The sequence below is a fragment of the Chiloscyllium plagiosum genome, unplaced genomic scaffold (assembly GCF_037043375.1).
Source record: "Chiloscyllium plagiosum isolate Xiang-an unplaced genomic scaffold, Cpla_swu_hap1 HiC_scaffold_20, whole genome shotgun sequence".
NCBI lineage: Eukaryota > Metazoa > Chordata > Chondrichthyes > Orectolobiformes > Hemiscylliidae > Chiloscyllium > Chiloscyllium plagiosum.
In genome coordinates this window covers 62,721,645-62,865,823 of record NW_028270158.1, presented here as the reverse complement: position 1 = coordinate 62,865,823, position 144,179 = coordinate 62,721,645, and the positions used below count along the sequence as shown (strand labels likewise).

Here is a 144,179-nt window from a genome sequence, read left to right as displayed (position 1 = left end):
CTGATTATCATAATCGTGGTAGCAAAAGTGAACTCATATCCTACTCCAGGATTGAAGAACTGCATTGAAATATTTGGACATGCACATTTCACCATCAAAATTGACTTGCTAAAATGATATTGGACAGTTTGACTGACTGATACAGCCAATTAAATTTCAGCTTTTTGTACACAAGATGAAATTTATCAATGCAAAATGATGTTTTTTGGAACAAAAAAATGTACAAGCAACTTTTCAATGATCGATTAATAAAATCATCAAAAGACTATCTAACTGTTGTCAACATCAATGATTTGGCTACATTCTGCCAAACCTGGGAATAACATTTACACTACCTGAATGAATTGTTTATTTGGTTACAGGGAGATATTTGATTATGAAAATGACTAAAAGTGAATTTGTCAAAGCAAAAGTGACTTATTTGGGCCACACTGTGGGCCATGTAGCACCTAGAGAAGTGAAAGGAAGTGCTTTCATGGATTTTTGCTTGCCTAAAGCAAAACATGAACTTCTGTGATATACTCTATTGGCATGAGTTAATTTCATTAGATTTTCATTCTAAACTTCAGCACTCTAGTGGCTCCCTTGACAAACGCATTATAAAAGGTAAAGAAATTTGAGTGGATAAGGAATGTCAGAGTGCCTTTGACAATTTGAATTCTGTGTTGGCAATGGCATTGGATTTAGCAGCATCAAATTATTAGTGCCTGTTCAAACAGGAAGTTAATGCTAGTAACATCAGTGTAGGTGTCATCTTAAGAAGACAAAATGGCCTGTTGGTTATTCTTTGTGAAGTCTGCAAACCAAATGGACCTCTATAAAATGTGGTCACCATGTGACTCATTGTGTGCTTAATTTAAATATAGCATTGCTATTAATGTAATGTAGAAATAGAATTAAGGATATTGATTGGAAATGAAAAATACCTCTTAAGAATGTATCTTCATTCTTCTTTGCGGAGAGCTTTATAACTAATATATATTAATATCATTTCAAAACAGATGAATGTTGGTTATTTGTGTGAGCGGTTCTCATTTTGCAAAAACCATATCAGAGTGCTTTTCTAAATACATCATTTGTCAGAATACAAACCCCTGTGAAGTTAATGCAATGATGTCTATACTATTGGGCAGGGTAAAGATTGAAGACATTAGCTTTGTTTTAAGATCAAAAGAATCTAAAGGTGAAGCAAGTTTTCTAATTTAGTTCAGACGGTTCTGGTTTCAGCTCAGAAGCACAGTTAGATTCTCTCTGAGAAGAAAGATTCATGCTCACCTTGGAACCAGTGACTTTAGCAAGAGGTATCTAGTTTGTGAAGCTTCCAGGCCAGGAGAGTTTGGATATAAATCTGCCTGTTATTATAACTGAGAAAGTTTAGCCTCTCAGATTTGTGAAGAGTACATGTCCGTACACTTGGAAAGGACTTATCAAATTGTTTTCACAGCCCACTGGAAACAACCTGTAAGGAGTTAGCCGAATAGAGATGTCGAGTTGTGACAGAGGTATAATTTCTCTGGAGCTGAGTCTCTGTAACAGATAGCGAAGAGAAAATTTGCTTTGCTATGTGTTTTGAAAGCATTCTATTTTCTATATTTGATAGCTTGAGGGTGATATTTGTATATTTCTTCCTTTAGGTAGTAAACTTTTTCCTGTCGTTAAAGAAAATCTGCAGCCTCATGTGAATTGCCTCAGTGACCATCCATAACATTAACTAACTGAACAAAACAAAATATGAGTACGTTAGCTGGGTTTCATTGTGAGATCTGGTATTACCATCAGTGGTACGAGAACATCTGTGACAGATAAAAACACATGTTAAAAAGGAGTCACGTACGTAGCTCAGTTAAGATTGGAATGGAAATTTATGCTTTAAAGCCTGGGGCCATGGGAGGGCCTCATGTTTTTGCCACCAATTCCTTTTCCTGAGGATGAGCGAGAAACAGTGTCAATGTAAACTCTATATGTTCCTGTGAAGGAACTGCGCAGGATGTTGGAGTGGGACCTGAGGGCTTCAGGATGGCAAGGCCATTCTCCCCCATATACTGTGAGGATGCCAGTCTGTTTGAACATCTATGTCACGACCTCCTTCCAGGCAGTGGCGGATGATCTGTGTGGGATCGCTCACTCATGCTCCCACAAATACACCAGGGCAGTGACTGATGCCTGCTGTCCAAGATCACACTGGGTCGGCTCACTCCCCCAGTGACAGAGTCAGTGCTGCAGCCCGGGCAGCAGGATTCAGGAGCAGAACTGGCATCCCCCAGGCACGGATTAACATTGACTGCAAAGACACAGCACTGACAATGTTAAGGATAATCCAAAGAGATTCTACAAGGACATTAAGAGCAAAAGATCAACTAGTGAAAGAATAGGGTCCCTTCAAGATCAATGAGGTCATGCCAGACCTTTGTGTTGAAACTGAGGAGATGGGAGAGATACCAAATGAGTATTTTGAATCAGTGTTTTTACTGTGGAGAGAAAAAAAAAGGAGGCAAGAGATCTCAGGGAATTGAATATTGATATTTTGAAAGCAATTCATATCACAGAAGAGAAAATCGTGGGGGTCTCAGAAAACCCTGATCAAGGGTGTCCCAGGACATTATCAGAAGTTAGGGAAGAAACAACAGGGCTACTATCAGAGATATTTGAGGTCAGGTGCTGGAGAACTGGACTCTGAATTACGCTGTTCCTTTATTTAAGAAAGGCTGCAAGCTCCAGACCTGGGAGTCTGACATCGGTGGTGGGTAATTTGTTGGAGGCGATCCTGAAAGATAGGATTTACTTGGAGCATTTGGTGAGGCAAGGAATGAGGAGGGATAGTCGGCATGACTTTATGTGAGGGAAACTGTGTCTCACAAACTTGATTAAGTTTTTTGAGTAAGTAAGCAAAAGGATTGATGAGTGCAGAGTGGTGGTTATTGTTTACATGGACTTTGACAAGTTTCCACATGGTAGACTAATTAGTAAAGTTAGATCACGTAGGATTCAGGGAGAGATATATAGACAATGTGGATGAGCACTTAAAAGGGACCTTAGGGGGCAACATTTTCAAACAGAGGGTGGTTTGTATGTGGAATAAACTGCCAGAGGAAATGGGGGATGCACGTATATAACCCCTTTGGATGAGAATTTTGGAGACATAGTTAATAGGTTTGCGCAAGACACCAAAACTGGTGGGACAGTTGACAGTGAAGGAAGTTAAAATGAGGTAAAAACAATGACTGCTGGAAGAGCACAGCAGTTCAGGCAGCATCCAAGGAGCAGCGAAATCGACATTTCGGGTAAAAGCCCTTCATCAGGAATAAAGTTTACAAAGATATCTTGATCAATTGGGGTCAATGGGCTGATGAATGGCAGATGGAGTTTAATTTGGATAATTGTGAGGTAATGCATTTTTGTAAAACAAACAGGACTAATACAATTAATGGTAGGGCCTCGGATTGTCTTGTAGAACAGAGAGACCTAGCGGTTCAGGTCCATAATACCTTGAAATTTGCATCACAGGTAGACAGGGTGGTCAAGAAGGCATTTAGCGCACTTGCCTTCACGACTCAGACTACTGAGGAAAGGAGTCGGGATGTCGTGCTGAAATTGTATAAAATGTTGGTCATAGAGTCGTAGAATCAGGGATGTACAACACGGAAACAGACCCTTCAGTCCAACCCATCTATGCCAACCAGATATCCCAACCTAACCTTGTCTCATTTGCCAACACTTGGCTGATATCACTCTAAACTCTTCCTATTCATATACCCATCCAAACGCCTTTTAAATAGCCTCCATCACTTCCTCTGGCAGCTCAGTCCATACACGCACCACCCTCTATGTGAAAAAGTTGCCCCTTAGGTCCCTTTTATATCTTTTCCCTCTCACCCTAAACCTATGTCCTCTCGTTCTGGACTCCCCCACCCCAGGGAAAAGACTTTGTCTATTTAGCCTATCCATGCCCCTCATGATTTTATAAACCTCCATGAGGTCACCCTCAGCCTCTAACACTCCAGGGAAAACAGCCCCAGCCTATTCAGCCTCTCCCTATAGCTCAAATCCTCCAACCCTGGCAACATCCTTGTAAATCTTTTCTGAACCCTTTCACGTTTTACAACATCCTTCCGATAGGAAGGAGACCAGAATTGCACACAATACACAATACCAGCCTTTTCTTTCGCTCTAACAGGAATATACTGACTCTGGACTCTCTTTGTATCATTGGGTGGGGCCTCTTCTGGAGTACTCTGTATAGTTCTTGTCATCCTGTTATTGGAAGGATATTATTAAATTGGTGAGGGTTCAGAAAAAATTTATCAGGATGTTGCCGGAACTGGAAATTATGAGTTATAAGGCTGGGACATTTTTCACGGGTGCGTAGGAAATTGAGAGATGACCTTATTGAGGTAAATTCATGAGGAGCATAGATAATGTGAGTAACAAAGGTCTTTTCCCTAGAATGGGGAGTTCAAAATAAGAAGGTGTATTTTTAAGGTGAGAGGAGAAAGATTTAAAAAGGACATGAGGTATAAGTTTTTTACACAGAGGATGGTTTATATGTGGAATGAATTGCCAGAGGAAGTGGTGGATGCAGTAAAAGATATTTGGCTAAGTACGCAAACAGGAAAGGTTTGGAAGGATATGGGCCAAACCAGGCAAGTGAGACTCATTTGGATTGGAAACATGGTCAGTGTGGACCAGTTGGACCGAAGAGCCTGTTTCCATGCTATATCACTCTATGACCCTTAGCCCTGTACATTGGGCAGAAATGGAAACCATTTACAGAGGAACCTTGATTATCCGAACGAGATGGGTGGGCACTATTTCATTTGGATAATTAATTATTCAGTTAATTGGTTCGATGCCTTTCCTCTGGGGCTCAGAGTTTTCTGTTAAGTCTGCTTCCCATTCGGGAGGCAAGGCAGCAGCACGCCGCACGCAAGCCCCCGCCCCCATGTCCATCCCCAACCCACCGTCCGACCTCCTTCTGCACCCCACCCACCCAACCCCCAATCTCCAGGGCAGCCGGACTGGCCACCAACAGAAAGATGCTGCTGCCTTTGTGGGGTAAATCTCCAAATAGCGTGCATGTGCGTGCGCGCGCACACACACACACACATTCACACACACACGCGCACATACACACACAGGCGCACATACACACATACATATACACACACACATGCGCACATACATACGCACGCACACATACACATACGCACACACACATACGCGCACAAATACATACACACAGACACACACGCACACATACACATACGCACACACACGCGCACACATACACATGCACAGACACACACGCACACACACGCACACACACATACATATACACACACACGCGCACATACATACGCACGCACACATACACACACACATACACGCACATATACATACGCACAGACGCACACGCACACATACACACACATACACGTGCACACATATACGCACAGACACACGCGCACACATACTCACGCACACATACACACACACATGCACACACACGCGCACACGTACACACGCACACACATACAACACACATACACATATGCACACACCCACACGCGCACACATACACATGCACACAGACATGCACACACACACATACACATGCACACATACACACATGCACATACACATACACACGCATGCACACACATACACACAAATACACACACCACACACACACACACACACACACACCCCTTTTTACTGCAACTTGTTGACAAGTTCCACCTCTGCCCTGTACAGGACAATGTTGGAGAGATTATCTGGGGAAGCGGGGTTTAGGGTTCACCCCTGTGTGGAACTCCAGGGAAAGTGTGGGGGGATAGAGAATGACTGTGGGAGGTCAATCATTTGGAGATGGTGCCTGGGCTCCCATCCATGTCCAGGAATAGTTCTCGGCAGCATTTCAATAAGCCGAGTTCATTTTTAATCATTGTAAACAAAAGGCACAATCAGTGTTGAAACTGTTCTTTGATGTAATGTTTCTATCGGGACTTGAGATCTCCTTCGGATAATCCGAAATTCAGATAATTGATATTCGGTTAATCAGGTTCCTCTGTTAATGGAGTAGAAATAGTAAAGGTGTGAGAATGACTGATACATCTGTTGTATTATTTCACAGATATCACAAAGGCACCAGACCTCCATGACAGCTGGACAACATCTTGACAGGTGACACTGTAGAATGAAAGGTCTCCATCTTCCTTTCTGTTTAGGCAGCATTTAGTCAATTAATCAGCTACACAAACAGCCAACCAGTTATGTACATGATGCACCTGTAATATAAGTAAGGATGCCTAGTAATACAGCAATAACATCAATACATTAGGCCCTGGTTCAACTCACACCTGCCATAAATGTGTGTCACAACATGTCCGTACCAGCTGATGGAGAATATTAGGTGAGATGTTGGTGTAGAGGTCATGTCACTGGACCAGTAACCCAGAACCCCAGACTAATTTCATTAAATGCCTTCAAGAAAGGGTTAGACATATTTCTGAGGGCTACACATATCAAACAGTTTAAGGAGAAAGCAGGAACAGTCATGATTATATTGAATGGTGGAGCAAGCTCAAAAGGACAAATGGCCTACTGCTGTTCTGTTTTCTGTTTCTTTGCGCCACGTAAGCATGGACGTCTAAGCTGTCATATTCGTGGACATAGTCAAGTTGTTTCTGAACTTCCAGATATCTGACATAATGTGGGAGAACACTCTGTGGCATGTTTCATGGGTTAACACATGCAGAACTACAGAATGCGTATTGGTGGCAATAGTGTCTGCAAGCTGGTGCTAAAATATGGTGACGGCAAGCATAGTGTGGAAGCTATTGCCAGCAAGCAGTTACAAAAGGCTGAAAGAGGATTTCAGCAATGGCACTTGAACAAGGTTTCTGTATCTGCCAACAGTTCTCCAACTTCTGTCTGAGTTCAGACCTGAGGTTAGATTGAAAGCTGCAGCTGTACTCCAACAAGAAACATATTTGAGTAGAGATATTTCTTTAAGAAATTATAGCGGATTCATCTTTTTAAAATCTGAAATTTTAAAGGATGCTGAAAAGAAAGCTCCTACCTCAGAAAGGTTACAGTTACATTAGGATAGCGTCCATTAAAAAGTTGCCTACCCTGGAAGAGCTTAATCTCAAGTTTTCAGATACAAGGCATCTGTTTTTGCAAGATCAATGTCCAGATTGGATATTGATCCATGCTTCACCCCCAGAGTCAGAGGAACTGATAACATTTCAGATACCTTACAGTAAATACTGTTTTCTTGGATTGTCATTCAAATTATCTGGTAGATCATATAATCCCTACAGTGTGAAAGCAGGCCATTCAGCCCACTGAGTGCACACCAAACCTCAAAAGAGCATCCCAACCAGTAAGCCAACATTTCCCATGGCTAATCCACCTAATCTGTACATCCCTGGACACGATGGGCAATTGTGCACAGCCAATCTACCCAAATCTGCACATCTTTGGACTGTGGGAGGAAACCAGAGCAACCAAAGGAAACCCATGCAGACACGGGGAGAATATGCAAACTCCACACAAACAAGGGTGCAATTGAACCCAAGTGCCTGGCGTTGTGAGGCAGCAGCGCTAACCATTGAATTATTCCAACAGCAAATGGACCATATCTTTGAGAATCTACCAGATTATCTCTAAACTGTAATGACTTTGAAGTTCTCAGGAAAGCTAAACATGGGCATGGCATAAACATTCATTAGTTCGTGTAATCAGCACAGAAACAGGCTCAGTCTTCAGTTTGCAAAATGTGCCATGCCTGCATGAGCCCTGAGTAGCTTCTCTTCAAACAGTGATCCTAACAAACCCAATGGCACACAACAGATGCTTGCACCACATCAGAAAGTGTCTTGGCTTTTTCAACTTCAATTTTTGAACTTCCTTTCTTCCAAACTTCATGAGCGAAGTATTTCCATCTTGACATACACAAATCTCTTGAAAAATACAAGATAGAAGTTTACCAAAATATGTTCTAAACCTTAAAACCACAGTATTCCAGTGAGTGTGTTCTTCAATATTCCTATCCCTCCACATTTACCACATTCTAAGTAACTGCATCCCAGAAAAGTCTTGAAACCTGTCTCTTACAGGACCATAATTCGATTACATTTGGCTCTGAAATCCTTATGAAGCTCAGGTGAGCTCTTCCAGCACAGAGAGGGACACATTGGCCTTAGTTTTCTACATACAAATGTTCCATAAATGCCTCTGCAGTAAGCCTTTCATTCCACTCACATTGGCCACAAATCGTTGATAATGACGTGTTGAAAATTGCTCACAAGTGCACATTCATGGCTACAACATCCACTTTTGATGATCCAAAGATACGTTTTCAAAATACAATGTAAGTCAAGCTCCTATATTATTCCTGATGTTCTTAGTAAACTTCCAAATCCAGATATTCCCCTTGACTTACAAATCGAAAGTCAATCCGGCCTCCACAGCAATCTTACTCATTTTGGTTGTAGCCAAGCAGAGCAGATGCAGCAAGATGCATCTGACAACGTCCAGCAGTGACAGCACTTTCAGAGGTCGGCCTGAATATATTCAACAGGGCCCTGAGCAAACACATTCTTTCTGGTCATTCGGAAATAATAAGGGACTCTCTCCAGGAGTGTAATTTTTAAAGGCAAACAAGTAATCACTCCACAAACTCGAAGACAAGACATGCTAGACCACATACACATAGGTCACATGGGTGTACAAAAGCATCAATAGGCATGTCAATCTATCTATCGATCTGGCATCAACAAAGACACTGATCAGCTGATTGGTAACATGTCAACTCCATCATCCTCAGCAAACATCAGATCCTCTCATCCTACACAAAAATCCTTCTGAGCTGGCAGTGCAAGTTTATAACTGATGTCTTCCCTGTCCAAGGACATGATTAAATCCAAGTGGCTATCTATTTCACCAATTTCCCTTTGGAGAAAAAAATCAAAGATACTACCAATTAAACAGTTGTTTCCACATTAACCACCGAATTCCACGTGTCGCGTTCACTAACTGCCTGAGGAAGGAGCAGGGGCTCCAAAAGCTCATGGTTTCAAATAAACCTGTTGGACTGCAAACCAGTGTTATGTGGTTCCATCACCAGTTCCTCTGGAGGTTCATTCCATCCATGACCACGCTCTGTGTAAAAATATTGTGTCCCGTGGTCTTTTTTAAATCTTTCTACTCTCACCTTAAAAATGTGCCCCCAGTTTTAAAATTCCCCCACCCTACGGAAAAGACACCTGCCATTCACCTCATTGAGACCCCTCGCGATTTTATAAATTTCTATAAGGTCACCACTCAACCTCCAATGCTCCAGTGAATAAAGTCCCAGCCTCTCTCCATTCCTGGCAATATCCTGGTAAATCTCTTCTGAACACTCTGCAGCTTAATAATATCCTTCCTATAACTGGGCGACCAGAACTGGGTACAGTACTCCAGAAGAGACCTCACCAATGTCTTGTACAGCCTCAACATGACGTTGCAACTCCTACACTCAAAGGCCTGAGCAATGAAGGCGAGCGCGCTAAATACCTTCTTCACCACCCATCTTACCACATTGCGTGCAATTCTGGTCTCCTTCCTATCAGAAAGATGTTGTGAAACTTGAAAGGGTTCAGAAAAGATTTACAAGGATGTTGCCAGGGTTGAAGGATTTGAGCTATTGGGAGAGGCTGAACAAGCTGGGGCTGTTTTCCCTGAAGGATCGGAGGCTGAAACGTGACTTTTTAGAGGTTTACAAAATTATGAGGGGCATGGATACAGTAAATAGGCAAACTCTTTTTCCCGGGGTCGGGGAGTCCAGAACTAGAGGACATAGGTTTAGGGTGAGAGGGTTAGATATAAAAGAGACCTACGGGGCATCCTTTTCACACAGAGGGTGGTGTGTGTATGGAATGAGCGGCCAGAGGAAGTGGTGGAGGCTGATACAATTGCAACATTTAAGAGGCATTTGGATGGGTATATGAATAGGAAGGATTTGGAGGGATATGGACCGGGTGCTGGCAGGTGGGACTAGAGTGGGTTGGAATATCTGGTTGGCATGGACGGGTTGGACTGAAGGGTCTATTTCCATGCTGTACATCTCTATGACTCTATGATGCACTGTTAGAAGGAAAGGAGAAGAATGGTTCAAGAGCATTATCAATGAAGATACAATCATCCCAACTTAAACCAGGACAAAGAAACAACAACGCAGTAGATGCTTATCTTTTTGAGCCTTTGGATCTCTCTTCCTGAAAAGGTGAAGGGACCAGATCCTGTGAATATCTTAAAGGGAGAAGTAGGTAGATTACTTTTGTTTTAAAAGACAGTATTTAAAAAATTTTTGTTAACTTATTTTGTTAACCAGCTTGTTCAGGGATTTAATTACCCACCTACCTTGAAACCAGGAGCAGGGACTCTACCATTGTACCACAAGAGGGCCCCCATGCTAGGTCCTTGTTAAGCAAGCAGGTGAAAGGTTATCAGGTGTAAGCAGAAATGCAGGTTTGCGATTACAAGCAGATAGTCCATAACCGTATTGAATGGCAAAAGTTTCAAAATCACCAGCACACTAGCTGGTGATATTATTAATTGAATTTAAACTCCAGCAGCTATCACTGTGGGATTCAAACCTGTATCCTCAAACACTTATTCTAGTCTCAGGCTTACTAGTCTACTGATATTATAACAATACCATTGTCTCTACTGCTTAGCAGCTTATCCTCTCTTGTCTTGGTACAACCCCCAGCTCTAATCAGGGATCAGGACTGCAGTACCATCTACAGAATAATCAGCCTCATTGAATTGCTGTACGAGCAGAGAAATACACCTGAATGGAAAGCTTGATCTTTTTAAAGAAGGAATCATCCTTATTTCAAAAGGCATCAGTGAGACATGTTGTTTACTTGCAAATATATGTGTTGCACAGACTGAAATTGCATCGAAAGGTTAAAGTTTCATTCACTGGGGGTTGAGCAACTGCTGACTTGGCTTTGAAGCAAAAAGCTGAGGAAATGTGAGATTTGAACTAATGAGAAGAAAGTCTGGTAAAGCCCAATTACTTCATTTCCAAAGGAGAGTCATACAGAATCGAAATGGCAACTCTGTTTACTAATGCACAGTACACTGGCTATGGCCAGCAGCTCAGAGTCAATCTCTGAACTAAGAATCTAAATCCTTGGTTATATTTTTTTTACAGAGTCAGTCCCCTAAACTGAGGGGATTCTAAATCTCCTGGTTATATATTTTTTGTTATATATTTCCCCCCCTCCCCCACACTACCACCTAGCAGCAGTAGTGCTTTCCCCAGCTCCCATGTTGTGTGTGTGCAGGTGTGAGACACAGTGAAAGACACAAGGTGTACAAATCCTTATTCAATTTCTACCACCAGGAAGAGAGGAAACACCCAAGTGGTCAGTGACAAGCAGTGCCCTTCTCAGAGGGTATTGCCACATGATCAAAACAGTGAAGGGAGGGCAGGGATTAAATCAAAATAGAGTTGGAGGGAGAAATAATGCACTGCACACCCTGCGGTGTCTACCTCTCCCTGAACAGCTCAAGGGTGTTGGTGGACACCGTGTGCTCCCTCTCCAGGGACACCCAGGCTCTAACGTAACCTCGGAAGAGGGGCAGGCAATCGGCCCTAACGACCCCCTCCACGGCCGGCTGCCTGGACCTATTTATGGCCAGTTTGGTCAGGCCCAGGAGCAGACCCACGAGGAGGTCCCCAGACCTACCCTCCCCCCTCCACACTGGGTGAATCCTTAGTTAAATTTTTTTTCCTAGAATCAAACCCAGATCCCTGGTGCTGTGAGGCAACAGCACTAACCACTGAGCCACCGTGCCACCCCATCTCCTTGCTATATATTTTTTTCTTCTTTTGTCCTTTCCTTTTGTTTTACCCCCACACTACCGCCTAACTGCAGTATATTGGTCAGCCAGGGTTTCCTGAATTGGCCAAGGTTAACAATCCCAATCAAGGACCTTTAGCTAAAAGGTCAACCTAGTTCCAATCACTACAGAATTGCAACAGTGTGGAAGCAGATCAATTGGGTCCACTGAAGAGCATCCTATCCTATCCCTGTAACCCTGTTTTTCCCATGGCCAATCCACATTACCTGCACGTCTTTGGACTGTGGGAGGAAACCGGAGCACCCGGAGTAAACCCACACAGACACGGGGAGAATGTGCAAACTCCACACAGACAGTCGTCCAGGAATAGAATCAAACCTGGGCCCTGGCACAGTGAGGCAGCAGTGCTGACCACTGATCCACCGTGCCACCCATACTCTCTCCACAGGTGCTACCAGACCTGTTGACCTTCTCCAGTGCTCTCTGTTTTCATTAACTGATTTATCTTCCCTGCTTAATTGTCACTGTCTCCAGATAAATTTAGCCCATAGTTCCACTTCGTCAGATCATGGAAACGCTTTCATTTTAACATAGTTCAAGGATCACTAATGTTCAATTAATTTGCGTGTGGCACAGTGGCTCAGTGGTTAGCACTGCTGTCTCACAGCGGCAGGGACCCACGTTCAATTCCAGCCTCAGGCAGCTGTCTGTGTGGAGTTCACACATTCTCCCCCTGTCTGTGCAGGTGCCCTCTGGTTTCCTCCCACAATCTGAGATGTGCAGCTTAGGGTAATTGGCTGTGCTAAACTGCCCGTAGTTTTCAGGGATGTGTAGGATAGGTGCATTAGTCAGGGGTAAATGTAGAGTATTAGGGTAGGGGAATGGGTCTGGGTGGGATACTCTTTGGAGAGTCGGTGTGGACGTGTTGGGTCAAATGGCCTGTTTCCACTCTGTAAGAATCCCATCATTTCTATGACAAGACAATAGTTTGGGAGGAAAAAAATAACTGTTATCATCAAAATTCAACCCTAGCATTCACTGCAAAGTGATGGTGAATGAGCTCACTCCTTCTTAGTGGTATCGAACTCTCTGCAACCTCTTTGCTGAATAACTCACTGTGAAGACAGTGCAGAGGGAATCACATCAACTTACATTCCAAACTGCCTTACAAATTGAAAGCAACATTGCTGGAGATCTGAAACAAGTTCTGAAGAAGACTCAAACTGGACTTGGAATGTTAACTCTGTTTCTCTCTTACAGGGAATAGTGTATCCAACTTACTATTCAACACTATCCTTTGCAGAATACACTGAAGTTACAGATGCTACCAGACCTGCTGAGTTTGTCTAGCATTCTCTTTCCTGAATTTGATTGTGTGTACTGGGCATGTGTTATTTGATTTGATTTATTGTAGTCGCATGAAGCCAAGTACTGTACAATGAAAAGTTCTGTTCTGTGTGCAGCACAGGTGGATCATAGCAAACAATGGCATACAAATCAAAAGGTGTTTAGACAGAGCAAGACATACAAGGTTTGGCTGCACAGGAGGTGCACAAGACAAGATCAACATTATTTGAAGTTTGAGAGGTCCATTCAGCAGTCTAATAAGCAGCAGGATTGTTGCCTGTGCTCTCAGACACTGAAAGGCAGTGCAGCTGGTATTCCATAGGGGTTTTACAGGTAATGGGGTTGGGAAGAGGTACAAGGTCTGTCAAAATTGCACTCAAGAACCAAACAACAAATGGCGGTTATCTTGGCAATGGAGAAGTGGCATAAATGGACAAGCTCCTTTAAGGAAGGGAATTGCAGAGAAACAGCAGTGATAACACAATTGGAAGGATAATAATAGAGAATTATTATTTGAACCCCTTCACAATGCATCAGAGTGTCTGCTATGAATATTAATGCTCAGAGAGGATTCAAGGTATCTGTTTTTCTGTTTAAGCCAATGTCCATTCATGCTAACCCTATACAAAATTATTCAATTCACTTACACTGAGGGAGCAACAGCAATATGCAGATATAAAACCATTTCCAACGCCACATTGTATCGACTATAAAACCATTGAAGTTAATTTCAAAATTCAATGGATGTTCAACTATCTATTTTTTCTTCCATGGGAGCATATTTAAAAACAAACTATAGGGTACTGTGGGACAAGCTACACAACATTTTGCAGCATTTATCAATATCTGGTGTTTGAAACTGGATGAATGGCTACACTTGGCTTCTTTTAGGTCTATTAACAGTTCGCAACTTGTAGCCTTGGGTTCTGCTACATCATTACCTGTTCAAATGTTCACAAAGCCCTGTGCCTAAGATCTGGCTGATTTACTGCAGACCTTAAAGCAGGCCGTCAAATCCAACTCCCAGTGTCAGGGACGCTCTTAACATACAAAGTGACAGCATAATTATACCCCCGGGGCTACAGACTTTTTCCACAAAACTGAATGCAGATGGATCAAAGCCACTACTTTATCTGATAGATGGATGCCGAGAGAACTACACAATTTTTGTAAAAATTTCAAAAGCCCTATTGAGCAAATGTTACAAGTACAGCATTTGACTTTTTCTAGGTCGAGATTCAATTTGAGGCACTGTTTAAGGTTAAAGGAGCAAAACTTGAGTCATTTTTAGGGGTTTATTAATTATTAAACACTGTTTTTACATTTGGTTTCGCAATTGCAAAGCTTCTCTTTGTTTAGGTTTCCATGATGTAATGTTTTTCTTGTTTCTTATATCTAAGCTCTAGATGGTATAAATTCCCTTTGACTTACCAAAATTCGCAATCTGTTTAAATCCAGATCCATTTCACAGCTTCTTCTCTTACCTCCATAATTGTTCACTTCTCCAATCATCTTCAGAAGACTTAGGAAGAGGTGGAAGACCGCAGTACACGTAATCAAGGTGCCTTCCCGCGATGACTTGCTGAGGATGCTGCTGACTACCTACATTTCTCAACTGCAAGAGAATTTCATCAGGACATTTGCAGAATAAACAGCTCTTGATTTCTCATTTAATCTTTATCTTCACTAAGCCTGAAAGATGCAGCAACTTCAGATCTTCAGGCGCTTCACTTTCACCTCCATGCCTTAAATCATTAAAGAATTGTAAAACCACTACACTGTGGAAGCAGGCCATTCGGCCCATTGAATTCATACTGACCCTCCGAAGGTCCTCCCATCCTATCCATGCATTTCCCGGGGGTAAGGCACTAAGCCTGCACACCATGAGCAATTTAGAACAGCCAACCCACCTAACCTGCACATCTTTGGACTGTGGGAGGAAACCAGAGCACCTGGTGGAAATCCACGTAGACACGGGGAGAATGTGCAAACTCCGCACAGACAGTCGTCCTGGTCTGGAATCAAACCCAGGTCCCTGGTGCTGTGAGGCAGCAGTGCTGACCACTCAGCCACTGTGCCACTGTCAGACCATCATGTTGAACAAAGAACAAAGAAAATCACAGCACAGGAACAGGCCCTCCGGCCCTCCAAGCCTGTGCCGATCCAGATCCTCTACCTAAATGTGTTGCCTATTTTCTAAGGGTCTGTATCCCTCTGCTCCCTGCCCATTCATGTACTTATCTAGATGTATCTTAAATGATCCTATCGTGCCCACCTCTACCACCTCCGCTGGCAACGCACTCCAGGCACCCATCACCCTCTGTGTAAATAACTCCCTTAAACCTTTCTTCTCTCACCTTGAACTCGTGACTCCCAGTAATTGAGTCCCTCACTCTCGGAAAAAGCTTCTTGCCATCCATCCTGCCTATACCTCTCATAATTTTGTAGATCTCAATCAGGTCCCCCCTCACATTCCATCTTTCTGATGAAAATAATCCTAAACCTACTCATCCTCTCTTCCTAGCTAGCACCCTCCATACCAGGCAACATCCTGGTGAACCTCCTCTGCACCAAAGCCTCCTCTCTCCAAAGCATCCACATCCTTTTGGCAATATGGCAACCAGAACTGAATGCAGTATTGGACATGTGGCCAAACCAACATCTTATACAACTGTAACATGACATGCCAGCGCTTGTACTCAATGCCCTGTCCAATGAAGGAAAGCATACTGTATACTTTCTTGGCCATTCTATTGATTTGCATTGCCACCTTCAGAGTGCAATGGGCCTGAACTCTCTGTACATCAATTTTCCCCAGGGCTTTTTCATTTACTGTATAGTTTGCTCTTGAATTGGATCTTCCAAAATGCATCACCTTGCTTTTGCCTGATTGAATTTCATCTGCCATTTCTCTGCCTAACTCTCCAACCCATCTATATTCTACTGCATTCTCTGACAGTTCCCTTCACTATCATCAATTTTACTGTCTTCTGCAAACTTGCTAGTCAGACCACCTATACCTCCTTCCATATCATTTATGTATATTACAAACAACAGTGGTCCCAGCACGGATCCCTGTGGAAAACCACTGGTCACAGGTCTCCATTTTAAGAAACTCCCTTCCACTACTATTCTGATCCTCCTGCTGCCTAGACTGTTCTCTATCCATCTAGCTAGTACACCCTGGACCCCATCCGACTTCACTTTCTCCATCAGCCTAACATAAGGAACCTTAAAAAAATGACTTACTGAAGTCCATGTATATGACATCTACAGCCCCTCCCTCATCAATCAGCTTTGTCACTTCCTCAAAAAATTCTAATAAGTTGGTAAGACTTGATGTTCCCTGCACAAAACCATATTGTCTATCACCGTTAAGGCCATTTTCTTCCAAATGTAAATAGATCCTATTCCTCAGTATCTTCTTCAGCAGCTTCCCTACCACTGATGTCAGGCTTATCGGCCTATATTTACCTGCATTATCCTTGCTACCCTTCTTAAGCAAGGGGACAATAATAGCAATTCTCCAGTTCTCTGGGACCTCACCCATGTTCAAGGATGCTGCAAAGATATCTGTTAAGGCCCCAGTTATTTCCTCTCTCATTTCCCTTAGTAACCTGGGATAGATCCCATCTGGACCTGGGGACTTGATCACCTTAATGCCTTTTAGATTACCCAACACTTCCTCCCTTCTTATGCAGACTTGACCAAGAGTAATCAAATATCTATCCATAACCTCAACATTCGTCATGTCCCACTCTTCAGTGAATACCGATACAAAGTACTCATTAAGAATCTCATCCATTTTCTCTGACTCCACACATAACATTCCTCCTTTGTCCTTGAGTGGGTAAACCCTTTCCCTGGTTACCCTCTTGCTCCTTATATATGAATTTGGGATTTTGCTTAACCCCCTGTTTGCTAAAGATATCTCATGACTCCTTTTAACCCTCTTAATTCCTCATTTCAGAATGATTAGATTACAGATTACTTACAGTGTGGAAACAGGACCTCCGGCCCAACAAGTCCATACCAACCCACCGAAGCGCAACCCACCCAGACCCATTCTCCTACATTTACCCCTTCACCTAACACTCTGGGTAATTTACCAAGGCCAATTCATCTCACCTGCACAGTTTTTTTGGACTGTGGGAGGAAACCGGAGCACCCGGAGGAAACCCACCTAGACACAGGGAGAATGTGCAAACTCCACACAGACAGTTGCCTGAGGTGGGAATTGAACCCGGGTCTCTGGCGCTGTGAGGTAGCAGTGCTAACCATTGCGCCATCATGCTGCCCACATTCCCGATATTCTTCCAAAGTTTCGTCTGTTTTCAGTTGCTTAGACCTTATGTATGTTTCCTTTTTCCTCTTAGCTGGTGTCACAATTTCATCTGTCATCCATGATTCCCTAATCGTGCCATTTCTATCCCTCATTTTCACAGGAACTTATCTCTCCTGCACTCTAATCAATCTCTCTTTAAAAGCCTCCCACATATCAACTGTGGATTTACCTTCAAACAGCTGCTCCCAATACACATTCCCCAGCTCCTGCCGAATTTTGCTATAGTTGGCCTTACTCCAATTTAGCACTCTTCATTTTTTTCCATGAGTATTCTAAAAATCTCACAATTGTGATTACTATTCCAAAAGTAACCCTGTATTAAAACTTCAACCACCTTACCAGACTCATTCCCCAACACCAGGTCCAGTATGGCACATTTGGACTATTTACATACGATTCAAAAGATCCTCCTGTATGTTCCTTACAAATTCTGTTTCATCTAGACCTCTAACACTAAAGTGAATCCCAGTCAATGCTGGGAAAATTAAAATCTCCCATCACCACCACACTATTGCTCCTACATTTTTCCATTATCTGTTCACATATTTGTACCTCTATCTCACACTTGCTGTTGGGAGGCCTGAAGTACAATCCTAACATTGTTACCGCACCCTTCCTATTTCTGAGATCTGCCCATATTGCCTCACTGCTCCATCCTCCATAGTGCCCTCCTTCAGCACAGCTGCGATATCCTCTCTGACCAGTAAGGCAACTCTTCCAACCCTTTTACCTCCCTCTCTATTCCCGCCTAAAGCATCTATAACCACGGATATTTAGTCACCAGTCATGCCCTTCTCTCAACCAAACAATAACATCATATTCCCAGGTACTAGTCCAAGCCCTAAGTTCATCTGCCTTACCTACTAAACTTCTCGCAATAAAACAAATGCAACTCAGACCACTGGTCCCTTTGCTTTCATCGCCTGCTCCCTGTCTAGTCTTCTCCTTAGGAGAAAGTGAGGACTGCAGATGCTGGAGATCAGAGCTGAAAAATGTGTTGCTGGAAAAGCGCAGCAGGTCAGGCAGCATCCAAGGAGCAGGAGAATCGACGTTTCGGGCATAAGCCCTTCTTCAGGAATGAGGAAGGTGTGCCAAGCAGGCTAAGATAAAAGGTAGGGAGGAGGGACTTGGGGGATGGGCGTTGGGAATGCGATAGGTGGAAGGAGGTTAAGGTGAGGGTGATAGGCCGGAGAGGGGGTGGGGGCGGAGCGGTCGGGAAGAAGATTGCAGGTCAAAAAGGCGGTGCTGAGTCCAAGGGTTGGGACTGAGAAAAGGTGGGGGGAGGGGAAATGAGGAAGCTGGAGAAATCTGCATTCATCCCCTGTGGCTGAAGGGTTCCTAGGCGGAAGATGAAGTGCTCTTCCTCCAGGCGTCGTGTTGCTATGGTCTGGCGATGGAGGAGGCCAAGGACCTGCATGCCCTTGGTGGAGTGGGAGGGGGAGTTGAAGTGTTGAGCCACGGGGTGCTTGGGTTGGTTGGTGCGGGTGTCCCAGAGGTGTTCTCTGAAACGTTCCGCAACTAAGTGGCCTGTCTCCCCAATGTAGAGGAGGCCACATCGGGTGCAGCAGATGCAGTAAATGATGTGTGTGGAGGTGAATTTGTGACGGATATGGAAGGATCCCTTGGGGCCTTGGAGGGAAGTGACGGGGGAGGTGTGGGCGCAAGTTTTGCATTTCTTGCGGTTGCAGGGGAAGGTGCCGGGAGTGGAGGTTGGGTTGGTGGGGGGTGTGGACCTGACAAGGGCATGGTCTTATCATCATATCATCGTATCATCCTTCGTCATTTCCGCCACCTCCAAACAGACCCCACCATCAAGGATATATTTCCCTCCCCTCCCTCATCAGCGTTCTGGAAAGACCATTCCCTCCGCAACTCCCTCATCAGGTCCACACCCCCCACCAACCCAACCTCCACTCCCGGCACCTTCCCCTGCAACCGCAAGAAATGCAAAACTTGCACCCACACCTCCCCCGTCACTTCCCTCCAAGGCCCCAAGGGATCCTTCCATATCCGTCACAAATTCACCTCCACACACATCATTTACTGCATCCCCTGCACCCGATGTGGCCTCCTCTACATTGGGGAGACAGGCCGCTTAGTTGCGGAACGTTTCAGAGAACACCTCTGGGACACCTGCACCAACCAACCCAACCGTCCTGTGGCTCAACACTTTAACTCCCCCTCCAACTCCGCTAAGGACATGCAGGTCCTTGGCCTCCTCCATCACCAGACCATGGCAACCCGACGCCTGGAGGAAGAGCGCCTCATCTTCCGCCTAGGAACCCTCCAACCGCAAGGAATGAATGCAGATTTCTCCAGCTTTCTCATTTCCCCTCCCCCCACCTTATCTCAGTCCCAACCCTCGGACTCAGCACCGCCTTCTTGACCTGCAATCTTCTTCCTGACCGCTCCGCCCCAACCCCCACTCCGGCCTATCACCCTCACCTTAACCTCCTTCCACCTATCAATTTCCCAACGCCCCTCCCCGAAGTCCCTCCTCCCTACCTTTTATCTTAGCCTGCTTGGCACACCTTCCTCATTCCTGAAGAAGGGCTTATGCCCAAAACGTCGATTCTCCTGCTCCTTGGATGCTGCCTAACCTGCTGCGCTTTTCCAGCAACACATTTTTCAGCTCTAGTCTTCCCCTTAGTCACACTGACTTCATTATCTAGTTCCTTACAGGCTTTAGTTACTACCTCCTTCCTGTCCACTAACTTCCTCATTTGGTTCCCATCCCTGCCACATTAGTTTAAACTCTCCCCAACGGTGTTAACAAAAACACCCCCAAGGACATCGGTTCCAGTCCACCTCAGGTGTAGACCACCTGATTTGTAATAGTCCTGCCTCCCCAGAACTAGTCCCAATGTCCCAAAACTCTGACCCCCTCCCTCCTGCACTATCTCTCAAGCCACGCATTCATCCTACCTATTCTTTTCTACTCTGACTAGAGGCACTGAATAGGCACTGGTCACAATCCTGAGAGTACTACCTCTGAGGTCCTACTTTTTAACTTGGCTCCTAACTCCCTAAATTCTGCTCTTCCCATTTATTACCTTTATCGTTGGCGCCTATATGCACCACAACAGCTGGATGTTCACCTTCCTCCTTCATAATGTTCTGCAGCTGTTCCGAGACATTCCTGACCCGTGCACCGGGAAGCAAACTCCATTCAGGAGTTTTGTTTTTGACCACAGAACTGCCTATCTACTCCCCTTGTAATTGAATCCCCTATGACTATAGCCCTCCACTCTTTTTCACACCCTTCTGAACATCAGAGCCAGCCATGATGTCATGAACCTGGCTACTGCTGCCTTTCCTTGGTGAGCTGTCTCCCCCAACAGTATCTAAAACAGTACATCTGTTTTGGAGGGAGATGACGGCAGGCAACGTCTGCACTGCCTTCCTGCTCTTTCTCTGCCTTTTTTTTAACCCATTTCCTATATGAGGGAGAATGTGCAAACTCCACAGAGACAGTTGCCCGAGGCTGGAATCAAACCCGAGTCCCTGGTGCTGTGAGGCAGCTATGATGCTCACTGAGTCACCATGCCACCCAAACCTGAAAATGGGCTGAAACACAGAGGCTCTGGCAGGATCCGTGAGTGAGGAACAAAATCAGGTTGATAAACTCACATCAGAACACATTAAATAACACTTGCAGTGAAGAAAGAACCACCGAAGTTACGAGAGTGGTGAGAGGGATTTGGTTAACGCTGTTGGCCAGACAGATGGTTTGCAGTACAGTGTAATACCAACAGAATGGGTTCAATTCCTACTTCAGCTGAGGTTACTATATAGGTTACTTCCCCTGAAGTCTGGTATCCCAAAGTTAATCCAGCACTGGTTATCTCTTTCCAGTGACAGAGCAGCCGTCTGGTCAGTAGGACTGTGACAACTTTACCCTTTTAGTGACAACAGGCAGCAACTATGATTTGGCAATTATGGAAAGGATTCTGAACTGTCAATTACTTTCTTTCAAGACGTCATTTTTATTGCCCCTGAGAACACACTTTAGACAAATTGCCTCTAGTATTATTCTGATATTCACTCATATTTCAAAAATTTGCCATTCCTTCAGTGTCACTGGGTCGAAATCCTGGAACCTTCTCTCTGATAGCACTATGTACCTTCACCCCACAGACTGCAGTGGTTCAATAAGGCAGCTCACTACCAACTTCTCCCCAGACCTCATGAACAAATAAAAATGACCAGTCTTCACAAGGAGGTCATAAATAAAAACCCATTGAACTGTGGATGCTGTAGAAACAAAAACAGCTCAGCAGGTTTGGTAGCATCTGTGGAGAGAAATCAGAGTTAATGTTTCAGGTCACGTGACTCTTCCTCAGTTCATGACTATATTTCAAGGTTTAAAACTTTTACAATATCAAACTATAAACAACATCAACAAAATATTATTTCAATATGGTAGTCTATGGTCTAAATGACAGAAAGGCTTCCTTATTGAACTTTAAAAATGATCAAAAATCCTCTCCTTAGGGATACTTCATTCTCGCTCTCTCTCTTAGTCTTGTTCTCTCTCTTTCTTTGTCTGTGTCTCTCTTTATCTATCTATCTACCTTCCTTTGTTTCTTTCTATCTATCTATCTTCCTATCCATCTGTCTGTCTGTCTATCTATCTTTCTTCCTGTCCATCGGTCTGTCTGTCTGTCTGTCTATCTATCTATCTATCTATCTATCTATCTATCTATCTATCTATCTATCTATCTATCTATCTATCTATCTATCTAATTGTCTATGTTTCTATCTATGTTATAACTATTTACAAAACTTAATTTTCCTAATATTACTCTTCAAAGTCTTCAAAGATGCCCTTGCCTTTGTTCACAGGGAGAAACACATTACACTTGCTTCCAGCAAATCAGTCTGGGGCACTGCCTTCAAGCTTGCTATCAGGCAGTCAGAATAACAGGCCCAAGTGACCCTTTCTTCTTAGCTATTACCCTACAGTAAAGAAACAGTCCCAAAACATAACAATCTAGTAATCTTCATGTTTGTAACTTCTGTCTCCAAAAGGGCAAAATTCAGCACTGAACTTATGACTTGTCAAAATAATATTCAGATGTAATGACAAATTCTACACATCTGAATGACTGACTTAGTAAACACAGTACATTTATCAATACCTTCAATTTTGGCACATCTCACTATTCCCAATCCACATCAATACTTCCATAGGTCACACACCACCACCACCAGTTAGGATTTAAAGTTCAACTTATATGAGTTTTTAATATTCTTCCCCTCTTACGAATAAGGATTTGTTTTATTGTCTTACATTACGTGTTACGGAATGTCATCCTTCTCCCTCTGTACAGTTTATACTACGTTTCGGTGTCCTTGATTTAAGAATGGCACCAAAGCTTCAGTCTTAATAACTTTGCCAGGAAGAACACAGTTGCTTGCTCACAATCCCAGTGTTCTTTGAATTGCATCATCTGTCACAATTCATCTTCTCATACGGTTTCAGTATGCCTTTTCCTTCTTCTTTAACCTCAGTTTTTTTTTTATCACCGTCAGTGAGCTATTAATTTTAACCCCGAATTTCCATACTCTTTCGTGGCTGTAAGCCTTTTTTTGAATTGTCCAGATCTAAAACGCAATCTCAGCTCGTCAACAACAAAATCTCTTGTTTAAATACAGGATTGAAGTTCTGCTTTACTGATTTAAGAATCTCATTATGATCAATCAGAAAATCAAAACATACTTTTTGACCAGTTCACAAATTATTTTGAATTATATTCTCAATACCAACTTTATTGAAATATGCAAGGTCCTTAGCAGTTCCTACAGAATAGATGGTGGATTTTGGAGACAGATGTTACAAAGGAGGATGTTTCTTCTTTTGAGAGAATCTAAAACTACATGGCCATTGTTTTAAGAAATCAGGGTCTCCCACTTAAAACAGAGATAAAGAGATTTTGTTTTCTATCAGGTCCTTGGAATGCATTTCCTGAAAAGTGGTGCAAGCTGAGACCTTGAATATTTCTGAGGCTGAGGGGGATAGATTCTTGGCAAACGAGTGATTAAAAGGTTGCAGGGGTAGACTGGAATGTGGATTTAAGGTTGCAATCATCTGACTCAATTATGTCATAGACAGAAAAAGACCCCTCGGTCTAAATAGTCTGTGCCAACCATAATCCCAAACTAAACTCATCCCACCTGCCTGCACTTGGCCCATATCCCACCAAACCTTTCTTATTCATGAACTTATCCAAATGTCTTTTAAACTTTGTAACTGTACCTATATCCAGTACTTCCTCTGCCAGTTCATTCCACACACAAAACACACTCTGGGTAAAAAAGTTGCCCCTCACGTCCTTTTCTAAATCTTTCTCCTCTCACCTTAAAAATAACTCCCCCCTCCTAGTTTTGAATGCCGGGCCTAGGGAAAACACCATTGCCATTTACGTTTTCCGTGCCCCTTGTGATTTTATAAATCTCAGTAAGGTCACACCTCAACCTCCTACACTCCAGTGAAATAAGTCCTGCCCTTTCCAGTCTATTTTTATGCCAGCAGCATATTGGGAAATCTTTTCTAAGCCTTCTCTCATTCAATAATATCCTTCCAACCAAAACTACACACTGTACTTCAGAAGTAGCCTTACCAGCGTCCCATATAATTGCAACAAGACATCCCAACACCGAAACTCAAAAGTCTGAGCAATGCCGGCATGCTGAACACTTTCCCTGTCTACCTGTAACACAAATTTCAAAGAACTATGTACCTCTAGGTCTCTCTATTCTACAACACAACCCAGGGCCCTACCATGAATTGTATAAGCCCTGTCCACTTTGTATCACCAAAATGTAATATCTCGCATTTATTGAAATTAAACTCTATGTGTCACTCATCAGTGTGAACTGTCCCGCTCTCACCTTAAATGTATGCTCCCTGGTATTAGACATTTCAACTCTGGGAAAAAGATTCTGACTATCAACGCTACCTATGTATCTCATAATTTTATAGACTTTGATCAAGCCTCCCCTCAGCCTCTGCCATTCCAGAGAAAACAACCTGAGTTTTTCCAGCCTCTCCATTGGCATATGCCCACTAATCCAGGCAGTATTCTCGTAAACCTCTTCTGCACCCTCTCCAAAGCCTCCAAATCCTTCCTGTAATGTGGCCACCAGAATTGAAAACAGTACTCTAAGTGCAGCCCCGCCATTCACCAAAGCTATTGTCAGGTAAGCTTCAGAACAAGTCACATGACCTCCCCATTCCTCCATTTTACACTACATGAATGACAGTTCCCAAACATAAACTTCCGTACAACCTTCAACGTGGTAACAATTCAATCAATCAATATTAGCAAGCAAAGAAAGGAACAGATGAGCTTTCTAAAATCTGTCACAATGGCTAAAGTCATTTTTTTCACTTGTCCATCTAAAAATGAATTTAAGTTATATCTTGAGGAGTCCTATTCTCAGGATGGACAGTTTGAATAAAGAACTGACTTGGTTATCCAGAACCAGGTTGAGAAGTGCGTTTAAAAACTGATGTGGGCCAGTGGTTGGAACCTGGAGGTTCGGGAAGGGCTGTAGAGTGAGAATATCTCAATCTGTCGGTTTTATTACCCACAGGCTGCTGACTACCAGAGTTGATGAGACACAGCACATCTCCTGTCCAAAGTTAAGGCTCATGCAAGGCAATGACAGAAAAAATTAGCCCCATGATCTTAAGCGAATAGTTTTCTTATACATTACCTACAAAAACCCAACCTTTTCATCAGATGCATATCACACTGACTTTATTTTTCTTTTCATTCATTCCCAGAGCATTACCTGGCTCTCTGGATTAATTGGAGAAAGGGAGGACTGCAGATGCTGGAGAGTCAGAGTTGATAAAGTGTGGCACTGGAAAAGGCACAACAGGTCAGGCAGCATCCGAGGAGCAAGAGAGTCAACAGGATTCAAGTCCTCAGATGCTGCCTGGCCTGCTGTGCCTTTTCCAGCGCCACACTTCATCGTCTCTGGATTAATAGACCAGTGGTAATACCACAAAGCCATTACCTTCCCCTATTTCAACTGGAACTATCTGAGTTTGAGCACTGCTGACAAAGCGTCAGAAGCAAAGAATTGAATTATTGAGATGGTTTTGTCCATGAATTTCAGTCCACAGCATGAAAGGGGGCATATTCCCAGGCAACACACTCACAACTGTTCAAGACCAGGCCAGCTCTCTGAGAGATCCCAGCAATGGTCTGAAAGTGGTCCAATCTTAAATCATTGGCCAAACATATTCTCTGAGTTTGTTATGTATTCTCCCATTGCTTCGATGGATAAGTGATTAGAAAAGGCATAAAAAGGATTTGTTTAGAGTTTCAGTTGAGGTTGTTTCCATGTGTGGCATGCGACGAAGTCTTGACTTGCGCAACTGATTATAAGTACTACACAAGATCAGTGCTTCAAGCATGGATTCATAGATTCATAAATTCTGGGAGGTGTTGGCCTAGTGACATTATTGCTAGACTATTACTCAAGGAACTCAGCTAATGTTCTGGGTACCTGGGTTCAAGTGCTGCCCTGGCAGATGGTGATATTGGAATTCAATAAAGAATCTGGAATTAAGTGCCTAATGAAACCATTGTTGGTTTTTGGAAAAAATCCACCTGGTTCACTAATGGCCTTTAGGGAAGGAAATCAATCATCCTTAAACGGTCTGGCCTATATGTGATTCCAGACCCACTGTTTTTTTTTATTCATTCAACAGATGAGGGCATTACTGGCCAAGCCAGCATTTATTGCCCATCTCTAATTGCCCAGAGGGCAGTTAAGAATGAATCACTTTGCTGTGGGTTGGGGTCATATGTAGGCCATACCAGGTAAGGATAGGCAATAAATGCTGGGCTAGCCAGAGATGCCAACATCCCATGAGTAAATTAAAAAGTACAGCGTAGAAAAGGCCCTTAAGCCTATCAAGTCTGCACTGACATAAATACCACTGAAAATACACTAATCCAGATTTCCTGCACTTGTCCCATATCTTTGAAGTACTCCTCCAAATATTGTTTAAGGGTTGTAAGTATTCCAGCTTCCATTACCTTCCCACGCAATTCATCCTGGATTCCCATCACCCACTGAGTGAAAACGTTCTTTCCCAAATCCTGTCTGAATCTCCTGCCCCTTACCCTAAAACTGTGGATGGGTGTGTCGTCTTCATCCTGAAGGTCCTTGACTCAGTTCTCCTCAAGTATTACAACTGCTTGGTGACTGAGGCTTCTCCATGTCGGTTTTATCTTCCCCCATGCCCTGGGATTCAGCTTGCAAGCTCTGAGCTTAGCTGTCAAATTGTCTTTACATCAAGTTTTGGGATATGTTATGATTGGGGCTCTCGTGTTTGCCTGACCGTCAGGGGACTGGTATCCTGGAATTCTCCATGTGATCTGAACTACTGAGCCAGCCACACTGTGCTCTTGATGCCAGCAATGAAGCACTTTTCCAAAGTAACTTCATAAAACCTGAATTACACTATTGTGCTTTGCATCACATTTGAATTTCAAACAACAGGACTAAATTGCTGGTTACCTGGAGGGTTGTAAATTGATGATACACATTAGAAAAATAATTCTTCGCTAATGAACTGAGAAACTGCAATGTCACCTGCCATTACATTTTGTACATTTAGATTTTAATGCAATAGAATTGAAATCTACATTTGGCAAAGCTGCACATCTGCATAAAAAAGGAATGGCTTGCAATCACTTCCCAATTAGTTCTGGAAAGAATTAAGGTCACTCTAACTTCTGTATTAATTTTTCACAGCAGTTGATGTTTTTTTAGAAGAATTCCAGTCTGAGTATTATTTGTTACTGTTAGTTATAGAGTCATACAGCACAGAAACAGATCCTTCGGTCCAACTTTCCATGCTGACCAGATAGCCTGATTTAATCTAGTCCCATTTGTCAGCATTTGGCCCATATCCTTCTAAACCCTTTCTATGCATATACCCATCCAGGTGCCTTTTGAATGTTATAATTGTACCAGCCTCCACCCACTTCCCTGGCAGTTCATTCTATACAGACACCACCCTCTGTGTGAAAAAGTTGCCCCTTTGGTCCCTCTTAAATCTTTCCCCTCTCGCCTTAAACTTATGCCCTCTCGTTTTGGTCTCCCCTATCCTGGGAAAAAGACATTGATTATTCACCCTATCCATGCCCCTCATGATTTTATAAACCTCTATAAGGTCACCCCTCAGCCTCTGACATTCCAGAGAAAACACCCCTAGCCTATTTTGCCTCTCCCTATACCCTCCAACCCTGGCAACATCCTTGTAAATACTCTTCATTTTTGTTATCACTATATATGAATTCCAGAGGTAGAAAGCGAACAAAGTGCAAACGCATATTTACAAACCAGCAACGCATAGGATCGTACTCAACATTAAGGAAATACTGTCAGATGAAGCATCCAAAAGTTGGGCCAGCTCGTCTGAAGAACTTCTTGGTACCAATTCCTTTTGCCTGTGATTTTTCAGTCAGCTGCAGCTAGTACACTGGAGTGCTTGAACACATTTTAAGTTGTGACATCACCAAAGTTAGGGAAACTACAGAAATGCTAAAACCAAATGGCTGATGCCTCAGTACTATTATTGCTCATTTACATTAGATTATTAGATTACATTACAGTGTGGAAACAGGGCCTTCGGCCCAACAAGTCCACACCGACCCGCCGAAGCGCAACCCACCCATAACCCTACATTTACTCCTTACCTAACACTACGGGCAATTTAGCATGGCCAATTCACCTGACCTGCACATCTTTGGACTGTGGGAGGAAACCGGAGCACCCGGAGGAAACCCACGCAGACAAGGGGAGAACGTGCAAACTCCACACAGTCAGTCGCCTGAGGTGCGAATTGAACCCGGGTCTCTGGCGCTGTGAGGCAGCAGTGCTAACCACTGTGCCACCGTGCCGCCCATTTAGAGTTGAAGGATCACAAGTGAAAGCCCTGAGTGTGTTGAGCCCCTCAAAGAGAAATAAATTCTGCTCGGTTTTTATTTCTTTATTTTATGAGCAATGAGCTTTTGGTCTGTTGACATTCAAGAGGCTTTATTAGTACGTTTTTCAGGGCTGGGCCCACTCTGTCATTATCAACTGCAGGCAACAACGCACCAGCAGCTGTAAAGAGCGCTTCCAGCAAGATTGGGAGCAACACCGTGAGAATTATGACAGGAAACACAGGTCCCTGCTATTGTATAGAATGCCAACAGCATGGAAGCAGTCCACACTGACCCTCTGAAGGGCATCCCACCCAGATCCACCCCGTCTTCCACTCTGCCAAGGACATGTAGGTCCAGCGCCTCCTCCACCACCACTCTCTCACCACCTGACTCCTGGACGGAGAACGCCTCATCTTCCATCTTGGGACCCTCCAACCCCATGGCATCAATGTGGATTTCACCAGTTTCCTCATTTCCCCTCCCCCCACCTTACCCCAGTTCCAACCTTCCAGCTCAGCACCGCCGTCATGACCTGCCCTACCGATCCGCTCCACCCTCCCCTCCAACCTATCACCTTCATCCCCACCTCCATCCACCTATCACACTCTCAGCTACCTTTGCCCCAGCCCTTCCCTCGCCCATTTATCTCTCCACCCCCGAGGCTCCCTGCCTCATTCCAGATGATGAGCTTTTGCCTGAAACATCGATTTTCCTGTTCCTCGGATGCTGCCCGACCTGCTGTGTTTTTCCAGCAAACTCTAATCTTGACTCTAATCTCCAGCATCTGCAGTACCCACTTCTGCCTACATTTCCCATGGCTAATCAATCTTGCCTGCACATCCTTGGGCATTACGGGCAATTTAGCCTGACCAATCTACCTAACCTGCACATCTTTGGACTATGGGACGAAACTGGAGCACCTGGAGGAAATCCATGCAGATCCAGGGAGAATCTGCAAACTCGACACAGACAGTCACCCGAGGGTGGGATTGAACCCAGATCCCTTACAATGTGAGGCAGCAGTACCCCCCATATAGTTATCCTCCATAAGAGAATCTCTTGACCCTCTTTGTCTTGAGTTACCTGCTCAAATTCAGATTACATCAACAGTGTCATGCCCTTTACTGTGGCTAAGGTAAGGAGGCAGCTGCCAAAACGACCCCAGCCAGAGCAGAGATCATATCTAATGCAAGTGGCATCAATCTGGTGCCTACCAGCCACTCAACCAACCGAACCAACCAGTCCCGCTTCTTCCAGTATGTTATAGTCAGGAGTTATAGACACTGATGGCAGACACTCCAATTTACTTTCCATCGCGTGACTGACAAGGAATCTCTCTGCTGCCTTTACTGCCTGCTATTGATGTGGCAAATATTTACAAGTAGACTCTCAAGCTGCTGGGCAGGGCAATGACTACACCTTCCACGTTCACCAAGTGAGACTCAAAACCAGCCCTTTTCACTCAGAGGCAGGACACAAACTTTTGCATCGCAAGTCCATCTACTCATCTGATCTATCGTGACAAAAAAGGAATAAATGTTGCAAGGCTGCAGTCAAGGCATGCCTTCAACCATCCCCGGCCATGCCGTGCACCAGCATGTAAGATATGTCGGACAGCAAGTGTTAAAAGGGATATGAGATCAGAGCACTACCACTCTGAACCTAACGAAGACCTATGTCCTACCTTTAGTCTCTAAACTTTATTGCAAAAGAGAACCTAGAGGAAGACCTTACGGAGTATCTTTCATGACCACTCGACGTCTCAAGGCACTTAAGAACAAATGAAATATTTTGGTTGTTGTAATGTAGAAAACATTGCAGACAATTTGGAAACGCCCACATACAGCAATGTGACAATGTGTTTCTTGTGGGATATATACTAGTGAGGACACCAGGGATTATAACTCCTCCATTCTTCTTCGATTTAGTGCGATGGGACTTGTTGCCTCCTGCCAAGCATGGACAGATGACACTCAAACTCTCATCCAAAAGACAGCTTCGCCTAATAGTTCAGCGCACTCTATTCCACCTCACTTGCAGTTGTGTGCTTAAACCCTAGAGTGGGGCATGAACCAGGTGAGTTGCAGATGAATGTGCACTGACCTTGTTAAGTTAGAGCTCTCCGAGGAAGTTAATGGTTTTTGTTTTCCTGAAATGTTCACTGGTTCAGTTGTTCACACTTGTATTCTGTGCTGTCCTATTGTAGAGGCAGAAACCATTCTGGTGAAATGATCTTTTAATGCCTTACATACATTGACAGGTATATGTGAAGTCATTGCATCACCCAGTTGAGATAGACCATTAGATATAGGAGTTGGAATGTCATGTTGAAGGTGTTGGCGAAGCCACTTTTGGAGTACTCTGTACATATCTAGTCACCCTGTACATTTCTAATACTTCTAATAGGAAGGATATTATTAAGTTAGAGAGGGTGAGGAAAAGATTTACCAGGATGTTACTGAGATTGGAGGGTTTTGATTATAAGGATAGGCTGAAGAGGCTGGGACCTTTTCTCACCGGAGCGTAGAACATTGAGGGGTGACCTTATAGAAGTTTACAAAACCATGAGGGGCTTAGATAAGGCGAATTGCAAAGGTCTGTTCCTTAGGGAGGGAGTGTTCAAAACTAGAATGCAGAATCTTATGGTCAGAAGAGAAAGATTTAAGAGGGACATTAGGGAATAACATTTTCACACAGTGGGTGGTTTGTGTGTGGAATGAATTGACAGAGGAAGTGGTGGATGCAGGTACAGTTCCAACATTTAAAAGACATTTGGACAGGTGCATGAATTAAAACGATTTAGAGGGATATGTGTCAAACGCAGGCAGGTGGAAATAGTTGTGGTTTGGGAAATTTGGTTGACATGTTTGAATTGGAGTGAAGGGTCTGTTTCCATGTTGTATGACTCTATCATCTTATTTGAAACATGCCTCGTGGCTGTTTCTTCGGGACAAATGTTACCCTTCATTGGTAGTGTGTCACTTTTGTCGAGTTCCATGGGAGGTTTCTGTCACACCATTGTCCCAAATGCTCCTCAATAACAAGGTACCAGATCCCGATGGCACCCCTCCTGTCTTATCCTCTTACTCTTCGTAGCTGGAGGTACTCGCCACTACCCGGGTATACCAGCATTCCTGGCTACATTTAACATACCCGGTGAAGCACTGGCCTGCCAGAATTACCCTGCGCTGTTCCACACACTCCTCACCACATGGCAGATCAGGGCAAACTGGTATTCCACTTTTCAGAGAGGGACATTGAAATCCCGCTTGATAGGGTGGCATACATGAGGGATCACTCAACCCTGGTGACTGCCGGAGGAGACCACCAATGTACCAGCCTCAGCTGTGCCAGTATCCAGGCCCATATTCCACACCCGCCAACATTTACATGGAGAGCACGAGATGGCACTGAATAGGATCAGGACAGGAAAAATTTGCTAGTTTTATTTTGTCCGCTAGACTAACCTACAAAACCTCTGACAGAGGTGTGACTATTCTGTCACTCCAAGAAGGTTGTCTTGCCCTTGGTTTTTTTTTAAGAGAGATGGTAGAGGTAGAGATGCCAAAATGTCTTGAAAGAGCCTAGTTTAACAATGGCAGGGGGAGTGGCCAGATGTCACCCCACACACACGGGCTGTCCCACCACACGCCCAGGCTGTCCCATCACACACCCGGGCTGCCCCCCACACGCCCAGGCTGTCCCACCACACGCCCAGGCTGTTCCATCACACACACGGGCTGTCCCACCACACGCCCAGGCTGTCCCATCACACACCCGGGCTGCCCCCCACACGCCCAGGCTGTCCCATCACACGCCCAGGCTGTTCCATCACACACACGGGCTGTCCCACCACATGCCCAGGCTGTCCCATCACACACCCGGGCTGCCCCCCACACGCCCAGGCTGTCCCACCACACGCCCAGGCTGTTCCATCACACACACGGGCTGTCCCACCACACGCCCAGGCTGTCCCATCACACACCCGGGCTGTCCCCCACATGCCCGGGAGGTTCCCCACTCACGCGGGCTGTCCCCCCACACACCCAAGCTGTCCCATCACACACCCGGGCTGTCCCCCCACAATTCCGGGCTGTCCCACCACACACCCGGGCTGTCCCCCCCATACACCCTGGCTGTCCCCCCACATACCCGGGCTGTCCCATCACACACCTAGGCTGTCTCACCACACACCCGGGCTGTCCCACTCCACACCCAGGCTGTCCCATCACACTACCGGGCTGTCCCACCACACACCCGGGCTGTCCCAGCACACACCTGGGCTGTCCCATCACACACCCGAGCTGTCCCATCACACACCCGGGCTGTCTCACCACACACCCGGGCTGTCCCACCACACACCTGGACTGTCCCACCACACACTCAGGCTGTCCCACCACACACCTCAGCTGTTTTTTTCTAGTTTAGTTTAGTGGTAGCAGAGAAGCTGTTAGTAGCATGCACAGAAGCTACAGTGAAAAATAGGTTCCATACTTCAGCAGATGATCCCTGCCTGACTTCTCTAAGAACCCAAGGGGGTTGTTCACGGGAAGTTGCAGGAATTGGAACAATTCCTCAGTTAAGTTGCAGTATCGAGTTGGTTGATTTTTCCAATTGTTAAGTTATTCTGAATTATGTTTTCTTTTGTTTGTGTTTCAACTGTAGTGCTTAAATAGATTCTGTTTTGCTTAAAGCCAAGTGGTTTGACCAGCTGCATCACACCTGGAATATCCACCTCACACCTGCCCTTAAAATAACAAAAAATTAGGGTCTAGATTACCTCCTGGAAATATTTTGAGGAGGTCTGGCCTGGTCCATAGCAGATATCATTCAGCCCATCGTGCCTGCACTGGTTCTATCCCCTAATGCCTTTTCCCCATACCTTGTACAACAGTTTTATCAAAATACCTATCCAATGTCCCTCTTGAATGCTTCAACGGAAACTGCCTCCACTAAATTTCCAGGCAGTACATTCCAGACCCTAACTACATGCTGCGTGGAAATGCTTTTTTCTCCTATGACCCTCGCTTCGCTGGCTTATCACTTTAAGGTACATTATTCAACCGAGTTACGTTGATTTAACAATCCCTTGGAATTTCTCAAGGAAGTTCTGAAATGAAAGCAGAAAGTGCTGGAGGATCTCAGCAGCTCTGGTGGCATCTGTATGGGGAAAGAAAAGGGTTAACGTTTTGAGCCCACTAACCCCTTGTCAGGCTTGAAAGCAGCTGGGAAATGGTGGTAGTAATGCTGATGGTGGGATGGGGTGGGGGGCAGGGGAAAGTTGGAAGTTAGGAGGACAAAGGGGGATGTTGGAATGGATGGCATAGATGGAGACAGAACCCATAGACAGCTAACAAAGGGAGACAGACAGAGGGATTACTGATAGAAAGTCAGGAGAGAAGCAATGCTAACCAGAGGTGTGAGTAGTGGAAAATGAAAGTTGTCTCTTGTGACCACGAGAAGCGGATTAGACAGCCATTCTTCCATTTCCAACCAATTGTGGAATCTTGCTGTGCCCAAACAACCCGTCATACCTGCCCACAAATGAACAATAATTGACTCCAAAATGTCGTTCCTGTAACGTGATGTGGAATGTCTTGATGAGCTGATACCTTGTCAGACAGGAACACCCTGAGCACAACCAGAAAACCCAAGTTAGTGCAATCAAACACATTTCACGTAATCATGCATTTTTGCAACTGTTTGAAAAATCCAGTTACAATGACATGAACATTGCAGCGGAGGCTGAAGAGATACAGCAGAAACTCCGTCTTGCAGCATTCTTTTGCGAGATGATGCATGGCCCAACAAGCAATAAAAATCTGTTTACCCAGCTGCCAAAGCAATTTCCTCACCAAGCACATTTGGAGCGGTTCTGCAGAAACAAAGATACAACTTCCTGAGTTACTGCACCATCCTCCGTCACATCAGCACCAGGATCCCATAAGATGCATTAACCCATCGCAATGTTTTTCTTACTTTGATCACAATCATTTGGCTGGCATTTCTTTCCTTGCCCATGCTGCTCTGTCGCTACCAATGACCAAAAGGATCAACAATCCCTCCTTCAGTTAGTACTGTTGCTTCGCCACTGCATGGATATCGACAGAGAAAGTGCAGGAATTATAAACTCCATAGGGACCACAAAATTATTAATGGACAAAAATGAGAAATAGTGAACATTCACAGTAAGATTATTTTGTGAAGCATTAAGGCTGGCAGGGGGAATGGAACCTGCTTCCCTGTAACATGCAGTGAGCAAGAGTAGGCCATTCAGTCCATCGATCCTGCCCCAACACTTAATAAGTCTATGACTATTGATTGTGACATCAACTCTTTTCTTATCAGCCCATAAGACTCCTTTGCCAATCACGAATCACGTCAAAATCAACCTTAAAAATATTTAGTGACCCTTCTCCACTGCTCTCTGAGGAAGAGGATTCCAGAATAACATTCTTCTCATCTCCAGTAGTTTCAGCTTCAGCGTTTCCAAAAGGGAGGTGCATCAGACAAACAGATGTTGTGTGTCAGAATTTTGATTTGTTTTATGATTGTCACATGTACTGAGGTACAGTGAAAAGTATTGTGTTGAGTGCTATCCAGGCAAATCATTCCATACACAAGTACATCAGGGTAATAGAACAGAATGCAGAATGTAATATTACAGCTGCAGGGAAGGTGCAGAGAAAGATCAAGTCTAATATAAGACTATAGGGCCATAAAACCATAGGATCAGGAATTAGGCCATTTGGCCCATCTACTCTTCTCCACCATTCAATTGTGGCTGATATGTTTTTCAACCCCATTTCCCCGCTTTCTCCCTGTAGCCTTTGATCACCTTGGCAATCAACAACTTATCTATCTCTGTCTTAAATACACTCAATACAGAGAAACCTCGATTATTCAAATATCAATTATCCAAATATCGGATTATCCGAAGGGGATCTCAAAGTCCCGATAGAACCATTACGTCAAAGAGCTGTTTCAACCCTGATCGCCTCTTTTGTTTACAGATACAATAATTAAAAATGAATTTGGCTCCCTGAAATGCTGCCAAGAATAGCCCTAGGCAGACCAGGTATCGTCTCTAAATGACTGGCCTCCCGCCCTCTCTGTCTCTCTCTCCCCACACACTTTCCCTGGAGTCCTACACAGGGGTGTATCGTAAACCTCCCCCCCTTCCCCAGATAATCTTCCCAACATTGTCCTGTACAGGACAAAGGTGGAACCTGTCAAAACGTTATGTGTGTAGCTGTATGTGTGCTATTTGAAGACTTACCCAACAAAGGCAGCAGCAGTCTTATTGTTGATGTCCGGTCCAGCTGCCCCGGAGTGGGGCGGGGGTCGGATGGGGGGGTGGGAATGGACAGGGATGCGGGGTTGGGGACGGGCTGGGGGGTTGACGGGGGCGCGGTGTTCAACGGGGTTGGGAGCGGACGGGGTTGGGGGCACGCTGGGGGGGGGGCAGGGCCTTGTGAGCAGTGTGCTGCTGCCAAGTCTCCTGAACGGGGAGCAGACTTCACAGAAAACTCTGAGCCCCAGGGGACATCACTTAACCGAATAATCAATTATCCGAATGAAATAGTGCCCGCCCATCTCGTTCAGATAATCAAAGTTCCTCTGGATACTCAAATACATGGGAGGCCAATAAGTCTGATAACAGCAGGGAAGAAGCTGTTCTTGAATCTGTTGGTACATGTTCAAACTTTTGCATCTCCTGCCCGATGGAAGAGGGTGGAAGAATGTAGCTGGGGTGGAAGGGATCTTTGATGATGTTGGCTGCTTTCCTGAGGCAGAGGGAAGTGTAGATTTAGTCAGTGGATAGAAGGCTGGTTTTTGTGATAGACAGGGCTGCATTCACAACTCTCTACAATTTCTTGCTATCTTGGGCAGAGCTGTTGCCATACCAAGCTCTGATATATTCAGATAGGATGTTTTCTGCGGTGAATCTATAAACATTGGTAAGTGTCATTTGTAAACAAACTAAATTTCCTTAGCCTTCTGAGGAAGTGGAGATATTGCTGTGCTTTAGATTAGATTAGATTACATTAGATTACATTACAGTGTGGAAACAGGCCCTTCGGCCCAACAAGTCCACACCGACCCGCCAAAGCGCAACCCACCCATACCCCTACATTTACCCCTTACCTAACACTACGGGCAATTTAGCATGGCCAATTCACCTGACCCTGCACATGTTTGGATTGTGGGAGGAAACCGGAGCACCCGGAGGAAACCCACGCAGACACGGGGAGAACATGCAAACTCCACACAGAGAGTCACCCGAAGCGGGAATTGAACCCGGGTCTCTGGCGCTGTGAGGCAGCAGTGCTAACCACTGTGCCACCGTGCCGCCCGACTGTAACGGTGACATGGATGGGCCAGAATGAATTGTTGGTGATACTTACTCCTCAGACCTTGAAGCTTTCGACCACCTCCACCTCAGCACTATTGCCACAGACAGGGTCATCTCCCCCACTCTGCCTCCTGAATTAATGAGCAGCTCCTTCATTTTGCTGACATTGAGGGAGAGATTGTTGTCTTTACACCATGGCACTAAGCACTCAATCTCTTTCTGGTATTCTGTCTCATTGTTTGAGATCCGACCCACTGTGGTGGTGTCATCAGCAAATGTATGTTGGCGCTGAATTAGGCCACACAGCCGTGAGTGTATAAGGAGCATAGTAGAGAGCTGAACACACAGCCTTGCAAAACATCGGTGTTGAGGATTATTGTGGAGGAGGTGTTGTCACCTATCCTCACTGACTGCAGTCTATTGATCACAAAGTCGATGATCCAGTGGCTGAGGTGGGAGCAAAGTCTGAGGTCCCGGGATTTGGAGATGAGTTTGGTTGGCATTGTGATGTTGAAGGAGGAGCTAATGTCAATAAATAAGAGCCTGAAGTAGGTGTCCTTGTTATCCAGATGTTCGAGTGATGAGTGTAGGGCACGGAGATGGCGTTTGCCACGGATCTATTTTGATGGTAGGTGGATTAGAGTGGATCAAGGCAATCTTGGAGGCTGGAGTTGATGTGTACAAATGTGGAAATACTAATCCAACAGACTCCATGCAAACTGCATGGGAAGTCGCCAACTCTGAGTTAGAGTCAGCGATTTTGATGATTCCTAGTCTTATGAATAACGACTTACCTGCAAATAACATTCACGCAACACAAATGCTAGGTAATGGTTATCTACAATAAGAGACAATCTAACCATCACCCTTTGAAAGTCAATGATGTTAGCATCACTGACTCCCTTACTCCCAACATCCTGAGGTTACCATTGACCAGAAGCTGAAATACAAGAGGCATGAGGCAACAAGCCATTCCTGATGAAGGGCTTTTGCCCGAAACATTGATTTTCCTGCTCTTCGGATGTTGCCTGACCTGCTGTGCTCTTTCAGCACTACTCTAATCTTGACTCTAATCTCCAGCATCTGCAGTACCCACCTCAACCCCTATGTGGCAAAAAACACTGATCAGAGACTAGGAATACTGCAGTGAGTAACTTACCTCCTGACTCCCTAAACCACATTCAAGGCACATATCAGGAGTGTGATGAAATGTCCCCATTTGCCTGGATGGTACAGCTCTAACAATACTCAAGAAGCTTGACACCATCCAGGACAAAGACGCCCGCTTGACTGACATCACACCCTCTCCCTCCGCCAGCGACACTCACTGGGTACCACCTACAAGAAGCACTGCAGAAAACCACCAAAGCTCCTCAGAAACCATGACCACTCCCATCTGGAAGGACAAGCACAGTAGTTACATGGGAGCACCACTCCCTGCAGGTTTCCCTTCATGGACAATTGGGGATCACTATGAGCAGAGTCAGGACTCAGTCATGGGTGTGGTGGCCCGGGATCTCGAAAGGGAGATTGGAGATCTCACAGCCAAGTGAGTTCTTTACAGGCTGGAGCAGTGTGAGCCGTTGAGACCTACAGCATTCACCAACAGAGTAGGGATCCAATTCATTCTTCAGAGGACATCTGACCTTCTTACCACTAACCCCTTCTCACAGTGGATTAATGTGCAACTGTTGTATACTTGCCAGTTTCCTGCAGGAAATGTTTGATATGGTCATGTTGGATAATGAAGCACAATTGGCTAATCGGTGCTTCAGCCAATTTGCACATTTGGTTTTGAACATTCCATAAGCTCACCGGGGAACTCACAAGTGAACAGGGGATGCTGTACATGGGGTCTGGGTAGTCCAATCACTTTTTTACGCAGCACGGTTAAATGACCGTCCATCCTACTACAGTGTGGTCCGCCACCATCAGAATTGCTGATGGGCAGAAAATGAGGACCCAGTTCCCCATCCTACCAAAGAGGTTGGCTCCATGTTCACACCTTGCAGTATATATATGTAAAACGGAGCAGGCCTATTGGGTGCACCAGCACGGTATGATAAGCAATACCGTGTGAGATGGTTACACAAAGGGAAATGGTTGTGGATAATTGGAAGGGCACAGTCATTCAAAGAGCCGCAAACCCGCAGCAATTGCATATTATTTACACTGAAGGAGTTGTGCATGAAAAACATAAGACCATCAGTCATAGGACAAAAGTAGCCCATTGAGTCTGCTCCAACTACTCAGTGAGATGTGGCTAATCTGATAACCTCATCGCCATTTTCCTGTCTTTTCCCCTTAACCCTGAATTCCCTTCCTGATTAAAAATCTATCTATCTCAGTCTTGAATATACTTAAAGACCCAGCCTTGATATCCCCCTGTGATCAAGAATTGCACAGGTTCATGACCTTCTGATAGAAGAAATTCCTCTTCATCCCCGTCTTAAATGGATGACCTTTTAATCTGACATTTTGTCGTGTGAGCCTCGACTCTCCCAAAAGAGGAAGCAGCCTTTCTGTATCTTTCCCACAAGGCTCTGAATTCATTGCTGACCATATACCTATGACGGAAATAACCTGCAAACATCACACTGTCAAGAGAAGAGTCAACATCAACATTATTCAACCAGGGGCTTTCTAATCTCCCCAGTCTGAAGCGAACCCATTCTGGGAGAGTAGTGAATCCTCCAGAGCACATGAACTTATGAAGTCAGATACCTGTGGGGAGATGGGACCATGGTGAAAGTAATTTATTGCCTGCCCCTAGCTGCCCTCGAAAAGGTGGTGGTGAGCTGCCTTCTTGAGCTGCTGCAATCCTCATGCTGATAGCAGGCCCACAATGCCATTGGAGAGGGAATTCCAGGAATCTGGTCCAGCAACATCGGAGGAATAGAGATATATTTCCAAGTCAGGATGGTGAAGACTTTATAGAATCATCGAGTCATAGAGATGTACAGAAAGGAAACAGACACTTTAGTCCAACTGGTCCATGCCAACCAGATAACCTAAATTAATCCAGTCCCATTTGCCAGCATTTGGCCCATATCCCTCTAAACACTTCCTATTCATATACTCATCCAGCTGCCTTTTAAGTATTGTAATTGTAACAGCCTCCACCACTTCCTCTGGCAGCTAATTCCATACACACACCACCCTCTGCATGAACAAATTGTCCCTTAGGTCTCTTTTAAACTTTTCCCTCTTACTCATTGCTATTTGTGGAGATTCTCTTTGAGGGCTACATTATAAAATCCCCACAGTGTGGAAGATTTGACCCATCGAGGCCATACCAACTCCCCAAAGAGCATCCCACTCAGCCTTACTCCCCCTACCTTATCCCTGTAACCTTACACTTCCCATGGCCAGTCCTAACTATACTGCACACCCTTAAAGTAACCCACGTAGACACAGGTAGAACTGTAAACTCCACACAGCCACACAAAGGTGGAATCGAACCTAGGGCTGTGAGGCAGCAGTGCTAACTGCTGAGCGATCGTGCCATCCCATTGTTGGTACCTATTGATGAATACTGGGAGTTAGGGAGTTGGGAAAGAACCACTAAATAATAATAACAAAGTACTGCTGATGCTGGAGACCTGAAACAAATACAAAGAACACTGGAGCAACTCAGCAGATCTGGTAGCATCTGTGGAGAAAGAAACAATATTAACTTGGATAGCTCTTCTTCAGACAACATGCAATGTTATGGTTTGTTTGTGACCAGACCAAACACCCTCACAATATATCAAGGAGAGAGCCTAGACATAACTTTTATCTTATTTAACGGCAAGTGTAAGGTACTGTTCCAAATATTTGATTTTTAAAACTACTAGGCTTTAATCAAAGCACACTTTATTCTTACACCCAGTTAAAATACAAGCAACAAAAGAAGAATCGGTATAACTTTAACCCTACTGAAATACTTAGCAAAATAATATTTTATTTAACTACTACTCATCAACTGTTCTAAACAGCATCCCAAAAACACACACTTGGCAAAGGCAACTACAGCAAAATGGATTTCCTACACTTGAGATCTGTGGGAAGGAACACTGACAGAATGAATCTAGCAGCAGAGAGACAACTCAAGCTTTTTAAAGCAGCAACAGAGAGCAGCTTCAACTCCAAAACCCCAAATTCAACAACTGAAAGCAAAAACTAAAACCAAGGGCCTGGGTGAGCATGACTCGACTTACTTATGCTTCTTTTGTTTAATTAAAAAGAAACCCAGCTATTTACTCTGTTTTCCATAAAGCAGATAACTTAGCACTCGGTTTGCAACATTTTTCTTCAGGAGGAATGGGACAGAACCAACTCCTCTAAAAGATATACATGGTTTGATGCTCAGCTCTGAAGCCCAAAGCTGACTCCTTCCTGCTGCTCGTCGGATGCTTGTCGATGCTGCCTGAATTGCTGTGTTCTTCCAGCACCACTAATCTAGAATCTGGTTTCCAGCATCTGCAGTCATTGTTTTTACCTCGTTGATTTTAACCCTACTGCGAATCCTCTTGCAAGGATGCCTGCCTTGAAGAAGTTTTCCTCCTCTCTCTACAAGAATTTCAGGGAGTCCCTCTCCCACTGCAACTCCCAGGTACTTTCTCCCCACCCCCACCCTCCTCTAGCTTATCTCTCCACGCTTCAGGCTCTCTGCCTTTATTCCTGATGAAGGGCTTTTGCCCGAAACGTCGATTTTGCTGCTCGTCGGATGCTGCCTGAATTGCTGTGCTCTTCCAGCACCACTGATCCAGAATCCTTCCTGTGTAGCCTAGAGGAAATGCTACATTGCACCAAGTGCTGATTTTTGAATGAAACATTAAACTGAGGCTTTTTCATGTGAGAAGAGAATTGGCCCCCAGTGTCTTGGCCAGTATTTGTTTTCCTTAATCCATAGCAAAATAAGTTACCTGGCCATTATTGCATTGCTATTTGCAAATCCACTGCCACGATTCCTACAAGACAACTTTGGCTACACTTGCAAAGTATTAAATTGGCTGTGAAGCTCTTTGAGATTTCTGATGTGTTGCATGTTGTGGTATCATCACTGGTGGTTTGTGGTTGGAGTAAAGTGCTGCTGCCCGTCTTCCTTTCTATTCTTTCAATAAACATTAAACAAGTTAGACAGTCCCTGCTGGGACTCCGTGAGAAAAACAAAAAAAGCCTGACAGTCAACTGAAACTTACAGACCTATGATGGAAACCTGTCAACACCAAATTAAAATGTCACTGCAGGGACCACTGTTTCCTGAAAATACTTTTCCCTTCTACTTTTCTAAAACGAAGCATTAATTTGGGTTAAACAGTCCCTGTGACAACAACAAATATTGACAGTGAATAGGAACTTACAAAACCGGAACAGAAATCTATCAAAACAACAGTGACGATGCATTCCAACCCCTGTTGTGCCCATTGGTCTCCAAAGGCCTCTATTGTTCCTGTGAATAGCCGAGTGTGGGCATATCCATGGGAGAGAAACAAATAGTTGTGCACTGTGACTCGCTCTGTGGTCCATCGTCATGTTGATGCCTTTTTGGCCAAGTCCAGGAGCAGACCCGTGAGAAGGGCCACCAATTTTCCCAATTGTCTCCCGCATCCTTCCAACCCCTCCACACGGGAGATCAGGAGTTTAGGATTTTTTTGTGTGAGGGGCTTATTCAGTAACAGGGGCAGAGGGTGAACTATTCATGGATGTGAACAAATAAAGCAATTTGTCTTAACAACACGACATTGTTCATTGTATAAAAGACATAGCTACAGTTTAGATTAGCTGGACATCATTACAAAATCTATCAGATTCATGACACATCTGACTCCATTAAAGAGTTAGACTGTCCCTTCTCCATCTAAACACATGTAACATCATCAGATTGGCTGGAACTTAATGCAGCTTGGACATTAACTCTTTCAAACCATTATCTTACACAATATCTCTGCTCCAACCACTTTTTCCACATAGCTAACATTTATACATTCAGGCATATAACAAAATTTACATTTGTCTCTACCCCATCTCTCCCCATGTCCCTGAATGCACAATTCAAACAGTCACAATTCTTTGAGATTTCATTCTCTTCAGAATTGAAAAAGTATTAAATCTTTTGGTTGAAAACGTTCAATGTTGATTATGACTTTGATTGACATGTGAGCACTTTCTCCACAAATGCGTTCATTATTCCATGGAGACATGTTCCTCCTGAACTTGGACATTAGTCCATTATCTTATCTGAAGGATCTATGGTTCCACTTTTCAAGAAGGGTGGTAGAGATAAACCAGGGAGTTACAGACCAATGTGTCTCACCTCAGCAGTCGGGAAACTATTGGCGAAAATTCTGAATGAAAGAATTAATCTTCATTTGCAGAGGCAAAGGTGGATCTGGTAGTGTCAACATATGTTTGACAGAGGGACCTCATGTCTAACAAATTTGTTTCAGATAATGGTGTGTAGATGAGGCTAGTGCATTTGATGTAGTTTATATGAATTTCGACAAAGCCTTTGATAAGGTCCCATCTGGGAGACTGATGAAGAAAATAGCATCATATGGGAACCAGGGTAACTTGGATCCAAAATTGGCTTGGTGACGGGAGACAGAGGGTGGTGATAGAAGATGGTTCGTGTGAACTGGAGCCCAGTGTGCAGTCATGTCTAATTGATCTGCCACATCAATTTTATCAGTAAGCTGAGGGGTTGTGTTACCATCAGAGCACATTCCATTAAGAGATTCATCAATGAGCAGTTAACTGTGGTACAGGGCAAACCATTTGTGAATCTTAACAATAAGAGTCTTAATGATGTCTTAATAACGAGAGACAATTTACTGTATGATAGCAGTAAACAGAAGTTGCATTGACTGGTTAAACATAATTCCAAAGACTATAAGGAGACAGAGATGGCACATCTAACTCCAATAAGACTTTATGCTAGACACATCTACCCAAAGATTGTGTAACTTCATCAGTTTGATAGGTGATTAATGCAATTTCAATGTTACCTCTTTCAAAACTTGAGTACAGGTCATTCTGGTATGACGTGCATTTTGTTAATGTGAATTTGCTATAATACGATTGATGAATTGAGGACACTGTTTCTGAAGCACGGACTTTTATAACCTGTTTTGGCTGTAATGCCATTATATGGCCAACACTTTAAGCACTGTTTCTAGAGTGCGATTTCTGTATAATGTGGGATTGCACAAGAACGCAACCATCACCTTATAGAAGAACTACCTGTACTGCTGAAAAAAACACGTTTTGTGGACACATTTTATCTTGCAATCATCAAGACAATTCATGAGAAATGCCAATACAGAGGAATCTCGATTATCTGAACAACATGGGAGGAGTGTATTTTATTCGGCTAATCAAATGTTCAGATAATCAAGTGATGGATAATATAGTTTAGCCAAGCATTGTGACCTTGCGATCGAGTTCAGATAAACTGAAATTCAGATAATAGAATGCCGGATAATCGAGGGTCCTCTGTATAATGAGAAACTAACATTCTTACTGAATGAGAGAAAAGTACTGAAGGGCAGGCAAGTGGACTTTAATTGGTAAATATCTGGAGGTGCTGGTGGTTGGACTGGTGTGTGCAAAGTTAAAAATCACACAACACCAGGTTATAGTCCAACAGGTTTATTTGGAAGCACTAGCATTCAGAGCATTGTTCCTTCATCAGGTGGTTGTGGAGTATAAGTTTATGTGTGATTTTTAACTTTGACTGGTAAAGGCATTACCATGGAGAATGCATCAGTTAATGACGACTGACAGTTAACTGCCAAATTGTAAACAAGGCAGTTGACTTTGACTGATCAGGGCATTGCCTGAGAAATAAATCAGCAAATGGCTGTCACCTATTTTGTTAAGTTGAAATAGATGCAGTGTGTGCACATGTTCTTTCTTGTCTGTAAAGAACAGGGTCATGTGCATGAAGACAGTTAAGTCACCATAGTACTGTTCTCTCATTAGAGAGAGAAATGACTGGGTATGTTATAACCTGAGGGTCACAGCCCCTCAGGTAAGGAGCAAGGTTGAGAATGTGGGTTCATCATGATGGCCTCAACTGGTAAAGGAATTAAACCTACACTCTTGGCATCGCTCTGTATTGCAGACCAGTCATCCAGTCAACTGAGCTAACCAATTCTCTTTGCTTCCAGTGTACATAGGCATCACACAATGAGCACAACTGACAGTCCTAAATCAGTTGTCTGCATAATTTTTTTGTGCACTTGGGATAATCCAGCAAATGATGCCCAAACATGAAATTATCCCCAGTGTGGGAAACCGTGTTGTGTGTTATTGCCTATTTTTCAGTAATGCTCAAGTTCTTTCAAAAAAATTGACGTATACAACATGGTGGATGGAAAAGGACTGTATAAATGTCTTTTGTTCAGGATGGTGTCCTCATCCTTCAAAATTGATTGCTGAAAACATATAGTTGATTTAAGGTACAACTGAAACCCCACATTCATGAAATATATATTAATAGAAGCAACCTGAAATGGGAAAGCTTAGAAGAGCTGCAGATTTTCAGTGGCATGTATACCTGCAGGTGAACCTTTGTCTCCCTATGGTGAACTTTGCCCTCTCTGAGTGCTGTTATCCCTTACACTGCTAATAAACTTTAATGGCATCCCAGAATTCACTTGACATCAAAAGCCTTCCCACTCAAGGTTTGAACGGTAACCGTTTTAACATTTGACATTCTTGACAATCTTTCGATTAGCAGAAATTTTATTGCATTTTTAAAAAAAAATCTCTTGGGCAGAAAGCCACAATTTTTTGTGGGTCCATTTGATCTTACATTCTGTGAACACCATTAATTATATATCACTAACTAGCCGCAGTCAACCCAGAAGAAAAGCTAAATTAGCTCAAGAGAATAAATAGAAGTAAGATTGAAAACGACGGACGTTCAATGATTTTGAAATATTTATTTGTGTGTTTAACTCATGTACTTAACCCTATGTTTGTCCGTCAAAGAAATGTGGGTTGAAAAGTGTGGCGCTGGAAAAGCACAGCAGGTCAGGCAGCACCCAAGGAGCAGGAGAATTGGCGTTTCGGGCATAAGTCCTTCATCAGGAATGTCTGTGAAAGAAATGTGGTCAGTGTCCACCACCCTAACTGGGTCAAATCTCACAATGTTTTTAGCTGAGTGCAAGTTATGTTGAGTTTCGGATAGGTGAGGCCTAGAGTGATTTCTCTCACCAAAATCGCCCCATTAACTAACTCGCCCCCTGCAGCACGCCTCTAGCCCAATTCTATCCCCATTCTCCCATTTCATTGTATATGTACTAACTCACCACTGCCAAGATATACCGCAATAGACTGATATCCGATGAAGGGCTTTTGCCCGAAACGTCGATTTTGCTGCTCGTCGGATGCTGACTGAATTGCTGTGCTCTTCCAGCACCACTGATCCACAGTTATAGATCGTGCCCAGTACAATGAAGGTGTTGCCCAGCTATCTTCTCTCTGCTACCTCATGCTCACTCTCTCTCTGCTACTGCACCCACCTCTCACTCCCTGAAACATCTTCCCTCACGCGTTCTCACACTATCTTTGACCCCACTATCCCTGCCTGCCCTCTGCACTGCCCACTCACTCACTTGGGTCACCTCCCCACCTGTACCAACAGTAACAGCCTTGCCGCCAACCTCCACCTCCTGTAGGATTAGCCTCTCTCTCAATCCAGGAGGGAAAACAGCCCACAGTAGGGTAGAATTAAGATGGACTGTGGGCTACCCAACATCCACCTCCTCACCTCTTATGACAGAGGATCCTGACTCTGACTGAGGTGTCCAAGCTTCTGGACTGGTACCACAAGCTGCCCCTGACTCACCAGTGTGGAGTTCCCCTGATCTAAGGTGTTATGGACCAAGCCAGACCCCCTCAAAATGTTTGAAGCAGGTAGTCCAGACTCTAATTTTTTTATTTTATTTGAGCAGGTGTAGAGTGGATATTCCAGGAAGCAGCTTGTCAAACTACTCAGCTTTAAACAGTGCAGACGAACCACGAACAAAAGAAAGCAGAATTTAGAATAACTTGACTTATTTGATAATCCAACTGACACAATATCACAACTTAATGAAACTGTTCCAATCACCACAACATCCCATAAACACACTCCTTGGCAAAAGGTAAATTCAAACGTAGGTTCTTACAGGCAGCAGAGATTTCAGAGAGAAAGTTCGGGCATGACCTCTGTTGAAACATGGAAACCTTTTTCACTGTAGCTGCTTTGCTAAGCCCCCAGCAGGTTTTTATTTGTCTGCCTGCTGAGACTAAACCAAACTAGAAAAAAACCTGAATTGGGAGAACTGGCCACTCCCCTCCATTGTTCAAAGTCACCAAATTGGCACCTTTGCCTTTACTGAGACCTGCTAACAACAATGACCAGGTTTCTGGCTAAATAGCAAGGCAATACAGCAGCATGGTGGCACAGTGGTTAGCACTGCTGCCTCACAGCGCCAGAGACCCGGGTTCAATTCCTGCCTCAGGCGACTGACTGTGTGGAGTTTGCACGTTCTCCCCGTGTCTGTGTAGGTTTCTTCCGGGTGCTCTGGTTTCCTCCTACAATCACGAAGATGTGCAGGTCAGGTGAATTGGCCGTGCTAAATTGCCCATAGTGTTATGTAAGGGGTAAATGTAGCGGTATGGGTGGTTTGCGCTTTGGTGGGTCGGTGTGGACTTGTTGGGCCGAAGGGCCTGTTTCCACACTGTAATGTAATGTAATGTAATGTAAAAAAGCAGTGTTGTGAGCCTGACAGAGGAGGCAAAGTATACAAAGGCTAGGCCATGCAAGTCAGGCAGGGATGCTATGAGCATTGGGATAGGCTCTGAGTGTGTGAGTGCTGTGACAGTGAGTAAGGATCCCAGAAATGCAGCTTGTCCAACCCATGAGCCGGAGGTGAGTCCCTGAGCACACAGTGTCCTAACTGCAGTGTTACAATGAAAGTTACCAGGGCAACATTGAAGGGCAGAAACATCCTGAAAAAGGATCAGAAATGTGCCATGAGGGTTATTAGTGACTGGCACATGTCAGATACCAATGTCTGTGGATGTGGGCTGTGTGAAGCCGGTGTCTATGGAGTGTAGCTTGAGATGTTGGTGCCCAGGGTCCAACATGGAGACCCTATAGAACAAGTGGCGAACTGTAGTCACCAAGTGAAGAATTCTTAATGTCTTGTTTGACTGCAGCAGGATAGGAAGGTGCATGTAATGAGGTGGGACGTGTAGTTATTAAGGTCAATAGCCAACAATAATCCCCTGAAAAGGCAACTCATCACTGCCCAGTAGTAATCTCACCTCAATACCCAGAGTATAGTTAAAAGATGCAGTTAGATGTTTCCAATGTTGAGATTGGGCCTCACTGGATGTTGTGTACCATTCTTGGCATGGCTCATGTTCAAGCTATGATAAGGTTTGACCCAGTGATTGAATCTTGCATTTATCTTTGGCCAAGTGCAAATTGTATCAGATGTTTGGAGGGGTTTTGGCTTCAAGGCATAGTTAGACTTCACTACCATTGCTTACCAAACCTACCTCAGTAAATACCTCACCCATGGCGTTGCTCAAGTCCAATTCCCTCCCCGTCTTACCTTAGACATCCCAAGAACAAGGAGCCACCCAGTGGACACTCGCTGGAATAACAGCATCCCTGGTATTTGAACCATATGGAAAAGACCACTGTATACCCGGATGAGGACTGGCATTCCCAAGACAGACACAGGGTGGAGAAGGGAGAAAGTGAGGTCTGCAGATGCTGGAGATCAGAGCTGAAAATGTGTTGCTGGAACAGCGCAGCAGGTCAGGCAGCATCCAGGGAACAGGAGAATCGACATTTCGGGCATAAGCCCTTCTTCAGGACCGGAAGAAGGGCTTATGCCCGAAACGTCAATTCTCCTGTTCCCTGGATGCTGCCTGACCTACTGCGCTGTTCCAGCAACACATTTTCATCACAGGGTGGAGTAGGGCAAGATGGCACCAAAATTCTCTGACAAGAGGCTGGTGGAGTGGGTGATGCAGAGGGTGTTGATTATTCTCTATGGTCTGCAGGAAGGGCCAGCAGTGCCACAAGAAGGTCAATGTTCTTCCTGTGCCAAGCTAAGTACCTCCATCTTCTCTCTGCCACCTCACACTCTCCCTATCTCTGATACTCCACCCTACTCCTGCCAAAGCTCAGGCTCTGCCACTGTGTGCAACATCTCCCCTAACCTGCTCTCAATTCCCCCATTTCCCCCAAGCCACCAACCCAAAGTGCCCTCTGTGCTGCCTACTCTTTGGGCAGCTCAGACCCAGCGTGTGGGGATTGGTGGGAGTATTGGGGTCCTGGGGAGACAGGGATTGGAAGAGGGTGTGGAAGGGCAGTCAGACCCTGAGGCGATCAGATATGGAAGTCTGCCTGAGCAGTCAGACAAAAGCTGGCTGCCCCTCCAACCCTTTTGTCGAGCTTTCCCTTAATTCCCATCGGCTTCAGTTCTGTCAGAGTTCCCTGATGCCATACTTGGCTCAATTCTATTTTGATGTCAAGAGTAGTTAACATCTCCTCAGTTGCAAAATGGAGAATTTCCATCCAAGGGTTTACTAAGATCGGAAGCTGAGTGGCACAGGCCAAACTCAAACTGCACAGCTTATTGTTGATCAAATGACACACTAGCAACAGAAACAACACTCTGCACAGCTTTCCTACCAATTGACAGTTGACATAAGGGGCACTGCTGGGCACAGGGCATACCTCAAACAATTTTCCACATTGTCAGTTAGATGCTAGTGTCGTAACTATTACCGGAACAGCTTGGCTGGGGGTGCTGATAGTTCTGGAGCGCAAGTCTTCAGTATTATTGCTGGATTGTCATCAGGGCCCATCACCTTTGCAGTGCCCAATGCCTTCAGTCATTTCCCAGGAGATACCAGAAAAATTCCCAGCGATGCCTTTAGTTTGCATTCTTAAAGTTCCTCATTTTCTTCATACATATTCTCAACTTTATAAAGTGAATCTGAGACAAGCATTGTAAAAGATATGTTCATTTCCTCAAGAATATAGCTTATAATGATGGGCGTTGCCATGGAAAAGGAATTCAGAAACCTCACGGTGCATTCACCTAATTCCCAGAAATAAGATCAAAACTGACAATAAATTTTACACATACATCTTTCAGGGGTGAAACCTAAAAGTTATTTCAATATATATACAATGATTTCGAAAATAAGATACAAAGTTTCTGGCACCCAGCATTCGAAAAGATATCAGGGTACTGGATAGGGAACAAAATGAAGTGTTGAAGTTGCAGCTGAGAGTGCTCAGTTTGCTAACACGGCGTTGATTGGTGAGAAGATTGCCCTGCAGTCCTGTGGAAGGCTGAGAGGTTCAGTAGGTGTTTCTTTTAGCTGTCAGCACTGGACAAGTGGACACTGATTGAAAGCGAAGCCTCAGGGAAGTTTGCAGATGAGAAGTATACTTCCCCCGACGGAGTGCTGGATGCATGGAGACCAATTCCAGCAATAGCTGAGATAAACATCTCGCTTGAAGGCGATAAGTAGACTGAGGTTTCTAGGGACGTACATTCACTGAGAATGGCAGAGAATTACTGGGGCATTTGCTTTCAATTATTAATTGTACAGAGGCATGAAGTGTTGTCAAGCCTGTCTTAGAAGCTGTACATCCAAGAGTTAATAGGGATGCTTTGGCATATAAGGATGAGAATTTGATTGCACCATCGTACAAGGAGAACGGGGGCTCAATGTGTCACTTGCCTGCCAGTCTTAGTTTCTAAAATTTGTGCTGCCTCATGTACATAGACCCAGTGTGATCCACATTGCCGATTGGCAGTACCAGGAGCAGCCGGGGGGGGGGATTGAAAGGCTGTGATATGCAGCATTCATCTCAGCCTCCAGATTTTAAAGGCAGTCTGCCCCTCATAAAGACATGGAGAAATTAAAGCTGCCATAAAGATGTGGCTGAAGATGAACACCAGAAAGGGCTCCCCAGTTCAGTGATGCAGGAGTCTGGGCAAGGTCTCCACAGCAGGGGATCTGGAGAGATCAATGAAGGGAGTTAAGAAGAAAATGTCCAGAGTCTGGCCCTGAGGACTTGACAGCAAAGCAGGAAGGTATTTAATGACATGACATGGACGGTGAAGGTCAGCTCTATGTGACAGCTCCTGCTCACGATTCCACCAGCCACCGATGCTCTATCCACCTTCCCCACCCCCAGACTCAATCACTCTGTCCTCCCCCAGCCGGCAGCATTCACTAACATTCAGGATTCACACCAGACATTCAGTTACACTTCTTCACCCTTCACCCGCCATCTAATGATGCCAGCCTCTCGCCCGCCTCTCGCTGCCCACCGTCCACATGATCCTAGCTATTCTGCTGTGGCATCCATATAACTCAAGCAAAGTTGCACACCCTCTGCCCTCTCCAGGGCAATGTGCTCCATAACTACAGAGACATGCAGAGAGATGCCCAGCACCTATTCCATCTGATGGAGGCAATACAACTCCATAGTGTGGTGCAATCTGCAAAGAAACCCAGCAACACTGAGACCATCCAAAATGATGGCATATTGTTGCCTTGTGCTGCTTACTATTATCATCTTCACCCTCACCTTGATGTCCAAAACAAAAGAGAATTTGCAGACGGTGTGGCCATGGGGCCTCATGTTTTTCATCCCGTTCCCCTTCTCAAACCAACCTCATTCTGTTATTTGCTGCTTCCAGGTATCCAAGATGGCGCACCTGCCCAGTTACAGCAAACCCAGGAGGCAGGGAGGCACAGACAGCCCCATGCCAATGGTAAAGAATCACCTAGACCTACTTGGACATTCTCAGCCACAGTGTGAACAAGAAGCAAGAGGAGGCCCTTCAAGTCTGTTCCACCATGTGCTGAGATCGATGACGAGGGATCAACTCCACAGTCTCACCTAGCCCCACGTATGCAATATTCTGCAGGTCAATGGATTTCGGTAATGAATTAGTCACGGTTGATGATCATTGTCAGTGCCCTCAGCTTTTACATGACAACTTTTTCAATTGAATTATCTGCTGAGGTTTGAACCCTGATGAGATTTGAACCCTTGCTTCCAAAGCTGTTTCCAAGGCCTCTGGGATTATAGTTCCCCAACTTTCCCAGAATGCTCACTACCTCCACCCCCAGGACTTGGGTTGAGGATAGTGCTGCATAGAATCTCAAAGAGCGATCGTAAGAGTGGAGAATACTCATTGTTTAATACCAGCTCTGGGACTGTCCCCTGAATTTGTCACCTTAGATACCCTAATATGGGATATTAACTCCAGATATATAGATGGTTGGATATCGGGCATTTGAATGGCTATAAAGAAAGGATTGTGTGTATATTATGATTCCAGTTGATGTTATTCATGAACAGCTATAGGGGAAATGCTGGCCTAGTGGTATTGTCAGACTGCCAATCCAGATACCCAGGTAATGTTATGGGGACCTGGTTTGAATCCCACCACAGCAGATGGTGGAATTTGAATCCAATAAATATCTGGAATTAAGTCTCTACTGATGACCATGAATCCATTGTTGATTGTCAGGAAAAACCTATCTGGTTCTTTAGGGAAGGAAACTTACATCCTTGTCTGGCCTATACATGACTTGGGGCCCAAAGCAATGTGGTTAACTTAACTGTTGCCAGCAATGACCACATCCCATGAATAAACTTTAAGAAGTCAAATCCCAGTCTGAAGTCGAGCTTGATAGATCATATTTTGTTTATAATTTGGTTTTAATGAGATGTTCTATCTTTAAAAATACAAACTCGTAATGTTGCAGATTCAGTATTAACAATAAAATATAAGTTTATTACTCAAAGGAATTATAATAAAATAAAATGTACTAACTTATTTACAAACAACATTTTTTCGAAGATTTCAAATCACATGGTAAAAATTCAACCACATTAATCCTAACAACATCCCAGTACATTACTCAAATACCAGAGAGAATTCCCTTCCCTGTACAACATAGGATTTGACTTAGGTGTGTCTTCAATTCTTGGTTGTTAGAATCTTAAAGGTTCTTCCTTAATCCATGAAATAACTGAGCTTACACCTGCTCAACTTCACATAATCCTTTCAGGGTTTTAGCCAAGCACTTCTGGTCTAGAATTACTAAATTCCTTACTGTATTGTAACCTCTTTCTTAACAGTTCTAAACTATCTCCCTTTCTGAAGAGATACTGTTGCACACATCCAATTTCAGCCAAATGTTCTGTAAAACTATCCAAACTGAAACTAAAATGTTGCATTCCAGGCCATTGGTGTTAGTGCTAGCCCAAATAAAAACTAGGGAATAGAACATTATAGTGCACTATAGGCCTTTCGGCCCTTGATGTTGCGCCGACCTGTGGAACCAAACTGAAGCCTATCTCTCCTATACTATTACATTTTCATCCATTTGTTTATCAAATGACCATTTAAATGCCCTTAAAGTTTGCGAGTTTACTATTCAAGAATCTTCTATCTAACACTCTACGTTGATTAATTTTTTCTTTATAAACTCTTCCAACGTAAACAAAAACACATTATTTTCAGGATGTCATTCTGTAATACTGTGTTTCAAAAAGAAACCATATGGCTACAGAGATACTGAAAAGTTAATCATTAAACCACTTCAGATACACAGAAGCATGCATACCACCAGTTCAAAATTCAAAACTGTAAAATAATGTACAGGTAGTTCTCTATAATGCAATGGTTACATTCTTGTGCAACCCCGTATTATAGGAAGATCACGCTTTAGAAACAGTGCTTAAAATATTGGCGATGTGATCGTGTTACAGCCAAGACACATTCTAAAAGTGTGTGTTTTAGAAACAGTGTCCCCAGTTCAGCAATTGCATTATAGGAATTCACATTAACAAAACATGCATTATAACAGAACGACCTGTACATTAAAATACAGAAAAATCATGCACCTTTCATCACATGTGCACCTGTTCATTACTGCTCAAGTTTGTACATGTGTCCTACTACAGGAACTCGGGTGAAGATGTCAATGAGGAAGCATACAAGACAACGCTGGTGAGCATGCACATTGAGATGCAGGATGCATTTGTAGCTGTGCTGCACAACATTCTGTCACCCTCAGGGACAATGGAAGAGTTCAGCTCCAACATGGATAGCTTGGAGCCTATTCTGCCCACTATGGGAGTGGTGACCAACGTCATGGGAGTACCATTGAGTAAATCCAACACTATCTACAATAGGTGCATTGTGTCATGAGGAAAGATTCGACAGGCTTGTATCCACTGGAGTTTAGAAGTATAAGAGATGACTTGATTGAAACATATAAGCTCCTGAGAGGGCTTGACAAGTTAGATGTGAAAGTGGTTTCCTCTCATTGGAAAGTCTAGACATAAGGGGCCACCATTTAGAATTTACTGTTATTTAACTTAGACAGGGATGAGGCAAAGTTTTTGTTTCTCAGAGAGACACATGGTTCTTCAAAAATGTTCTTCAAAAGGCAACGGAGGCAATATCTTTGAACAGTTTTACTGCAGGGGTGGATCGGATCTTGGTAAGCGAGGGTGTGAAAGGTTATTTGGGGCGGTCAGGAATGCAGAAGTCACAATCAGGTAAGCCTTGATCTTGTTAGATGGCAGAGCTCCTTGACGTGTTGGTTGCTGTGCTGAAGGGTATTCTGGGAAATGTTGTCAATGCTTCAGTGCCTCCCAGGAGTTGTGAAAAATTGATGGCAATTGACACAGGATTCTTCTTGCTCCGTTGCATGGCTCCAGGTCAGGTTGAAGGAGATGAGTTTAGTGACCACTTTTCTGTTGAAGTTGTACCATCACAAGCCCTTGTTGTGAGTGTGTACTGCGAGAAATGGTCTCCATAAATCCTTCAGCATGTTCTGTGGTGATCTTATCTCCTGCTTCCTCCTTGTAAAGTTTCCCTTATCGTCATATCCTAGTCAACTGGGATGGAATAACCAATAAAACTGAAGAGGCACACTGGTACAACTCTCAAAAGGAATCACCGTACAGTCAGTATGTTCATTTCCAAGTACTACAGTTCATTTCTTTATAGATTCTTTTCTCTAGATGTTGCGAACAAAGAGGCATTAAACCATAGGCTATGTAGCTGCCTTAGTTCATCCTTTATCCTCCATGGCTATAAGCAGCCTCAGGTTCAGTAAGCTCCCCTCCAGCAGTCTTACTGATCTGAATTTAACACCCAGAAGACAATTAAAGCACAAGTTTAAAACATAAATGCAACAGTTCAAAATGTCTCTGTGTGAGGGGCAATGGGAATCGGTCAGTGCAGAGTGTTTTACAGAATGAGACAACATGGAGGTTAACTGTTGGGGTTAAGGCCAACTGGTCCTTCTTTAAGTAAAAGCTGACTAAATTGTGGAACAAACTCTAGGAATGGAATCATTTGGTTAAAAATTCTGGAAACTATTCAACGCAGGATCAAAATTTGGATTTGTACTGAATGGACAAGCTAGAATGGATTAAAGTCGTAGATTTAAGCATCTTGTGTTCAACTAATCCACTTGCAGAATATCCTTCTGCGTTTGTTATTATGATCTGCTGCTCTGACGAGTCAACACATACAATCTTTACCGTATTAAAAATCACATAACACCATGTTATAATCCAACAGGTTTATTTGGAACTACAAGCTTTCGGAGCGCTGCTCCTTCATCAGGTACCTAGGACACAGAATTTATAGTAAAAGATCAAAGTGTCATATAACTGATGCAAAGTATTGAACAAATCACTTAGAATGGGGTTGCAGGTTTTGAGTGATTAATATGTAAATCCGGAACTTCTCTCAAGTCACAGTCCCAAAATAATTTAAGGATTTATTTTAAAAAAGGTGACATCTCAGCTCAGCCAATGCATTAAATGTGTGAGGTTAGAGTCTGTCTATATCCCAATCTTGAGTCAGACTGGTTCTGTTTCCAAAGTAGGAGCAGCACTCCAGATGCTTGCACTTCCAAATAAACCTGTTGGACGATAACCTGGTTCATGTGTAATTTTTAACTGTGTCCATCCCAGTCCAACACTGGCACCTCCACATCAAATCTGCACACTGGATGTGATTGAATTTCAGCAACTTTAGGTGGTTCTTTATGTTGTTGGACTAGACAATGTTCTTGAAGTGTTCTAACCTTGAAGCTTGTTATTATAATAATATACAATTTCTATAAACATGAGGGAAGAATGTTGTCGAAATATATTTATGACTTTGCTACACACAGTAACTAGCTCCAGGATTTATGTTTCCAAGTCAGGCTGGTGAATGGTTGGGAGGACAACTTACATGTAGTGGTGTTCCCATGTATCTGCTGTCCTTGTCCTTCTAGATGGTGGAAGTCACCAGTTTGGGAGGAGCCTTGGTGAAATTCTAGAATTAGAATTAGTTTTATTATCACATGCACTCACAGGAGTACAGTGAAAAGTTTACAAGTCACTACATACGGTGCCATCTTAGGTACAACGTTACCTAGGTACAGAAATCCAATTCTAATTGTATTCAAAGAGGGTAGCACTCCATAAAAAACAAAACAGCAGTCTTGTCTGTGCACCTCAGTTCTATATTAATTATTCAAAAATCTTTAGAAAATTAACAGAAACAACGTGTAACTATTTCCAGAGGCACCATTGTTGACTCCTATTTGCTCCCCAAGAGCACTAGAGTTAGCATCATTTTTACATAAACAGTAGCAGTAACTCATTTAAAGTGAACATGATAAGACATTCAATGTTGGTCTTTCTGCTATCGGAAAGATGTTATGAAACTTGAAAGGGTTCAGAAAAGATTTACAAGGTTGTTGCCAGGGTTGGAGGGTTTGAGCTATAGGGAAAGGCTGAGTAGATTGGGGCTATATTCCCTGGAGTGTCAGAGGGTGACCTTAAAGAGGTTTATAAAATTATGAGGGGCACGGATAGGGTAAATAGACAAAGTCTTTTCCCTGGAATGGGGTAAACCAGATCTAGAGGACATAGGTTTAAGGTGAGAGGGGAAAGATTTAAAAGGGACCTAAGGGGCAATTCTTTCATGCAGAGGGTAGTGCATATATAGAATGAGGAGTCAGAGGAAGTGATGGAGGCTGGCACAATTACAACATTTAAAAGGCATCTGGACGGGTATATGAATAGGAAGGGTTTAAAGGGATATGGGCCAAGTGCTGGCAAATGGGACTGGATTAATTTAGGATATCTGGTCAGCATGGATGAGTTGGACCGAAGGGTCTGATTCCATGCTGTACATCTCTATGACTGCATGACATCCCGGACTCCACTCCATCTACCCCTCCCTCCATTCCAGGATTCAGTGAGCTAAGAAGTCAGAGAAAAGATTTGACTCCACAGCACAGTTAGGAGGGAAAGATTGACCGCAGCATTGAATCCAGATTAAACATTATTTAAACATTCCTATCCTTTTCCTGACTGGAAAATTGTTTTACACCAGGATACCATGGAGAGGAAAAGTCCTGCTGTGTTTTTATTTACATCAATAAGACAGTCTGGAATACCTGAATTGCTGAACACAGTACTTAGACTGGCTGGTAGATGAATAATTCAGAATAGCCTCGAACGTAATCAAAATGGAACAGGACGGGGGCTGTTTACTGAACAGCCAATGAAAAGGATTATGTGGGAGTTTCTCCACGTTCTTCTCTACACTTCAATGAACTTAGTGTTTATTTTTTGTTCAATAAAATCCATACTGCTGGAACTGGACTCCACAATTACCAACCTCATGTTGAGATCTATAGTTATATTGCATGGAGATTTCAGAAAGAGTTCTGTGCCTAGTGACTTCTCAAAGATCAAATCTTTCTCCCAAATTTGGGAGGGCAGGTGGTGGAGAGGGGAGGGATTGCTTCCTGCAATGCGAATGGACACGTTTGGCTCGAATATCAATCTTGAATTATTTAAATTTGGGACTTCACAAAATATACGTATTGACGATTTACAGCTAAATAAGGAAGACCACATCAAACTCATTTAAGCAAATGTAATTTAAAGAAATATTTCCAGTGGAAATAAAAGATAATGAACCAAATTGTGCTTGAAACTAAATCCCGTGTCAATAGCATGCACAATTATTATTGTAAGAATGAGTTCAGGGCTTTAAGTCTGTTGTGAACATCAAGAACTTGCTGCTCAATTTGCTCTGCTCCACTGTTTGCTCATACAAGTGGCATCTCATCCTACCCATCCTATCAGTTCACAAACCACTCTAGATTTACACATAAACTAACCGTTAAACTCACATCAATAAGTTAAGCTTGGTAAGTAACAGCATAAATGTCTTATGAACTATGTGACTGTTGTCAATGCGGGACCAATCAACTAGTCTGTCCCAGAAACTAAACAACTTAAACTGCAATCATCTGGTAGCACAGAATTGCTGCGAAAAGACAATATGTCAAAGATTTTGGTCTTGCCCTATGAGCACAATTCATAATGTATAAGAAGGGGTGCTGATTGGTGTGGATGTTGCAATGAGCAATCCACCACTTAAATGAGAGCAGACACGCCATGATTTTTTTTCACAGCATTTACTGCCATATTCTGTTGGTAAACTGTTTAAAGGTCACAGAAACCACTTTTGACAATTATAGAGATAAGGTAAGTGGGTAAGGCAAGTGGAACAGAGAGTAGAGTGGAAGGTAAGTGGATCAGGCATCAGGGTGGCAACTGTTTAAGGGAATAGAATGGCAGGTGGGTGACGGGATAGGGAGCCTGTGTAGGTGAGGGAGAACAGATGACAGTGGGTTACCAGATAGGGTACGATGGTGGGGTTGGGATTTCAGTCAAGTGTCCATGATGGGGAGGCATCTGTGTACCTGGTAGGAGGGAGTGATCTTTGCTGAGGGAGGCGGAGGATGTCAAATTTGGTGTCTGGTTTGGGGAGGATGTCATTGAGAATGAGGAGGTAGTCAGTGTGAGTGATTATTCTTGAAAGTGAACACTGTGTTAATATCACAGTTACTATTGGTGGGGGTGGGGGGTGCGGTCAGTTTTAAGTTCTCCTGGAGTTTGAGTAGGATTTAATTTTTCTAACATTACCTGGCTAAATAATCAAATAAGTAAGAGGGAACCACTGTAAGGTCTCTAACTTCCACTCAGAATCAGGAACATTTGCAAACACCAAGTCATACCTCAGTGGAAATCTAAACTAATAAACTAATCTAAACTAATAAACCCATCTAAACTGGGTGGCACAGTGGCTCAGTGGTTAGCACTGCTGCCTCACAGTGCCAGGGACCCAGGTTCAATCCCAGCCTTGGGTGTCTGTGTGGAGTTTGCACATTCTCCCCGTGTCTGCACTGGTTTCCTCTGGGTGCTCTGGTTTCCTCCCACAGTCCAAAGATGTGTAGGTTAGGTGAATAGGCCATGCTAAATTGCTCATACTGTTAGATGCATTAGTCAGGGGTAAATTTAGAGTAGGGGAGTGGGTTATTCTTCAGAGGATCGGTGTGGACTTGCTGGGCCAAATGGCCTGTTTCCATACTGTAGTTAATTTAATCTAATCGGCCCTCCAAGCCTGAGCTGATCTAATTCCTAAACATCTGTATCTCTCTGCTCCCCAGCTACTCATGCATCTGTCCAGATGCACCTTTAATGAATCTACCGGGCCTGTCTCTACCACCTCTGCTGGTGAGGTGTTCCAGACACCCACCACCCTCTGTTGTAAAGTACTTGCCATGTGTATCCCCCTTAAACTTTTCACCTCTCACCTTGAATGTGTGACCACTCTTTATTGAATCCCTCACTCTGGGAAAAAGCTCATCTCTATCTACCTTGTCTATACCCTTCATGATTTTGTAGACCTAAATCAGGTTCCCCCTAAATCTCCTTTTTTCTAATGAAAACAATCCAAACATACTCAATCCTAATAAACACACCTTTCAGAGTACCCCCATTCCCTGACTGTCCAGGGAGCAGATGATCTGAGTGGTCAGCATGCTTTAAATGTTTACTGATCTCGTCAGTAGTGATTCCAAAGAGGCCATGCTTTTTACACAACGTGACATGGGTGGAGCTAAAATCAAATTGAGCTTGGAGTGCACCACAAAGCAGGGGAACCATTCACTGGGTGTCAAAAAACTAACCCAGATAAAGATGAAGGGTGAATGACAGAGAGAATCTGATTGTAAATCCATCCTGCAAATCCAAAAAGGATGGTCAATATGAGTCCACCAGCATTGTGGTGACGCCATGTAACTTGGGAAAAAAAACAAAAGGAGCAGGAAAGGAAAGGAGGGGATATCTCAGAGCAGATTAGCAGGTGCATATTCTGCCCCATGTGCTTTTTAAACAGATTTCCCAGTTTAAATTACCTCCCAACGTTATATTTCACCCCATATCTTCTAACCTGATACATTTTGCAATATCTCCATGTGTTTGTGTGCTCACTTGTCCACCTTTCCCTGTTACCTGACATGGGGGGGGGTAACGGTCAGATGGGGATACCAAGGGGAGGAATTGGAAGTGGTGTTTGGAATGGGATGATTTAGCCAGTGCCAATCATCGCAACCTTCCAAAGAAGAACCTTTCCCTCATCCATGATCAATACTTGGTAAATCAAAGACAGCAGTAGACCCATCACTAAAAATGATATCAGTGCCTCTTCTGCTGTACACATGCAATCATCTGCTTTTGCTCAGCTGTTAATGAGCTAACAAAGAGCAGCAGTTTTTCAATATCAAGCTAATGAAGGACATGTTCATTGTGAACTGTACCTGGAGCTTATGAACCCTTTTAAACCAGCCTATACTATTTGTAAAGTGTCATGCATTATTTGGAAAGGAGGAGAATTAGATGCAGAATTGTTAGCACTTACATCATAATCTTTTGCCTGTATGACTTTCTTTGGTTCGGTTTTCGAAAGAGTAAAGCCCAGATACCTTGTTAAATGACAGCTGGTGCGACTGACAAGGAACATTTGATTTCCCTGCGTTTAATGCTTAAGGGTCCTTTTAATTCTGTTCAAGGCAGGCAGATGTGAATTTAATTTGAATATTAAAAAAACAAACTTTATTGGTGAAAACGTAAATTGCACATTCGGGTCATTCGTTGCAACGAAAGCACGATGAACTTAAATAAATAACGTACTTTCCATCTTACTTTTCCCTTGTAATTCTCTCACAGTTTCGCCTGCTGACAAATTTGGTACAGATGGTTGGAATGGTGGAGGAGGCTGTCAGGCTGATTTATAGTCATGTACATGACAAGGGGTCTGATTGTATCTGAAAGCCTTCATGAAGACCACATGGACCCTGACATTTTGTGATGAGCCCTCAAGAAGCCTTGCAGTGGACTGAGGAAAGGCTGAGCACCCTGAGCTGCCTGCAGGCCCTAGAGTGGAAACACTCAATGCTTACAAGGCCAGGCTAGATACAACGCCTGTGGACCTGAAGCACAACTGCACTCACATCTCACTGCACTGAACTTAAAGTTGGAGGCTCAACCTTCTTCCCTGGTATTCAGGTTTACCTAAACGTGACAAGCTTGCTGGAAACCTAAAAGTATCGGTGAGTCTTTCAGTGACTGTTAAATAGACAAAAATATTGATAATACATAAGGAATTTATAATTGTAATCAGCTCAAACCTTTCAGCATGCAAACAATGATAACATTAATTTTCAAATTGTACTTCATTGAGTCAATGCGCTAAGTCACCAATAATAATGAGAAAAACCTTTTTGCTCAGCTGCCTTCTCATAATGAATAAAAAGCAGAGATTCCTAATGATGACCTTGTAACCACATGAATAAAACACTTCAAATTACAATCTCGATACATTTTTTAAACCAGTTTGAACACAGCTTATTCAACATAGGAATTCTATAAAACAGCACACCAATAACCACACCAATAAGATTGCATCCTTTTGAGTTACTCAGGACTTGTTGTTCAAGTGAATCTTGTCTAATATATATATAAATGTCTGCTGCCTCCACATTAGTCTGTATAAAATAAACTACTGTGCTATCCTGTACTTGTCAAAAGAATATTCCATCATACATTTTCCAAATGTTCAATAAAACCTAGCACCATTTTTCCAATATTCTGCAAGAATATCTTGCATTCCCAAAGCCTGTGATGTGTGTTGGTAAGGCTGTATAAATAAATAAATCTTGGTTTTGTCTGATGGCTCACGCATTGAAAACTTTAATGTACAAAACAACCGAATCTGTGATGGACTGTGCACACGCTGAATTTAACTGAGCAATCCTGTTTTCAAGACCTGATTTTCTACCGGGTGTAATAACTCTCCCTCATTTCAGTACTTCCTCCCAAAATAAACAAAAAGACTCAAATAGAAGGTGAGGTGGAAAGGTGCCCCCAAAATCAGCCTGCATTCGTTTTGTTTCCTGAGAACTATGCATTTTCTGCCAATTGAGAGAGAGTCCACTGTCTTTAGCTCCGTTGCATTGTGAAAATGAAAGAAGTTCGCATTCCCATACAAGTTTGACGTTGGCTTTCCAAACAAAATGAGAAAAGTGTGACCATGCCGTGTGCTAATAACTACATCAAACGAGTGAATGCTGTATTTGTAAAGGTTTTGTGGCTGAAAGAGAAATAGCTTCCAGGCACAAAGCACATGACTATACCATTTAGGGAAAAGGGGAAGCTCAGCTCGATCACAGCAGCCCCGGGGCCCAACTCTCAGACAATAAATACCTTACACAAAATTTAATTGTTTTCATTTTCGGATGGGGAGATCGAAGTGAAAATCCACTGAGCACATCGCACGATAGAACATAAATTGCGGAGCAAGGGAGAGAGAGAAAGAGAAAACAGCATTTCTGAGGTGAGTCGCTTGCTTGTTTTCCCGTGATTTAATCTTTTTTCTAAAAAAAAGAGCTGATTTGTGTGTGATAACCTGTAGTGTGTTTTCGACGAGCAGCATTTCAATATCCAAAGCGTTTCCAAGAGGTTGACACACCTGCACTGTTTAAAAATGAATAGATGGGTTAGATCAAGGGCTAAGTTAGACTGTGTTACTGTTCTACACAGTATTAGTACTGGAATAACATGAAAATTAGTCACATTGTGTTTCAGGAAAATATATAGCCTTAAATTGATTTGAAGATGTAAAACTATGAATCTCCTCTGTTTGGTAGCCTTCCAGATAGACAATGTGGAAGAGTTCGAAATGACCATAGTCAGGTGAAATAACATAACAAGCCACAATTCTCTCACAGCATCCCAGTCCAAACAATTTCTTTCTTATTGTGGAATCAAGATATATATTAAATAGTGATCAATAAAAGGGTCCAGACAGAAGTGTTCAACTCAGAGCACGTTCAACTGACAGTAGTTCTGTCACAGAACTGTCGCTGTGTGAACATTATTGGGAACTGTAAACTTCAGCTTCCGAACAGCAATACCTGCACATCAAATACATCCTGTTTATCAATGTTCTTTTCTGTATTAGAGTGTTACAGACAGTTACATTGGTAGGAGTGCAATCTCATTGTGTAATCTCTGGACAACATATGAACATCTATGAATAGAATTACTAAAAAGTTTGATCTGGTCCAATGGAGTGAAATGTGGTGGGGGAGGGGGCAGGAACCAACACCAGTTGAAAAAACAAAACGGATTAACCTTCAGCCTTTAAGTATCTTTACTTCTATGTAGAAGATGAATGAATCTTTCAACGGTCGAGACAATGGGAGCAGGGAGTGGATTTCACAAGTACAAAAGGTCACCTCAAACTCTCTTGCTGTTGTATTTCTCAATGAGTTTTGAATCTATAGTCAGAACACTGTAAGACCGGTTATTATTCTGTAGATGTAAAGGCAGACTCGATAGGGTGAATTTTAATTCTGGATGTCATTCTAAAATGAGCAACATCAATGCAGTAAACTGTTATAGATTTCCCCATTCAGCTGCTGTCAAAACTAAAATCCAGAGTGACGTACAACAGACAGCTGAATCGATATCACATTGCTGTTCAATTCAAAATTACCCCATCCTGTCTCAAGCATGGGATTACCATGGTTTAGTGGAATTGCTGTATACCCAAATGGTCACCATTGGATGATTTAACTTGAAATGATATTCTATAATTGTGTGGTGTTCCTTTGGGAATCTTCACTCACTTGATACAGTGGTGTTCACAAAATGTGAGAAGCAATGGCTTCAACATTTAAAGTTAAAAATCACACAACGCCAGGTTAAAGTCCAACAGGTTTATTTGGAATCACTAGCATTCAAAACCCTGCTTCTTCATCAGGTGGTCTTCACCAGGTCTTCACCAGCTGATGAAGGAGCCTTCCAGCGCCCCTCTCCCCGCCCCCCCCCCCCCCCCTTCAAGCTAGTGATTCCAAATAAACCTGTTGGACTATAACCTGGTGTTGTGTGATTTTTTTATTAACTTTGTGCACCCCAGTCCAACACCAGCACTTCCACATCATCAATATTGAAAAGCAACTCACCTAAGGGCAGAAAGTGCATGACCCCCACCCGCATTATTTTGAACACTTAAAACAAGAAGCTCGAGTTATCACACTCCAGAATTATAACAGCAACTTGTGGCATTAACAGGCAGCAGTCCTCCTTATAGGCTGCTGTGCTTATGTGCACTTATAGCTTATACTTATGTGCACTTTATCACTAATTTGTGAACAGAAGCTGCTGGTTAACATCTGGGAGTATCTGTTCTATCAGTTAAGGGTTCTGAGAAGGTTAACGTCAGAGGTGGCATTAAGTTCCAGCCAGTCTGATGATGTGAGGAGGATTTGGGTGGGGCAAAGGCATCTTCAGATCTGGCAAACTGAAGACCAATATCCTCACATCTCCCGACAGTCTTAGTAACAATATCTAACTTACTAATGTAAGGAATGTCCCAACTGAAGTTGGGTCAGGGAGCTGGAGCTGGTCTACGCAGAGACTCATCCGAAAACCAGGAATGTCATCAAGCAGGCCCGTGTGTTTGTGTAGCCCCGTGCGCTGCTTGCAGTTTCAAGAAGAGCTTTGTAATATAGCCTTAAGTACGTCTTCAGATTTCTGGTGCCTTGCTGCACGGTCCTCAAAGTGGCCATTGTGATGGTAGCAGGAAGTGAACCAGAGCAGGGCTCTGATGAACAGCATCAACCACCAGCACAGCTCCTGTTCATTAGTAACACTTCACCTGATCCGTTCCTCAGATCCACAGCAGAACAACAGTCCAGCTATCCTTGCCAATGCCCTTAATGTCTCCAAGAATGGATTTTCACCCTCATTCCAAATACAAACCCATTTAGCAAATAACTCAACAACATTCATATCTAATAGCTATTTGAAATCATTCTGAGTAATCCATTTGATAGCTCACTATTACCCAGTTTTCTGGGCTTATTTTCTTATCCTTGTGCTTCCATGGAGGGACATTCCAGTAGCTACAAGTTGGGAGTTAGGGGACTGCCAAACTTTTTTTTTGAAGACATTCAGATGGCCATAGTGAGTGCCGTTAAGCAGTGATAGCCCTGGCAGCAGTGTCTCAGCATGGACTGGCACTGTCTGTCCTGCCAGGCCTTACTGCCTTAACAAAAGCTCTGATGAAGACAGTGGTGAAAGAGGACAATGGATAACTAGCCACAGAACTGGTAGCACTCTCCTGGCATTTCACAGCATCTGCCCTCCCAACAACGGAATGCAGGCATAACACCCAGTCAATGTTGGCCTCCAAAACCATGACTGTATGGTTTTGGAGCTCCCAGTGAATTGAATTGCCCAGCAGGGAGCTGGTGTTGACTTGGGCAGTGCTGTTTTCCTACTGGAAGGGAAGTTACTTCCTGGAAGCCTTTCTTTCCCAATAAACATGGCAACACGGTGGCTCAGTGGTTAGCACTGCTGCCTCACAATGTCGGGGACCAGGTTTGATTCCAGCCTCGGATGACTATCTGCATGGAGTTTGCACATTCACCCGGGGCCGCATGAGTTTCTTCCGGATGTTCCGGTTTCCTCCCACAGTCCAAAGATGTGCAGATTAGGTGGATTAGTCACAGGAAACATAGGTACAGGCTAGAGGGTTGGTTCTGGGTGGGATGCTTTGAGAGGGTCAGTGTGGGCTGTATGGGTTGAATGGCCAGCATCTGCACTGTAAGAGTTCTGTAATTCCATCACCTCCCGGCTCCTGATCCATCACTTGCTGTCCTTGACATGTCTGGGCCAGGATGATCCTGCACTCAGTAACTACAAAATACCGGGCTTTGGAAATGTCTGCTTATGCAAGAGAAATCCAAACAGAATCAAAACAAAGTTAGTGACAGGTAAGGGCCTTTACCGTCCTATGTTTGATGTTAGGTATAACTGGGTACCTTTGAAACAATGAAACTAAGCAGGCTCAACACAGAGGATGGCTCTGAGTGCAATATCTTGATTGGTCCCTGGGGGAGTTTTCTGATTTTATGCTGAGTACAACTTTTATTTTTATTTTACACCTAGAAAACAATTGACATTTAAATTAAAATATACACTTCATTGCTGAACTCTTGTCACCTGCCTTTTATTTAGCACCTCATATTTAAAAACGCAGTAACAGGCGGATCCATGTTAACTTTCATTAATATAACTGCACTTGTACTCACTTAAACAAAGGGAGCTGTCTTCATGAAATGTACTGGCGACTGGAAATAAAGACTCAAAGTGCAAAACAAATTTTCAGAAGTGCATCAGTTCACTATTGTCACAGGAAATCATTATGAAAATGGCGCAATGTTATTCTCTGTCTCTTGAGAGGATACTGACTTGATTTTTGGAAACAATGGTTTAAACAGGAATTGCTCATGGGATTATGCATTTGTATAATGGCTCAGTCTTCAGTAGCATAGCTTCTATGTGATTATACACTGACCCGTAAGCTGCATGTGGAGCAGGTCAAGTGCAGACATTAGTTGATGTGCTTTACTGGTGAGGGACTCATTGCCACAGAGGGGAGGATTCCACACTACCAGCAACGAAACAAGGAAGCAGGTCAACCAGGAATTGAGCCAACTGGGAATGGAGATGACTGGGAATGTGGGGGATTGGGAAAGGGGGCAACTGGGAAAAGGGTGCCCTGCAATGTGGGTGACTGTAAATGGGGTTGACGAGGAATGAGGATGATTGAGAATATGGACAAATGGGAAGAAGGATGACTGGGAATGGGGAAAACTGAGAATGGGATGCCTTGAAATGTGGGTGACTATAAATGTCTAGAAATAGAATCCACTGGGAATGAGGTTGACTGGGAATTGGGTTGGACCTTAAAAATGAGATATGACCGGGAATGGAGCAACTGGGAATAGAGATGACTGGGAAAGGAGAAGGACTGGGAATTGGGGTGGCACGGAGGCTCAGTGGTTAGCACTGCTGCCTCACAGTACCAGGGACTCCGGTTCGATTCCACCCTGAGGCAACTGTCTGTGTGGACTTTGCACATTCTCCCCGTGTCTGCATGGTTTCCTCCAGGTATTCCGATTTCCTACCACAATCCAAAGATGTGCAGGTTAGGGTTGGCCATGCTAAATTGTCCATAGTGTTCAGGGATGTGCAGATTAGGTGCATTAGTCAGGGGTAAATGTAGAGTAATGGGGACAGGGTTTGGGTGGCTTACTCTTCAGAGGATCAGTGTTGACTTGTTGGGCTAAAGGGCCTGTTTCCACACTATAGGGATTCTATGATTCTATGGTGCAAATATAAGGTATGATTAAGATTGGGCAACTGGGAATGGAGATGACTGGGAGTGGGGGTGACTGTAATTGGATCAAATAGGAATGGGAGTGACCCAACAGATAAGAAAGAGATGAGCAATGCTGCAGATGGTGCCCAGAGAGGAGCAACAGCATTAGCTGACAAAGCATTGACTAAGAATAGTCTCTATTCTTTGGATGTGTGATTGGAAGTAATAATTCTGGCTCACTTGTCTCCATTTTTAGTTAAGTATATTTTAAAACCGTACCTTGCTTGTTGTAATTACTTTAAAATCCATCACTTGGACACTTGGAGGTCTGGTTTCCCTGAATGCAATGGGTGTTGGCTCCTCAAACAAACACCATTCCCTTTATTTACATTTCCAAAGGGTAAAGCACCCATTTGCTCTCTGAAGTTTCTCCTTTACCAGTTGGTGTTCAGCACACTTCCGGCTTACAATGACCACGTGTTTTATATCTGCCACCTCAGAGAAGAAGGTCAAAAACTGAGAGGTCAAGTCCAAATTTCTACCTCCCTGTGCTTCACCCTCATTCATAGTGAATATTCATGATTGTTTTATAGGATAAATATGTCCAGGAATTTAATGATTATTTGGTCCATAATAAAATCCACCAGTGCATTTAAAGCTGAGGATTGTACCCTTTTGGTGATTTTGATGTATCACTGACCTTACTGTGCCCTTCTCAGGAGTGCAAGATTCTCATTAAGATCTTCCTTTCAGATGAAGCTATGCAACCTTGATCAGTGAGCAGCCTTATCTACATTAATTGTTATTCAAACCTCAAATCTGGAGAGTGACTTACAGGTGAAGGAGTAAAAACTATAATTTGATGAGGAATAAAATGAGATTATCAGAGGAGATAATGTATTCTCAAACATGAGAAATGTTGACATGTGAAGCTGACTAGATTGCCTTTGATCCAAAGTATATCAATTCTTGGCACAACCATCATCAGGTCAAGGACATATCAGTAGCAATCCTCTGAGAAAGGTGCTGTGTCAATTCCTGAAATGAAAAACTGTTGTCATTTTATAACATACACGACTCTAAGTGGTTCATTTTTGATCTAAAGCATAGGGATGACTGTTCGTGATATTAGTTTTAATGCAAATCTGTGACATCATATCATCACAATTTAAAGGGAATTGTTAAAAGAAAAAAGCTTTCTCTGGCAGGGAAAGGATGCACATTCATAACGCTTTGAATATTTGCCAGCTAATATCACCAGTTGCCATTGTTAGGCTTAGAAAAGCTCAGGGATGCATCAAAAAAGCAACTTAAAAAAATGAAAGATCCAAATATATTATTCTGCTAACCAAAGATGATCAGAATGTAAGATACTGACTATTATAATTGTTCCCTGCCCAGTTTAGTGGGATATAATCCAACCAGGAAATAGTTAAAGATCACACAACACCAGGTTATAGTCCAATAGGTTTAATTGGAAGTACTAGCTTTCCTTCATGAGGTGGTTGTGGATGAAGGAGCAGCGCTCCGAAAGCTAGTGCTTCTAATTAAACCTGTTGGACTATAACCTGATGTGGTGTGATTTTTAACTTTGTACATCCCAGTCCAACAACCTGCATTTCCAAATCAGGAAATAGCTAGGTAGCCAAAACTTATACTTCAAAATGGAGCCTTGATCGATGCATTTAATTTCCCGCTCAGCACCCATTAAAGAAGGATATATCGGCTCTGGTAAGGGTATAACACAGAAGTTATAGGGGCTAAATGGTAAAGTTACAGGAACCTGGTTTGTAATCCCGTGAGTTTCAAAAGCATAAAGAAGTCTTGGAAGTGATAAGGGATTTTGAAATTGTTGATATGGAGATACAATTTCCTTGGGTGACGGAATCCAGGACAAGTGCATGCTAGACCCATCAAGAGTGAAATTAGGACCACAAGGAGGGCTAAATTTGATAAGTCTCCCCATGGAAACGTTACAGTGATTTCAAGGGACAATTAGCCCATGCCTACCAATTGCTAGGCAGACAGCAAGTTAACATTCTGCTGTCGACTCAGTATAAACACTCCAGCGTTACCTTAATGCTGATAACATCATTCATTGTCTGTGCTTATCACAGGGGAAACAATGGCAAAGTGATATTGCCGCTGGATTATTAATCCAGAGACCGAGGTAATGTTCTGGGTACCCAGATTCAAATCCTGCCAATGGCAGATGGACAAATTTGAGTTCAATAAAAATCTGGAATCAAGAGCCTAATGATGACGCTGCATACATTACCAATTGTTGGAGAAAAACTATCTGGTTCACTAATGTCCCTTAGGGAAGGACACTGCCAACCTTACCTGGCATGGCCTACACGTGACTCCAAGCCCACAGCGGTGGTTGAGTCTTAACTGCTCTCTGATTAATTAGGGATGGGCAATAAATGTTGGTCTAGATAGCGATGCCCTTATCACCGTGAATGAATTTTTAAAAAAAACAGGGGGACCAGAAATCATGAGTGGCTACCACCAATTTGAAAAGGTCTAGCTTGGACCTTTAAAGGGAATATAAGAACTGCAGATACTGGAAATCAGAAACAGAAATTGCTGGAAAAGTTTGGCAGCATTTGTGGAGAAAAATCAGAGATAACATTTCGACTTCAGTGACCCCTCTTGAGAACTCAGGGCCTTTAAAAGGAAGGTGGATTATGGCTGAGGGAAGTCATTCAGGAAATCAAGCTGATGTGAGCAGCATTGAATACAGTTCCCAGGGTTTTCAGATACTGTGCTGGTGATCTTGGTGGACCCCTGTATCTTCAAGTGGTTGTGCAGATCTCGGCCCAAGGACCTGGCCATGGTGCTGACAGCGCATGAGTAGTCAAGGCCACTGAATGCATCTGTCAATGTTAAGATTTCACCAAATGCACCACAGGCCTCGAAGGCTCACAAGTTCATCGCATCCCTATCGCTGCAACAATCAACCCCATGCCTGCTATTCATAATTTCCGTCGCAGCCTCACAGACTTTCCATTGGTGCATCTTTCTCATCCACACCTCATCACCAAGCCAGCGATTCGTTTACTGACTGCCTCACCCCCATACTACTTACCGCTCCTTGCAGGGCAACATAGCACACAATTTAGGAGCAGCAGGATTTAAATCGTCCTGAAGCCAGTGACATCAGGGCTGAAACCATTGAAGGGGCAAGGATAGTGCAAGTTCCAGTTTGCCAGAGGCTGAGGCCATATGTGTGTGTTCTGTGGATCTCTTCGATGGGGCTGTTGGAGAATGCTGAGGGATTTGTATCACCTAAACATTTGGTGCATTGGGAAAGCTGCCTGCAGTCAAAGTCAAGGAGCATCAACCTGGTACAGGACTGTGTTGATTAGATTCCCTACAATATGGAAACAGGCCATTTGGCCCAACACGTCCACACTGACCCTCTGAAGAGTAACCCACCCTGACCCATTCCCCTACCCTATATTTACCCCTGACTAATGCACCTAACAATGTGGGCAATTTAGCATGGCCAATTCACCTAACCGGCACATCTTTGGACTGTGGGAAGAAACCTGCGCAGAAATGGGGAGAATGTGCAAACTCCACACAGACATTCACCTGAGGCAAGAATTGAATCCAGGTACCTGGTGCTGTGAGGCAGCAGTGTTTGCCACTGAGCCACCAAGCCATCCACGAAATGTCATCTCTGATTTTTCTCCACAGATGTTGCCAGACATTTCCAGTATCTGGAGTTCTTATATTCCCTTTAAGCTCCAGGCTAGACCTTTTTTAATTGGTGCTAGCCGCTCTTGATTTCTGGTCCACGTGCTTTTTTGTTATTTCATTCACAGTGTACAGAGTTTGGAGCCCATCCTTTCCAGTGAGGAATAAAGGAAAAAAAATACCATGGTTGCTGGAAATCTGAGACGAGCACAGAGAGCAGTGGAGAAACTCTGACAATATCTGGGGGGGGGGAAGAGAGAGAGAGAGAGAGAGACGGAGTTAATATTTTGAGACTGATATGATTCTTCTTCAGAACCCTGGAAGAAGAGACACACCGGACATGAAATGTAAAGAGTTTCTCTCTTCAGTGTATTTGAGAAGATATGTAGTTCAGGTTGTGAATACAGTTATTGACTTGCTTGCTGAGCTGGTAGGTTTGTTCACCAACATTTCATCGCCATACTCGGTAACATCATCAGTGTGCCTCTGATGAAGCATTGGTGTTCTGTCCCACTTGCTGTTCAAGTGTCTGGGCCTGCTGGGGTGAGTAGTGTCGTTTCCGGTTCTGTTGTTGGTTCTGCTTCTTAACGGTCAGTATGGGGGTCCCACTCTACATATTTGTTATGGGAGTTCTGGGTTGAGTGCCAGTCTTCCAGGAATTTCTGTGCATGTCTCTGTTTGGCTTGACCTAAGATGATTACATTGTCCCAGTTAAATTGGTGTCCTTCGTTGCCCGTGTGTATGGGCACAAGTGATAACTGGTCATGTCTCTTGGTGGCTAGTTGGTGCTTGTGCACCTCATGGCTAATTTACTTCCTGTTTGCCGTATATAGTGCTTTTGGCAGTCTTTATGTTGTATTTTGTAAAGAATGTTGATCCTGTCAATTGTGGGTATGGGATCCTTAATACTTGTTAGTAGCTGTCGTAGTGGTTTGTGGGCTACCATGGTACCCAAGGGTTGGAGTAGTCTGTTTTTGTCTTCCTAGATACTGCTAAATCTGCTGAGTTTATCCAACATTCCTGGTGCTTGTTTTCCACTATTGAGTCATGACCAAATCCATTCACACGCTTGTGCATGTAATTATCCTGGAGTGGTGCATGGCTGATGCCACTGCTGCTTGTGCGACGTTGGAAACCGGAGCCCAACGTTTGAGTTCTGCCAAGGGTAGCTCAAGACCAAGGTCACGTTTCAGTCCGGTCCTCCAACAGGTCACTGAAATCACCAAGGTACTGCCACAGGGGACTGGCAACTCCCCAGGGCAAGGACCCATTCTCTCTTCTTAGGAAGACAGGTACTTATCCACCTATCACTGCCCACTGCCCCCACCCCACCCCAGAACCACAGCAGCCACATGCCAGCTCTTTGAGACTGCTGCTGCCATGCTGAGGTGGTGCAGTCTGACACAACAAGCTGCTTGAAGTCAGCCTTAAAGAGCCATCTGCAGTCTCTCCCACCTGCCACATAAAAACATAGAAGATAGGAGCAGGAGGAGGCCATTCAGCCCTTCGAACCTGCTCCGCCATTCAGCACCATCATGGCTGATCGTCCAACTCAATAGCCTAATCCTGCTTTCTCCTCCATAACCCTTGGCCCCAGGCCACAGTCACAGGGTTACACAGTACAGGAACACTCATTGGACAGACTGGGGTCATTTTCCTCAGAGCAGAAGAGATTGAGCGGGGGAGTGATTTGAGATGTATAACATCATGAGGGACATGCACAGGGTAGACAGGAAGGAACATTTCCCCTTGGTGGAGGGACCAATGACCAGGGAACATAGCTTTAAGGTAAGGGATAGAAGGTTTAGAGGAGACGTGAGGAAAAGATTTTTCATCCAGAGGGTGGTGGGAATCTGGAATTCACTGCCTTTAAGGATGGGAGAGGCAGAAACCCTCATAACACTGAAGAACTATTTAGATGTGGACTTGCAATGCCAAGGCATACAAGGCTATGGGCCAAATGCTGGAAAATGAGATTAAAATAATTGGGGGTTGTTTTTGACTGGCACATTCAAGGGCCGAAGGGAATTTTTCTGTGCTGTAGACCTCTCAGACTCCATGACTAGGACAAGCTAAGAAACCCAGAACACAGGCGCTCAGGGCAATGAGCTGACCTGTGTGCTCAGTATGTAGTAATTAGTTATCGGTTTGGTTAGTGATGAGTATTTTGAGGTGGCTTTTAAATTCGCATTGTGGCAGATCAGACAACGACAGAGGGAAGTTGAGGGGAAGGACAGTTGGTGAATGAGGAATTGGGATTGCAGTTACTGCTGTTGCAATTGGATAGACAAACTAACAAAGGGGTCACCTAGGTTGGAAATTTGCTTTCCGAATGGCGAAATAACACTGAGTCTATTAGGTTAGACTGTCTCCTATTGGAGATGGTCATTACTTGGATTTGGTGAGGCACAAGTGTTAATTATCACTTGTCAACCCAAGTCTGGATATTGTCCAGATCTTGTTGCATTTGAACAATAAACAACAATGTATCATTATGGTTTTGTCGCCATGAAAGTAGTTAATATTGTTACAGACATTGAGTCATAGAGTCATACAGCATAGAAACAGGCCCTTTGGTCCACCATATCTATGCCGACCAACACACTCTAAACTACATTAATACTATACTCATGTTAGTTATGTTAATAAAATTCTAAACATCCATGTCAACTTCTCTTTCAATGGGTTAGATATTTTTCTTTGGGTTGATGGGCTTAACGAATATGATGAGAGAGTGGGAACAGGTCAGGGCACTGATCAGTTGTGATCATATTGAATAGTGAAGCAGTCTCAAAGGGCTGAATGGCCTACTCCTGCTCCTATTTTCTATGCTTCTATATTTCAACAAGACCCTGACTCTCTTGCACTATGTGTTATGCAAGCTAACATACATAAAACCACGAAGTGAATCAGATGGTGGGCCATGAAGCTAACACCTGGTTCACTCCTCCCCTTTAGGGAAGGAAATTGGCCATCCTTTATCTGGTCTGGCCTACACGTGACTCCAGACCCACCGCAATGTGGTTAACCTTAACTGCCTTCTGACACATCTAAGGGGGACACTCAGGTGAAGATAACTTCGGGCCAGGCAATGAATGCTAGCCTTGCCAGCAACACTCACATCCTGTGAAAGAACAAATTTTTAAAAATTAAATTTCTGGCGAAGGGTTGACGTGAAGCTTTCCAGCTATCTCCACCTTTTGGGCTGAAAGGAAAAAGGACCTGGAGCTGAATGCAAACCACAAATTGATATCTGCCACGTACCAAACTATGTCAGCCCTTACAAAGAGAAATCAAAACAACTTGTTTTTCTTTATTCAGTCTTGGGACGTGGGTGTCGCTGACTGGCTGTTGTGGAGCTGTGTTTATTCAGGCAGGTGGGGAGTATTCCATCCACTGTATTTATATGATGAGTCCAGTTCAGTTCCTGGTCAATGGTAACCCCCATGATGTTGACAGTGTATGATTCAATGACAGTAATGCCTTTCGATGTCAAGGAGGTTAGATTGTCACTTTTTGGAGATAATCACTGATTGATTGGATTTTGTGTTGTACAAATATTATTTGCCACTTGTCAGCCCAAGTCTGGATATCGTTCAGATCTTGTTGCATTTGAACACGGACTGCTTCAGTTGGGCTGTGCGTGCAGGAGTGTATATCTCAGGGAATCTCCCAGCAAATGTCAGAACTTCTGAGGAGTCGTGACTGGTATCTTGACCAGATGAGCCAATGAGCTGAGAAGTGGCAGATGGTGTTTAATTCAGATAAATGCGAGGTGCTGTATTTTGCGAAAGCAAATCTTAGCAGGCCATACACTTAATGGTAAGGTCCTAGGGAGTGTTGCTGAACAAAGAGACCTTTGTGTGCAGGTTCATAGCTCCTTGAAAGTGGAGTCACAGGTAGATAGGATAGTGAAGAAGGCGTTTGGTATGCTTTCCTTTATTGGTCAGAGTATTGAGTACAGGAGTTGGGAGGTCATGTTGCAGCTGTACAGGACATTGGTTAGGCCACTGTTGGAATATTGCATGCAATTCTGGTCTCCTTCCTATCGGAAAGATGTTGTGAAATTTGAAAGGGTTCAGAAAATATTTACAAGGATGTTGCCAGAGTTGGAGGATTTGAGCTATAGGGAGAGGCTGAACAGGCTGGGGCTATTTTCCCTGGAGCGTCGGAGGTGAGGGGTGACCTTATAAAGGTTTACAAAATCATGCAGGGCATGGTTAGGGTAAATAGACAAAATCTTTTTCCTGGGGTGGGGGTGTCCAGACCAAGAGGGCATAGGTTTAGGGTGAGAGTGGAAAGATATAAAAGATAAATAAGGGGCAACAATTTCACGGAGAGGGTGGTACGTGGATGGAATGAGCTGCCAGAGGAAGTGATGGGGACTATTTAAGAGGCATTTGGATGGGTATATGAATAGGAAGGGTTTGGAGGGATATGGTCCGGGTGCTGGCAGATGGGACTAGATTGGGTTGGAATATCTAGTCGGCAACTGAACATTTTTCACTGTATCTCCCTTGATATATGTGACAATAAATAATTCGTTCATCATTCTCACCCTAAACCTATGCCGTCTTGGTCTGGACACCCCCATCCCAGGGAAAAGATTTTGTCTATTTATCCTATCCATGTCCTGCATGATTTTGTAAACCTCTATAAGGTCACCCCTCAGCCTCCGACGCTCCAGGGAAAACAGCCCCAGCCTGTTCAGCCTCTCCCTATAGCTCAAATCCTCCAACCCTGGCAACATCCTTGTAAATCTTTTCTGAACCCTTTCAAGTTTCACAACATCTTTCAGATTCAGATTGATCTGAAATGAATGGTGTGTAAACTTGGGAGAACAGTTAGGAGTCGATTCAAATAGTCAAGCATGGGGCAATGAAGGTTTAATAATGGTTTCAATAGATGATGCGAGAGGGAGAATGTCAGGAAATATTATGGAAGTGCAAATAGGCATCCTCACTGATGATGTGCACATATGAATGGGAGTTTGTTATTGGAGAGGACAAAGGTGACACCATCATTTTAAACAGTCTGCCATGATGGTTGACAGATGGTTGCCATGGAGAAGAATGGGGCCAGTAACTGGGAATGGGGTTGGAGGCATGGACCCACAACATTAGCCTCAGTCTCCCCAGTGGTTTCACTGGAGGTAATTTCTGTTCAGCCAGCACTGGATGTTGGTGGCTTTATCTTCAAAAAATTTAGCAACAGTGGAGCAGTCAGGAGCGGAAATTAGCACTGTGCTTTCAGATGATGGGACGCTTGCTTTTATTAATTGTGGCACAGATTATAACAGCAGGGAAGTTATGCAGCGCTATGCAGAACATTTGTTAGGCCACACCTGGAGTATTGCATGCAGTTCTGGTCACCAATATGGGGGAAGAATGTGATTGTATTGGAGCAGGTGTAGAGGAGATGCACCAGGATGTTGGCTGGGATGGAGCATCTCAGCGATGAAGAGAGGCTGGGAAAGCTCTGGTTGTTTTCTTTGGAGCAGAGAAGCTTGAGGGGGGAGCCTGATAGAGGTGTATAAGATTATAAGTGACATGGACAGGGTGAATAGATGTGCCAATAAAAAAGTGGGCACACTTTTAAGGTGATAGGCAAGAGGTTTAGTGAGGATTTGAGGAAAATATGTTTCACCCAGACGTGATGGGAATCTGGAATGCACTACCTGGGACATAGTTGAGGCAGGGAACCTCACAACCTTCAAAAAATACTTGCATGAGCACTTGAAATGTCATGACATTCTAGGCTGGGGGGTGAATGATGGAAAGTGGGACTAATTTAGGTAGTAGTGTTCGTACAGATTCAATGAGCCAAAGGGCCCTTTCTGTAGTGTTTGATTTTGTTATTCTATGATGTTGCTGAGGGTTAGCATTAGGAGAGGATGATGTTGAGGGTCTCTCAGGTGAGGTGTAAAACCCGTGGAGAAGAGCCACAGACTGTCATGAGGCACATTGGAATATGGGCAATAGTGAACCGAGTGGCTGTGAATGCACTTGCAATGGGTGGGGGTAAGGGAGCTGACTTTTGGGTAAGGGTTCCACATTGGCAACCAGCCACTGGGCCTTCACCAGGGAATACACTCTCCTCCAACCCATGACCCGTTGTCAACATGGGCACACAGGGAGCTTACTCTAGCCGTGCTGCAGTATTGGTTCCATCTCCCTGTCACTGAGACTGCTGGGAGACTCCCTGAGATATACATCCTGCATGCGCAGCCCAACATGAGGTGAAGATGAATGCGATGAGGCCAAAAGGTCCCAATGTGAGCTGATGCCATGTACACATTTCACTGCTCCAAGTTCACATACACATAATGCATGGGTTTTGCTGATATCACAATAGACCCCAAACCCATTAGTGTCTCATTGCTGCCCTGGGAGTGATGGTGCAAGGCACAGAGAGAGGGCCGACCACAATAAACAGTGAAAAACAAAACTAACTACTTACATAACTGTCAGCCATGACCCCCATGTACCATCAGTTTTAATTTCCTGCCAATGGCTGAGGTGAAATAGTGCAGATATTGGCAACTTTCCAGCTATTTGTCCTCAAAGATGAAATGGGACTGATCTTTTGGCTTTCAGGGAGATATCCGCCAAGTGGCAACTTCATCTGGGAACAGCGCATGGTAAGACAGGACAGGAATTGGCCTTAATAGATGCTATAGTGGCAGCCACAGCAATTAGTGTGGCAAGTTTGGTAACATTTGGTGAGAGACTTCATTGGGTCCCGCACATTATTTTATTTTGGCTAAGATTCAGCTCCTTGTTTCTTTTCACAGACTTGTGCAAACTCAGCAGTAACCGAATAGGTGGGTTGAGTCAGTGGACAATAACCTAGCAGATGGAGTATAATGTGTGAAAATGCAAAGTTGTTCACTTTGGCAGGAAGAATAAAAAAAGACAGAGTATTACTTAAATGGAGAAAGACTGTAGATTTAGGAATGCAAAGAGATTTAGATGTTCTTGTGTCTAGGTCACACAAAGTTAGTGTGCAGGTACAACAAGTAACTCAGGTTGCTAATGGAATGCGAGCCTTTGTTATGAGAGGAATTAAACAGAAATGTGAGAAGCTTATGCTTCATTTATACAAGCAATTGGTGAGACCACATCGTGTTCAGTTTTGCTCTCCTCATTTCAGGAAGAATGCTGATGCATTGGAGGTGATTCAGAGAAGGTCTATGGGATTGACACCTGGAACATTGAACTGTATTCGATTTGAGTTCGTAAAAAATAAGTTAAATTGCACAAAATGATTGCCAATAATCAAAGTTCCTGATCCATATCAATCAAGAATATTCATGTTAACGGGGTGGCACGGTGGCTCAGTGGTTAGCCACTGCTGCCTCACAGTGCCAGAGACCTGGGTTCAATTCTGCCCTCGGATGACTGACTGTGTGAAGTTTGTATATTCTCCACATGCCTGCTTGTTACCTCCCACAGTCCAAAGATGTGCAGGCTAAGTGGATTAGCCATGGGGAATGCAGGGTTACGGGGATGGGGTTGGTCTGGATGGGAGGCTGTTCAGAGGATCAGTATGGACTCAATAGACTGAATGGCCTGCCTCCACACTGTAGGGATTCTGAGTGGGTTATCTGATGAGGAAAGGTTGGACAGAGTGGGTTTGCTCCCACTAGAGTTTAGAAGAGTGGGGGCTGCCTTGACTGAAGTGTATCAGATCCTGAATGGTTTTGACAAGGCGGATGTGAAAAGGATATTTTCTCTTGTGACTCAGCCCAGAACCAGGGAGCGTGGTTTTGAAATGAGGGTTCACCCTGACAGGACAGAGATGAAGAGAGCTTTATCCCTCTCGGAGGTTTGTGTGATTTTGAAAGGCAGCGGAGGTGGAGATCATTGAATATTTTGAAGGTGGATGTGGATAATTTCTTATTAGGCAGGGGAATTAGAGGTTATTGGGGAGAGATGGGAACTTGCAATTTGAAATACAAGCAGATCAACCATGATCTTATTGAAAAGCAGAGCAGGCTCCAGGGGCGTCTGCTCCTAACTTGTATGTTTGTTTGCTCTGTATAACTTCCTCTGCCTGCCTGGCATTCAGCTAATATAGAAATGAATCAGCATTTTCAACCAGTGAAGCTGCCTACAATTGCAAAGTGAACATTTCCAATGAAATAAAAGCTGCCTGGCTGTGTATTTAGCACTGTTTTCTCCTCAGACAGTTCTTTCATTCAGGTGCTGTGTTCAAGACATGATGTAAGCATACATTAATTACAAGAACATGGAAGAATTCTTTCCCAAATGATGTGTAGCAATAGTTTCTGCTCAGCTCTATTTTTAGCTGGTGATCTGCTTGTATTTCACTATCTGCTTCCATTGGAGTGCTTCAGGGCAATAATTTCTGATTTTTCACACACCACTTAACTTAAAGGGAAAGCGTCAATTACAAAACCCCTCTTAAGATTCAACTATTAAGACGTTTCTGTGCAAGGTTTTAATACATTTTTGGAGGGAGAAGTTTCTGTTCATTTTCGATGATATCTTTGAAGACTTTCATTTGCTCACTATGTATTGATAGCATCACTGGGAAAATGCTGCTGAAATATTGACTCTATAAACAACGCGAGCTGCTGCTAATGCAGGTTGATCATTCTTCATCGATTCTGTTTGTTAGGTGAGCTGCCTCATTAAGTCAGTTCCCAAGCGATGTCACTGGGACTTGCTCCTTAAAGAAAAATATTTTTTTCTCTTTCTAAATAGACAAGCCCCAATGGACTTAAGTTAATTGCAACTTTTTCTTTTCACGAACTGTTTTGAAAAGGTGTTGAGATGATTTAGCTGAGCATGTTTGCAGTAGCCCAAGACAATGACAGTGGTCTGTTATAAAAATAGAAAGTGCTGGTGGAACTCAACAAGTCTAGCAGCATCGGTGGAGAAAGGATCAGAGTTAATGGTTTGAATCCAGTATGACTCTTCTATGTAACTCTGTTAGTCAGAATCTGTGGTATTTATCGAGTTCACCTGGAAAGGAGAATGAAATAATCAGTATTAAACATCATTAATTTTTTTTAAGATTGGAAGACAAATGGTTAAAGTGTGGTTTAATGTCACAGCACAGTCCTTATTCCTGTGTCACTGCTTCCCAAACATTTCCCCACTGTGACCTCCAGGTCAAGGCTTGATAATTTGTGTATCCTCTCAGTGAGATCTTTGAAGGGGTGGGGAGGAGCAGACAGTGAGAGAACAGTGCAGAGCCCTTTAAGAGTGGTGAGAGGGACGGGGGAGGATCGGGAAAAGTGAGAGTGGGGGCAGGGGGAGGGGCAAAGGCCTGTAAAAGCAGCAGGGACCTGTTACAGAGGGAGCACACGATTCAAAATGATCATTGCTGCCATGGCGTCTGGCCACTCCCACATTTTGTGTTGTGGCCTCACTTGGGCTCCTAACTTGCCAGTTTGGGAAGCTGTCCCCTAAGCTGCTCCTGGAAATTCAACCCCCTTTAACCCACCACCCTGTTCTCTGGGCAACATCTCTGTCTCACACTGCAGTGCTCCAGTGAAGCTCAGTGCAAGCTGGAAGTACTGCACCTCATTTTCCACTCTGAATCCAGAAAGCTGTAGAGATCCCATGTCGAGTTCAAACGTTTTAGGGCTTGAGGCACCTTATTCTTACCCCAGCCCCCACACACCAGGCTTCGTTATCACATGGTCTGCTCTTACACCCCACCCATTGTTGGCCATGAATAGTTCCCACGAGGAGCTATTCATTCTCCCAGGCTAATCGTTATCCACTCCTTTGTCCAACTGTTCTTCCCTCACTTTGGGCTCTATCTCCACGTATCATTTACTGCTCACCGCCTACCCCACCCTAACCTCTGCATTAAAAAACAACTTCTTCCTGGTTACCATTGGTTCTGACAAAGGGTCTCTTGACCCAACTCTGCTTTCTCTCCGCAGATGCTGTCAGACCTGCTGAGCTTCTGCAGCAATTTCTGTTTTTGTGACTGTGGAAATAGTGGCTTTCCAATCCTCAATGGTATGCCAGTAAACCTGTATAAATCCATTTGCACATGCACATATATATTTGATAGGTGTAGCTTGTTTATTATAGGGTGAATGGCAACAGAGTTTGTCTAACAAGTATTTGCTTTACAAATTCAAAGAACAGCCAATAATATCTCATGAGGAAACCCATCCAGGGACCAGGGTTGGCTAGCCATTTTACACTATTCTCATTGTAACAATTTTCCAAGGCAATACACTGTCAGCACCTCCCAAATGTTGGTCTTCCTGGACAGGCAAAGGTTGCTGTTGCATTGGGAACACCGTCTGCTCCAGAATTTGCAGATGACACCAAAATTGGAGGTGTAGTGGACAGCAGAGGGTTACCTCCGATTACAACAGGATCTTGACCAGATGGGCCAATGGGCTGAGAAGTGGCTGATGGAGTTTAATTAAGATAAAGGCGAGGTGCTGCATTTTGGGAAAGCAAATCTTAGCAGGACTTATAGACTTAATGGTAAGGTCCTGGTGAGTGTGGCTGAACAAAAAGACCTTGGAGTGCAGGTTCATAGCTCCTTGAAAGTGGAGTCGCAGGTAGATAGGATAGTGAAGAAGGCTTTTGGTATGCTTTCCTTTATTGGTCAGAGTATTGAGTACAGGAGTTGGGAGGTCACGTTGTTGCTGTACAGGACATTGTTTAGGCCACTGTTGGAATATTGCGTGCAATTTTGGTCTCCTTCGTATCGGAAAGATGTTGTGAAACTTGAAAGGGTTCAGAAAAGATTTACAAGGTTGGAGAATTTGAGCTATAGGGAGAGGCTGAATAGGCTAGGGCTGTTTTCCCTGGAGCGTCGGAGGTGAGGGGTGACCTTATAGAGGTTTACAAAATTATGAGGGGCATGGATAGGGTAAATAGGCAAAGTCTTTTCCGTGGGGTGGGGGAGTCCAGAACTAGAGGGCTTGGGTTTAGGGTGAGAGAGGAAAGATATAAAAGAGATCTAAGGGGCAACTTTTTCACAGAGGGTGGTACATGTATGGCATGAGCTGGCAGAGGAAGTGGTGGAGGCTGGTCCAATTGCAACATTTAAGAGGCATTTGGATGGGTATATGAATAGGAAGGGTTTGGAGGGGTATGGGCCGGGTGCTGGCAGGTGGGACTAAGTTGGGTTGGGATATCTGCTCGGCATGGACGGGTTGGACCGAAGGGTCTGTATCCATGCTATACATCTCTATGACTGTATGATTCTAAGTGACACCTGCCCCTTCCTTGTCACTGGATTAAAAATTAGGAACTCCCAGCCGTGCAGTGCGTGACCAACTTCACCCACATGGACCATGCGCATCATTCTCCAGGACAATAAATGCTGGCCTGGTCAAATCCTCAATATGAATTCTAAAAACCTTTCAATCCATTTTGAAAGCTGCATAGACATTTATTTTGAGAAGTCTCTTAATTAGTTCATGCTTGAAGTTTTGGATATCTCCAAAGTAACAGCATCAACAAATAAACCATTTCAGGTTTTGTTTTGTTTCAGCTGCTCATGCACCAGCCTCTTCTGAGCATGATCCTTATACGAGGTGTTTTGCTGTCATCCAGGTTAGAAAATATTTTGAATACGAACAGCCCGCAGCAGGTAGTGCTGGTGCTGAGCAACGACGAACTTGCGGTCTCAAGCACTGCAAACCGTCTGGATCTTCTGGTCAGCTTGTCTGCAACTGCCAGGTTATACAGCAGAGAGACATTAATCAAAAGATTTGGAGAGGGACCCAGTGGTTAAGGTGAGTGCCAGTCGCCAACAGCGACAGCTGTTAGTTCAGTCTCTCAGCTACTTGAACAATGAAATAAAAATAATTGATTCCCCCAAAGGATCAGGATACAAGGCTATAGGTACTTTTTTGCAAATCATTTAAGCAATATTGGTTGTACAAGTATTTTCATTTTATTTTAATGACAGTCATTACTTAGTGTATTATTGAATTTTTTTAGAAACAACGAGCATCTATTATACTTGCCAATGCAAATATTGGCAGTGTGTGGAATTTAAAGCAAGTCGATAATTCCTGACCTGTTTTCAGTTCTCCTCAATCTACTGCTAATTGTTTTTTTTTATTTAATTAGTATAATATAGCAGTATGCACTGAACTTTGTTTCTTTTCAACATAATTTGTGTAGCATTGCTCCTACTGTTCATTGCTGCCAACGATAATGAGGGACACCCATCACTATTCCCAGTGACCCCAATTTCTTTCTAAGGGCAAGGATACTGGCAGTGAACCCACATTCTCCACTGCCAACCTGATCATGTCATCTGAGGGCTTGGCATCTCCTGACCCCCTGCAAGTTTTGTCAAGCTGTTCCAGTTTCTCCATGACTTATGGTTCATGGCCCCTGAAAGGGGTTTCAAAAGGCCTTACCTGTGCTCCATAGCTTTTCCAATATCTACTCATATTCCCCTCCTTTTATAGACTCCCATGCCAATTCATGTCTTTTGTGGCTTTTTACCTCATACACACTGTATAGAGAACAAAACAAACAGAAAGCAAAATCCCACAACTTCTTTTGAAAAAGAACTGCTGTTCCTAAACCCTATAAAAAGTGTTAGCCAGACAAACTATTAACCTACCATTAACAGAAGCTTCAAGCAGTTCAGGACCCTGACCAAACAAATGTTAAGACATTGACCAAAGGGATGACAGAAAGAATAAATTATTATAAATACTTAAAGTTACCAATCAAACAATGTTTGCTGTTTCCTTCAGCTGTAGGAACTCAAACCCTTCATTGTGATATTCATGTTTGTACAGTAGGCCAAACTCGCATAATGAGGGCACAAATAAGCACTATATCAGTGCAGGGTATGAGGCAACATGTGGGGTGAGTGAGGGGCATATCTTGGCATGGAAGTGGTATGGGTGTGTGTCGGGGGAGAGGTAATGGTGTGTGAGGGATGAGGACTTTAGGCTTTGACAACCTTCAATAAAAATTGACAATTTCCCAGAAACAAGATGGGTTTCAAACCAGGGACTCGGTTTCTCCTGCAGATAATCACTCACCTCAACCCTATTCTGTTCCCTCCACACCCTCCCAGCCAATTGTCTCTGTCGGAAAAGGAATTGTAGAGATCTGGAATGCCAGGCTTATAAGGCATCATCTAAAGGATATAGAAACTTCTTCATAATCTCCTATCATCAGGGTGTATGGCCCCGAAACAGCATCTCTTCCACAAGCCATTGACATCTGCCTTTAACAACATTCACACCCCTTATGTAAAGGTAAGGCTGTCTGTGCAGAAGGCCCAAATCAATTTCCATCGACGCGCTAGCCTTTTGGATCAGGTACACCTTAATTACACATTCTGAGTGGTGGAAACAGACTAAACCTACTCCATCATGGATGCCCACTTGTCCTCTCCTGCTAAACCCATGTGAGGATCTTAGCAGGTTACGAGGCTGCAGAAAGAGGATCTGGATCTGAACCTTGGCCATTGGCATTTAGGCAACCCAAGTCATTTGTGGATGCAGGCTAAACCCTCATCCCAGCAACTCGCACATTTTCCCAGAATTTGTTTTGCCTTATCCTGTGACTTTGCTGAACCATATGGGATTCTAAGAGGAGTGAGACAGGGGAGATGCTGAGATGATGCTTCCCCTCATGGGAGAGTCTGGAAATAGAGAGCACAGTTTAAAAAGAAGGGATGTCCCCATTTACCATGGAGAGGAGGAAACAATGCTTCTCCCAATGGGTTAGTTGAGTACAGTCTCTTCACCAGAGAGCCGTGGAGGCTGGGTCATTTCATATGTTCAAGGTTGAACTTGACAGATGTTTGATTGCCATTGGAGGCACCAGCTATAGGGGACAGGGAGGAGAGTGGAGGTAAGGCCACATCAGATCAGTCAGGATCTTTTATTGAATGGCAGAGCAGGGCTAAGAATGGCCCATTCCTAGTCCTAGATCATTTGATTTGATTTGAATTGATTTATTATTGTCACATGTACCTAGGTACAGTGAAGAGTTTTGTTTTATGTGTAGGAGGAGAAAGTGAGGTCTGCAGATGCTGGAGGTCAGAGCTGAAAATGTGTTGCTGGAAAAGTGCAGCAGGTCAGGCAGCATCCAAGGAACAGGAGAATCGACGTTTCGGGCATAAGCCCTTCTTCAGGAAGGGCTGTTTTGTGTGTAGTACAGGCAGATCATACCCTACAACGTGCATGAGGGTGATAGAACACAGCGAGGAATACAATGTTATGGCTGCAGAGAAGGCGCACAAAGAGTGAGATCAACTTGAGCGGTCCATTCGGAACTCTAATAACAGTGGGGAAGGAACTGTTCTTGAATGTATTGTGTATATAAACTTTTATATCCTTCCCCGATTGGAAGAGGGTGGAAGAAAGTATAACTGGGGTGGGAGGAGTCTTTGATTATGCTACTTGCTTTCCGGAGGCAGTGGGAAGTACAGATGGCGTCAGTGGATGGGAGGCTGGCTTGTGTGATGGACTGAGCTGTGTTCTCTGTGCTCTCTTGCAGTCTTGGGAAGAACAGTTGCCATTGCGTGCTGTGATGCACCCAGATCAGATGCTTTCTGTGGTGCAGCTATAAAAATGACTAAGAGTCCTTGTGGACATGACAAATTCTCTTAGCCTCCTGTGGAAGTAGAGAAATCTTGTGCTTTCTTGACCATCATGTCAACGTGGATGTACCAGGACAGATTGTTGTACATCATCACTCCTAGGAACTTAACACTCTCGACCATGCCACGATGCCAGGCTGCTCAGTGCCTCATCAATGCTTTGGGCATCAAAAGCTGTGTAGGCTGCTAAAAGTCATCCTCATCCCTTGCCTCAGAATCTCTCATTCCCCACTGACCCCAGAACCACCTGTTACCTTCCTCCTTTTACCTTTGGCCTGGGATGGCTCATGTCAATCCTGGACCTCTGTTGGGTGCATTACCAGCAGCTGCCACTGCTGGCGGTGGCGCTGACAGCAATGAGGATCAGCTGATTGGCCTGCGGCTCTCGGTGAGTGTGATTTCCATCACTGGGTTCCTGAATCAAGGAGGATAGCTGTGGCTTATAACCTCCCCTGCGGAGTTTCCTGGGGACTTTACCACTGAATCTCCTATCAGTGCGGAAAGACTCCTGTCAGGCCAACAGAATCCTACCTGAATATCATCAATTCAGCACATATAAATACAACTGTTTTAATATTGCAAAGTGGAATTGTAACAGAACAGTGCACTGCCCTGTTCCTTTTCTTCACATATTTGTACAACCAGCCAAATACGTTGATAGACACCACTTTGGCAAATCATTCCAGAAAGTGTCCAGAGGTGATCTCTCATCTGTAACAACAAGATTTGGAAAAATATTCTATTGTTATTGCTGCAAACCTCAAAGGACCTAATTAGAAATTTTTTCATTTTTCCTCCCTTTTCGCTGTGGTTCTACAACTTGGAAAATATTTTGTACATTTTTATTTTATGACAGCGATTTTATTTTTCTTTGAGGGAGGGTTTCTTACCTGTCTCCAGCTGCTGAGTCAAACCAGAGGTGCACAGCTGTACAAACATGCTGACAGGCCGGACACTTTCTCATTAACATTTCCTGACTCCCTGAAGCTCTCCCATGTTAAAGGTTTGATCCTTTCCAGGTGTGGATATTCCGTTGCACTCTATCCCTTTTGCAAAATTCATTGTTACTAATTATAGAGTCATAGAGATGTACAGCACCGAAACAGACCCTTCAGTCCAGCTTGTCCACGCTGACCAGGAATTCTAAATTAATCTAGTTCCATTTGCCAGCACTTGACCCATATCCATCTAAACCCTTCCCATTCATATACCCATCCGGAAGCCTTTTAAATGTTGGAATTGTACAATCCTCCACTACTTTCTTGAGTAGCTCATTCTATACACACACCACTGTCTGCGTAAAGGAATTTCCCCTCAGGTCCCTTTTAAAGATTTCCCCTCTTCCCTTAAACATATGCACTCTAGTTTTGGACTCCCCTACCCTTGGAAAAAGACCTTGGCTATTCACCCTATCAGTGCCCCTCATGATTTTATAAACCTCTATAATCTTCAGCCTCCAACAGTCCAGGGAAAACAACCACAGCCTATCCAGCCTCTCCCGATAGCTCAAAACTTCTAATCCTGGCAACATCCTTGTAAATCGATTCTGCACCCTTTCAGGTTTATATTAGCTTCTTGTTGCTGGAGGGCTGTCATATGAAGAAAGGCAAGGGTGCAAGGGCTTTTCTCATTGAAGCAAAGAAGGATGAGAAGTGATTTGATAGAGGCATAGATACAGTGGATAGCCAGAGACTGGTTCTCAGGGCAGAAATGGCTATCGCGAGGGGACATAATTTTAAGGTGATTAGAGGAAGGTTTATGGGAGATGTCAGAAGTAGATTCTTTACACAGAGAGTGGTAGGTATGTGGAATGCACTGTCAACAGTGGTGGTAGAGTCATTATGTGACTCTTGGATAGGCAAATGGTTGATAGTAAAATGAAGGGTATGTAGGTTAGTTTGATCTTCGAGTAGGATTAAAAGGTCGGCACAACATTGAGAGCTAAAAGGTCTGTACTGTGCTGTACTGTTCTATGTTCTATGCTCCTGTTGGTGAATGACACAGGCAAGACTCATCTGTAGAATTGCTTGAGGTAGGATCTTCAAGCCCTGATGTTCCACGGTTCTGGCAACCGAATTGTTTTTAGTCCTGATTCAATTCACACCAAGTGGATCAATTTGACTTAACTCACCAGTTATGATGCTGATGGGATCTGGTGCAATTACCCTCCACATTGGAATTTCTTTTATTTATTCGCTCGTTGAATGTAGGTGTCATTGACAAGTTCGGTATTTGTTCCCTATCTTTAATTACCCTGACAAGGTTGTGGGGAACCGCCTTTGTGAACCACTGTGCCCCATGGGGTGTGGATGAGGAGGGCCTTCCTGGATTTTGACCCATTCAAGTCTATGAGTACACTGTATAGGCTGACAATCAGTTTTCCCCTTCATCTGCTTTGTTGCCTAATGGGAATTACTGTCCCTGCACCTTGGCTTTCCGCCTGATTTCAGTTCCTCTGAAGACTAATGAAGGATGGAAGACCTTGTATGTGCCCCCATGCCATGGATGGAGGTGAGCCTGATGTAAGGGCAATACCTCAGATTTATGATCATAGAATCCCTATACTGTGGAAACAGGCCATTCAGCCCATTGAGTCTGCACTGACCCTCCCAAACCCACCCCGTACCCTATCCTATCCCTATAATGCTACTATGGCTAATCCACTTAACCTGTACATCTGTGGACTGCAGAAGGATACCTAGCACCCCAAAAAAGCAGACAGAGGGAGAATGTGTCAACTCCACACAGACAATAGTTTGAGACTGGAATTGAACCAGGGTCCCTGGTGCTGTGAGGCATGCAGTGCTAACCCCACCGGTCCTTGTGTCTCTACTGTAACTGGAACACAGCCAAGCGGGAAAGGCCCATTTCTGTAAGGAGTGATAAACATGGGACAATACAGACAGAGGAGGATCAACTCCAAGGAATTCCCTCGCCAGAGATTTGTTCATAAAGATCACAATTACAACTGTCCTATTGTGCTATTTTATTTCCTGTTTTGAGGCAGCTGTTAGATTGAAAGCCTGTGTTACATGTGATTCTTAAAAACCCCATGAACGGGGCAATTTTGCAGGATTTCTTTCAATTGTGCCCACTTCCCAGCAAGGGATTTGGGAAGGGTGATGACTTAAAACGTATAACGGGGCTAGGGTAAATGCAGGAAAGATTCTCCCAGTGACCGGGGGAATCCAGAACCAGGATTTACATTGAAGGATATGGTGTAGGCTGTTTATGATTGAGTTACAGTCATAGAGTCACAGAGATGTACAGCATGGAAACAGACCCTTCGATCCAACCCGTCCATGCCGACCAGATATCCCAACCCAATCTAGTCCCACCTGCCAGCACCCAGCCCATATCCCTCCAAAGCCTTCCAATTCATAACCCATCCAAATGCCTTTTCAATGTTACAATTGTACTAGCCTCCACCATTTCCTCTGACAGCTCATTCCATACACCCACTGCTTGAAAAGGTTGCCCTTTAGGTCTCTTTTATATTTTTCCCCTCTCACCCTAAACCTATGACCTCTTGTTCTGGACTCCCTTACCCCAGGGAAAAGGCTTTGTCTATTTATCCTATCCACGCCCCTCATGATTTTATAAACCTTTATAAGGTCACCCCTCAGCCTCTGACACTCCAGGGAAAACAGTCCCAGCCTATTCAACCTTTCCCTGTAGCTGAACTGTCTATAATGGGCTTTATATGTAAATGAATCAGTTGGAACATGGGTGATTTATTGGAGGTCAATAATAGATGAAAAATACCATGAGTGATTTGGTGGTCACTGAGTATCCATTGGCTGTGTGTGGTAACACTTCCCGATATGAATTAAAGAGTGGGAGCCTGTGGAATTATCTGCCACAGAAAGCAGCTGAGACCAGAATGTTAAATGCCTTCAAGGAGGAGTTAGATATAGTTCTTAGGGCTGAAGGGATCAAATTGTATGGGGCAAAAGTGGGAACAGAGTACTGAGTTGGATGATCAGCAATGATCATGTGTGGTGGAGGAGGCTCGAAGGGCTGAATGGCCTACTCCTGCATCTATTTACTATGTTTTGAAATTTAAATGAGAACGTTTTATAAATTTTCCATCGACTTGAGAATATTTTAAGATTTCAAACCAAGCAAAAATGACTGGGAGACTAGAAAGGAGCCTCGTGAAATGGTATGGACCAGGTGAAAAATGAATTGGCGATTTGTGAGTAAGCTGATTTGCCGTGCTGGTCTCAATTTATTTCACCCATGGCAATCTTACATTGGACCAAATAATTATTCATTCGATTACTTAATGCACATGACATTAGCCATAAACATGTATTACTTTAGTCATCCTAATATTCTCAAAAATTAGGATTTTAGTTTGTGCTATCCTTGAATTCAATCGATCTGTACAAATTGGACTGTTCAGGTCTTTACTTTGTTCCAGGTTTTATATTGTGTATGAGCATGTAACATTTCTTATTTCTATAATTCATCCATTCTTAGTATTTTATCACAGCAACCTACCAGTCGTGCATGAGATGAAGGTGGCACAATCATTTCTGTATGTTGTACACTTGTGGAAATATTTTGATACCTGACTTTCAGACTCAATACAGAGATCCATTCATGTTTCAAGGAAAGATCATTAGTACAACTTACTCTGCCCCTTTTGAAGCTTCAGTTCAGAGTTCCATGCTCAGGTAAATTATATAAATTCCAGAAAATCCATACTTCTATTGCAGATGTTAGGAGTGCAGTGTTATCACAACAACATTTAGAGGGTGCTATTTAGTTGTAGAGACCTTGAATATTGCTGAATAAAATCAGCCTGACCCTCTTCCATGATATAAATGCTGTTTTACCCTTTGCTGTACTCCGGCAAAGATTTCAAAATGAAAAGCTTTGAGAAAATACGTGTTTTTTTCAGCAATGCATAATAATAAAGAGAATCAAACTGATAGAAGATAACCATTGCAAAGTGTTCTGTCATTTTTCTTTCCCTCTATACTCTACTCATTTTCAGTGAGAGATCCCAATTGCTATGCCTGCCCTTTCACTAGCAAACACATGCAAATCACACGTGTGGTTTTAAAAGTCAGAGTTTGTCTTGGTTCTGCCCCTAACAGACGTAACCTCTGTCAGTGCACGTAAATGAGATGCATTTTTCTCAGAGGTTGACTTGACTTGCAGAATTGAACCATTTAAAGATTCCTGAAGCCTGGAAACTTTTTGTTCATATGCTAAATCTTCTGGCGTTGTTTGAGAAATTATTTTCAGGTGTGGCGATTGGTATGTACTGCAAACTGCCTGCGTCTGAGTTTTTATCATCAGCTGCATCTCAGTTGTTCAATGGACAGACATATAAATACACACAGGTATACACACAGACACATGCACACAGAGACACATACATTCATAGAGGCACAAACACAGACTCACAGAGAGACACACACAGATGCACAGACACACAGACATACGCTCAGAGACACACGCACAGAGACAAACATACACGCAGAGATATACACAGAGATGCACACACAGAGACACAAACACAGATGCACAGACACACACACACATCCATGCACACACACGCACACACGCACACAGCCACGCAGACATATATTCAGATGCACTCACATAAAGACAAATAAACATAAATACACACAGACACACAAATACAGATACTGAAACACAGACAGAAACAAAGACACAGATACACACAGACAGATAGAGACACACACACCACACACACACAAACAGAAATACATGCACACATACAGACGCGCACCCACACAGCTACAGACATACAAAGACACAGAGGTATACAAAGTCACGCATACACATTGAAGGGATACTATGCAACAGCTCAGGTTGCACTGTGGGAACGTTGCATTATGTTGCATTGTTTTGTTAGTGTACAAAGGAAAATTTGAAAGCACCTATAAAAAAAATCCTTATTAGACCCTGCAATGATGCTGTTAGCCACAAGCATCACAAGCGAGGCTGAACAAGAAGTGCTTCTGAAGCTTTGCTTCATTAAGGAAGAAATATTTTGATTTGATTTGATTTACTGCTGTCACGAAGGTACAGTGAAAGGCATTGTCTTGTGTAGTACAATCTGCCTGTAAACCACGCAAGTGCGTCAGGGTAACAGAACAGAGTTTAGGGTACAGTGTTACAGCTGACGAGAAGGTGCAAAGAGAGATCAACATTACCATTAAAGAGCTCCATTCAATAGTCTGACAACAGCAGGAATGAACCTGTTCTTGAATCTGTTCGTAAGTGTATACAAACTTTTATACCATCTGCCTGATGGAAGAGGGTGGGAGGGGTCTGTGATTATGTTGTTGCTTTCCTGAGGGCAGCGGGAAGTATAGATGAAGTTAAAATATTCTTCCATCTGCTCAAAGACCTGTGACCTTAGAATTAACAGGTTTCTTTCCAGAGTAACTCTTAACTTTTATGCATAGGGACTGACTAAGCTGTGATCAGAGAGTAAGGTGGCATCAATTATAGCTGCATAAAGTCCTGCAAATGCCAGGTAGCCAGCATCACGTTCACATGATCTAGGAAATGAATCCATTTGGCAATGTGGTTTAGTCAGCTGCATAAAAGGTTATCTAGTTTTCACGTGTTTAGATATTCCAGGATACAGGAGACAAGAGAAACACCCAGAATGCACTGGAGTCTCTGACTGTGATGCCACCAGGAGAAAGACCTGTTTAATTCAATGAGAATTGGACAGGTTTCAGAACAGAGCATCAAAACATTGCCCACGCAGTGAGAATTAAAATTTAGCTAATTCAATTTTCTTATTCTTTCATAAGATCATAGAATCCTTACAGTGTGGAAACAGGCCATTCGACCCATCGAGTCCACACCGACCCTCCAAAGAGCACCCCACCCAGACCCACTCCATACCCAATTCTCCGTAACCCTGCATTTCTCACCGCCAATCCACTTAATCTGCACATCTTTGGATTGTGGGAGAAAATCAGAGTACCCAGAGGAAACCCACAGGAGAGAGTGTGCAAACGCCACACACACAGTCGCCCATGGGTGATATCAAATCCAGGTCCCTGGTGCTGTGAGGCAGCAGTGCTAACCACTGAGCCATCGTTTCACCGAGATGTGGGTATTGTGGCTAATATTTATTGCCCATCCCTAATTACCCCAAGGGTAGCAAAGGATCAACAACATTGGTGTGGGTCTGGAGTCACATATAGACCAAACACTTAAAAATTGCAGACTTCCTTCCCTATTGGGCATAAACAAACCGGATGGATTTTTAACAACAATGATCTTGTTGGGCAAGCATTTAGTCCAGATTATTTTATTCAATTCCACTTCTAGTATCTGCCACAGTGGAATTTGAATCTATATCTCCATGTTATGTGGACTACATGCCCAGCAACATTACCGCCGCTCCCGCAAACAGGAAGGGACTCCATCCCCCACGTTCAAATTGTATATGACTCACTTTCACAAAACTAGCAAGTTTACTTTACTTACTTTACTTACAGTGTGGAAACAGGCCCTTCAGCCCAACAAGTCCACACCGACCCACCGAAGCGCAACCCATTCCCCTACACTTACCCCTTCATCTTAACACTACGGGCAATTTAGCATGGCCAATTCACCTAACCTGCACATTTTTGGACTGTGGGAGGAAACCGGAGCAAACCCACGCAGACACGGGGAGAATGTGCAAACTCCACACAGTCAGTCGCCTGAGGCGGGAAATGAACCCGGGTCTCTGGCGTCGCAAAATTGCGGGGAATTGTTATAACCCATTTATGAAGAGGATCTCAAGCCTCCCAGCTTTATTCAGGGAAGCATCATTGATATTAAATGGTATGGGTGAGAATATAGGAGACGTGGATAGTACGTTTACGGATGACACCAAAAATAGGTATTGTCGTGGACATTGAAGAGGGTTATCTCAGGTCACATCAAAACCTTGACTGGATGCACCAGTGACCCGAGGCATGGCAGATGGAGTTTAATTTAGACAAATGTGAGGTGTTGCATTTTGGAAAGACAAACCAGGGCAGGATACACACAGTTAATGGTAAGACCGTGGGGAGTGTTGCCAAACAAAGAAACCCAGGGGTGCAGGTGCGTAGTTCCTTGAAAGTGGAGTACCAGATCGACAGGGTGATAAAAAAGCTTTTCAGCACACTTGCCTTCTTCATTAGCCAGAACATTGAGTATAGGAGTTGGGATGTCATGTTGTGACAGTACAAGACATTGGTGAGGCCACTTTTAGAATGCTGCATACAATTCTGGTCTCCCTTCTATCGGAAAGATGTTGTTTAATTGGAAAGCGTGTCGAAAAGATTTACAAGGAGGTTGCTGGGACTGGAGAACTTAAGCTTTAGGGAGAGACTGAATAGGCTGGGGCTTTTTCACCCGGGAGTGTCGGAGGTTGAGGGGTGACTTTAGAAAGGTTTATAAAATCATGAGGGGCAGACATAAGGTGAATAGCCAAGATCTTTTCCCCAGGGTAGGGGAATTCAGAGCTAGAGAGCATAGGTTGAAAATGAGAGGGGAAAGATTTAAAAGGGATCTAAGGGGCAATTTTTCCACACAGAGGGTGGTGCATGTATGGAATGTGCTGCCAGAGGAAGTGGAGGAGGCTGGAACAATTACAACATTTAAAAGGCATCTGGATGGGTACATGAATGGTGGGAAGAGTTCAGAGAATATGGGCCAAACACAGGCAAACAGGACTCCTTCAGATTAGGATATCTGGTTGGCATGGATGACTTCAACTCAAGGGTCTGTTTCCGTGCTGTATGACCCTATGACTCTATAAGCCAATGAAGGTTTTACCTGAGTATTTGCAAAATTCAAAACTCCTTTCCTTGTTTGTGCCTTCATTGCCTCGAGGTCTTCAGAAAAACTCACCAGGGTAGAAAGTAGAAACCAAAATGAAGTCTCTTTTAATGTAAAAAGGAACAATTTGATTTGAGATTATTCTGGCAAATGTGCTTGAAGACAGCATGCTGCCTCCAAATCCACTGTCACTTTAAGTTGCCATGTGCTAGAAAAGCCTGTAAGGACAAACGCTTCCTCCCAGATTATTTGTCCCCATGTTTCCTGGGTGTTAAGTAATATCCATCACTGAATATGAAAATTAAAAGGGCTGCATGAATTCCTGCAAGGCAGACAGAGCAATAAGTCAGCAGACAGGAATATCCACTAGCACACCTGCAGTGTCAATGTTAGAGTACATTTTTAGGGGTTTATAATATCTGTTCTTCTTTTAAAGGGGGCGAAAGGCTAACATTGCTGTTAACTTTAATTAGGCAAAAGTGAGGACTGCAGATGCTGGAAACCAGAGTTTAGATCAGAGTGGTGCTGGGAAAGCACAGCAGGTCACGCAGCATCCAAGGAGCAGGAAAATCAACGTTTCGGGCAAAAGCCCTTCATCAGGAATAGAGGCAGGAAGCCCGGGCTTTTGCCCGAAACGTTGATTTTCCTGCTCCTCGGATGCTGCCTGACCTACTGTGCTTTTCCAGCACCACTCTGATCTAAACACTGTTAGCTTTAGTTATTCATTTTCCTAGGCATTTACTCAAGCTGATAACTAACTCCAAGTCTCTTTATAAGAGAATGCAACATTACAATATCTAATTGTATCATTTGAAGCTGCATTTGAAGTCATGCTGTGGAATAGCTGAAGTGTCATTGAGAAAATAAAATTCAATAAAGATCATGGACTCAAAACATTGGAGCTTGTTTTAACACAAAGTACAATGCAGTAAAAATGACCGATGGTCAGATTTTGAGGGTGTGTATCGATGGTTTGTTTGACCAATGCATCATGAAATATTAAATTTACAGAAAAATATGTATGAACACATTAAAGTGAATAACCTAAGACAGCAGAGGCCCAGGGAACACCAGAGTCTGGGGTTGGGGGGGGCAGAGGATAGAAAATACTTCTTTCTCTCATTCTCCTTTGAGGTAAAGCTAATTGTAGAATGGTGTAAAGGTGGCGTAATGCACTGGGGGATATCTTCTTAGATCAGAACCTGGATACCCTGGATTACCTGGGTGCAATGAACATGGTTAAAAGAGACATACAGTGAAAGAACCAATTCAGTTTTACTCCCATTAAATGAATGAACATAAAATACCTTAACTGATGTAATTACCGGACAGGTCAGATCTCAGACTGAAACCTGGCTTATTACAATTTGCTATGGTTATAACAGTGATATCTCACTAAAATAGAGTCATAGAGTGATAGAGATGTACAGCACAGAAACAGACCCTTAGGGCCAACTCATCCATGCCAACCAGAGTAGGTCTAGTTTTGCAGCTTCTCTAGTACGTACATCCACATACTGAATCAGAAAATTTCCTTGTACACACTTAACAAATTCGCCTCCATTTAAAGCCTTAACATTATGGCAGTCCCAGTCTATGTTTGGAAAGTTTAAATCCCGTACCGTGGGCGGCACGGTGGCACAGTGGTTAGCACTGCTGCCTCACAGCGCCAGAGACCCGGGTTCAATTCCCGCCTCAGGCGACTGACTGTGTGGAGTTTGCACATTCTTCCCGTGTCTGCGTGGGTTTCCTCCGGGTGCTCCGGTTTCCTCCCACAGTCCAAAGATGTGCAGGTCAAGTGAATTGGCCATGCTAAATTGCCCGTAGTGTTAGGTAAGGGGTAGATGTAGGGATATGGGTGGGTTGCGCTTCGGCGGGGCAGTGTGGACTTGTTGGGCCGAAGGGCCTGTTTCCACACTGTAAGTAATCTAATCTAATAACCACCTTATTATTCTTACATATAAGTGTAATCTCCTTCCAAATTTGTTTCTCAATTTTCTGTTGACATTTTTTTGGGGGGGAGCAGGGCAGGGGGTGGGGGGGGGGATGGTGGTAGTTTATGATGCAATTCCAATAGGTTATCATCCCTTTCCTATTTCTCAGTTCCATGCAAATAACTTCCCTGGATGTATTCCCTGGAATATCCTCCCTCAGTACAGCCATAATGCTATCCCTTATCAAAAACGCCCCTCCCTCTCCTGTCTTGCCCCCTTTCTATTCTTCCTGTAGCATCTATACTATGGAACATTAAGCTGCCAGTCCTGACCATCCCTGAGCCATGTTTCTGTAATTGCTATGTTATCCCAGTCCCATGTCCCTAACCTTGAGTTCATCTGTCTTCCCTGTTAGATCTCTTGCATTGAAATAAATGCAGTTTAATTGATCAATCCTACCTTGTTCTCTGCTTTGTTCCTTCCTGCCCTGACTGTTTGACTCACTCGCTTTCCCAACTGTACCAGTCTCAGATTGATCTCTTTCCTCACTATCTCCCTGGGTCCCGTTCCCCCCACCTTATTAGTTTAAATCCTCCCGAGCAGCTCGAGTAAATCTCCCAGTCTGTATATTCAGGTCCCTTCCAATTCAGGTGCAATCCGTCCTTCTTGCACAAGTCACTTCTACCCCAAAAGAGATTCCAATGATCCAAAAATGTTTGTATCATCGATAGTCACAGGTGAGGTGCCGGAAGACTGGAGGTTGGCTAACGTGTTGCCACTGTTTAAGAAGGGTGATAAGGACAAGCCAGGGAACTATAGACCTGTGAGCCTGACCTCGGTGGTGGGCAAGTTGTTGGAGAGAATCCTGAGAGACAGGCTGTATATGTATTTGGAAAGGCAAGGACTGATTCGGGATAGTCAACATGGCTTTGTGCGTGGGAAATCATGTCTCACAAACTTGATTGAGTCTTTTGAAGAAGTAACAAAGAGGATTGATTAGGGCATAGCAGTAGATGTCATCTATATGGACTTCAGTAAGGTGTTCGACAAGGTTCCCCATGGGAGACTGATTAGCAAGGTTAGATCTCATGGAATACAAGGAGAACTAGCCATTTGGATACAGAACTGGCTCAAAGGTAGAAGACAGAGGGTGGTGGTGGAGGGTTGTTTTTCAGATTTGAGGCCTGTAACCAGTGGAGTGCCACAAGGATCGGTGCTGGGTCCTCTACATTTTGTCATTTACATAAATGATTTGGATGCGAGCATAAGAGGTACAGTTAGTAAGTTTGCAGATGACATCAACATTTGGAGGTGTAGTGGACAGCAAAGAGGGTTACCTCAGTTTACAACAGGATCTGGACCAGATGGGCCAATGGGCTGAGAAATGGCAGATGGAGTTTAATTCAGATAAATGTGAGGTGCTGCATTTTGGGAAAGCAAATCTTAGCAGGACTTATACACTTAATGGTAAGGTCCTAGGGAGTGTTGCTGAACAAAGAGACCTTGGAGTGCAGCTTCATAGCCCTTGAAAGTCGAGTTGCAGGTAGATAGGATAGTGACGAAGGCGTTTGGTATGCTTTCCTTTATTGGTCAAAGTATTGAGTACAGGAGTTGGGAGGTCATGTTGCAGCTGTACAGGATATTGGTTAGGCCACTGTTGGAATATTGCATGCAATTCTGGTCTCCTTCCTATTGGAAAGATGTTGTGAAACTTAAAAGGGTTCAGAAAAGATTTACAAGGATGTTGCCAGGGTTGGAGGGCTTGAGCTTTTGGGAGAGGCTGAACAGGCTGGGGCTGTTTTCCCTGGAGCATCGGAGGCTGAGGGGTGACCTTATAGAAGCGCATCACCTTCTACATTTTCCAAAACAGCATACTTTTTTGAGATGGGGATATCCACAGAAGACTTCTTTACTACCTGCCTCCCTCTCCTATCTTTCCTGAAGTTAACCCATCTACCTGACAGTATCTGTGGCTTTTCTTCCTCCCGAGAACTGCCATCCATCACACCCCCTAGCTCCTGTAAATTCCTCATTGCCTCTAAATGCCTCTCCAACCGATCCATGCAATTGATAGGATTCGCAACCAAAGACACTTCCTGCAGACATAATCAACAGTAATGTGTAAATTCTCCCTTAACTCCCACATCTGACAGGAAGAGCATATCACTCGACTGAAGGTCATCTTTGCATATTAACAACCTACAGACCCAGGAAATAACACCATCTTATTTCTCTAAACAAAAAACTGCTCATGGCTAACTTAATAAATATGGCTTATATTTTTAAAGTTTAATCAAGAGACAGATGTGAATAAAACATATAATCAAAAAAGAACCCACTCTACTCACTATTGTAGATTTACAGCAAGGCTACACTTAAAAACTATGCACTTATCTCTTCCTGTGCTATGAGCTCTCTCACACCGGGTCCTCCAAGGTCAGCTGTGAATTTTGCTGTTTATTAATTTTTCCTTGACAGACTCCGATGTCCAGAGATATACAATGCCACAGATTTTGCATTATCAATAAAATAGAGGTGTCATAACAAAAGAAATGAAAGTAATATAGAATAAACCAAACCATCCATTCATAATACAAATTCACAGATTTTTAAACACACCTTTATAAATTGAAAATAAAAACAGCCTTTGTATTGTACTCAAAACACACCTCAGATACAATACACAAAACATCACTTGTACAGTACTCAGACCAGAGTCCCTGTATCTAACACCTCAGCAAGTTTAAGACACTTGTAAATTTAATTGTAGACTAGAACTGTAGCATCTCCCTGAGGCTTCTTCCAGCTATCACCATCCAGGAACTTCACAGGACTGCACAAAACCCAAAGTGAAACTAAAAGCAAATGTCTGACTCTCTCTTACTACTGAGTGTATGTCTTAAGGTTAAAAAGAACAATTTCCTGAAATCTCTAACAAACCTCCAGGTCATATTATTTACCTTGTTGGTTTGTAAAACACTTTAAGATAAACAAAAAGGACCATTAGTGGTGCACAAAATCCCACTCACCGTAAAGCCAGGTCATAAACTGTATCCAAAGAATTCACCATGGCTACAGAAATACTTAGAATTTGCAGCAATTACTAACATCAGACACACAGCAAAAATAGTGTATATCACAGCATGCACTTCAACTCAGCCAATTATCTGACATTCCTTGGAGCCAGATAACTCAGGAAACTTCTCCCCATTGTCTCTACTTTTCCACATTCACCCACGTCATAGTTCTGTTAACAACAGGAACTGGAGTTTCAAACTTAAACATGCTGTTTATCGTTATGATAAAGTTCAACATTTTTATCAATCATTCCAATCATCAACCCTCCCCTGCTGTTGGAAACAATAAGATGAAACATAAAATGATGGTTTCATTCAACCACCTTCATCAATCACACCTTCACTGAGTAACCTTTGTTGTCTCTCAGTATAGTCACTCTCATAGCACCAGTGCCTAATTCAAGTCATCGGCTGGAGTCCCCTTTTATTGTACTCTCCAACGTAATGATGTTCCACCAAATGTCAAGACTTGTCCATAATGTTTCAGAGGGGTCCAAAGCAGTTCTCCGTATAGCTCACTGTTACTTCCTAGTACTTAGTCCCTTGCTCTCTGATGATAACGCACAAGTTCATGTTGAAGTTCACCTTCTCCAAAGTGATATTTTGATGAACAATGATTTTTACATCTTTGATTTGGAAAAAATGTTTTTCAGACAAATGTGCTTAAAAGATCTTGGCTCAGACAGAGATCAAGGCTATCATCAGGAGGCATAGAATACCCAAAATCACCAGAGAGCAAAAATTTGTTCTAGGTCAAGGAAATTTTCAAATTTCAAATACTGGTTTCAAAATGTTGCCCCCAGTCATTGTCATCAATCTTCCCTCACAATATCCAGCTGAAATGAGGTTTGCTGGCCATTAAAACAGTGAGTGGAGATGTGTGTACCCTTGAGCATATAGTCCTTGCACAGAGGTGGAGGGAATAGGAGCAAGTTAGAATGGCAGTGGGGAGCTGATGAATGTAAGGTCAATTATATACCAAGGGAAATGAGCAAGGAATTCATGGAGGAGTTGGTGGTTCTAAAATTGGTGGAATGTGGAAAAAGAATGGTGATTAGTGTGTGACGTGAAAGAAAAGGAAGATGAAGTAAGTGTGTTTGGAATGAGAAAGTGGGGTACTCTTGTGATGTTTATGCTGAAGAAGTAAGAATCACAGAATCCCCACAGTGTGGAAACAGGCCATTTGGTCCAACAAGTCCACACCCAACCCTCCAAAGAGTAACCCATCCAGACCCATTCCCTTATCCTTTGCCCTGACAAATGCAGCCAACCTGCTGAACACTATGGGCAATTTAGTACAGCCAATTCACCTAACCTGCATACATTTAGACTGTAGGAGGAAACCCACATGGATATGGGAAGAATGTGCAAACTCTACACAGATAGCCTGAGGCTGGAATAGAACCTAGGTCCCTGCCACTGTGAGGCAGCAGTGCTAACCACTGAACCACCATGTCGCCCAGGGGAGGAGAGGGAATTCTATGGAGTGTTGGGATGTGGGTAAAAGAAATGCTGTCAGGCATACCAACTTAATAATGACAACCTTTGGTTATGTGGAGTGTTTCTTTTTACTTTTGAATGCAATCTTGCAAACCCACGTCACCTAAGCCGATCATCCCATCACCTTCAACTCCTTTTTTACTCATTTGCCAATTAATTCAATCACAGTGGGGTTGGGCAGAGCCATGAAGTTGGGAGGCATGATTGGACTATAGGGAAAGTCATGTGAACCACTGTGCTTTATGGACCATTTCTTGTTGGTAAAGCACTTATCCATTCCAACCAACAATTCTCACCTCATTCAAGTTGCTGAGTGTCCCAAGGTCTGGGGAAATCTCACCTAGTGGATATTGGCCTGAAAAATGCTTGAAATTTAAGCCTCACCAAGATATTTAAATCTAGGAGCTGTCTCATTGTTTCCACTGGCATGATGATTGGAATGATTGATAAAAATGTTGAACTTTGCACATGCTGCAAGTTTTTTGCAATCTGAAAGGTGCTGTTTGAACAGTGTGGAAACTGCTTCATTGTGAAAGGGCATTTAACAAATACTTGAAAGGGACATGGGGTTAAGACAAGGGAGTGGGACTAATTGGGTAGCGTTTTGAGATGGCTAGCACAGGGACTTTCTTCATAATGGCATGTTTCTATGCTCTTAACCTATTTCTCATGGTTTGAGAGATTCTCATGTTTGTCCACTTTAATGTTGGCAAAAAGTTTAATATAAACCCCATTTTCCCACAATTTTTATGACTGATTCAATGACAATGGACAGCTTTGCCACATTCCACGTATGACCGGTACATAAACTCTTTGTGCGGGCTCTGATCTTACATTTTAAACACTAATTATCATTTAAAAGTGAACAACCTCTGCACAACTGTCTCTTTTCTTCTCATGTACAAAGTTTCAAATCAGGTGCACAATTCATAAAAAGAGAGAGAGAATAATTTAGGTTCAGCTACAGTTCACCGAACAGTTTCAGGATCACAAATTTTCCACAAATGTACAAAGTACAGGCAGTTTCAGAAACACCGCATTGCCCCTTCATTGAACCATTAGTCAATAACGTTCAATCAATCAGCCACTGCTGTGGTGAAGTGGAATGGGATAAAGATCACATCATTCTACTGTATTTGCAATCAGCCATCTGCTGTGGTATTGTATTGACTGTTAACATTAGTTTGTTATTACCCAACTCCATTGAAGCATTTTAGAGAGTGAAAATAGCAATGAAAATAGCCAGGGAGCATTCTATTTTAATGAATTTGCATAAACACTCAGGAACACCAAGTCAGTGAACCTTACAGTGTTAACAGTTTATGGTAAGTCACAGAAATCATACAGCAGAAAGCTATGCTACCAATTCTGTAAATCCTTGATCAATTTACATGTACTTGGAACAATATGAAATAAAAACAAGCTTTAATTTCATTAACTACTATAAGTGTAGTAAATCCCAATATTTTGCCCCTTTTATGCATTACTATCACCACAATGTGTAATTATATGTCCAGCCCCTTTTTACGCTTTTATTCAAAATAAACAAAAGTTGAATATAATCATTAACTGCGGCTTAAAATATATTACAAGTATATATTTTAAAAATAATAGCAATCAGCTGGAAATTGGAGCCAAATGCTTTTAAGACACAAGGACTGAAAAGATAATGTTGTAGTAATGCAAAGACATGTTGCCCTGAGGCTCTCTGCTGTTGTGAGTATCTTCCTGATAATTTGTACTGAAGGGGAAGATTTTAAACAAATTAACGAGTGGAGTTATGTGATGCAGAGGTGGCTCCACCATCACCAATCAGTTTATTGCAGAAATTCCAAATGCACAGACCCTTAGCGCAAAATGCTTGAAATACAATTCTCAAACAGAGACTTGACTTTTTTGTGAGGATAAATTTTCCATGAATTTTTCTTTTTAAGTTTTCAAAAAGCATACAATGTGAACCCTGTTTTCTGTTGCTTTGCAGTTATTCTGAAATCAAATATGTAGGTATATCTTGAAATTCTCTGAAGTCCAGTAGAAGGAAAGGGGTTCTCATTGCAGGATACAGAATTCTCATGAGGGCTTGAAGGGGTGGTTGGAGGAAGGATTTTTCCCTTTGCTGCTGGGATGGGTGGGGAGCATGGTGTTGTACCAGGGGCACCTTCTCAGAATAAGAGTAGTTAAGATGAGAAGGAGAGGAGTTTCTTCATTCTGAGAGTCTTTGGCATTCTCTGCTAGAGGGCTGTGGAGGTTCAGTCTGTGACTGTATTTAAGAGAAAGATTGGTATATTTCTAGACTGCAATCACAGCAAGGCATTTCGGGATAGGGTGGATATATGTTGTCAAGGTAGAAGATAAACCATGATCCAGTCTAATGGTGCAGCAGGCTCATTCAGCTGAACATCTTACTCATTGTCCTGCCTTCCTATGTTCCTATTTTCAATCCAAACTGAGTGTCACTCTAGGACCTCACCAAAGAGCAGACTCTGGTTAAGCAATCCCAATGAGGCTGCATGTAAAGTTAAAGGGACATTGCTATAGAGATGGTGCCCTCTCAATTCCCTCTGCAGCTCCAGGTGAAGACTGGTGATGGTCTCTGGTCTGGAGAAGGAGTAGCCTAATGGTTTCTCAATGGAGGGGAAGGACTTAGTCTTACCGTCCTCTCCTTTGCACTTCAGTTGCACACCTGCTGAAAATCTCAGCAAACAATTTATCCACATCATCGATCTTCTAACTTCCCCTTTAAGCTGGCTTTATTCCCCAACAGGGACTCCAGCAGCAGTTTCATGTCAGCAGCATCTGGATCTTCCTTGAGGCTGCAACTAGACTCCTATAGCAGGCAGCCATTTTGTCACATTCCAACCCCCATGAAAAAAACAGACCCTCAATCCACGAAACCAGACATGGCAATGAGTGAGGCGGATGATCCACCTCAACACTGCGTGATTGAGTCAAGGAACATTCAGCCCTGTATCATTTACTTATTACACACAATCAAAATAAATGCTAGATTGGAATACATTTAACAGAAAATCCTTAACATTACTTTTGAACAATAGTCAATAGGTGCAGGAGTAGGCCATTCTGCCCTTCGAGCCTGCACCACTATTCATTATGATCATGGCTGATCATCCTCAATCAGTATCCTGTTCCTGCCTTATCTCCATAATCCTTGATTCCACTATCCTTGAGAGCTCTATCCAACTCTTTCTTAAATGAATCCAGAGACTGGGCCTCCACTGCCCTCTGGGGCAGAGCATTCCACACAGCCACCACTCTCTGGATGAAGAAGTTTCTCCTCATCTTTGTCCTAAATGGCCTACCCCTTGTTTTTGAGCTGTGTCCTCTGGTTCGGGACTCACCCATCAGCGGACACATGTTTCCTGCCTCCAGAGTGTCCAATCCTTTAATAATCTTATTTGTCTCAATCAGATCCCTATACGTCTCAATCAGATCCAAACGTGTTAAAGGTGCTTTCAAAGAGGGGACATGCTGGAGTCATGGTATTGTCATTGGCCAGTCTTTTTTAACATTCATTCATGGGTCATGGGTGTTGCTGGCTGGGCCAGCATTTATTTCCTGTCCCTACTTGCCCTTGAGAAGGTGGTGGTGAGCTGCCTGATTGAACCACTGCAGTCCACCTGCTGTGGGTTTACCCAGAATGCCATTTGGAAGGGAGTTCCAGGATTTTGACCTAGTGACACTGAAGGAGATGTGATAAGTTTCCAAATCGGAATGCTGAGGGGCTTGGAGGAAAATTGCAGTTGGTGGTGTTCCCATGTATCTGCTGCCCTCGTCCTTCTTGATGGAAGTGGTTGTGAGTTTGGAAGGTGCTGTCTGAGGATATTTGGTGAATTTCTGCAGTGCACATTATAAATGGTTCACACTGCTGCTACTGACCATCGATGGTGGAGGGAGTGGATGTTAGTGAACATAGTGCTAATCAAGTGGGTTGCTTTTCCTGGATGGTGTCAAGCTTCTTGAATATTGGTGCTGCACTGCAGCACTGAAGCACCAAATCAACTCACCAGAACTCCTGTGATAATACCTTCCAAATCTGTAACCTCTACCATCAAAAAGACAAGGGCAGCAACTATATGGTAACACCACCACCTGCAAGTTCCCCTCCAAGTCACACACCATCCTGACTTGGAATTATATTAGTATTCCTTCGCTGTCACTCAGTCAAAATCCTGCAATTCCCTCTTTAATGGTGGGTCTACCTACAGCACATGGACTGCAGCGGTTCAAGATGGCAGCTCACCACCACCTTCCCAAGAGCAACTAGGGACAGGTAATAAATGCTGGCCCAGCCAGCAATGTCCATAAGAAAAAGATACAGACTTGAAAATTCTAGTGTAGCTTTCATGCTGGATAAGAAGCTGTCGACTGGGTGGTGTCGAGCTCCTTGACTGTTTTTGCAGTGGTGCTCTTCTGGGCAAGTGGGGAATATTCCACCACACTCCTGACCTGTGTCTTGTAGATGATGGTCAGGCCTTGGGGAGTCAGGAGGTGGGTTACTTGCTCCAAGATTCCTAGCCTCTGACTTCCTCTTGTAACCACTATATAAGTGTGGCTGGTCCAGTTCAATGTCTGGTCAATGGTAACCTCCAGGATATTGATAGTGGGGAGCTCAGTGATAGTAATGCCATAATAATGCCCCTTGATAGTAATATAGCAATTGACCCGAGTACTGTCTGAAACAGCCAAACAAGCCACTCAGTTTCAAGGAAAATTCGAGGTGTGCAAACAAAGCTGGCCATACCTTTGATGCTGGGATTGGTGGGTTTGAGATGTAAAAGCAGACTGGAAAGGCTAGTACTTTTTTCATTGGAGAATAGGATATTGGGGGGTGGGGGGGGAGGTGTCCTTATTGATGTTTATAAAATCATGAGGAGCATTGATAAGGTGAATGACAAAGGTTTTTTTTTTCCCCCAAGGCTTGGAGGAGTTCAAAACCAGGGGGAGCATATTTTTAAGGTGAGAGGAAAAAGATTTTAAAAAGACATGAAGGGCCACCATTTTAGACAGAGAGTTTTCCATGTATTGAATGAACTGCCAGAGAAAGTGGTGGACACAGGGGCAGTTACGTTCAAAAGACATTTGGGTAAGTTCATGAATTGGAAAGGTTTAGAGGGATATAGGTCAAGCTCAAGCAGGTGGGACTAGTTTAGTTTGGGAACATGGTGAGAATGGATGAGTTGGACTGAAAGGTCTGCTTCCATGCTGTTTGATTTTATGATAAAGATTACAAAGACAAGTTGTTGTGCAATGCACAGAACATATCGATGAGGCTGACACAAGAAACCTTTGAGTTGAGATATTTTATCTTCGACTGAACGTGTAAATCATTAAAGGAACTATCGGAGAAGTGGTTCTATGCTGTCTAATTCAGTATCACCCACTTGACTCCACTGTCCAATTTAAACTATCCCCCGTTTATCCTGATCCTAAAGTCAGCAGGCCTTTTAAAATACACTTAAACTGAACTCCAGTAAAGCACTGGAGTGATGTAAGTTAACCTGAAGTATACAAAGTTACATGACTACATACATTGCCATCTTATCAGACTGTTGCACTAACAAATAAGGACTATTGGACTAAGCAGGCTTTCAAGATGTCAAACGTCTTCATGCTCCACCCATTCTCTAGAAAGTAATTTTACACATCTTCAATGTGTATGTAGATTCTTTGTTTTACACAGTACTCTCTGTAATTCAGTAGTTTTCTTATTATTATTTTTAGATTGTGTGTGTCACTGAAAACCCAGCAATTAATGTGTATTCCTAATAGCCCTTAAGCTGCTGCCATTTACATGTTTTGGAACTGCTGAAGTCAGTGTGCTGTTAGTTCAGGAATACTGGGATTGTAACCTAGCAATAATGTAAACAAATGAAACAAAAGTGGTGAATATTATTGGTAAATACATACAGTACCTGAATAAGATCACAGTCAACAATCTTTTTCTTTTGAGACCAGAGTTCTTCAAGGATTTTAAAATGGATTCACAAATCTTCTCAAAACTCGCTGGATTCACAGGGCTCATCCCCATTTGCACATGGACTGATCCATGCTGCTTTTCTCAGTACACCCACCAAAGCTTGCACAAGTCCCATTTGAAGTATGATGCTCAGGATGATGGGTAGGTGTAAATGCACCACCTCATGTGGGCGAGGTTGGAGATGGTGGGGAGGTGAGTGTCGTGTGATGAGAGAAGTGAAGGGTGGAGATCTTGCCTGTTTGAATGACTTGGCATCAGAAAGGGGAGCTCCCAGGAAGCCACCCCAAGCCATTGTACCTTCAGCTGGGCTCCTCTGCCCACTGGCCCACACCATCTCCCGTATAAACACCACGCCAGACGCCCATGCTACCCTCAGTCATCTTTGTCTGGGAATCCATTAGCAATTCCCAGCGCAGGTCCCAGTGCAACAACAGAAGTGACCTCAGCTCTCAACAGTGGGCGCTGTTGATACTACAGAGTTTCCAACTTCTGATTGGCTGCCAGCTCTCGGGGGTGGAACTTCCACCTTACTGAGGTTTTAATTTTATGAGAGGCCGACTGCTGTTTTGGTAAGTGCCTGATTACCCCTGAATGGGGCTTCCACCCACTTGTGAAAAGGCTTCCCTCCTGTTTGCCAACTGATGAGCAATATCCACACTACCACCATCAAATTCTGCCCAGTGATGCAATTGAACTCTTGACTGCTGTAATGTACCACTTCAGCATAAACCACTGCATATTTATAATTCAGTGTTCTAGCATTGCATCTAATAAACAAGTTTGCCTTTTTAATTGTTGATTCACATAGCCAGACATGGGGTCATAAAGTTGTAGAGTTGTAATGCATGGAAACAGACCCTTCAGTCCAACTCATCCATGCCGAACAGATATCCTAAATTAATCCAGTCCCATTGGCCACTAAACCCTTCCTGTTCATGCACCAATCCAGATGCCTTTTAAATGTTGTAATTGTACCAGCCTCTTCCACTTCCTCTGGCAGCACATTCCATACAAACACCACCCTCTCCATGAAAAAGTCACCTCTTAGGTCCCTTTTAAAACTTGCCCCTCTCACCTTAAACCTATGCTCTCTAGTTTTGAACTCCCTTATCCTGGGAAAAAGACCTTGGCTATTTGCCCTACCTATGCCCACTCATGATTTTATAAATCTCTATATGATCACCCCTCAGCCTCCTGGTCAGCATCTCCCGATAGCTCAAACACTCCAACCCTGGCAACATCATGAAAAGTTCCTATTCCTTTCAAGATCTCACTGCATTAATACAATTTGTCCCTTTGAAAACACACACTCTTCATCCCTTTTTTCTGATAAATTAATTGCATTATAAATTTATAAACTTGTGTAAAGCCTTAATGACCACTTTTATCCCTACTGCACTACCTATCTGTTAATAATTTGGATATAATAATAATTAGGAAAATTCTGTAAATCCTCATCTGTAGTGGGTAAGTTACTTGAGAAAATCCTGAGAGGTAAGATATACATGCATTAGAGAGACAGGGTTTGATTTGAAGTAGTCAGCATGGCTTTGTGTATGGGAGATCATGCCTCACAAATTTGTTAGAGTTCTTTGTTGAAGTGACCAGTAAGGTTGATGAGGGCAGGGTGGTGGATGTAGACTATTGCTTTTCAGTAATGCCTTTGATAAGGTTCCGTATGGTAGGCTGCTTTGGAAGGTTAGATCGCATGGAATCCAGGGGAAGCTGGCAAATTGGATACATAGCTGGCTTAATGGGAGGAAGCAGAGGGTAATAGTGGAAGGATGTTAGTTGAACTGGAGGCCTGTGACTAGTGGTGTGTCTCAGGGGTTTGTGCTGGACACACTCCTGTTTGTTCTCTCTCTCAATGATTTGGATGAGAATGTCCAAGGCATGATTAGTAAGTTTGCAGATGACACTAAAATAGATGGCATTGTGAGGAAGATTATCAGAAATTGCAGCAAGGCCTTGATCAGCTGGGTGTGTGGGCTGAGAAATTGCAAATGGAGTGTAATATAGCTAAGTGTGAGGTCTGGCATTTTGTAAAGTCAAATCAAGGTAGGCATTTCATGGTGAATGGTAGGGCCTTAAGGACTGTAGTGGAACACAAGGATTGAAGTTCAGATTCACAGTTCTCTGAAAGTGGAGTCACAGGGAGACAGGGCAGTGAAGAAGACTTTTGGAATGCAGGCCTTCATCAGTCAGGGTATTGAGTATAGAAGTTGGGAAGTTATGTTGCAGTTATACAGGATGTTGATGAGGCTGCACTTCGAGTTTTGTGTTCAATTTTGGTCACCTTGTTATAGGAAGGATGTTATTAAACTGGAAAAAGTGCAGGAGAAATTTACAAGGGTGTTGCCAGGACTCGAGGATCTGAGTTACAGGGAGAGGCTGGACAAGGTCGGACCTTTTTCTTTAGAGCATAGGAGACTAAGAGAGGGTATTATGGAAGTGTGCAAGATCATTAGAGGTATGGATAAGGTGAATGCACTCAGCCATTTTCCCAGGGTTGGGGAATCGAGGATCAGTTTAAGGTGAGTGCAAAAAGAATAAAAGGGAACCTTTGGGGCAACTTTTTTACACAGAGCGTAGTATGCATATGGAATGAGCTGCCCGCAGAAGTGGTTGAGGTGGGTACATTAACAAAATTTAAAAGGCATTTGGGAAAATACATGTATAGGAAAGGATTGGAAGGATATGGGCCAAGTGCAGGGTAATGGAGTTAGCATGGATGACCATGTGGTTGGCATGGACCAATTTGGGATGAAGGGCCAGTGTCCGTGCTGTAGGACTCCATGGCTCTCCGACTCTCTATGATTTACAGAATAATGAATAAAATTTATAGGTGAACACTAATCTTTGGCCAAAGTATTCCACAGTTTTTCATGTACTTAATTCTGGCATTGGATTGGAGTTGTCAGCAACAGTTACCTGTTTCACAATTGTTCTTTTTCCATTTAAACCATCAGAATTAGTCAACCTGGGCAGCAATTCCTGAGTGAATTCAGGACCACGGCCAGCAACCACAAGACCAACGTTACCATGAGCGGTTTCCAAGCACTGGAGTGGAATTCAGCCTCTTCAAACTCGAACTAGTGAAATTGGTGATCACGTTCTATTTGCCCAAAATATCTGACATCAATGATTCAACTTTAGGTAAGAATATATGGTACACAGCATCTTACTGTTAGGTAACCTGTGGTTTGCTAAGACTAGACTAAAGCAGTGATTAACTGGGACCTTTCATTGTGTTAAAATAATTCATCTCAGGATTTGTTCAGTTCTCTTGATGAATTGGACACTATATCAGAAACAGGATGGTATATCATGTGCAGTCTCATGAGAGGAAATAGTTTTTTTTGGGGATGTGATATTTAAATACAACGAACATTATTAGAATAGAAACTTCTAAAGAAAAGTCATATTCAATTCAAAATGTTAAGTTTGTCTCCATGGATGCTGCGAAACCAGCTGAATTTCTCCAGCATTTTCTCTTTTTTGTTTCAGATCTACAGTCCTTTTGCATTCATTTTACTGCCACTTCTCTCTCAGGTCGTCCCACTTTGAAGATATTCGTTTTTGTTGTTATCTATTTCCCTTCTAGTGTTCAATAAGGTACTCACCAAAACTTGCTTTCACAGCCACATCTTCCTTCATAGTGACTGTGTCCAGCTCCAACTTAGCCCTCATTCTAACTGAAGATCCTTTCTTCATGTTTTGCATCAACCAGAGGCACATAATGCCCCTTTGACATCAGTTCTTGTTGCATCCTGAGATCCACCCTCAGTGCCATGTGCCTCTACCTCCATCAGCAACCTCCATCTCCATCAGTACCACACTATCTCTAAGCTGTCCTAGCCCCTAGTACAATCTAATTCTTCATCTCATTCAACACGTTAACAGGGTTCAAAGAGATTTACCAAGAAATTGCTGGGAATGGAAGGTTTGAGTTATAGGAAGAGCCTAGATAGGCTGAGACTTTTTTCACTGGAATGTAGGAGGTTGACAGATGATCTTGTAGAGGTTTGTAAAATAATGATGAGTAGGGATAAGGTGAATGGTCGATGTCTTTTCCGGAGGGTGGGGTATTTCAAAACTAGGGGGCATTTTTTAAGGTAAGAGGAGAAAGCTGTTGAAAAGACCTCGGGGACAGTTTTTTTACAGGGAGTTGTTTGTGTGTGGAATGAACTTCCAGAGTAAGTGATGGATGCAGACACAGTTACAATGCTTAAAAGACATTTAGGTAAGTTCATGAATAAGAAAAGTTAGGAGGGATATTGGCTAATATTTTAGCATGGACTGGTTGGACTGAAGTGTCTGTTTCTCTGCTATATGACTCTAAGATACCCTTCCTCTTCCTTTCAGGAGTTGTAGAGCAACATTTCTAAAGTAGAGTTATATTGGACTGGAAACATTAACTCTGCTTCTCTCTTCACAGATGCTATGAGACCCACTGAGTTTTTCCAGCACTTTCTGTTTGTATTCTTACAGCAGGGCTGTATCACTTCTTACAGAACACAGAGTCAATTTATCATCAGTGTCTGCTCTCCAGTAGAGTACATCTGTGGGGGATACCGACGAATAACAAGACACTGCACATGTGGTGCATATTGTATGAAAAATTAGATAGATGCTAAAAGAAATAAATTAGTTGTTACTATAATGGCTTATAAATTCCACTTTATTTGCTTTACAAAGCATTTTAGTCTAAGCACAGAGCACCAGATTTTTAACTCCTCTGAGATTGAATGTGTGTTGAACAAGTCAAAATCTCTGTTTTTAAATCTTTGTGCATTAAATTATTTTTGAAACATCTTTTGGCACCTACCACGCTAACTAATGCACACAGATTTAGCAAATCATTTAACTGAAGTTATACATGATATTGTCATTAGTTAAGCTTTCCTAGAGGAAATAGTTGTGAGTCATTCAGAAAGAGAGTATTCCCAGAAACAGGTGTTATTCTTCTGCATTTTTATGCCTGGAGGCCAATGGTTCAATTCTTACTTTGTTTTGTAGTCAAGTGTAAATAACACAGTGTGGCAGGTAAGGGAGGAAAGTATGATATCTGAACAACACAATTTACAATATTGAGTCTAAAGTGGAATACAGCAGTTAAAGACCCCTGTGATTCAATGTCAAAAATCAAATCAAAATTTATACTACCCCATTTTAGCTTATTTTCTTTTTGACACATATGTTTTACCACAATTTTATACTAAGAAGACATTATAATATTTTAATGGATGGCAGTGCAGCTACAATAAATTTAATACATTAGTCTGCAATGTTGTTTAAAAAAGCTCAGTTTTTACAAAGTAACCTAAGATGAAATGTGGTTAAAATTCTATTAAGCTGGCCATTGAAGTTATTTCCCAAAAGACCAAAGTGCAGTCAGATTAAATTTGCCCTTGTCTGTTCCCACAGTCAAATCGGCATTTTAGTTTTATTATTAACATACTGTACATAGATCCCCTGGAGGCCCAGTGGAGAATGGGTACAGCACTGAGAATTAAGTTGTACAGACCAGCAGGCCCCAAATTTGATTGCTGGTCTGAGTCGTCTTTTTGATCTCAATTGGATTCAGTAACTTAGGATAAGAGTGTAAATTCAGCTAAGGTTCCTGAATGTCTAACTACAGATCTGAGAAAAGACACTTGGGTGAAGCATTTAAATGGTGTTCTTGGCATTTATACTATTAACAATACACATCTGTAAAAAAATGTGCATGTTTATTTTAACATACCTGAACAAAGCACATTTCTGATTAATGAGCATAATGATTTGCCAATGTAGTTTAAGTGTTATGAACACAATTCTATTCATTATTCCTTTAAAGTGATGTTAAATTACTTGTTTTTTTAAAGAGTGGATTCGCTGATTGTTTATTTACAGATTTTACATTCTGGAACATATTCATGAATGGGACAATAACAGAAGTATTCCATTGCCAATGAATTGTGCCTACCCAAACAGAACACTGACTGAACTGACGTATATTAATGCGATAGCATTAAGCAAGTACACCTTCTACTGAATTTCATGAGTACAATGTCCAAAGACGAAGTGACCTGCAAGATTAGTGCAGTATACAAACACAAGGAAAGGAGGCCAAAGAAGCCTCATTATATTCCAAGACCATGGGGAAAACCTTACAATTACAAATGTTTCCAGTGTCCATTCACCTGCATGGAAAAATCACACCTTTACAACCACATGAAGTACAGCTTGTGCAAGAACTCCCTTTCATTGCTAATTGATTCTGACTGGCCTTACAAGAAGAGCAATGTTCTTAATTCTGATCTGCGCTTACTACAAAATGCTGCTGAACGCATTCGAACAGAAAAGGCTAGTGAGGCGTTCGAAAGCAGTGACCCCAATTCTGTTCCGGGAGATACTTCCAGCAAAGTTTCCGACGGGTGGAATGCCTCCAATACCAGTAGAGAATTAAGCCCAGACGTGACCATTTTGGAGGGTTCTGATAAACAGGCTCACTCTTTAAGAGACAGGGGAAAGCCAAGCTTTGCCATTGAAGCAGAGGCAACAGAGCAAGTGCAGGAGTCCAGATGTTCACCTGACACTGACATGCAGCCTCCCCCAAGAAACAAAATGGCTAAACTGAGCAAAAAAGCTGAAACTGATTTCATCATAACTGATGTCTTTGCCCTGAAGGATTCAGTCACGAAGAATAAGATAATACCAGCTGCAGGACTGGAGGCCAAACTGAAGCAGTACAGGCTTCCTAAGAACTGTGTGAGCAGTGATGGTACTCTCATGGAACAGTGGAGGCTGATCACATCTGGACAGCGAAGAAATGCAGCTGATGTTTCTCCACCATCTGCCAATACTAACGTGATTCCATGCTATCCACCACCATCCTACAGGGACTATCAGGAGCCACAAGGGATAAATCTTTCAGTGCTTGGAGTTAATTACCCAATGAACCAAAACCTGTTCTCATATTTGAGTCCCGGGATCACTCCAAATGCAACAACCCCTGCCCAAGTGGCTCACCTGCCTTTCCTAGCCTCATCTCCTCAGTTAGTCCATCCTCACTCTGGGCATTTACAATCAACACATCTTCCAGAAAGATCTCCAGCCCCATCAAGATTCTTCTACCCACTTTTGTTCGAACACACATTCAGTTCATTAGGGAACAAGGTGACAACAGACAAAGAAAACCAGGAGCGAACAAATTCCACATCTCCGAGCATTCTTCCAACTCAACCACGCGATATTCCCAATAAAACCCTTTTGCGTAAGGTCCCTGCTCTGAGGCCTCAAACGAGCCACTGTTCTGGTCAACTGGATGTGTTCTTAGCTGATACCAATCACAAGTCCCTTTTATCACACGGTGATCAAGAAAAATGCTCAACATCATCTATCGAAAAGACTGCAATATCTCACAAAAATAACATCAACTTCAAGTCACCAACCAAAACATGTAAGGACTTGAGAGATGTCCAAGATGTGCTCTTTCCACCTCAGCTCCAAAAAGGGCCAAAGACATGCATGCAAATTTCTTCAGGAGTCAGTGAACCTTTAATAAACTTAGCAGAACATAAGGCACAGTCATCAGTATTTTCACTGGACCCAAAAGCCAACTCAACCAGATCAACACTACCATTAGATCCTCTTACAGCAGAGAAGTTAAAGCAAACAAACAGTGGGTGAGTTAACAATTTATGCAAGTTTGTAAGATGTCCATCTGGTTGTCAGCTCAGATTTCATAATGGTACTGCTTTACCAGATTGGAAATATGCTTCCTGATCCTTACACATGTGTGTTCTATTTGTTAAACAAACTTACTCATAAATGAATTAATTACAGACATAGGTATTGACAGCATTGATGAAGGATGGGTGTTAAATGTAGGTGCTAATAGATTGTACCCCCTCCCCTTCATCTTCCCTTCTACCAGGGTCTTGTTTGCATGGATTTGATCTCAGTCCAGTTGATCTGCACAGACTTGCCATTAACACCAAACAGTAACACCAACTCTTTTTCTGTATCACTTCTCTACTCTCCTTAGCATTCCCTTTACCTTTTGCTCTCAGCACCCTAATGCTGCGTTCCACTGTTCCTCTTTCCTCCCTTTTCCAGCAGCATAAAAATGATCACTTTTTCAGTCCCCTTCTGTTCTGAAGAAGAAATGTATTGGACTCAAACCTCTGCTTTTCTCTCCAAGCATGTTGGGTTTCTCAACACTTTTTTTCTGCTTTTCTTCAATAACTGGCACTACTGGGTTTAGAAACAAAAATGAGCCAGTGCTTCATCACAACGTGAGTGAAAATACAAGTGAAAATTCTAATTTCTCAGAGGACCAAAGGAATTAGGAACAATAAATCATTCAAACCCTCAAACCCATTCTGCCATTCCACAAGGTCATTAATGATTTGATTATAATCTCAACTTTACTTTCCTATGCGACCTTCCAAAACTTTGGACCCTCTTGTCTGTCAGAAATCTGTCCAACTCAGTTTAGAATAAGTTCATTGACCCAACATCCATTAACTCTCTGTGGAGGCTGAACATCAAAGTCAGGAATAGAGAACAGAGGTGGAAATGGAATCCATCAAATTAATGGTTGGAATGCAAGACAATGTTAATCACAGAAACGTTCTCTCAGGTGAGGGGAAAAGGAAATTGAAGGAGAGTGAGAGAGATTTATAGGACAACTGAGAAGTGAACATGAAAGTAGGAAGGCCGAAGGTTTCAGGGAGAGAGTTCTGAAGCACAGAATGGTGAATGAAGTGCAAAGTAAATCAGAATTTATTATGGAAAGGAAATTTATGAATGGCAAATGATAGCCTTATTTGAAAAGCATGATCAACTCTAAATGAACCATGACTCTTACCTTAATCATTTGGATTTTGCAATAGTTAATTGCTCAAGATAACTGCTTCTGAATAAATACTTTCAAATATAACTACTTTGGTTTGGTGTTTACTTACACATTTCCTGTGTCTGCGTGGGTTTCCTCCGAGTGTTCCAGTTTCCTCCTACAGTCCAAAGATGTGCAGGTTAGGTGAATTGGCCATGGGAAATTACCCATAGTGTTCAGGGACGTGCAGCCTAGATGCATTAGTCAGGAGTAAATGTAGAATACATTTGTGGGTGGCACGGTGGCACAGTGGCACAGTGGTTAGCACTGCTGCCTCACAGCGCCAGAGATCCGGGTTCAATGCCCGCCTCCGGCGACTGACTGTGTGGAGTTTGCACATTCTCCCCGTGTCTGCGTGGGTTTCCTCCGGGTGCTCCGGTTTCCTCCCACAATCCAAAGATGTGCAGGTCAGGTGAATTGGCCATGCTAAATTGCCCGTAGTGTTAGGTAAGGGGTAAATGTAGGGGTATGGGTGGGTTGCGCTTCGGCGGGTCAGTGTGGACTTGTTGGGCCGAAGGGCCTGTTTCCACACTGTAAGTAATCTAATCTAATCTAATCTAATCTAATCTAATAATAGGGTAGGGGAATGGGTTTGGTTACTCTTCGGAAGGTCGGTGTGGAATTGTTGGGCTAAATAGCCTGTTTCCACTCTGTCGGTATTCTGTGACATTCAAGATAGAATTGCCTCATGAGTTTTTCTTAGAAAATGTTCATAATTGTACATTACTAGCTCAAGAAACATGCTGTAAGAGATTTTTTAAAACTGCATTTTTAAGCTGCTGTCTAAATTCTCGACAACTTCTCAAAGTGTTCCTTGGCCAACTAATTCTTTCAAATTATGGTCAAAATCATGACATGAGGAGGTTTTGCACCCTATTTAGAATCCAGAAGACTCCACATCCACAAAACAGAACCTTCCCATGACCGTTATATTTTCATTTTCTTTTATGTTTACTGATTTCTTCATCACAAATTATCAATGGGACAAAAGTTCAGTTTATTTAGTGCACAGAATGATGGAGGGGATTGGCTTTCTACAGCACGACTGTAACTTCACACATTAAAAGGCAATTAAGGCAGAAATCACTGGAAATCTGGTGTCTGACGACATTCATTTGGGAAGGTTGTAAAATTACTAACTTTCGCTCATGAGAAACTGGCAAAATATTGAAACAATCTCCTCTCCACAAATTCGGCTCTGCTACATGCTCAACTCCTACCCAATCTGATACATGTCCATAGTTAGCAACTCAATGTAGTTACTAATATCATATCATTTTATGTAATGAGCTGTTTAATGTGAAGTTTCAGTATTAGGTTATCTCCTTGGAGTCACTTGCCTTACTGTAGAAATTTGACCCTTCATATGAACTTTAGGAATGAAATATTTGATAGTTTTAACAGCAGTTAACTCTATAAAGGCACCTTGCGTGGGGTAGAGTGCATCTTAAATGCTTCTTAATCATCTTCTGTAGTAGCTGGTTTTTACTAATAAGTGAATTAGACTCACAACGAAAATCTTGATAAATAATATAAGGTGGAAGCCAAACTGAAGTTTTGGCTTCCACCTTTACTAATCCCAACTTTACATTCTGTTTATATAACAGGAATTTTAACATTGTTTTTAACAGTTTACAGCCTTCCGTTGAGAGTTTTTCTACTCATCAAAATGCTTTTCTCCAATGGAACACAGAGACTAATGGAATGGCCAAAGAACGTCATAGAGACAGTCCAGAGTTCAGGCATCAATCCCCAGCTGAACCTTCTCCGAAAAGTAACAGCCTGTGTAAATCTAGGAGAATGTCCCACTATCTTCAGAAAGCCCAGGAGAAAGGTGACTCCGCAGTGCTGATAGACGATCTCTACAAGGTGATGCATGAATACCAAGATGTTGAAGAACAGCTTTGTTTTGTGGACAATGAAGACACACCTGGGCAGAAACAACTCAGGGGCCAGCTCACAAAGATTAGAAAGGAACTGCTGCATATCCGACAGGCACTAGAAGAGACTAACAAGCAGAGTGAAGGACCCCTGGACCTCTCTGTCAAAAAGTCCCTTGATGGCCTTGTAAAGCACAGTTCGAGCAATGATGCCTCAGAAGAAGCAGTTGAAAAATGTGTCAATCAGAAAACAAGTTTTGAGGAAGTAAGGCTAATGGGCAATAAGTGTAAAGAAAGCAAATTCACGGTTCAAGAAAGCTGTTTTGGAGACTCTGAAAACACCTCATTGGATTTGTGCATCAAAATACACAACTTTGAAAGACTGAAGACTTGTTCTGACGTCAACACAAGTACAATCAGTAAGGCAGACCCAACTGAACCAAACAATCCACAGCTGCTCAGGAGTGTTTCCGCAGAGCGGACCTTTATAAACAGAACAACAAAGTGTGAAGCAGACTCCAGTGTGCCTCTTAGGTCACTATCGAGCCATAGCCAGAACGAAGGCGAGAGATTGTGCACCCTCAACCCTTTAGTGGCTGAGGCGTTAGGATTGGTAAAGCAGAGTAGGATTATTTGAATCCAGCAATGTGAGGAAGAAAGCACTGTGAAATTTGGTGCATATGTAGACATATGAGAGCAATTATTGAGCAGCACTGGAACAGATCCATGCAATATCTGAACTGAATTGCAAATATTGTTGAAATTGGAATTTTATCGAAAAGAACAAAATGGAATCCCCTTTGATAATCAAAGTCTTGAGCTCCTGTATACTGCATGACAGAAGATGCCCCATCAAATCCATACTCATCAATTATGAATATTCCATGTGTTAGTGTTCAGAGCTCTGTTATTGCTTACTATAGACAGGTGTACATGGTACAAATCATATCCAAGAAATTTTAACTCCAGTTTTTGTCCAAAATTATGCCCATTTAGATAAACCAATATAACAGAATAGACATTGCAATGTACCTGGTATGCTTACAGGGTCCAAAGTAGACACTACACTCACGGGTGTACCAATAAAAGTGATGTAAATGTGCGTGAGATATTATAGTGATGATGCAGGCACTTGATAGGAGTCCCCACAAGTTCCCTCAATTAGAATGGACTTCATTGAAATATTGGAATCAAACTCCTGCAAATTGGTGCCTACCTGCCCCATGAAATGGTACTTCCTTAATCTGTCCAGTACACCAGCGTGGAATCAGCCAGAAAGTAACTTGTAGAACCAATAATTAAAGGGCTCCACATTTTCATTAAGTGTTCAGTTGTTTTAAGCATTTTGGTTGCCTTTGAGACTGGCTGCTATAACAACTGTTTTGCTGTTTTGTAGAGGTAATGATGCAGTGGTAGTGTCCCTGGCTTTGAGCCAGGAGGCTTTGCTTCAAGCTCTCACTTGCTCCAGATGCGTCTCTGGAAACGTTGACCACAAAATATCTCGAGTTCAGTTGTCAAGATCTGCAACTGAGTTTTCCAGTTCAGAGCAGAGGAATGCTGTTGGACTTTGACCTTTGACACTCTCGAAGGAGGTATTGAAAAGGCAGCAAGGACTGCTACAAGGATCTATGCAGGTTGCAAGATGAAAGCAAAGAGCAGCCTGAAGGCTTCAGGAAGCGATGATCATGTGTGGACCTCATGCACAGGCAGTGTAAAAGGCAGTTGTGACCTGTGTCTGCATGCTACATGAAAAAATTGTAACCCATTACCTGAATATGCACTGTATTGTCCACGTAGCTCCCAGTGTTTTATACACCTGAGTCCTTCACCTCACTGCACTTTCAATGGAATGCCTCGCTTGGACCTTGCTGAAAAGACACGTGAAGCTTTTCAACTTGTAGTCCAGAGCTGAAATGCAAGATAATCAGATTTAGAAAGGGGACAATAGGTTCTGCAATGTGATTTATTTGATTTATTTATTGTCACGTGTATCTTGTTACAAACTGCAGTGAAAAGTGTCATATAATCTCGCCACTCTCCTTAAAACACAGAAAATAAACCAAAACATTGAATACAAAGGTAGGAGAATAAAGAAATAAAGAACGTGTCCGACTTTACAGTCCTTTTTGTTCAGTGTTCACCATGGACCATGGCCCTGGTGGCCAGATACGAGTCCCCTTCGCCGAGCTGCCGCTGGTGGGGCAATGCAAGTTGCCACTCTTCGGCGCCATCTTGCCTCCATCAACCACTTCACCACTATATGCGAATCATAGAGTCCCTACAGTGTGGAAACAGGCCATTTGGCTCAACAAGCCCACACCAACCCTCCGAAGAGTATCCCACCCAGACCCATTCCCCTACTACTCTACATTTACCCCTGACTAATGCACCTCACCTACACATCCCTGAACACTGTGGGCAATTTAGCTTGGCCAATTCACCTAACCTGCACTTCTTTGGACTGTGGGAGGAAACCAGAGAACCCAGAGGAAACCCACACAGACACGGGAAGAATGTGCAAACTCCACACACACAGTCACCTGAGGTGGGAATCAAACTCAGGTCCTAACGCTGTAAGGCAACAGTGTTAACCACTGAGCCACCATGTCACCCCAGAAGATGGTGCTGAATGACTGGATTATAGTTAACCTTGAGCAAGAAGCATAAGATATCATCTCTAGTTAACTGATTAAATTCAAACCAGGTCTGAGCATTGTTGTGGAGATATGGCAGCCACTGGCTGGCTCTATTGCTCTTTCCTCTTTGCACCTTTGCAATGCATTGACCACTGACTCAATCTATTGACACAAAAGGACTGACACTTGTGTATGAATTAATGCAGCACTTACAAATGTTTCATATTGAGTGCCTGCCTGATCATCTTATGGTTTCCATTGTACTTCACACAAAGGCATGTTATTTCTGGATAAAAGGAATTTGTGCACACATTGTATCTTTTTCAGTGAGGAAGGGGCAACAGAGACAGCCAACACCTATTGCGGTCACCATGGAAATACACAGATCGATCAAAGTTGACTTTCTTGGTTTGAATGCAAGTTGTTAACTGAGAATGACAGTTAACAGTTCCTGCTGTATCTCCATGTCAACTATAATCCAACCAATCAGCACCTTCTACTTGTGTGGTATAATTTGTAGTTCCCTTTCTGAAATTGATTATCTTGTTTATCACTCCTATTGAGTGCAAGATAAAATGCAAGATAAGACTCCCTGTCTGTTGCCTTGTTTAGGTTAATTGTCTGGACGGAATAATGATGCATTAATATATCCTGATATATGCATTGACCCTCTGAAGAGCATCCCATCCAGACTCTATCTTCATGATTAGATTACTTACAGTGTGGGAACAGGCCCTTCGGCCCAACAATTCCACACCGACCCGCCGAAGCGCAACCCACCAATACCCCTACATTTACCCCTTTTAACCTAACACTACGGGCAATTTAGCATGGCCAATTCACCTGATCCGCACATCTTTGTGACTGTGGGAGGAAACCGGAGCACTCGGAGGAAACCCACGCAGACACGGGGAGAATGTGCAAACTCCACACAGTCAGTTGCCTGAGTCGGGAATTGAACCCGGGTCTCTGGCGCTGTGAGGCAGCAGTGCTAACCACTGTGCCACCGTGCCGCCCACAAATAACTACAAATTCATAACTACAAATTCATCCTGGCTAACCTAGTCTGCACATCCCTGGACACTACAGGCAATTTAGCATGACCAATCCACATAACCTACACATCTTTGGACTCTGGGAGGAAACCGGAGCAAAACCATTCAGATACAAGAAGAAAATGGAAGCTCCCCACAGACAGTCACCCAAGGCTGGAATTGAACCTTGGTTCCTGGTGTTGTGAGATAGCAGTGCTAACCGCGGAGCCATCATGCCACCCCTGAATAAAAATGCAGGTGGTGGTGTAAGATGGATTAGCTCTGTACACATTGACACTGCCATCTCTGCCCACTCAGGAGCTGGGTAGCCTGGCTGGAGTTCTTGCTGCCATCAGGATTGGGTCAGGTGGTGGGCCAACCTACACCTACCATTGTCCACAACTCACAGTGGGAGCTGCTGTAGGCGAAGTGTAGTTCTCCTAGCAGAGGCAGAAATTGTTGATCAATTCTTAAAGGAGTGCACAAAAAGAACACTCCTTCCTGCCCATCTCCCAAGATCAGAGGAAGAGCCAGTCAACAATATCACTGGCACTGCTGGCTTATCTATTGGATTTAACTTGATCATTTGTGCAAATTGGGCACCATTTCATGGTCACATGATCAAGCAAATGTCCAGTATGTGCATGAAAGTGCATTCAGAGCAATTTCTACTCCTTCCAAATGAATGTCGGAATTATAATACCCTGGTTATGTCTTTGTCATTTTCAGTCTTCAGTAGTGAAGTATCTTCACACTATAACCTGAGTAAGTAGACGCAGGGAAGTTGGTTTATCCTATGAGAGAGTCCAGGAAGAAAACAAAATCTCAGAATAAGGATCGCACTTTGAAGACAGAGATGAGGAGTGCACTAATTGTAACAAGATCAGTCAGATGGACCCAATAGAATATGAGTTCCCTGATTGGGGCTGTTAACCTGGTTCAGTCAGGGAGCCCTGGCTGACAGGGGTATTGGAGGTTCTGTTCACCCTGAGAGCTGGCTCTGAGGAAGCTGCATCAGTGTCGAGGGCTCTGCACATGTAACTAAAGGGCATTGGTACATAAATTGGTATATAATCCTGAGGAATTATGTGTTTGGAATGATGGGCTTGGAAATTCCTGAGCAATATCTGGTATTTACTGAGTGGGGAAAGCTCCCAGCAATGGTTCAGGTGAGTGATGCAATTCTGAACAGAAAAGGTGACTTGGTGACGGGACACTGGCCTCTGTGGAGTTATTTCAGTGGCAACGAGCAGGAGATTAATGCTGTAACCATGCAAAAGCGTCTACTAGTGGAAGCCCAATTGGACATCAAGCAGGCCCTGCATTTCCCAGGAAAATGCAGCAAGTGGAGCAATGAGTTACAGGGTATTCCGATGGAAGTCTGACTGAGCTTGGGGAACACCACTTGAATAAAGACAATTGTATCGCCTCAGTCAGGCCATATCCTGAACAGAGGGACTCTAGGTCAGCCCACAGAAAAACCCCAAAATAAAGCTGGGCCTCGGCCAAACAGTTAAAATTTTCTCCAGGATCCAGGCCAGCAAGCCATTGTAGTTGCTGCCAGTATGCAGATTTGAGACAGTAAAAGAGTCCCCCCAGGCCTGAATTGTGTAAGAGAACTCATAGGCTAGTATCCAGGAGAGTGCACACCCTGGAACGTCCACCTACATCTGGTTTGGAACAGTTTAAATTGCTTTGCAACATCCAAATCAAAACCAATCAAAATAAACGCCTGGTTAAATTATCATCCAGTTCCAATGGAGGTCGATATCGGCGCAGCTGTTTCAGTGATCGCAGAACCAGTCTTTAACAAAGTTCACTGTGGACTCCAGCCCTTAAGTTTGGGCAAGACCTCGGCTAGACTGAGAACCCATACTGGGGACCCTTTACAGATTAAGGATACAACTTCGCTTCTGGTCCCTTATGGGAAGCAGCTGGTTCAGTTCCCACGGATGGTAGTAAAAGGCTTAGGCCCCACACTGATGGGACAAAATTAGTTCACCTCGATTGGCTCAACATTTTTCAATTAGAAAATAACTGCCTGGGTGAAATCCTAATTAAATACCTGGATGTTTTTCAGGAAGGTCTACTGACCATCAAAGGAGCCAAAGCCACCTTGCATGTTGACCAGGAAGCAATTCCATGTATCTATAAGGCCTCTCCCAGTGCCATTTGCCTTACGGGCAAACAGAGAGGCAGAAATCAGGAGGCTGGACAGTGAAGGAATCATCAAACCCCAGTCCAGTTTGTGGAATGGGCAGCACTGGTCGTATCGATTGTGAAGCCCAATGGGTCGGTTCATCTTTGTGGAGATTTTAAACAAATGTTAAACTGCTTTTTGCAGCTGGATAAATACCCAATCCCTTGCAAAGAGGATTTATACACAAAGCTGGCAGGGGGCAATCTGTCACAAAGCTGGATATGAGCCATGCATACTTGCAATTGCGACTGGATGAGGATTCCCAGACATCTACTCCAATGAATACCCATAAGGGTTTGTACCAATATATGAGACTGCCATTTGGGGTGTCATCAGCCTGTGCACTTTCCAGTGGATGATGGAGAACATTTCACAAGGTCTAACCCATGTCACCATTTATATGGATGATGTGCTAATAACAGGGAAAACAAATAAAGATCATTTAGAGAACTTGGACTTGGTGCTTAAATGTTTCTCCGGGGCAGATGTACACCTTGGGAGGGAACAATGTATGTTCCAGACACTCCAAGTGATCTACGTGGGCTACACGTCAGCTAACCTGGAAGATAAAGTGAGGGCGATCAAAGGTGTCCTGGCTCCCATACCAGCAGAAGCTTAGATCTTTCCTTGGGCTCATGAACTATTGTGGAAAGTTTATACATAATCTGGCCTCCATCCTGGTACCTGTGCATCAACTATTAAACAAAAGTCAGCCTTGGAAATGGTCGCATAGCCAAGCCATAGCTTTCAGTGAAGTGAAGACACAGTTACAATCCTCTAAGGTGTTGGTACACTGTGATCCCAGGTGAGATCCGGTGTTGACATGCGATGCCTCCCCTTATGGCACTGGAATAGTATTAGCTTATAGGTGGCCCAACGCAGAGGAATGTCCCATAGCAAATGCATCCAAGACTTTGGCTAACGCAGAGCGCATTTACGCCCAGATAGAGAAGGAAGGTTTAGCAGTTATATTTGGAGTCAGGAAGTTCCACCAATACCTTTACAGACATAAATTTGTAATAATTACGGACCACAAACCCTGTTAGGTCTACTTAAAGAGGACACGGCAGTGCCGCCCACAGCTTCAGGCTGAATTCAGCGGTCGGCTCTAATACTAAGTGCGTAATTACAGGTTGGAACACCTTCCGGGAGGCCGAGTAGTAAATGCGGATGCGTTGAGTCACCTCCCACTGACAGATACACCACCAGTGGTACCGCCACTGGAAGAGTCTGTAATAGTTTTAAATTTTCTGGACAAACTTCCAGTCACAGCTGACCAGACTTTTGGACGCAGAAAGATTCAGTCCTGGTAAAACTGAAACTGCTGGTGGTGACCGGGGAAGCCACAGGCCCATCACAACCAGAAGTGAAACTTTTTTGGACCTGGAGAGACCAGATCACAGTAGAGAATGGTATATTATTATGGGGAACAAGAGCGATTGTCCCGAGCACAGGTCACCGCCAGATACTGACTGAACATCATCCAGGAGTTTCCAAAATGAAGATGTAGTTGAGAGGTTATGTCAAGTGACCAGGATTGGAGGCAGACGTGGCTCCATTGGTGGGGCAGTACCCATAATGCCAACAAGGACAAAAATTAACACCAACAGCCTCCCCACATTCATGGGAATGGCCGGGTGAACCCTTGACTCGGTTACACATCGACTATGGGCTCGATGTTATTACTTATTGTGGACACCCACTCAAAATGGCTGGACATGCATAGAGCTCATTTGTCAAATACAGGGATGATGATAGAAAAACCGTACGTACCTTTTGCAATGCCTGGACCCCAGGAAGTTTTGATGACTGACGACGGGCAATTGTTTAATAGCAAGGAATTTGAGTATTTCCTAAAGTTAAATGGTATTCGACATATAAGGACAAATTCATCCAATGGTCTGGCAGAAAGAGTAGTCCAAACTTTGAAATCAGGCTTAAATAAACTACCTAAAACTTTGCTAGATACCAAACTGTCCCAGTTCCTATTTGATTATAGGACCATCCCTCATGCAACTGCAGGGATAGCTCCAGCAGAGTTGCTAATGGGGAGAAGACTCCACATTGGGTTAAAACTAATCTTCTCAGATCTGGGGGTTGGGGACTAGTGGTTGGGGGGCTGTAATGATATCAGGAACACTAATGCTGGACATAACAGTCCGCTGGACAAGAGAGACAGTTTGCTTCAAGGGATGAAGGTTGGTGTATGGACCACATGTACGGCCCTGCATGGGTAAGAGGCATGGTCAATGAGAGGTGAGGTCCAGTGACGTATAAATTTCAGGTAGTTGTGACAGTCCCGAACTAGCACGTGGACCATATAAAGGCTGCAAACTCACAAACGATGTGAGAGCAAAACATGCCCAGCTCCTCGATTCTCTTTCCAACTGTTCTAGACTCTGTGGGTTCTCTCTCTCCATCAAGTGTTGAAGATAGCTGGGAATCTGAGATGAGCATGCTTTTGCCGCCTGAAGAAGACAGTAAATTCAGGCACAAGAGGTGAGCTAATGGGCATCACAAACCATTCCCATCAGAAGCAGAGTTGCAGAAACCTGACCCAGTGCTAAATTGCCCTCGGAGGAACTACAAATAAAATGAACCTTCAGGCTCAGAGGGGGAACAATGTTGCGATTATAATGAGGTCAGCCATGTGAATATGAGTCCCCTGACTGGGGCTGTTAACCTGGTCCAATCAGGGAGCCCTGGCTGACATATAAACAGGAGTGTTAGAGGTTCAGCTCACTCTGAGAGCTGGTTCTGAGGGAGTTGGATCAGTGTCAAGGACTCTACACGTATAAATAAAGGGTGACTTGGTGATGGGATGTCGGAGTCTTTTCAAGGTGTAATTTCAAGGAGGAATTTCCTCTCTGAGGGTTTTGAAGTGATGGAATTCAGTATCACAGAGGGTTGTTGAGGCAAGATTGTGAAGTATATTGGATGCTGAGACAGACATATTTTTAATCAGGAAGGAAATTAAGGGTTGTGATGAAAGGGAATGAAAGTGAAGGTGAGGATTTTCAGATCAACCATGATCTTTCTGAATGGGGGTAGGGGGCTGGAGTCTCAATGGACCAAATGACTTAATTCTGCACCTTACGCAATTGTAGACACTTTAGCAATCCCATAGCGACATTAACCATTTCTCCACATATCGGTTGGCCTAAGATGAATTTTTCATAAAACCCCCTCAGTGCAGAGGGTATTACTAACCCTCTGAAAAGCATCCCACCCATCAGCACCCCATCCCCATCCCATCCCCCAAGCTCATAGCCCCGCCGTTTCCCATGGCCAATCCACCAAACTGACATCCCAGAAATTATGGGCAATTTAGCATGGACAATCCACTAACCTGCCCATCTTTAGACAGTGAGTGGAAGCCAGAGTATTCAGGGAAACCAATGTAGACACAGGGACGATATGCAAATTTCCCATAGACAGTCACTCAAGGCTGGAATCGAACCGGGGTCCCTGCCATTGTGAGGCAGTAGTGTGAACCACTGAGCCACCATGCAATCCATTTTTGCAGCTATTACCCCTCCAGTAGCAAGTAGCCCAGAACCGATAAATGGAGAAGCTTACAGTGGGCCTGTGTAATCATTTGAAGTAATCTCCCTCAGCAGACCAACAGAGGCCATGGTTTGATTCCAGTGGCAGGTTCTTAATGTTTCCATTGGCTGAGAAGTGTCAGTTCTGTTTTCAGCTGCCACCATTAGTGTTAGCTTTCCTGCCGCATTTTCGTTAAGTGTATTTTGCTGGCAATAAATTCACTTCTCAAGTGGGACATGCAACATCCTCTAAGCTCTAAGTAGGAACAAAGTTGATCAGTAATAATGAAGCAATTATGACAGTAGGAAGCAGACACTGACTAACCCTCAACATGTGCTATGGTAATTGGAATAATTCCAACATCTAAAATAGTCTGAGCAATATTGCAATAGTTAATTCTACGTCTGTTGTATTTTTATAATGTTTGTGAACTTTATTCACTGATTTGTTAATGGTGAAAAACATGGCTGTAATTGTAAGTAAGATTTCATTAGTTGAAACTCTGGGAAGCATCAAGATAGATAAGTACCCAGGGCCAGACCAGATTTACCCAAGGTTATTACGGGAAGTGGGGAATGAAATTGCTGTGCCTCTGGTGATGATCTTTGCATCCTCACTCTCCACGGGGATAGTGCCAGCAGATTGGAGGGAGGCGAATGTTATTCCTCGGTTCAAGAAAGGAAATTGGGAAATCCCTGGGAATTACAGACCAGTCAGTCTTACATCTGTGGTAAGCAAGGTACTGGAAAGGATTCTAAGAGATAGGATTTATGACTATTTGGAAAAACTTAGTTTGATTAAAGATAATTAGCATGGTTTTGTGAGGGGCAGGTCAGCCTTATTGAAGTTTTTGAGGACGTGACGAGACAAGTTGGCAAAGGGGATTTCCATAAGGCATTTGATAAGGCTCCCCACTGTATGGTCATTCAGAAAGTTAGGAAATTTGTCTGGATACAGAATTGGCTGGCCGAAAGAAGACAGCAAAAGATAGTGGATGAAAAGTATTCCGCCTGGAGGTCAGTGACCAGTGTTGTCCCGCAGGGATCTGTTCTTGGGCCTCTGCTCTTTGTAGTTTTTATAAATGTCTTGGATGAGGAAGTGGAAGATGAGTTTGTAAGTTTGCTGATGACACAAAGGTCGGTGGTAGTGTAGATAGTGTCGAGGGCTGTTGCAGATTACAACATGACATTGACAGGATGCAGAGCTGGGCTGAGAAGTGGCAGATGCAGTTCAACCTGTATAACCGTGAAGTGATTATTTCGAGTTTGAATACGGAATACAGGGTCAAAGACAGGATTCTTGGCAGTGTGGAGGAACAGCTGGATCTTGGGGTCGACGTCCATAGATCCCTCATCGTTGCCACCCAAGTGGATAGGGTTGTTAAGAAAGTATATGGTGTTTTGGCTTTCATTAACAGGGGGGTTGAATTTAAGATTTTGCTGCAGCTCTATAAAACTCTGGTTAGACAACATTTGGAATATTGTGTCCAGTTTTGGTCAGCTCAGTATAGAAGGATGTAGATGCTTTGGAGAGGGTGCAGAAGAAATTTACCGAGATGCTGCCAGGATTGGAGGGCTTGTCTTATGAAGAGAAGTTGAGTTAGCTAGGGCTTTTCACACTGGAGAGAAGGAGGAAGAAAGGTGACTTGATAGATATGTACAAGGTAATGAGAGGCTAGACAGAGTAGATAGCCAGAGACTTTTCCCCAGAGCAGAAATGGCTGTCACGAGGGGTCATATTTTTAAGGTGATTGGAGGAAGGTATACGGGAGATGTCAGAGGTAGGTGCTTTACACAGAGAGTGGTGGAATGTATTGCCAGCGAAGGTAGTATAGTCAGAGATATTAGGGACATTTAAGCAACTGCTGGACAAGCACATGGACAGCAGTAAATTGAGGGGTGTGTAGGTTAGGCTGACCTTAGATTAAGATAAATGCTCGGCACAACATCGTGGGCCGAAGGGCCTGTTCTATGCTGTACTGTTCTATGTTCTATATCCTCTTTGCCCACTTGTGTAGTCTTGGAACTTAAATTATTTATTCTGTCCATAACAATTTATAATTTTGATGCTGATGCTATATTAAAAGAACTGGGATATCATTATGAATATTCAAAACTGAGCATCTTACACGGATGTGGGTTTTTTTCCCAATATACAAGATATTAGTATGTATCTCACATAAAGTATAATGTTGCAGAAACCAAAAAGGCACTTTAAGATTAAACTGTATAAAATGTTCTGGTAATAACTATTTATTTGTGTAATGTATATGAAATTTGATGATTATGGGTTAATTTTGGTGGATTAAGCATGCTGTGTATATATTTCATATAAGAATCTCAGTTCCTTTTACCTCATTGATTAATAGCAATTGCTCCACATGTTTTTTTTTAATGCATAATTACTTAACCTTGTGATTTTAACACTGGTAAATAAAGTTGGAAAATGATGGCTGAAGAGTGTTTTCATTTTTGTACTTGCATTGTTTTCTTAATACTTCTACACATTAAGAGCCAATTGCTGACCAGATCCTCATAAATGCCCCGCCTCACTCCCCACACATGGAATTGGGGGAACAGCCTCAGGTTTCTAGCATTTCAGCCACTGAGAGCTTTGTTATGCCCCTGATGTGACTCATTCATAATTATGATTTAGGAGCGTCGCTCCGAAAGCTAGTGTGCTTCCAATTAAACCTGTTGGACTATAACCTGGTGTTGTGTGATTTTTAACATTCAGAATTAATTCAGCTCAATTGGCTTCCTTCTGCCTCTGGGCTGGGCCAAGGAGCGAAATGTGGGCCTCTGCTACTTCTCCTGTGTCTAGGCCTATCAACCATGCCCCCCCCCCCGCCCCCACCTCCAATCTGAAACCCATGATAGCTTCCCTCGAGTGCCTTAGCAATACACTCTGGATCCAGTATCCTGAGCGATACACAACTGGGATCAGTGCAGTACAGAAAGAGGTCATTTGGTCCATTGAGTCGGTACCAGTCCTTTCAAAGAGGAATCCAGTCAGTCCTACCACTGTGCCCCACCACCCTCACTTCCTTTCCCTTTTCTCTTTCTGAAAACATTAATCTAATGTCCATTTGAGCAATAAATTGAATCTATATCCACCTCAATTATAGGGAGGAAATGCAGCCCAAATCTTACCTGCATTCTGTACCAAAGTTGTGACCTTTGCTCCTTTGGCCAATTAATTTAAATTATATTAAATCTGGGTCATCTGATTTTCAATATTATAGAAATTGAAATAAGTTTCTCTCTATTCTATCTAAATCCTTCAGGATATTATATACCTCCATCAAATTCCCCTGATTTCTCAGCTTCTCTGTAATACCTCACCTCCAGAGCTGTTCCAATAAATCTCTTCTAGGGCTCCATATCCTTCTGTTACTCAGAATTAGAAACCATAGTTAAGTGAGGTCAAACTGTTTTCTATAGTTTTAGCAAAGTTCTTTGCTATTGGATTCCATGATTGTTTATAAAAGCCCATTGACACCTTGGTTTTCAGATCATGGTTTTGTCAGACAATTGCACACAACTTGGTTATTCATGTTATGAAATCACCCAATACCATGTCAGCATAATTTCTTTCAGAGGGCTATTTTTATAATAGTTAGAGACTGATTTCATTTCTCAGGGTCTCCTTTTACACTCTCACTACTCATTTTTTAAGTGAAGCCATTTTTGAGTTGTCTTACAGATTCAGGATTAAAAGAATTTATCAATGTCCTCAACCAACAACCCTCAGTTAAGCTTAAAGTGGCAACACAAAGAAAAGCATTAATTTCCAAGATATTAGATGCTACATTATGTAATTAGCATGAGATAACAGGTGTAAATTAGCAACAAGATTTTTTTCAAATTAACTGACACACCGACATACAAGAAGCCATCACCCTAAACACAGAGCAGTAAGGTCACAGTGAATGCATTTCCATCACATAAATATAAAACTGTCTCACATGATTGAAATAGGGTCCTTTTTACTGCATCTCAGATTTTAAACACAACTTTAAATTTCACAATTACAGCGCTGATTACAATAGCATCCATCACATTTATCAGATCCTGATCTTCTACAAACTGAAGGTAGAGATTCCACATTGACTTTCTAGGAATCCATTACCTTAGTGATGTCACGCTTACCTCCTTCTCAGGTAATTCATCATTCTATTGTTAAGAGTTTTAAACCTGCTCTCCCTTCTCCAACTTCATTCTCCATTCATCCTTGTCCAGCCTCCATCTATTTGTTAATGTTTGCCAAACTGATCATGAGTCAGGGTTCCAGTTAATTCATTCCTTATGTGCACCAAGGTTAACGGTTTCATATCCTTCAGATCACGACATCACTGTCATTATCAATATCAGTAATATCGCTTTCACACTGCAGGCTTACTGTCAACAGTTCTCCAATTAAACATCAGGAAGAACAAAGCCACTATCTCAGCCCACCAATATGATTCCCATTCTCTAACCTTTGATTGCTATCTGCCCCTAGCCAATATCCAGGCTGAAGGACATTATTTGCAACCTCACAATCTATTTGATCAGGAGCAAAGCTTCAGACCCCACGTGCACTCCATTACCAAGATCAGCTCAGAAACGGGCTTGGCAGGAGGCCACAAGCTTGGTCAGTGGTCAGTTTTAGTGATGCTCTTCAAGCAGGAAAATGAGGTGAAGAGCAGAAGAGGTTTTGGGAGGAAATGTAAGGCTAAAGGTCCACGTGACAAAAAGCACAGCCTCCAATGGTGGGGTAAAGGCAATACAAGTTCTTAGCAAGGTAAATGCTGAGAGGATGTTTCCTCTTTTGGAGAGTGCAGGACACCAGGACATAGTCTCAGAATAAGAAGGCATTAATTTAAGGCTATGATGAGTAGAAATTCTTCTGTCAGAGATTGGAACTCCTTGCCACAGAGAGCTATGGGTCAGAGCTGTGGAACTGTGTAAACTTAAGGCTGATATAGATAGATTCTTGATCAGGAGAGAAATCGAGGGTTATGGGGAATGGGTGGGAAGAGTATTGGAATAGCCACAATCCTAATGAATGGTGGAGAAGGCTCGAAGGGCTGAATGACCTTATCCTGTTTCTACTCCTTATGGCACCATGGTCTCCAGTTGCATATTCTCAAATACTTACTTAGACAACTGGAAGGTAGCGCACTGGATCCCTATTCCCTTGTTAATCAATCATGTTTTATGAAGGACATTCCTTAATTGTTTCAACTTCACATTGGTTGAGGCACGTAATTACTCATACTTTTCAGTCAAATACTTGCAACCACAACTGTTATACAGAAATCAGATATCTATTAATAACAGGCAAAACAAGCAGCAATCGAATGTACAAATTCTGTGTAAACATCTGCCGATATTTCAAGCGTAAAGCCAGTGTTTATGTAAATTAGAGTGATTTACTTAAAAAATGAGAGTTACCTTGGAAGTTGGTGATTCTTAGGTTAATACAATATAATAAATGATCAATACACATTACAATATGGCAAAATAACAGGGATTCTACTCACCAGAAGGAAATTTCATGGTCTCCAGTTCATCAAAAATACTCCAGTCAATAGCATTGAAAGACTGAGACAGAATGTTATTCAATACAGAGGTTTTATACAACCAACATAACATCTCATCAGTTCTACCAGTACAAGAGCTGAGGGGTGTCTCTACAGTCAGTACCCCATGCTCTGTTTTCTTCCTTTGAATCCTTGTGTCAATAAGACGTGAGACTGATTAACATTAATGATTATTGTATGTTCAGCCACTGGTTTCACTGAACACAATAGGGCAGGCAGAGTGCACTGTTGGACAAGTTAAAAGAAAATTAGGGTGACAAACATAAAAGTTCCTTCACACACCCTTCTGATTAAATTGAGGACAGATATTTCAGACAAATTACGTTTGTGAATATGAATTAGGATCAGGGAAACAGGAATAGCCCATTTAGGCCATCCAGCCAGTTCTATCTGAACCGGTGGGTGAGTATTTCATAAAATTACTCAGCTTTTGGGAGTTGATGGAAGCAAATCCAACCCCAAGCTCATGGTTTACAAGCTGTGATGGTTCCAGCCCTCCTATGAGACGTGGATTGTCTACAGCAGACACCTCAAGATGCTGGAGCAGTGCCCCCAATGCTGCTTGTGTAAGATCCCACAAATCCAGACAGACACACCAACATCAGCATCAAGCCACTGACACCCTCTTGATCGGCTGCGATGGGCTGGACATGTTGTCCACTTGACCGACAAAAGACGCCCCAAGCAGGTGCTGTACTCCCAATTCCGAAACAGCAGACAAGCCCCAGGTGGACAGAGGAAGCACCTCAGGGATACCCTCAAGGCCTCACTGGTGAAGTGTAGCATTCCCACCAATACCTGGGAATCACTGGCCCAAGACCGTCCAAAGTGGAGGGGGAGCATTGGGAAGGCGCCAAGCTCCTCCAGACTTGATGTTGGGAACAGGCGGAAGCAGCATAAGGAGCACGCCACCACAGCAATGACCTACTCACCCCTTCCCATGACTACCTTCTGCCGTAACAGAGCCTGTGGTAGCCACATCAATCTGTGCAGACTCACCCTGAGAGTGGATGGGAGTCATCCTCATCTGTGACGGACCACCGATGATAATGTTTTTGATTAGATTACTTACAGTGTGGAAACAGACCCTTCGGCCCAACAGGTCCACACTGACCAGCCGAAGCGCAACACACCCAAACCCATTCCCCTACATTTACCCCTTCGCCTAACGCTATGGGCAATTTAGCATGGCCAATTCACCTAACCTGCACATTTTTGGACTGTGGAAGGAAACCGGAGCACCCGGAGAAAACCCACGCAGAAACTCCACACAGACAGTCGCCTGAGGCGGGAATTGAACCCGGGCTGGCGCTGTGAGGCAGCAGTGCTAACCACTGTTAGATCATGCTGACATATATCTCAACTCCATCGAGCCACCCTTACTCATTTATCTGGAACACCCTTCCCTAATACACATTTATCAATCTCAGTTTCAATAATTAATCAACAGGATGCAGATTGTTGGGAAAAGATGTTATTTCGGTGGGGATGCATTTCTTAACGTTGCTGATCAATGGTTGTGCTCTAAGCTGGAGGTGACGGCCTAGTGGTATTATCACTCGATTATTTACCCAGATGCTCTGTAGCCTGGGTCCAAGCCCTGCCACAGTAGAATGTGGAATTTGAGTCCAATAAAAATCTGGAATTGAGGATTTAACGATGCCCATGAAACTATTGTTAAGAGAAAATCTTATTTGGTTCACAAATATCCTTTAGGGAAGAAACCTGCCATTCTTCCCTAGTATGGCCTATAGGTGACCCATTGCAATGTAGCCGACTCTCAACTGCCCTCTGGGCAATTAGGGATGGGCAATAAATGCTTGCTCAGTGATGCCCACACACTGTGAATTAAGTTTAAAATAAAATCAAGATTATGAATTCCCTTGCCATAAGTAGTACCCTTTAATCACCTAATACACGACAACTGGAACATCAAATACAAACACAGTCTACACTATCATTACATGTAACTCCCCAACCATTCTGTCATAGCAATAAAAGTCACCAGTTGGAGAGTATACGAACTAGACAATTTGGTTTATAATCACGCACAAGACCACTTATAGAAGACATTGTATTTCCAAGTCACAGCAAGCCTGGAATTGAATGTCACTGCACAAACTATTGTTGAAATATGAACCAGTTCAAACTGCGATATGTTAGTAATTGGTATCCCCATCCATCAGCCAATCTGATTCTTTTCATCAACAGTTGACTGAGTCGACTCTGCCTGTTTTCAAAATTTTCCAGTAAATATATCGTCCAATCAGATAAAGGTTGAAGATAAAATGTTTAAGAGAATGTGCAAATTCAAAGGACTCAAACTGTTATCTCGCCACTTAGTTAAATAAATGGAAGTTAGATAGTTATCTCCATCGGCCAGTCTGAACAAAGGGTCAAATTTGGAGCAGGCTGTGGAATACAGTAATCTGACTGACCTAAAACATATCAGCAATCAGTGATTATCCCATGTTTATTAACATGTTTGTGATCAGAATTATGATAGTCACAGCTAGCTGGTTGTATGTAATGCTGAATTTAAACTTTCCCAGTGCTTATGAAAGATGAATTGTTTGCTTTATTTGATTTTCAATTTATCAAAAAGGCACTACACATGATTCCTCCTATTCAGAGCATTCTCCAAAATCCTGTGTTCTCAATGTACTGATGGAGTGACAGGCATCCAGTGTACTGATGGAGTGACAAACATCGCAGTGTACTGATGGAGTGACAAACATCGCAGTGTACTGATGGAGTGACAGGCATCCAGTGTACTGGTGGAGTGACAAACATCGCAGTGTACTGGTGGAGTGACAAACATCGCAGTGTACTTTTGGAGTGACAGGCATCCAGTGTACTGATGGAGTGAGAAACATCGCAGTGTACTGATGGAGTGACAAACATCGCAGTGTACTGATGGAGTGACAAACATCACAGTGTACTGATGGAGTGACAGGCATCCAGTGTACTGATGGAGTGACAAACATCGCAGTGTACTGATGGAGTGACAGGCATCCAGTGTACTGATGGAGTGACAAACATCGCAGTGTACTGATGGAGTGACAAACATCGCAGTGTACTGATGGAGTGACAGGCATCCAGTGTACTGATGGAGTGACAAACATCGCAGTGTACTGATGGAGTGACAGGCATCCAGTGTACTGATGGAGTGACAAACATCGCAGTGTACTGATGGAGTGACAAACATCGCAGTGTACTGATGGAGTGACAGGCATCCAGTGTACTGGTGGAGTGACAAACATCGCAGTGTACTGATGGAGTGACAGGCATCCAGTGTACTGGTGGAGTGACAAACATCGCAGTGTACTGATGGAGTGACAAACATCGCAGTGTACTGATGGAGTGACAGGCATCCAGTGTACTGATGGAGTGACAAACATCGCAGTGTACTGATGGAGTGACGAACATCGCAGTGTACTGATGGAGTGACAAACATCGCAGTGTACTGATGGAGTGACAGGCATCCAGTGTACTGATGGAGTGACAGGCATCCAGTGTACTGATGGAGTGACAAACATCGCAGTGTACTGATGGAGTGACAGGCATCCAGTGTACTGATGGAGTGACAAACATCGCAGTGTACTGATGGAGTGACAAACATCGCAGTGTACTGATGGAGTGACAGGCATCCAGTGTACTGATGGAGTGACAAACATCGCAGTGTACTGATGGAGTGACAGGCATCCAGTGTACTGATGGAGTGACAAACATCGCAGTGTACTGATGGAGTGACAAACATCGCAGTGTACTGATGGAGTGACAGGCATCCAGTGTACTGATGGAGTGACAAACATCGCAGTGTACTGATGGAGTGACAGGCATCCAGTGTACTGATGGAGTGACAAACATCGCAGTGTACTGATGGAGTGACAGGCATCCAGTGTACTGATGGAGTGACAAACATTGCAGTGTACTGATGGAGTGACAGGCATCCAGTGTACTGGTGGAGTGACAAACATCGCAGTGTACTGATGGAGTGACAGGCATCCAGTGTACTGATGGAGTGACAAACATCGCAGTGTACTGATGGAGTGACAAACATCGCAGTGTACTGATGGAGTGACAGGCATCCAGTGTACTGGTGGAGTGACAAACATCGCAGTGTACTGATGGAGTGACAGGCATCCAGTGTACTGATGGAGTGACAAACATCGCAGTGTACTGATGGAGTGACAAACATCGCAATGTACTGATGGAGTGACAGGCATCCAGTGTACTGATGGAGTGACAAACATCGCAGTGTACTGATGGAGTGACAAACATCGCAGTGTACTGATGGAGTGACAAACATCGCAGTGTACTGATGGAGTGACAGGCATCCAGTGTACTGATGGAGTGACAAACATCGCAGTGTACTGATGGAGTGACAGGCATCCAGTGTACTGATGGAGTGACAGGCATCCAGTGTACTGATGGAGTGACAAACATCGCACTGTACTGATGGAGTGACAAACATCACAGTGTACTGATGGAGTGACAAACATCGCAGTGTACTGATGGAGTGACAGGCATCCAGTGTACTGATGGAGTGACAAACATCACAGTGTACTGATGGAGTGACAGGCATCCAGTGTACTGATGGAGTGACAAACATCGCAGTGTACTGATGGAGTGACAGGCATCCAGTGTACTGATGGAGTGACAAACATCGCAGTGTACTGATGGAGTGACAAACATCGCAGTGTACTGATGGAGTGACAGGCATCCAGTGTACTGGTGGAGTGACAAACATCACAGTGTACTGATGGAGTGACAGGCATCCAGTGTACTGATGGAGTGACAAACATCGCAGAGTACAGATGGAGTGACAGGCATCCAGTGTACTGATGGAGTGACAAACATCGCAGTGTACTGATGGAGTGACAAACATCGCAGTGTACTGATGGAGTGACAGGCATCCAGTGTACTGATGGAGTGACAAACATCGCAGTGTACTGATGGAGTGACAGGCATCCAGTGTACTGATGGAGTGACAAACATCGCAGTGTACTGATGGAGTGACAGGCATCCAGTGTACTGATGGAGTGACAAACATCGCAGTGTACTGATGGAGTGACAGGCATCCAGTGTACTGATGGAGTGACAAACATCGCAGTGTACCGATGGAGTGACAAACATCGCAGTGTACTGATGGAGTGACAAACATCGCAGTGTACTGATGGAGTGACAGGCATCCAGTGTACTGTTGGAGTGACAAACATCGCAGTGTACTGATGGAGTGACAAACATCGCAGTGTACTGATGGAGTGACAGGCATCCAGTGTACTGTTGGAGTGACAAACATCGCAGTGTACTGATGGAGTGACAAACATCGCAGTGTACTGATGGAGTGACAGGCATCCAGTGCCCCCAAAGGCATGGTAGTGTTTCTGCTAACCTGGTGGAGTCTTAACTTGGCATGTGGTCTCTCAGTGGTCCAACGTGGTCATCTCTCTGCACAACATCGTGGTCTTTTGGTGGTATGTGGTTGTCTCTTGGCCGGGGGTGTTGCTCTTTTGGTGGTATGTGGTTGTCTCTTGGCCGGGGATGTTGCTCTTTTGGTGGTATGTGGCAGTCTCTTGGCCGGGGGTGTTGCTCTTTTGGTGGTATGTGGTTGTCTCTTGGCCGGGGGTGTTGCTCTTTTGGTGTTATGTGGTTGTCTCTTGGCCGGGGGTGTTGCTCTTTTGGTGGTATGTGGTTGTCTGTTGGCTGGGTGTGGCCTCAGCATGGACTTCCAGTCTTGAGATGCTTCCTCAAAATGCAGTCCCACTGTGGCTAAGCACTTAACCAAGACTGTAATGTTTGAAATTACAGCTTTATTTCTTTATTTTTTGCGTAAAACTAAGTAGGTCTGCAATGCGTAACTTTTAACCTTATTTCACATGTATTATACTATACTATAGTTGCTGCAATGTTAACTTTTGACTTAGTTCTTTCTTTCTACCTTGTTCTTAAAATTCTGGACCTCGGCACTTGTACCAGTGATGGCATCTTGTCTGGTGACATTATATATTTTTCACTCAACTTTTGTACTCTTGTACTAGAGTACACCTGGCAATAAAATCAAATCAAATGAAGGTTAATTTGTCGGGTCCCATCAGACTCCCCAGAGTCAGACAATTTCTGTGTTGTTGATGGTTGCTCACAACAAGATCAATACAGCTGGGGTCCCCTGAAAGCTGGTAGGGGTGGGGGGAGAGGTGTTCTATGGTGGGGAAAGGTCAGCTGATCAGGTTTGGTTGGGAATTAGAGTCTAGATTAGAGTGGTGCTGGAAAAGCACAGCAGGTCAGGCAGCATCCGAGGAGCAGGAAAATTGACGTTTCGGGCAAAAGTCCTTCCTGATGAAAGGCTTTTGCCCGAAACGTCGATTTTCCTGCTCCTCGGATGCTGCCTAACCTGCTGTGCCTTTCCAGCGCCACTCTAATCTAGACTCTGGTTTCCAGCATCTGCAGTCCTTGTTTTTACCTTAGTTGGGAATTAGTCAGCAGCTATCAACGAGCGCTTAAGTAATATAAATAAGCAAAAACCTTTCTTACCTGGAATTTGCAATTCCTTACATTGAATACTCTACAACTTCAAATGCCTTTGAGACAGTCTACAGCACAACTGCCCTGTGACATGTTGTATATCTGATTTTCGAAGGTTGACACTGGGGACCTCAGAGGTTGAACTAATAGGTCTTACAGAGGGAGCTGCCATCTCCCCACTCCCCAAATTACTAGAGCCATTTCTCATATCAGGCAGCAAGAGTTTTGACCCACTAACCAGGACCACTTGCCTCTGGCCCCACACCTTACAGAATTTATAAGCATGTGAGACCCGGTGCAAGAAAGGAGACTTTGCAGAATCTGCATAAGCAATTGCAGTGAACGACCACCAGCCCAAAGCCCCCCTCCAAGATACACAGCATGGTGACTTAGAACTGTATCACCATGTCTCCACCATCACTGGGTCAAAACAGGTACAAAGGAGCAAGTGTGGGCCATTCAGCCCCTCGAGCTTATTCCAACATCCAGTGAGATCATGGCTGATTTCTCGCCTAACTCCACACACGTGCTTTTGGCCCATATCCCTTATTGCCATTGTTTAGTAAAAATGTACCTGTCTCAGATTTTAAAGTCACAACTAATCCAGCAATCACTGCTGTTTATGGAGGAGAGTTCCAAATATTTGTGCTCAGAAGTGCTTCCCACACATCATTCCTGAATGGTCTGGCCCTAATTCTCAGACTATGACCCTAGTTCTAGAATCTTCAACCTGTGGAAATAGTTTACCTTTATCTACCCTGCCTTTTCCTGTTAATACCTTGATCAGAACAACCCTTAACTTTCTAAATTTTGGAGAAAACAGGCCAAGTTGTATGATCACTCCTTATAATCTAACCCCTGAAGTCCAGATATCATTCTTGTAAACCGACCTCGTAATCCTTCCAAGGCCGATATTCCCTCCCTAAAGTGTGGTTCCTGGATCTGTTCAAAGTATTCCAAGGGGGTCTAACCAGGGTTTTGTAAAGCAGCAACATCACTTCTACTTTCTTGTACTCTAGTCCTCTAGATAAAAAGGCAAGCATTCTGTTAGTTTTCTTGATAATTTTCCGCACCTGTTCATGACATTTTAAAGAGTTATGAATGCAGAATCACAAGTCCCCTTTGGACATCCTGGAATACCCTTCCTAACTGGATTGCAAGAGTAATTATAGACCAAGGACTGCAGCATTTCCAAGAAGGCAACTCACCACTGTTGAACCAGTAGGGGTCAGATTGATGTTGAGATTACTCATAATCAGAGAATCAAAAAATATTCATCCATAAACCTAATATATTATTCTGCTTAGCTGAAACCACTTTAGATTTTTGTCCTTTAATATCACTGTTTAGTCTCACTCAGCAAAGAGGTGCACCATGGGAGTTTGAACACACTTGGGTTAATGTTGACGAGTCCCTGTGTGATTTGTTTCCAAGATTGCAAGAACTTTCAAGCTTCAGGATTGATCAAACTCACATGCTCGCAACTTGTTAAATCTTTATCAAAATCCTGGTGATATCAATTAAAAAACACAGATGAGGGAAGTTTTACTGTGGGAAAAGAGGAAAATTAGCAGTTATGTTTTATGCTAGATTTGTTTTAAGTTATAGTATTTTTAAAGATAAAATACAAATTTGGCTTTATATTAAAGTTCACTTTGTAATAAATGTATAAGTTTGTAACTATATGCTCCTTTTGACTTTTTTCACGTTTATTCATGAGATGTAAGCATTGCTGGCTGGGCCAGCATTTATAGTCCATCCTTAGTTGCCCCTTGACAAGGTGGTGTGGAGCTGCATTCTTGAAGCAATTCAGTCCTTATGCTGTTGGTAGACCCACAATGTCTTTAGGGAGGGAATTCTTCTTTTATTCAATTGTAGGATGTGGGTGTCACTGGCTGGGCCAGCATTTATTGCCCCGCTCCTAATTGCCTGGGAGAAGGTGGTAGGGAACTGCCTTCTTGAACCATTGCAGTCCACCTCCTGTGGGTTGACCCACAATGCCTTTAGGGAGGGAATTCCAGGATTTTGACCCAGTCACGTTGAAGGAACAGCGATATATTTCCAAGTCAAGATGTTGAGTAGCTTGGAGGGAAACTTTCAGGTGGTGTTGTTCCCGTTTGACTGCTTCCCTTGTCCTTCGAGATGGATATGGTGAATGCACTCAGTCTTTTTCTCAGGGTTAGGAAATCAAGGACTAGAGGGCATCCATTTAAGGTAAGGGGGGAAAGAATAAAAGGGAACCTGAGGGGCAACATTTTTTACATAGAGGTTGGTACGCATAAGGATTAAGCTTCCAGCAGAAGTGGTTGAGGTTGGTACATTAACAGTATTTAAAAGACATTTGGACAAATGCATGAATAGGAAAGGATTAGAAGGATATGGGCCAACTGCAGGTAAACAGTTAAAGTCTCAAATGAACTAATAGATCTTGGGATATGGGTTTAAAGTCGTAACCCATGGTTTACAAAATAGGTAACTTGTCAAAGATGATTAGCAATGGTCAATTAATGCTTACTTTGTTATTTAAAGGCCTATACTTTGCTTTATTCCTTCACAGGATGTGTGTGCCACTGGCTAGGCTGGCATTTATTGCCCATCCCTAATTAACTTGAGGGCAGTTAAGAGTCAACCACATTGCTGTGGGTCTGGAGTTACATGTAGGCCAGACCAGGTAAGGATGGCAGTTTCCTTCAGTAAAACTCATGAGTGAACCAGATGGATTTTCACAACAATCAACAATGATAACTGATCATCATTAAACTCTTAATTGCAGATTTTTTTGAAGAACTCAAATTTCACCATCTGCCTTGGTGGGATTTGAACCCAGGTCCTCAGAACATGGGTCACTGGATTAATAGGCTAGTGATAATACCACTAAGCTATCACCTCCCCGCCTACAGATAAATGAATGAGTAATGTTTTTCAAAACCTTTGGTACTGTTTGGTACAGTCCTTATTCTTCCACATGGTTCATCTCAGCTCTGTGTGGTTGATTTTACGTGAGTGCAGTCCTCACCCTCCTGACAAAATGCAGCTTGCTTAATCAAGGGACATTATGACCCACCAGAGCTAAAGCTAGATTTTACACTGCTGGAAACTGTAATGGTTGTAACAAGGCCAACCAGTTGGATGTCACAGAATATGAGTTCCCTGATTGGGGCTATTAACCTGATCCAATCAGGGAACCCTGGCTGACAGATATTAACAGGAGTGTCAGAGAGTTTGGTCTCTCTGAGAGCTGGATCTGAGGGAGTTGGGTCAGTATCATGTACTATGTACATGTAAATAAAAGGTGATGGAATACCGGCCTTCATGGAGTTATTTCAGAGTCAATAGCATTGGCAAGCAGAGGACAAATATTATTATATAGTGAGTGTTACATATTTGAATATTCCTCCCTTTGACAATGAAGGTAGAAGTCTCAGAGTTGATCTGATTCTTTGATTTGAATTTAAACAAAATTTTTCATTGCATCGTCTCTACCAGAATCCATTTGCCAATCCATTGACATCTTCTTCTTATGCAGTTCCCTTTGAGATTTGGAATTCTTGCAATTCTGTCCTGATTTATGCAAGATAAAGAGCTGCAACAGCCTGGCTTTTTTACTCAGGTTCTGTGCTACCATGAGATTCTATGTTAAATTTTTATTTTGTTCCAAAGAAGTCCAAAATCCTAGCTTCTCCAAACAATGACTTGCTTCGGAGTACTGGTTTGGTTCCTAATGTTCCCAGGCAACTGGTAAAATGTGACCCAGGCATTAAAATGTCTTGCCCATCACCTCCACCCCCCCCACCTGATATACTTTGCCCACTTTTGATTTTCTCCATTTCAGAATTTATTTATAAATCTGCAATGCTGGACCTTTTCTTTACTTCTCTATTTTTCCAAGAACTGTAACTGAAAAAGCTGTACCTAAGTACCTTTGTACTTAGGATGGTGCTGTAAGCGGTGATGTGTACAGTATTCACGGTATTCATTTGAGAGCGTGTGAGAATAAAGCTAATTCTAAATTCTAATTCTAATTGTAACTGCTCCTGGTGCACATCAAGATAAAAATCAGCACAACAAAATAACCTTGCCTTCAAGCTCATCTGCACGGGAGGATTTATGAAGTCTTTTAATTACACTCAATAATTCCACACATTTCTGTAAACTTTTGGAACTTGTCAATACATCTGATTCCATCTACTGTACACCTGAATGTCAAATTGTTGGCTCTCTGAAACAACAGGTTTTGTTCAACAAATGCTCACATTGCTGGCTCAGTCACAAATAAATTGTCTGCCCATGACCCATGATGTCAACTGCTGCAGGAAATGTCTGAAAGACTTCTCTCTGTTATATTAACAGCTCCCCTGAAATCGATAGAGCTCTTTACAAGTTCCTGCCTGTCCGTTTTTATTCTGATGTACATGTTGCACAGCATGTATAATTTGCCATTTGGTTGACAACATCTGTTGTACCATCAGCTATTAAACTGAGAAAAAAACTTTGCACCTCTTTCCCTTCCTGAGTTCCCCATTCAATCTGTTATTTCAACAACTCCATTAATTAGTTTTACATAGAATTCACAGCTCAGAAACAAGCTATTTATTCATCATTTGTTTTGATATTTGCACTCATAAGCATCTCCTTCAGTTCTCCTTCACATCAATCCATTGGTATTCCTTCACTGGGTGCGTACTGTAGGATTTGGACGAAACTGAAGCTGTTGCCAGTGATATGTATTTAACTGTAATG

At 43.3% G+C, this 144,179-nt stretch overlaps 1 protein-coding gene across 1 annotated transcript; it reads left to right on the top strand.

The window, feature by feature from the left end:
- Positions 1-62,561: 62,561 nt before the first annotated feature.
- On the top strand, positions 62,562-119,073 carry prr35 (proline rich 35). The gene is made up of 4 exons (XM_043711054.2): positions 62,562-62,679; positions 110,114-110,300; positions 113,040-114,814; positions 117,660-119,073. The coding sequence occupies exons 3-4, from the start codon at positions 113,187-113,189 to the stop codon at positions 118,543-118,545; spliced, it is 2,514 nt and encodes an 837-aa protein (XP_043566989.2). The 5' UTR covers positions 62,562-62,679; positions 110,114-110,300; positions 113,040-113,186; the 3' UTR covers positions 118,546-119,073.
- Positions 119,074-144,179: the final 25,106 nt, after the last annotated feature.

Excerpts from the sequence above, each read along its gene's own strand:
- prr35 (XM_043711054.2), top strand. The coding sequence starts at position 113,187 with ATGAGTACAATGTCCAAAGACGAAGTGACCTGCAAGATTAGTGCAGTA. Across the intron at positions 114,815-117,659 it reads TTAAAGCAAACAAACAGTGG|TTTACAGCCTTCCGTTGAGA; the intron begins GTGAGTTAACAA and ends TGTTTTTAACAG.